This window comes from Dendropsophus ebraccatus, chromosome 2 (assembly GCF_027789765.1).
Source record: "Dendropsophus ebraccatus isolate aDenEbr1 chromosome 2, aDenEbr1.pat, whole genome shotgun sequence".
NCBI lineage: Eukaryota > Metazoa > Chordata > Amphibia > Anura > Hylidae > Dendropsophus > Dendropsophus ebraccatus.
In genome coordinates, this window is record NC_091455.1 from 115464885 (window position 1) to 115609063 (window position 144179).

General features: G+C 41.6%; 2 protein-coding genes across 2 annotated transcripts in view; both read right to left on the bottom strand.

Annotated features, from left to right (window-relative positions):
- Window positions 1-23511: 23511 nt before the first annotated feature.
- On the bottom strand, window positions 23512-86945 carry SLC6A3 (solute carrier family 6 member 3). Its single transcript, XM_069960257.1, has 15 exons — window positions 86874-86945; window positions 86179-86517; window positions 82734-82865; window positions 79334-79571; window positions 71572-71710; window positions 70868-71002; window positions 69117-69220; window positions 67112-67236; window positions 52814-52926; window positions 48339-48467; window positions 43619-43718; window positions 42591-42691; window positions 37098-37265; window positions 33923-33994; window positions 23512-23552 (listed from the first exon to the last, which is right to left on the bottom strand). The coding sequence occupies exons 2-15, from the start codon at window positions 86462-86464 to the stop codon at window positions 23529-23531; spliced, it is 1866 nt and encodes a 621-aa protein (XP_069816358.1). The 5' UTR covers window positions 86465-86517; window positions 86874-86945; the 3' UTR covers window positions 23512-23528.
- A 36461-nt stretch (window positions 86946-123406) lies between these two features.
- LPCAT1 (lysophosphatidylcholine acyltransferase 1) overlaps window positions 123407-144179 on the bottom strand; it is a 101560-nt gene continuing 80787 nt past the window's right edge. The window contains exons 9-14 of the mRNA XM_069958145.1: window positions 141482-141564; window positions 139522-139647; window positions 135261-135414; window positions 133465-133563; window positions 128331-128472; window positions 123407-127253 (exon numbers count right to left, since the gene is read on the bottom strand). Of these exons, the coding sequence (XP_069814246.1) occupies window positions 127072-127253; window positions 128331-128472; window positions 133465-133563; window positions 135261-135414; window positions 139522-139647; window positions 141482-141564 (786 nt within the window). The 3' untranslated portion in view covers window positions 123407-127071. The remainder of the gene's footprint in view (window positions 127254-128330; window positions 128473-133464; window positions 133564-135260; window positions 135415-139521; window positions 139648-141481; window positions 141565-144179) is intronic.

Here is a 144179-nt window from a genome sequence, read left to right on the forward strand (position 1 = left end):
TATACAGCCCCTTATGTTGTCCTCCCCCTGTATACAGCCCCTTATGTTGTCCTCCCCCTGTATACAGCCCCTTATGTTGTCCTTCCCTGTATATACCCCCCTTATGTTGTCCTTCCCTGTATACAGCTCCCCTTGTGTTGTCCTCCCCCTGTATACAGCCCCCCTTATGTTTTCCTTCCCTGTATACAGCCCCCCTTATGTTGTCCTGCCCCTGTATATACCCCCTTATGTTGTCCTCCCCCTGTATATAGCCCCCCTTATGTTGTTCTCCCCCTGTATACAGCCCCCCTTATGTTGTCCTGCCCCTGTATATAGCCCATTATGTTGTCCTTCTCCTGTATATAGCCCCCTTATGTTGTCCTCCCCCTGTATATAGCCCCCCTTATGTTGTCCTTCCCTGTATACAGCCCCCCTTATGTTGTCCTCCCCCTGTACACAGCCCCTTATGTTGTCCTCCCCTGTATATACCACCCTTATGTTGTCCTGCCCCTGTATATAACCCCTTATGTTATCCTGCCCCTGTATATAGCCCCTTATGTTGTCCTCCCCCTGTATACAGCCCCTTATGTTGTCCTTCCCTGTATACAGCCCCCCTTATGTTGTCCTTCCCTGTATACAGCCCCCCTTATGTTGTCCTTCCCTGTATACAGCCCCCCTTATGTTGTCCTCCCCCTGTATACAGCCCCCCTTATGTTGTCCTCCCCCTGTATATACCACCCTTATGTTGTCCTCCCCCTGTATACAGCCCCTTATGTTGTCCTTCCCTGTATACAGCCCCCCTTATGTTGTCCTTCCCTGTATACAGCCCCCCTTATGTTGTCCTTCCCTGTATACAGCCCCCCTTATGTTGTCCTTCCCTGTATACAGCCCCCCTTATGTTGTCCTTCCCTGTATACAGCCCCCCTTATGTTGTCCTTCCCTGTATACAGCCCCCCTTATGTTGTCCTTCCCTGTATACAGCCCCCCTTATGTTGTCCTTCCCTGTATACAGCCCCCCTTATGTTGTCCTTCCCTGTATACAGCCCCCTTATGTTGTCCTTCCCTGTATACAGCCCCCCTTATGTTGTCCTTCCCTGTATACAGCCCCCCTTATGTTGTCCTTCCCTGTATACAGCCCCCCTTATGTTGTCCTTCCCTGTATACAGCCCCCCTTATGTTGTCCTTCCCTGTATACAGCCCCCCTTCTGTTGTCCTTCCCTGAATACATACCCCCTTGTTGTCCTCCCCCTGTATACATACCCCCTTTTGTCCTGCCCCTGTATATACCCCCTTATGTTGTCCTCCCCCTGTATACAGACCCCCTTCTGTTGTCCTCCCCCTGTATACAGCCCCCCTTATGTTGTTCTCCCCCTGTATACAGCCCCTTATGTTGTCCTCCCCCTGTATACAGACCCCCTTATGTTGTCCTGCCCCTGTATATACCCCCTTATGTTGTCCTCCCCCTGTATACAGCCCCTTATGTTGTCCTCCCCCTGTATATAGCCCCTTATGTTGTCCACCCCCTGTATACAGCCCCCCTTATGTTGTCCTCCCCCTGTATACAGCCCCCCTATGTTGTCCTCCCCTGTATACAGCCCCCCTTATGTTGTCCTCCCCTGTATATAGCCCCCCTTTATGTTGTCCTCCCCCTGTATATAGCCCCCCTTATGTTGTTCTCCCCCTGTATACAGCCCCCCTTATGTTGTCCTCCCCCTGTATACAGCCCCCCCTATGTTGTCCTCCCCCTGTATACAGCCCCCCTATGTTGTCCTCCCCTGTATACAGCCCCCCTTATGTTGTCCTCCCCCTGTATACAGCCCCCCTATGTTGTCCTCCACTGTATACAGCCCCCCTTATGTTGTTTTCCCCCTCTATACAGCCCCCCTATGTTGTCCTCCCCCCTGTATACAGCCCCCCTTATGTTGTCCTCCCCCCTGTATACAGCCCCCCCTTATCTTGCCCCCTCTGATAAAAAATAAAAAAAAACACAATACAACTCACCTAACCACACGCTCCCCCGTCGGTCGCCGGTGTCCTCTTCTCTGACAGCAGCTCCGATGTTAAGTCCCGCCGGCGCCATCACTGACCTCAGTGTGCGCCGCGGTGGCTGGGACTTCCGGTATGCGCTCCATGACCCGGAAGTCCTAGCCGCCGCGGCGCACACTGAGGTCAGTGATGGCGCTGCTGGGACTTCACAACGGAGCTTGCGACACTCTTGTGATCGCAAGCAAATCTCTGCTTGCGGTCACAAGAGTGATTGACAGGGCGGGAAGCCGTAGGCTTCCCGCCCTGTCAATCACAACACTGCTTACATTTAACTGGAAGCGATTGTTGCGATCGCTTCCAGTTAAAAAGGGAGGTGCGGCCCCCGGCCCCCCTAGGAGCGGGGGGGCCCACTCCAGCTCGGGGCCCACCGGGGGTTTCCCCGGCCCCCCGGTGGCCCAGTCCGAGCCTGCTCGGAGACGTAGGTTCTTTGTGGATAACCAGACTTTATCACCCACTACGTGGTCAGGGCCAGGGCGACGTTTATAGTTGGCGTATTTTACTTGTTTCTGTTGAGCATTTTGCAGAGTCACCAGACTCTGTGCCGAAACTGTGCACAGTTGTTTAGTTAGCTCACTAACTGATGAAAATTGTACTTCTTGGTTAGGTACAGCAGAGAACTTAGGATGATAACCGTAATTGCAGAAAAAGGGGGACAGTTGTGTCGAAGCATTAACATGATTATTGAGGGCAAATTCTGCCATTGGTAGGAATTCAGACCATCTCTCCTGGTTGTCAGCAACATAGCACCTTAAATACTGCTCTAGAGACTGATTTAAACGTTCGGTTTGCCCGTTGGTCTCGGGATGAAAAGCAGAGGAGAAAGACAACGAGGTACCCAATTGGCTGCAGAACGCCCTCCAGAACTTCGACACAAACTGAACCCCTCTGTCCGACACAATATTCGTGGGTATGCCATGTAGGCGAAGGACATGTCGAATAAACAAACTTGCAAGGGTTTTAGCGTTGGGCAGTTTTTTCAACGCTACCAGATGGCACATCTTGCTAAACCTGTCCACAATTACCCAGACCACAGTCTTCCCCTGGGAGGAGGGAAGGTCGGTAATAAAATCCATGGACAAGTGAGACCAGGGTCTTCTAGGCAGAGGGAGAGGTTGGAGAAGACCCTCTGGCAATGATCTAGGGGTCTTGGCCCGAGCACAGGTCTCACATGCTTTCACAAATTCCTGCACATCTTTCTTCCAGGAAGGCCACCAGCATGAACGAGACAACAAATAAGAGGTACCTGCTATACCAGGGTGACCAGCCAAGGCAGAGGAGTGAATTTCATCTAACACTTTTAACCTAAGATGCAGCGGTACAAACAGTTTTTCAGGAGGTAAATTCGCAGGCGCAGTATTTTGAGGTCTCAAAATTAAAGACTTTAAGTCCACGGACATATTAGCTACTACCACGCCTGGTGGCAGAATACTTTCGGGTTCCAGCTCTGGTACTTCATTGACACCATAGCTTCTGGACAAGGCATCGGCTTTTACATTCTTAGCCCCTGGGCGGTAGGTAACAATAAAATTAAACCTAGTAAAAAACAATGCCCAACGTGCTTGACGAGGGTTTAGCCTTTTTGCCTTGTCCAAATACAAAAGGTTTTTATGATCCGTCAGAACCGTAACCTGATGTCTGGCTCCCTCCAGAAAGTGTCTCCACTCCTCGAAAGCCCACTTTATGGCCAGCAGCTCCCAGTTCCCAATATCATAATTAACCTTGGAGGTGGAGAACTTTCTGGAGAAATATGCCACTGGTCTTAAATTAGTATAGGGTTCTTTACCTTGAGACAATACTGCCCCAACACCAGCCTCAGAAGCATCAACCTCTACTACAAATGGAGACTCTAGATCTGGGTGCACCAATACAGGAGCGCAAGAAAAGCTTTTTTTTAACTGTACAAAGGCCTGTTCGGCTTCTGGCGACCAAGAGGTTGGGTCTACCCCCTTTTTAGTCAATTCAGTCAGAGGCTTAACAACAAGAGAGAAATTCTTAATAAATTTCCTATAAAAAATTGGCAAACCCCAAAAATCTTTGGACTTCTTTTAGAGTTGTGGGTTTAACCCATTCAAGCACAGCTGAAACCTTTTTGGGGTCCATCTGCACTGAATTGGGAGTCAGAATGTACCCAAGAAACCCAACCTCTTTGACACCAAACAAGCATTTAGAAAATTTAGCACAGAGAGAATTTTTTCGTAACCTGGACAACACCTCACGTACATGTTTTTGATGAGACTCCCAGTCCGGGGAGAAAATGAGGATGTCGTCCAGATAAATAACCACATATTGGCCAAACAGATCACGAAAAATATCATTTACGAACCGCTGGAAGACGGCAGGAGCATTGCTTAGACCGAAGGGCATTACCAAATACTCAAAATGCCCTTCGGGAGTATTGAACGCTGTTTTCCACTCATCCCCCTCTCTAACCCGGATCAGATTGTAGGCACCCCGAAGGTCAATTTTAGAGAACCATTGGGCACCTACTACCTGGTTGAGAAGATCCGGGATTAGAGGAAGTGGATGCTGGTCCTTGATGGTGATTTTGTTGAGTTCACGGTAGTCTATACAGGGTCGTAGACCACCATCTTTTTTTTCAACAAAAAAGAATCCAGCACCCATAGGAGATACAGACGGACGGATGTGACCTTTTTTTAAACTTTCCTGTATGTACAAGCGCATCGATTCTCGCTCTGGGGGCGAAAGGTTAAAAATACGGCCTTTAGGAAACCTTGCCCCAGGTACGAGGTCGATGGCACAGTCATACGGGCGATGGGGAGGCAGGGCGTCAGCAATTGCCTCGTCAAAGACGTCACTGAAATCAGAAATGTATCCAGGCAAGGTAACACCATCATTAACCAGACAAAAAGGCGGATCCACTGGACTTAGGTGAGAACCACAAGAACTGCCCCACTTAATGAGTTCAGTGGTTCTCCAGTTGAACACTGGATCATGAAGGCGCAACCAGGGCAACCCCAGGATGAGGTCTGACGCTAACCCATCCATAACAAAAAAAGACATAATTTCATGATGCAGACATCCTACCCTCAAGGTAACATCGGATGTGCGGAACTTAATCCTCCCTTCTCTCAAGGGGGTGGAGTCAGCTCCAGAAACAAGAAATGGAGAATATAACGGGATTAACTCGAGACCTAGAGACACAGCAACAGAAGTTCGTATAAAACTTAATGCGGAACCGGAATCAACCATAGCGCTTCCTGAAAAAGAATTGTCACAACAAAACAAGGTAATAGGTAACAAAAATCTATCAACTGATTGCAGAGGTACCTGGGTGCCTGAGTGACCCTCCGGACGATCACTCAGGCACTGGCGTTTCCCCGACTGCTGGTTAGGCTTCGAGGGACAATCCCTTATGAAGTGGCCAGGTTTCCCACAATATAGGCACAGGGATTTTTCCAAACGGATCTTCCGGCGGGCAGCGGCCGAGGTGGACCCCAACATCATAGGCTCCTCATCTGGCAAAGGTGGAGGAGAAGACACAGGAGTCCTGGGAAGGGTCAGGGAAGGCCTGGCTAACTGACTTTGGCGTGGTACCACAGTCGTCACCCCCAGCTTTTCCCGCCGTCTCTCTCTCAGACGTCTGTCTATGGAAATTGCAAGTGTCATTAGGTCACTAAGGGAGTCGGGGGTAGCGTGACTAACCATGGCATCCTTTATCGCTTCTGACAACCCCTGGCGATAAAGGGTCTTAAGTGGAGCATCAGACCACCCAGTCACCGCACTCCATTGTCTGAATTCAGAGGAGTAGTCCTCTGCTGTGCGGCGACCTTGCTGAATAGACAGCAAATGGGACCCAGCAAGGGCGGCACGGTTGAGATCATCATAAATTTGTCCTAGGGACAAAAAGAAATTCTGGACTGAACTCCATTCAGGGGCTTCAGGAGGTAGGGAGAAAGCCCAATCCTGAGGGGCCCCCTGGAGGAGAGATACAATCATAGCAACCCTCTCTGCGTCCCCAGAGAATGGGTTGAATCTAAAGTACAAATTACAGGACTCCCTGAAAGACCAGAATTTGTCGGGGTTCCCGTCAAATCTGTCGGGCATTAGCATCTTAGGACGGGAGGTCAGAACAGGAACTGTCACAGGGGCTGGTGTTGTAGTTGACTGAGTCGCTGTCTGGGTCAGGTTGTCAACACGCTGTGACAGCTGCGCCATGGCACCCACCATGCCTTCCATCCGTGTCACAATATTGTCAAAACGGTCAGCTACTGACAGTTCAACAGACATGTTGAACCGTCGAGATCGCTGGCGTGGGTAAAGGCCTGAGATAATGTCAGGATATATAGGACCAGCAAGACAAAGGACAGGTGCAGCCCTAACACTGGCACCCGCCCCGCTGCATCTGCCTACTTGCCACAGCAGTCCTAGCGACAGCGGACAACTTGTCGGCGGTCCCTACCCTATATAGTGTGAACACAAAACAACAGACAGGACAAACGCAACACAATACAGAAAGGTCAGAGGTCCAAGTCAGCAACAGGAGGGCTGCGCAGTACAAAACGTAATCCAGGAGAATAGTCAAGTCCAAAAGCCAAAGGTCTGGTAACCAAAAATACAATGCAGGGAAAACAGCTAGATCAAGGAACACTATGAAATAGGCTCTATCTCAGGCAAGGAACATGAGACAAGTGAGGATACTTATGCACCCTGTAGTCCCAGCCCCTGACATGATTGGAGCTGAGGCTCCAGGTCCTGCCCAGATACAGACAGCTAACTGGTAAGTCAGCTGTCAGTCAATAATCAGTGAACACTCAAAACACCTATGCTGATCAGCCAGAGAGTGAAACACTGGGCTCTGCTACCACATGGAATAGCAGAGCAGAGCAAAACCTGAGAAGCAGTCTGGCTGCTATGGACGCCGGGCCAGAGGCATGGTCCGAGTCCTAACAGGAGCAATTTGGTAAACTGGACTCCTGAAGCCGTTCTGGCATTTGACAAACTTAAAAAATGTATCTCTGTGGCCCCGGTCTTGACTCAACCGGACTTTGTTATTGAGGTAGATGCTTCAGGAGTGGGGGTGGGGGCGGTTCTCTCACAGGGTCCAGAGACGCTCACCAACCTCAGACCGATAGCCTACTTCTCTAGAAAATTCTCCAAGGCCGAATGTAAGGGGGTGAGGGTGCAAAACACAAAATTAAAGTCTTGACTGATCACAAAAACCTGATGTATCTAGATAAAGCCAAGCATCTTACTCCTCGTCAGGCAAGGTGGGCTCTCTTTTTTACGCGGTTTAATTTTGAGATAACCTTTAGACTTCGTTCCAAAAACGGAAGAGCTGACGCTTTATCACGTAGCTTTGATACCAGCAGTGCCCCCACTGGGGAGTAAGAAACTATTCTAGCCCTTAGGGTGGTAGTAGCCATGTTACAGCCCAATCTCGCTGCCCAGGCTGCACAGGCTCCCTGAGGGTCTGCTTCAACCCCTACCGGTCCCTGTGAGACCTTTCACTCACATTTCTATGGATTTCATCACCGATTTGCCACCCTCCAGAGGGAAAACAGTGATTTGGGTCTTCATTGACAGATTCTCTAAGATGTGTCATCTTATTCCTCTTAGTAAACTTCCTAATGCTCGTACCTTGGCTTCTCTGTTTATTAACCATATTTTACGTCTGCATGGAGTCCCAGACAATATTGTATCCGACAGGGGGATACAATTTGTATCAAAATTCTGGAAAGAATTCTGTGATGGTATATCTTTGTCTTTTTCTTCCGCTTTCATCCCCAGTCCAATGGTCAAACGGAAAGAGTTAATCAGTGGAACAATTTTTGAGGTGTTTTCTTGCAGGGTCACACGACAAGTGGAGGGAATACATGTCTTTAGCTGAATTTGCATTGAATAAACGGTAAAGTCAATCTCTGAAGATGCCGCCAAATCAATGAATCCATCTGCTGTAAACATATACTGTATGTGTAAATAGTAAACTGTGCACAGTTTGGGCCGAGGCTCTTCATAACCTGGCTAAAGCCCAAGAAGGTTTAAGAAAACAAAGCGACAAAAGTTGCAGATCTGGCCCAGGGGTTAAGGTTGCAGATGTGGTAGGGGATAAGGTTTGGCTCTGAAATTGAGGACCCCTTCTGGTAAATTCTCTCCGAAAAACATCGGTCCTTATGTAATCATGAAAATCGTTAACCCTGTTTCTTTTCAGTTGCAAATGCATAAGACTTTGAAAATTCATAATGCTTTTCATAAATTGTTGTTAAAGAGGTATGTTAACCCTGTGTTGCCGTCTACTCTCCCTGCTCCCTTGGTCGTTCAGGGTGATCTGGAATACGAGATGGAGAGGATTCTGAATTCCCGCTGGGTCCAAAAATTTCTACAATATCTCATTCACTGGAAAGGATATGGGCCGTAAGAACGTACTTGGGTGACCAGCAGAAATATGCACGCCCCTCGTCTACTTCATCAATACCACATGCGTAATCCTTCCAGGCTGGGTCCTTCTGATAAGGGTCCTAAGGCCCCTTAAAAGAGGGTAATGTCAGTAACTTACCTAGCCAAGATCCTGCAGCATTCTCCTCCAGCTTGGGTCCAGCAGCCGGGACGAGAGCGTGGTGTCCGGAGGCGGACGGCCGTGCAGCTGAGCGGCATTCCACTCAGGCTGAGTGACAGATCGCTCTGCCACTCAGCCTGCAGTGCTGCAGCTGCAGTGTGGCTGGATTCAGGAGGCCAGGCTCCTGATTCAGTAAATAATGTGGTCATGGCTAGCATCTCATTGCTGGCTATTATTGTAAACTAGTCCCAGCTCCCCTGCTCCTTTTCCAGTGTTCCCGATCCTTGTTCCTTTGCTATTGTTCTGCCCATTTCCTGACCTCCTGCTTGACCTTCGACTATCCGCTCTTTCCCTGATTTTTGTACCGGTTTCCCATTTGGTTTTGACTTGGCTAGCTGACTGTGATATATTGTGTTTGTTTGTCTGTCTCTGTTTTGTGTCGCACTTACTCAGTGTAGGGACCGACTCTGTCCACGGCCGCTTAGGGCCGTCCGTGGCAAGTAGGCATTGGTGGGGTCAAGCTTCAGGGCCCATTGTATCATACCATCCCTGTCTGCCCACCCCTGACAGAATAGCCAGCCCTATAACCATACATCGGAGTTTTGATACCATGGATCTAATGAAAGCACTGGTGGAGCAGATGCAAAATCTAAAGACGTTGTTTCAGAGTCTTGCTGAGCGAGTCCAGGAACAGGAGGCTGCGCCCTGACAGGTTACTATGACGACCCCTTCACCTCCTGAACCACCTGTACAACTCCCTGAAAAATTTAAGGGAGATAGAAAGGATTTCCGGGCCTTCAGAGAGAGCTATTTTTTCGGCTCCGCCCTCTCTCCTCTGGGGATGAGAGTCAAAAGGTGTCATTGTATATCTCCAGTATATCTCAGTGCTGGCTATTAGTGTAAACTAGTCTCAGCTCCCCTGTTCCTTTCCCAGCATTCCCTGTCCTTGCTCCTTTGCTATTGCTCTGCCCTTTTCCTAACCTCCTGCTTGACCTCTGACTATCCGCTCTCTCCCCGATTTTTGCACCGTGTTTCCCATTTGGTTTTGACTTGGCTAGCTGACTTTGATATATTGTGTTTGTTTGTCCCACTGTCTCGTACCGTCCCTGTCTGCCAACTCGTGACACATAGCACTAATTTCACTGAAGATTTTTCACGATCATTGAAGTTGCAACACCTGCTTCTTTCACTTCTTGCCTGCTCTGGTGTAGGCTGGAGCTAAGGCTCGTGTGACAATGTGTCCTGCCCAATTTCAAGTCTGCATTATCAGCCTGTCCCCTTTTCCCATTTTATAAATAAATAAATAAACATGTTTGTTATTGCCGCGTGCGTAATCGCCCAAAATATTTAATTATCCCATTCCTGATCTTACACGGTAAACGGTGTAAGTGCAAAAAAATCCCAAAGTGCAGAATTGCGCATTTTTGGTCGCATCAAATCCAGAAAAATTGTAATAAAAAGCGATCAAAAAGTCGCATATGCGCAATCAAGGTACCGATAGAAAGAACACATCATGGCGTAAAAAATGACAGCTAACACAGCCCCATAGATCAAAGGATAAAAGCGCTATAAGCATGGGAATAGAGCTATTTTAAGGAACATATATTTGTTAACAATGGTCTGTATTTTGTACAAGCCATCAAATAAAATTAAAGTTATGCAAGTTGCATATTGTTTTAATCGTACCGACTTGAGGAACATATATACCATGTGACTTTTTCCGTAGGACACACAGCGTAAAAACGAAGCCCCCCCCCCCAAAAAAAAAAAAGAAAAAGAATTGCGTTTTTGTTTTGTTTTTTGTTTTTTTCAATTTCTCCGCGCATATAATTTTTTCCTGGTTTTGCAGCATATTTTATGCAACAATTCAGCCTGTCATTGCAAAGTACAATTAGTGACATAAAAAATAAGGGCTTATGTGGGTCTGTGGGTGTAAAAATGCAAGTGCTATGGCCTTTTAAGCACAAGGAGGAGAAAACGAAAACGCAAAAACGAAAATTAGCCTGGTCTAGAAGGGGTTTAACTCCTCAGCAAGATTCCCCTAGTGCTACACATCCTGTCTGCTGTCTGTCAGCAAAGCTGCCGCTCTCCTACCCAGGACCCGCTCCTGCCGTGTGCTATCTTCCTGCAGATCCATTAGTGGCACAGCTGCTTACCACTAGAGATGAGTGAACCAGCCGGATTTCTGGTTCGTATGAATCAGAAATCTCGGCGGCTGACTCCTGCTGTCTGCCAGCCATTGGCATTGGCTGTATCCCAGTTTTCCAGGCGTTCCTTACGATGTATCCACCTGCTGCACGGAGCCGGCAGACAGCGGGAGTCAGCCGCCGAGATTTCTGATTCATACGAACCAGAAATCCGGCTGGTTCGCTCATCTCTACTTACCACCCTAAGCTCTGCTGAACCACACTCTGCTCACCTGCCAAACATCCTGCAGCACTGCTGCAACAAAACGTGAGTCTGTATATACTTACTGTGACTGTTATCTGCTGTGTAAACCCCTTCCAGCCATAGGCTTCCACAAAGTATTCACACAAAGTGTAACAATTTTTCCTTTTGCCTATGTTTCAGATGGGGGAGTAGCTGCCTCTACTTGGTCGTGCACTCCACCAATCCCCCCCAGGTGGTTATTTTTGCCAGATGGATCCAGCATGCCAAAAGCATAGGCTAATTATGTGCCAAGGAGAGGCATTTATGTTATGAATACAGCTGCGGGTACGGCACATGCTCTATTTATTCCTATGAAGCCACCGGAAAGAGCAGAGTACAGCAGGGTATGGAGGTAGAACCCCTCCAATTTCTTACTTGGGTCCTATCCTGCCTGGACAACCTCTTTAAGAATTTTTTGCCCAGTTCGTGATTGCCAGTGGAAGATCTCTTCTAACCTGTATATTTGATCCACTATGTCTATCCATTTGCCAATCAAGGGGGTCTCTTGGAATTTCCAGTGGAGCAACATCAGTAGTCTGGTGGCTGAGTTGGGTCTTCTTGGGAAAAAGGGAGAGGAGAGTTCTTGCAGATTATGTTGTAATGTTGCAAAACTGTTTCCCACTATCCTTTTATTTTGAGGCATGACAACCAGATGTGTAGAAATTAACCATGTTCACCACCAGACCTCTCACTTAGATCTGAGACATTAAAGCAGTTCAGTATCTTTAGGGCATCTGTACCATCCACTGAGAATTTTGTATCTGTTTTCATGTACTTGGATACATTTTTTCCTTAGGTCTTTTTCCCAGAGTCAGATGTATGGGGGATGATCTGAGGGTATGGTATGATTAAATATTTCAAAACTGTAAATAAATGCATAGCACTCTCCTTCTACACTGGACAAAGGACCAGTGGAGCCTCAGTGCTGTTCACTGATGAAAGTCAATTCAAACTGAGGAGACATGATGGCTTCAAGATATGGTGGAGATTTCAAGGAGAGCATTATGCATTAGCCACTTCTGCCTTTTGTGGTGGTGGTGGTGTTACAGTGTGGGCAGGTGTGTCTAGTCACTACAGAACTGACTCACTTTTTGCAAGTGGTACAGTGACAAGGCCATACTACTTGAATAACATCATTAATCCAGTGATTGTACCTCAGCATGAGCAACACAGGTCTAATTTCCTCTTCATGGACAACAATGCTCCAGCTCATCAAGGTTGCATCATTAGGGAATGACTGTTAAAGACTGGGGTACCTAGAATAATAAACTTTCTCCAGACCAGAATTTCATAGAAAACCTATGAGATCAGCTAAGTTGCCATGTAAAGGCTTGTAACTCTGTTCCTGAAAACCCTAATGACCACCCCTCAATAAGGATGTGATGCTTTTGTTTCAATAAATAGTTTAAGATGAGGAAATCATCATGGCTTGCTTGTACCTAAATGCCCTACTTTCGTGATATAACATCACTGTTGCATGAACTTTTTAGGTTTTCCATCATTTTTCAGCTGCAATTTTCAACTTCAAATGTACTTTGATAACTGTTATGTCCTTTTCCTATAAGCACAAAACAGTGGCAAAGCTACCATGCAGGCAGACTAGGCAGCTGCTTTGAGGTCCATGCAGTAAGGGGGCTAGAAGAAGCCTGGTCTGCCTCCATGGTATGCCACTGACAGCATCCCCTCCCAAGGGGAAGGGACCAGCCACTGTGATGTTCAGCCCACTCCCTGTAATGCAGGATGAGTGGCTGAACATCAGAAAAGGAACAGAAGAGCAGGACCTGCCAACTTCCTGCACACAGAGGAGAGTGTTAAAGGACCTTATCACATGACCCGCAGGTCATCAATACTACTGTGTGGGGATTAGCCCGATTACAGGAGGAGAAGGGGGAAGTCTGGGATTTGTAACTGCTGTGTCTATGTTGGTGTGTGTGTGTATATATGTATGTAAATATGTATCTATAGCTATACAGTATATGTCAGTGTGTGTTTATTTGCGGGTATATATGCATGTGTGTATGTCAGGGAGTGTGTGTGTGTGTGTGTGTGTGTGTCAGGAGTGTCTCAATTGATCGACAGGTTTGCTTCTAAAGATGTTCTGCTTTTGATTTGATTGATTGACAGATCTGCTTATAAAAAAGTTCTGCAACAGACAATATTTCTGGTTTAATAGTTCTTATTACATGTGGGAGATGATTAACCTGTATATGGTCTATTCATGGCGTGCACTAGTGTTTTCACATTCCAATGTAATTGTGTGTCTATGGTGTATCTGTATATATGTTAATGGTGCCTCTGTGTGTGTGTGTGTATATATATATTGTGTGTGTGTGTGTGTGTGTGTGTGTATATATACAGTATGTGCATCAGTCTGTGTGTGTATGTGTGTCATTGTGTGCGTTTGTTCGGGAATTGGTAACAACCATAGGATAAAGGGTAGGGTAAAGAGTAGGTTACTCATGGTTTGAACATATTCAAATATGTTGAAGGAGTTTTCATCCTATGGTGGACCCACATCAATGCCCAATTCATTGGTTGAATATAAGAGATTTGTCACAGTCATTATCTGAAAGTTTGTGGAAAATACTCCCAGTAGATTAAAGAAGATTATTTAAGCCAAGGGTTGACCATGACTTTAAATCTTAACACACATATTTGTTTAGGATGTTCTTTGGTACACGTTTTGCTAAAAGAAAAAAAATTAATGGACAACAGACATCAAGGAAACCAAGATTTTTATTTGACTTCACATTGCATTTAAATAACAGTATTTTTTTCAATACGTGGCATTGTAACAAGTATACATAGCTATTATTATAAACTTTAAATCCATGTGTAAAAATGTTAATGGTTCACAATCTTAAAAAGCATTCTGACATTTTAATATGCAGTTAAGTAAATTCCTTTAATTTTTTAACACTTTATTTAATACACTGCACTGGACATGGTACACTTGATTTTAAGTGTGGTAACATGTACATTGGTGTTTGCAGTATTTGGTTTACCATAATCATCTATAGGTTTTTATCTGTTTAAATTTATATTTCAAAACTAATTTTTGACTTTAGCTCACTGCCAGTGGACCTTGTACTGCAGTAATGTAAAACAGATCAGTAGAGAGGGATGTTGTGTGTGACAGCCAACATAAGAGACAGAAGCCATGTATCTTTTGCAGAGGTGCCAAAGAAGTTAGAGAACATCAGAGCAGAAAAAAAATGAAAACTAAAGCTCTCCTGACCTCTTAGTTTTTTCTTTTTCACTCTCCCTGACACCCATCTTCCATCTTCATGTTTACCTGATATCTGCTTGATTGTTAATCCCATAGACACTGGTGATGTCTATGTTATTATTCTTCCCACTATCAAAGAATGTAATAGAGACAGGAAATATTAAAAGGCACCTAAAGGCAGTGAATAGCAGCTACTAGTAAAAACCCTATTACTCAGGAAGATTATTTGCCAAATCAGGCAAATGTGTAATAAAGACAGTGATTAGCCGAGCAGTTGTTTGATTGTTGGATGACTGCCTTTCCACATGCTTAAAGATAACAGGTCACCGGCAGTCAATTGCTCCATGTAATAAGTGACGCAGGGCTGATGCAGTATATAGAAAATTTTTAAAACAATTATACTTACCTCTCCATGCTCCCCTGGTGTCCTCCATTCATGTCTCTATGTTCCTCGTTGACTGCAGCTGCCGATCACGTCTCTGCAGTGACAGCCTGCTTAACCAATCTGGTTCAGCGGCAGCTGCAGTCAGCACAGGACACAGAGACATGACAGGAAGACACCAAGGGAGCTTGGATAGGTAAGTATAAAACATCTATATTTTACCCCTTTAAAGCAAGGGCTGCACAATTATCTAGTGGACTAATAGCTCAGTAAGCAAGCACTGATTAAGCATATTGGCACTCACTTACAGCAAGTCGGCCCATTTAAAATGGCCTTAAAGAGGAATAAATAATTTTTCACCTATATGTTGGAATTAACCACTATATATGTTACACATATTTTATAGAATAGCATTCACACTGATGAAACGTTTCAGCACCGTTGTAAGGAATTAACTTTACGGCATTATAAAAATGACAGAGGTGCTGACTGTAATACAGATCCATTCATAGATTACATTGCAAAACAGGACAAAACATTTTATATAAATAAAGTTTAACAGTCAACTATGCAGCAGTTTAAAATGAAGTAACACTACATTTGTGTAAACAGTCTATGTATACACTGGCTTTTTTATACCTATAATAGCTCTCATTGACATTGTTGCACTTAGTTCTTTCTTTCTTAAAGATAAATTTCACTTAATTTATTAACATATCTATATGGGAGAAAAAGTTTTACCCCTTAAGGGCCAGTTCACACTGAGTAAACAAGGCGTAATTCCGTGGCGGACCTCTCCGCTTCGGAATCCCACCGTGCTCAGTGTGCTTCTGTAAGTGAAAGAGAGGGCACACGCCCGTCCGCTGCCGCAGCTCTCCGGTTAAAGTAGTAACATGTTGCTTCTTTGAGCAGAGAGGAGAGGGTGTGGACGAGTGCACACCTTCTCATTCACTTACAGCAGCACACTGAGCACGGTGGAATTCAGTGTGAACTGGCCCTTATTTAAAGTATGTCAGTTTCAGAAATGTAACAATTCTCCTTGTTGTCTAGAGGACAGAGACTCTATAGGTTATATGATAATGAAAAAAATAAACGTTACGTACTGGATATATTTTGGCCTTTACTTGCCAATTTTAAATCAGTCTAATTTTTTGGGAGGGACCAGGTTCTACTTACACTAGCAGTACCTTGACCCATATTCATTTTGTACTGTACTGTGATTGACTATAGTCAAACAGCAATGTCATTTATCACTGTGTATGGCATGAGAAATAAGCTGTAAAAATATACCACTGAGGCCAAACCAACATGAGACACTAAGAATAATAAGAAAGATGCAAAAATTGTCCCTAAAAGATTTTCATATTAATGGCTAAAATAGCTTCATTGTTGTCTATATAGTATACAAACAGTAAGTGGAATTTCCTTTAAATTCAACTACTCGCACTTGTATAATGACTGTCCTCACCTGGGTTAATTGAACATTATAAAAATTATGAAGGTACATATAATGTAACATCTTTTCTTATCAGTTACCTAATTCATAATACGAGAAAATGAGAATAGTAGAAAGTAGAACATTTCACATTCAAGGGTCTGTAAGATATATATTTTTTAACAAAACAGTATTAAATACTCTGTTTTACATATATACTATGTAGTATCTCTGTAATATTAAACTATATTTAAAAATTATGGGGGAGATTTATAAAACATGGTGTAAAGTGAAACTGGCTCAGTTGCCCCCAGAAACCAATCAGATTCCACCTTTTATTTTCCAAAGAGTCTGTGAGGGATGAAAGGTGAAAGCTGATTGGTTGCTAGGGGCAACTGAGCCAGTTTCACTTTACACCATGTTTGATAAATCTCCCCCTATATTCTTTTCAAATGCTCATGTTATGACACTATATCTAGTAGTCATTTAAAAAGCTTTACATGTATATTTCCTAACAAAAAATCTGATGTATGAAAGTTTTTGCTAATTTTTTAGAGAGACTTTGGGGGAGAGGTATTAAACATGATGTAAAGTGAAACTGGTTCAATTGCCCCTAGCAACCAATCAGCTTCCACCTTTCATTTTCCAAAGAGTCTGTGAGGCCATATTTTGAATTTAGTAATGTGTTACATTAAAGTCTATTAAATGTCAATGTGTGCACACAGTGTGTGTTTTTCATAGGACTTACTGTAGTGCAATATCAGATTCAAAATTTGGCTGCTTTTTATGCTTATTTTACAGCCATATTTCGCGTTTATTTTACTGGGTGTAAAAATAGCCTAATAGAACAAAAAAAAAATGTTTTCTATTATATTGAACCTTTACAGGGGATGTAAATGTGTAATGTGTTCTTTATTACCCTGAACCCCCACAAGCCAGTATTTAAAGGTGACAAATACTGGGTGGATGGCACATGATATAGAGGAGAACCAGAACACTGCTCCGAAGATCACGTGACTGGTCTCTGCAACTAAAATTCTGGAAAATGTCTAATAAATCACTGCAACAATCACCAATTAAGCAGGGTGCCATAGGGAGTTAATAGCCAAGAAGAAATTTGGAGTCAGAAAACCCCTTAAATGCCTATGGTTTTGGGATGCAATGTCCAACAAACTCCAACATCAGCTACCATGGTCAGATGTCCAAGAATTTCTGGCTTGCCCTGTAGAATTCCCTTGATGCAAGATGTATATGACAAATGTTATGCACATCCTATTCTAAGTTTATTTAATATTGATTGTAGTATTCTGGAAAACACTTGTGTAATTAATAAAATGAGAATTATTTTAAGAATGAGATTTATCAAGCTGTCTTAGGGCTCATTCACTCCATGAATTGTGCCTCCAAGGCACATACTGTATATATCAGGAAATTGTCAAAATGACATGGTGACATCCCTACCCAGACAATTATAGGTGTAAGGAGTGACACTCGGTCTGGTTCTTACAAGTGGAAAGCAGAGATATTCTTTTCAGAAAATTATCCACTATGTAGACAATGATCATAGAAGAGATGCTTTTGATGCAAGTGCTATTGTGCACAATTTTATTTTGATATACAGTGAAGTCACAGACATGTCATACTGATGTGGATTCATCATATCTATATTTACTTCTCTTTAGGCCAGACCATGACTTCTAAGTATCCAGAACAGGTAGTATGGGCATTTAGGAATGATAGCACTTCTTCTATGCATGTCTTCTTTTCATATATCTTCCTCATCTAACTTCTTTCTCCATATACTACAGCCCCTATACTACTGTCAGTATGTCTAATATCATTGTCCTCTACTATACCCCTTAGGCCCGCCCCCTTCCCCTGTGCCTCATACACACATATATACTTACAGCTATCCCTAGTCCGCCCCCAGCTTGCTAATATGCTGTATTGCTGTTCTCACCCATTCCATAGTCCCACTAGTGCGCACACTAGTACCTTACTCCGCCCCCAGACCGCCCTGAGCTTATCATTATTCACCCTGCATGCGCCCGTGTCACCTGCTCAGTACACACCCATCTCCCATCTCACCATAACACATATGCAGCACCTCAGCTCCGCCCTTAGTCCGCCCCCGGTTCGCCGCTATCCCGCCCTACTGCCGCGTCACTGCGCAAGCGCAGTACGCACCTGTCCCGGGCTCTCACTAATGCGCATGCGCCGCCCCTATAAGACGTCCGGACGTCACTACGTCCGCGTCATCATTGCGCGACTGAGCTCCGCTGGATCCGGATCACCACATGGTCTCTGCCTGGGTAACTATCACTTCTCTCCACCACAGCTCCTTTGTATAGGGTTAGCGGTTTAACCGGCCTCCTCTCTTGCAGTTTTACTGTCCGGCTCCCACCAGCCCCGACTCGGTTCGGACCCCAGCCGCCACAGACCTCTTGTTACCAACGAGGTAACAACCCCAGACCATACACCCCATTGCCACAATACCCCTTATTACCTATAACTTAGCCCTGACCTTACTCTCATTTACAGCAGACCTAAACTACTCCGCTACCAATATATTGCAACCACTTACACAGGTACTACCCATCTGTACTCTGATTCTATATCTTTGCATTATCTTCACTGTCCTCTATCCTATACCTTCTAGCGATTCTGCTGCATGCATTTATACTAATATTGCCCTACTACTGTGTTACTGTTATTGTTATTGTCATATATGATTAAGTCTCTCTAACATCTATGTATTCCCTCATAGCTATTGGAATATGCCCCTGCCTTCTCTCCTCATCATCCTCCAGATATTCTATCCAGCAACTATTGTGTTATTGTTATGTATATATCACTTGTCATTTTGATGTTACTTCCCCTATGAGTCATGTACCCACACCCCTTACCCTCTTATCCTACCCTAGCCCTGTGCACGTTACTACCTTTTGTAACCATATCTCATTGTAATATATATATCTTTCATGTCCATAGACCCCTGATAAAGGTGTCACCACCGAAACGTCGGAACTTATGTCTGTGACTTCACTGTATATCAAAATAAAATTGTGCACAATAGCACTTGCATCAAAAGCATCTCTTCTATGATCATTGTCTACATAGTGGATAATTTTCTGAAAAGAATATCCCTACCCAGACAGTCAGGGGCAGTCAGTCTCTTGAGCACAGTCTGTATTAATATTACAGATAATAGGCATTAGATTCTGGAGAATGGTTGTTGATTCAGGAATGTATTCCTGTATCCAGATTTGAAGCCAGGAAGGATTTTATGTCTCTTAAAATTAGGAAAATTGGCTTCTAACTCATAGATATTCATTTTATTTTTTGCCTTCTTCTGGATCAACACTATAGGGTAACAGCCTTACCATATATGTAACTAAGTAACATCAGAGAAGGTAGAATAGAGGCCCCACTCACCAATCCTAGGTTTTATGCAGAGTTGGAGAATCCAGAAGGCTCAGTGCTGTCCTGTGCCCCGACCCTCAGATGCCCTGTTATTAAATGTTATGGCACCCCTTTACCTTTGTTCTGGACTAGGACAGAGAGTGGAATAATGGCCATTACGGTTTACCATCACCTGCTTGTCCACCTATGAACAGGTGAGATACAAATACAAGCAATGTATGTATTTGTGTGCAATGTGTATACATGTGTGTAACGTGTATATGTTTAAAGCCAACCAGTTAAGCAAAAAAACATTACAGTCGACAAAAAACATCCCCCAGTACAGAGGCGGACCGCAGCACAAACTGCTTAATAGAAGTCTATGAGATCCGTGATCTGACTTCACAGATGCCGCATGCATGGATCAGGGATCCATGTCATCTGCATCAGCCTCCCTTCCCCACTTGGCAGCGCATCCTCACATGAGCGTTCCACTCCTGTCCCTACCAGGTCACCTGCATTCTCAAAAATAAGCACCCGTCCTGACTATGTCACCTACATCCCCTTAGATGAGCGCCTGACCCCTGCCACGGACCTGGCAGCACATAACCACCCACAGACAAACTCGGGTCTCAGCTCAACCATTGTAGTCCCGTGCTACTTCTTTCTCCTGGCTCTTAGGTGGAGAAGGAAGTAGCACAGGACTACGCCGGTTGAGCTGAGTTTGTCTGTGGGTGGTGATGCGTTGCCAGGTCCGGGGTAGGGGTCCGGGTGGGTGGGGGTGTCAGCGCTTATCTGAGGGCCGCATGGTCATGGAGGATGGGATTGTCGGGCGCTCATCTGAGGGGATGCAGGTTATATGGTCAGGACAAGTAGGGGTGTCAGGCGCTCATCTGAGGGGATGTAGATGACATGGTTAGGGCAGGTGGAGTTTTAGGGAGATGATCTGAGGGGATGCTGATGACTTGGTCAGGGTGGCGGGTGTTGTGCTCATCTGGGGGGAGGGGGGGAATACACTGGGGTGATACACATCAGTAAAACAAAAAACAGCGGACATGGATGCAATTACAGATCATTTTCCACTGATTGCAGAGAAAAAAAATAGCAGAGGTTTTTGCGTCCCAGAACAATCACTGAACATCTGAATGAGGCCTTAAGGGAAAAAACTATAAAAAGTTCAATTTAACTTATAATATTTGTTTATTCTGGACTTATTGGTCAAGTGGTTTTACTCAGTAAATGGCACCCTCCTTTGTATGCGTGTGGGTGCATACATACAGTAGATTAACAGCAGTACTGCATACATATTGCAGCTAACAGCAGTGCCGCCCACTTGACCCAAAATAAGCAGTAATTTCAGTGAATAAAGGATATCCTATAACTTTTCTGACTATATAGTAATATAATTTGTTCCTTTTGCTCTATGATATAAAATGTGAGTAATGTTTATGTATATGTGTGTAATATATGTATTTATTTGTAATGTGTGTATATATACTGTATCTGTCAAATGGATGCATAGCTCTGTCTATGTGTGTAATGTATACGATGTATATGTGTGTTTTAGGCAACATATACATCACTTATATAGCCCTTTCACTATGAAGATTGACATAGCTATTGTCACAGCTATTATGATCAGATTATTAATTTAGTTGCCAGACCAACTATAAACCACATATCTCTGGAATGGGAGGGCATACCAAGAGCCTGTGGCATGGTGTGTGATCAGGGCACCCTAACCTATTTAATTGTTATGAGATTATTTATTTGGGTTGGCTACAGGTCCTCTTTAACTCAGATGTTAAATGTCCTGTGTAACCACCTGTAGAAATAAAAAGAATGATACTATTTTATATATTTACAATGGTTGTTGCGCTAATTTACAGCCCATATTATTTTCTTTAAAGAATGACAGAATACCCCTTTTAGTATTTTTGCAGACTACCACACTTTTACATAGTAGCAAGCAACATTTTTTTCTAACATGAAAAATCTGTTTTAGGGTATAAACCCACACACCGTATATGCAGCGTATTTACTGCTGCGATACGCAGCAAACTCGCAGCAAACTCGCAGCAAAATCGCAGCAGATTAGATCTAAATAACTGAACACAGCATCAAATCTGTACCAACAAATCTGCTGCGTATTTGTTGCATATCTGCTGCATATACGGTGTGTGGGTTTATACCCTTAATAAGGAAATGTTAGCACAAATCCAGGCAGCAATGGGACAGAGGTCTCTCCCTCAGTTCTCCTGCACAGAGTCCTCCCTGGCTAGCTACTGTGAAGGTTGTGGAATAAAACAACAGTGGAGATTTATATAGCAGCCTTACATGTCCTGTTCTGAGCACCAGTTTGCAGGTGTAAATTGTAGTAAATTTGGCACACAGTAAAAGCCATGCCCCTTTTGCCCAATTTCCACCCACTTTGCACCAAGTTCCATACACTTGGCAGGCTTGACACAGAGTGGCAAAAGGGTGCAAAATTCTTCTGCAAGAATGGGGGTTTGTGCAAAAAACTACTGATCATTTTGTCTAAAAATCATCAGGCACATCTTTGAGAAATCATCTCCCTCTAAAGAGCCACAGGGCTTGACTAGCTTGTCACATCTTCAATCTGAGCCTATTAGACTGCCAACAATAACTGCACTGTAAGTAACTGCCTCTTCCAGACCAGACCACTGATATAACAAGACATATAAGACAGAAAACAATAAACTGAGTACCATTAGCTGTGCATGGATTTGTTTGTATGCATGTCTGAGGATATTTTTAAGCAACTCTGTATCCACAATCTGACCCCCCCCCCCCAAACCACTTGTACCTTCAGATAGCTGCTTTTAATCCAAGATCTGTCCTGGGGTCCGTTCGGCAGGTGATGTAGTTATTGTCCTAAAAAACAACTTTTAAACTTGCAGCCCAATGCCCTACGGGATTATCTGTGCCCTAACTTTGCACCACCCCTCGGTCCCTCCTCCCCACCCTCTTCATCATTAGGAATGCCACTGGAACATTTTCTTCTGTCTGAACACTGCACAGGTGCTTAACGATCCAGTCCATGTTCAGTATTCACACAGCTAATGAATAGGAGGCAATCTGCCTGGAACATTCCTAATGATGAGGAGGGCGAGGAGGAGGGACAGAGAGGGTGTGCCAGCCTAATGCATAGACCTTTATAAGCCCCGGCCGTTGGGGACAGGGCTGAGAGTTTAAAAGTTGTTTTTTAGGACCATAACTGCATCACTGAAGACAAACCTACACTATTTTAGGGACTGACATGATTTAAAGACAATCTGTCAGCTGCAATTCACATTTCAAACTGTTGACACTGTTAGGTCAGGGAGCCATATGGTACCTTTCAAATATCTATCTATGCTTCCAGAATACTCCCATTCCTGACACTGCTCGCCTCCCATTCTTGACACTGCTTGAGGCTCAGCTTTCAGCTGTCAATCATACAGGGATGGGAGGGGCAGTTAGGATGCATTCCAGCTGGATGTTTCTCAGGAGCTTCTTTGACACTTTGTGGACTAAAGCCCCTTTGTGCTTTGAGTCACAGATAGATATATGAAAGGTATCATGTGTCTCTATTCCTAACAGTGTCAGTAGTTTGGAACATAAACTGCAGCTGACAGATTCCCTTTAATAAAGACAATAGGAGTCTGCTCATTTTTTTCTAGCTGTCCATTTTTTGGGGGTCAGGAAACATTAACATCAATACAAATTACAAAACTTGGATGCACAAAGTAGCTTCATGTCTTACAGTTATCACTACATAGTGTTACTTAGGTTTTCTTATATTTTGGTATACTGCACCCTATCTAAATATACTGAATATGTATGAATATTCTATTTTCATAAACAATGCTTTCAGATAAAAGATTCTTAAAAACGTAAAAATGAAAAAATATATATATAGCACATTGACAATTATAACTATCTGGATTCCCACAGACACTGCGCAAACATTCTGAAGAGGAAACTTTTCTTTGCAGACACATTAATGCCTTTCATCAGATAGTATATCATAAATATTAACTTTTCTTTCTTTACACGTCTTGTGAATCTTTCAGAAACAGATGATGATATTCGCCTTTTCTCCATTGTCTTAAACACTCAACCAGTGACGAAGCTATAGGGAGACATTAAGAAGCAATTTTAACAAATGGAAGAAAAATAAAACAAATATAAATTTATTTCTATATATATATATATATATATTTCAGTGAGATACAACGCTGTTCTGCATGTGTCAGGACTATGCATGTGGATGCCTATGCTTCTGTACTTCATCACTGTTGTCACTCTGTTAAAGGAGAAGTTCCACAAAATCAAAAAAATGACAGGAAGGCAGGGGGTGTGTGGTAAAATAATAAATTAAACTTACCTATCCTTGTGCCCAGTAGCGCCACTCCCTAGTCTAGCTACAATGTCACATACCCAGCTGAGTGATCAGCCTGCTCAGCCAATCAGTGACTGGGGCAGGACACCACCCGGTGACTGACAGTCGGCAGTCACTCAGCCGGTCCACAATATTGCAAAGAGTTTATTGCAAAAATGCAGTGTGGACCCAGCCTTTGGCATAAATTGTGCAATAAATTGTGAAAGGTGTATCAAGGCACTTGCATCTAATGATGATTTTTGAGCAACATCCACAAAATTTTGCGCAGCCCATAAACAGCACCTCCTGCTTAAAAAAAAATTGTGCAGATAATAAATTCCACCCATAGACTTTTATTACTTCAACCAGAAAAGCATGGCTGTTCATAATTTAAGGAAGTCATAACGTCCTGAAATTTTATCTTTTAGGGCCAGTTCACACAGAGTAAAATCGGCTTCTTTGGCTCTCTGTTCAAATAATTGACATGTAACTATAATCAAACAGAAATATGTAAATTGGCCTAACCAAAGGAGGAGATGGGCTGGCCAAACAGTGCTCTGGGGATCAAGGATCACCCCCAGTGCTCCTAGCGCACTAATTTACATACATCTCTTTGATTATAGTTATCAAAAACAGCAAGACTGATTTAGGAAAGAAGACCTGTGACAGAAAGATGAGGTACATGGCTGTGGGGAGCTGTCAGCTGGTTCGTTTGCACAAACCTGCTGATAGTTTCCAATGAAGGGCCCATTCAAGTGGGGGAATTTCAAGTGAAGCTTGCACCGCGGCGACCACTTGAAATTCCACAAGTCACATTGATTCAGTGGGCTTTCTGGCACCTCCGCTCTCCGCCCAAAGAATTGACTTTGTCCATGGCATGGGCTCCGCTTAAAATTCCGCCACTTTTGCTCAGTGTGGACAGGCCCTAAATGTTGAAGGAAGTATATGGAAAGCAGATGGGACTGTGTTAACTGTTAATGTTCTTTACACTGATTCCCCCTGTGTGATGTACTTTAAGGTTATAATGCAATATATTTTCTATGTTATCCTCAATCTTTGATTTGACCTGTACATAGTGTTTTATGTGTGTAAGCTGTTCAATTTATGTGCAATTTGCCAATAATTCTGCAACAACTCCCACTCTGTTAATTGCAGTAATGTAATGTTATACATCTCAGGGGTCACTTGCTGATATACTGAAAGCATGTGCTCTACAAAAATGGAGGACTTCACACATTCTTTTCCCTGTGAACAAGTGGAGCAGCTCTGGTTTTCTCATTATTGAAGCTATTAGCCTTACAAAGATGGCAATAACAGGGTAAATGTCCTGATTAAACATGTGGCCGGCAGTAGTGTGCTTAGCTAATTATATTGTTAAACCTATAATTAGCATGCTCCACTAAGTCAGTGAATAGTGCATCAACAGTAATCACAGGCCAAGGGAACTCTTTCCTGTTGAATACGGTATATTTGGAGCAATACGGATTTGGTCCTAGTAAGACATTCTATAGCATTAACATAAACTACATTTGAATAATCATTTTAAAGACAAATTTCTTTTCCATTTTTACCTCTAAGGATTAAAGTAGTCCTAACTTTTTTTTTTAATTTTAGGGTGACATGGTTGAATGCGCTACTTGTGCTTTCCTATGGTACCTTACTCGGTACATACAGTATGTAAGTGATTCATTTAAATTTTGAGGGAAAAGCAGCATTTTGTAACTGGATTCTCATATTATGCCATAAAACACAAAGCGCAGCCAAAACCACACAAACTTCAATGCACCACAATGAAAGCCCAGCCTTAGGCTATGTTCACACGTCCGAAAGTGGTGTCCGCAATTGCAGACAGCACTTTGTGCCTCTATAGTGGTCCACAATTCAAGGGCCACTACATTCTAGACAGTGACCCGTGCCACAATTGCGTGTCCGCATTAGAACTTGTCTTTTTTTTTTTTTTTTTTGCAGCACGGATTACTGCCTATTCACGGATCCGCAAAAATTGCAGATGTGTGAATAGGGACATTTAAATCAATATATTTTAAATCTTTTTGTAAATTTGTAAATTTTGAGCACGAGTGAATGAGGTCTTAGTGCTAATTTTCACCTCCTACAATCTCTGGTCCATTTATCCGCATGCTGTGCAGTGTGGGAATTCTGTAAGGAGACTGAAGTACCGGGTCAGTAAGATCCGGTCCTGGCCTTTCAGATCTCCTTGATTTTGTCTCCTGAGCAGCTCTATAAAGGACTTCAGCTGCTAATGATTGGTCTCTTTAGTCACATTAGCATTTATCTGACTGCTGAAATCTGTTGTTCTACTGTACCCTGGATTTCCCGTTTTGGTTTTGACGTGCTACTTCTGTACTTTCTTACCTCGGCATGGTATTGATTTTGTCTTTATTTTGTGATTTTGTTCCTGACATATTCTCCTGGTTTGACCTGGCTAGTCTGATATTGTTGTTCAGTCCTTTTCCCTATCCCTCACATTATTATAGGAAGAGACCATCGCTCAGTTGGGGCATACAGTTTAGGTGGTTATTAACCCTTAGGTGACCCTGGACGTACCCGTACGTCCAGGGCCGCCTCACCACGTTCATGTGTGGTTATTAGTAAAAAGCCCCCTCCCCTAATAAAAGTCAGAATCACCCCCCTTTTACCATGTTATAAATAAAAATAAACAAATAAATAAATAAACATGTTTGCTATCGCCGCGTGCATAATCGCCCAAACTATTAATTAATCACATTACTAATCTCGCACGGTAAGTGGTGGAAGCGCAAAAAAAATCCCAAAGTGCAAAATTGTGCATTTTTGGTCGCATCAAATCCAGAAAAATTGTAATAAAAAGCGATCAAAAAGTTGCATATGTGCAATCAAGGTACCGATAGAAAGAACATATCATGGCGCAAAAAATGACACCTGACACAGCCCCATAGACCAAAGGATAAAAGCGTTACAAGCCTGGGAATGGAGCGATTTTTAGGAACATATATTTGTTAACAATATTTTGAATTTTTTACAGGCCATCAGATACAATGAAAATTATACATTTTATATATCGTTGTAATCGTAATGACTTGAGGAACATATCAATTTCACCACACTTTGAATTTATTTCTGGTTTTGCAGTGTACCTTATGAAACAATTCAGCCTGTCATTGCAAAGTACAATTAGTGGCGCAAAAAATAAGGGCTCATGTGGGTTTCTAAGTGAATAAATGCAAGTACTATTGCCTTTTAAGCACAAGGAGGGAAAAACGAAAACGCAAAAATTTAAATTGGCAGGGTCCTCTAAGGGTTAAGTAGACAGGGACAGTGGGAGTGTTTACACTACTGTAAGTCCTGACATTACACTACATTAAACCTGCTTGTGTAAAGTACAGAAAATAAAAAAAAAAAAAGAGGGAGAAAAGAAAAAAAATCCCTTTCAAAAGAGAAAGTTGTGGTTTTGATTAGCATGAGGCAGGGTGTTACAAAACATGTATCATAAACAGGAATATTTAGTGCACAAATTGTTAATGCTCACAGTCCACTATATCCTAACACACAACTCTATCAGATGGTTGTTCAGAACCACTAAAAATTATCGAATAGCAATGTATTTTTATTTAGACAACCATTTTTTAAAAGGTAAACTATGGATCCAGATTCTCTTATCCCCAGCAGAGATGCTACAATGATAATGTACCATTACATGACAAAAAATGCATAGATAGATGTGGTGTGTCCATCAGAGCTCCCTGTTCAGACCAACATCTTAAACCCATATAGTGAAACTGTCAGCTCTAGAGCTGAAGGGTCAAGGAGGCTGTGTTGTTCCTCAAGATGCATGCCTCTGTAGAGTACAGGAGTTGGGAGTTACCTAAGGTTAGGTGGAAAATGGACTCTTTGCTAAAGTAATAGGAATTGGTTAACAAATTGTTTACTTTTTATGATGTTAGGGATGGCATCTCTGCTGGAAGATGGGTCATTATAGCTATTCATCTACACAGGGAGTTACCATAGCAACACAGCTGTCTCTTTAGTTAAATAGGTGATGTACTACCACGGGTGTTACTATTGGTTACATCCTTCAGAAAAGTCTGTACTTATTGTATAGAAGTGGTGATGAAAGTAGTACTAAAGTTTTGCCACTAGATGTCACTGTATTATATATGTGTATCCAGATGCTGCACAGCTGAAGTGTGTAAAGGGTTATTGTTTATTTGTATGTCACATATATCTGCAACCCAATTGGAATATGATCACCTCTCTCTTTACTTCTTCTGTTTGCATTTTTCACCCACTCAAAGCACACTTTAGATGCACCTATGGGTGTAGGAAGTGTATGAGTCTTTCATGTTGGACATTGTAGAGGAAGGATGCAAGCTAGGCAGCTCTTTACAGTGGTCCACTCCGGGCCTTAGCCCTCTGCCAGGTCCCCTACTCTAGTCAGTCTTAGCTAGAACCCCGTATGGGTAGGACGCAAGACAACACACAGTTTTCTTTTCAGTAAAGCTACACCACACTATGCAGTATTAGACCTCTTTCAAGAGAGGACAAGTCAAAGACAACCTCGACCCATGCTGAGGACAAGGAGAGTCACAGAGCAGGACAGTATCAACAGACAGCAGTAAGCTTGGAACTTATCCGGATAGAGCAAAGTTGCGTAAAGCCTAGGAATTCTATCTCGCAGCGTGGTTGTCAGCAGGAAATCCTCAGCATTCCGCTCATCCAAGGTAACAAGGTCTGGGGCCCTGTGTCACCCCCTAGGACGGTTTAGCCAAATCTAGTGGGCATCAGGTGGTGTGCACAAGTATTCTCTTCTTCTAAGTATTCTTCTATCTAATCCTCCAACATCCCGGCAGAGCACTGATCTATTTGGGGTAAGACTCCCATGACAACCTCCTCTCTGCCACTCTGCTTCTTTGCATCACTCAACACGCTACACAGTCAGCACGACTGTATTCTACCTTACATTCCTATCGCAGAATGCAGTTGCTCTGTTGTCGAGTATTGGTCTATAAGTCTTATCAAGTGTTTTATCAAGAGGAATATCATAATTGTGTAAAGACTCTGTTATCCTTCACTGTGCACTGACACAGTATACACCACAACTTTGGGACACTTCCTCTTTCTGTGGGTGGCAGTTCCGATGAGTCCAGGAGGGCCACTACACCGCTCTGGCCATCCGTGTGTACACTAACCCAAGGACGGGGTTCCTTGGGTTAGTGTACACACGGATGGCAGCCCGGCAGGACATTGACCACAGGAGAAAAAAGTACAACCGACCTCCTAAAATAAAAGCAGGCATGCCATCACACCTGTGTGCCTACACGGCACTGGCGTCAAAAATTAACACCTCGAGGTCTGGCTGTATCTCTGCCAACAACCACCAGAGTGGCGTCACACTTCACCATCTAGCAAGTGACCGGCAATCCTCCGACACAATATTACCGGGGGCTCACACCACAAATACGTTAGGAAAATATTCAGAAAGAGGACAGAGCCAGTATAATGAGCTCCTCTCAAGAGAAAGTTGGCACAGAAAGTTAGTGAGTAGTTCAGTGCGGCTGAGGAAGAAGTAACATCTTCTGAGGGAAACCAGGCTTTTAGGGAAGTCTACACCTAGATGGAGTCAGCAGCAACACCAAGAGTAGTACAGGGCAATCCACGAAGGGATAAAAGCCAAGGAGCTTACTTATTTATGTCAGACCAAGGAATGATTAGGATTGACTCCATTCTGGGAACCAAAAGTTGTGGCTTAAGGCCCAGCTCAGATACCCCTAAAAGCCCTCCAAGGCACTGGGAAGTGATTCACTGCTCACCACTAAAGGCGCAACTCCACACATGCCAACAAGATTGCAGTAATAACAGTGACCCATCTTTAGCCGGCAGCCATTGTAAAAGAGCAGTTGTAGTACGGAGAACTTTTCTTGTTTGAAACAATCTGCTTAAGTAAAAGTCATTGTTGCTCCTCACTGCCTCGACTCCCTGTTGTCTGAATTATTCTGCACTTCATCACCATCGAGGGCTTCTCCATCACCACCTCAGGCAGCAGTAACAGAAAAGCTCCAGGGGGAACTACAAGTACCATCATCACCAAACACCTAGGTGCAGTCCCTCTTTTTAACCTCTTTGGCATTATTCACCTCAGGAAGGGCAAGAGTTATTACCAATCAGCCTGTGGCAGGACATTTATCTATTTATCCAGTATGGCCTTCTCTCTCCCTGAGTAATCCCCTCAACTCCAGGCTGCTACACCTCCTCCCACACCTCTTTCTGCATTGATTGATTGACAAACAGAGCTTGTATTCCAGCACTGGACCATGAACTTCAATCAGTCAAAGCAGGGCATGTCTGGAACAACTGCCTTGAACAGTGTGTTTTGTTTACACTGTGCAGTATATGTTTTTATATGGCAGTCTAGGGCAGATGTATAAAATTACTAGAAAATGTACCCGCCGCTGCCCGGGTATAAAGTGTCAGCGTGTTAACTAGATTTGTTCAAATCTATGCCCTTGTTTTTTTTTTTTAAGGGGAAATCGCTAGGAGCCCTATATACCCCTTTATACATTATATACCCCGACAGTTCTGCACTGTTTAAGTAAATTGTAGCTTATGCACATTAGAAATAAACTAAAAACTTTAAACATCCTAAATACCTAATAGCCAAACTGAGATGTCATGTGATCAGACTGTATACAGAGCCTGGTTATATACAACATTGGCAGTTTTATATACATAGCCTGGTTATATACAACATTGGCAGTGTTATATACAGCCTGGTTATATGCAACATTGTCGGTGTAATATACAGCCTAGTTATATGCAACATTGGCAGTGTTGTACAGTATACAGGCTGATTATGTACAACATTATGTACAACATTTGTAGTGTTATGCTGAGCCTGGTTATATACAACATTGGCAGTGTTATACAGTATACAGCCTGGTATACAACAATAACAGTGTAATACTGAGCCTGGTTATATAAAACATTGGCAGTGTTATATACAGCCTGGTTATATACATCATTGGTAGTGTTATATGCAGTCTGGTTATGTATAACATTGGAAGTGCTATGCTGAGCCTGGCTATATATATTGACAGTGTTAATTGAGGTCCTGTATACCTGTAGTATATAGTTGGTGGAGGTCCTTTATACCTGTAGTGTATAGTTCTGGGGTTCTGTATACCTGTAGTGTAAAGTTTGCCCCCCCTCCCCCGCTGACTGCAGACCATAATTGTGAGTGTGTGTGTGTGTGTGTGTGCAGAAAACCTGCAGCTTATAATAATAAGTGCATACACAATCCTGCATCATCATAATCTGGCCCTCTTAGGCACTACTTTTCATCCTTGGTGGGGACAACACAGAAGAGGTTTCAAAGTTTCTAATACTGTATACCCCCCCCCCCTTGCAGGTAGCCCCCGGACTGTATACACTCCCTCCTCTTACAGGTACTCCTATACTGTATACACTCGCTCCCTTCAGGTAGCCCCCATACTGTATACACCCCCCACCCCTGTGGGTAGCCCCCATACTCTAGACACTCCCCCCACATGCTGGTAGCCCCCATACTCTATATAACCCCTCGCCCTTGTAGGTAGTCCCTATACTGTATACACTCCACCCCCGCAAGTAGCTCCCATACTCTATACACTCCCCCCTCTTCTTGCAAGTTGCCCTCATACTGTATACACCCCCCACCCCTGCGGGTAACCCCCATACTCTATACACTCCTCCCACTTGCAGGTAGCCCCCATACTTTATACCCTCCCCCCACTTGCAGGTAGCCCTCATACTCTATACACCCAACCCCCCCCCCCACGCAGGTAGTCCCTATACTGCCGCTGCGAGTTTGTCAGCAGCCCGCTCCGCTGGAGCGTATACATCACCTGGTCCCCGCTCCGTCTTTTTTTGGAGACTTCCGGCACGTCCCGCTCGGCCAATCAGTGCGCTGCCCCGCCACAGCATACTGACTGGCTGAGCTGGACGTGAAGACACCGGGAGCCCCGAAGCAAGCCGGAATGGGGAGCAGGTAATGTATACGCTCCGGCAGCGGGGGGTTAACAGGGCGGGCTGCTGACAAACTCGCAGCGTGATGTCGAATTTGCAGTGAGAAATCCGCTGTGGATACACCCAGTGTGTTTGTACCCTTGCTGTATTTATTTATGTGGATCTGTTGTGAGACAGCTGGTCCTAGCAACCAATCAGATTTCAGCTCCCTGTGAAAATGAAAGTAGTAATCCTATCGGTTGCTAAGGCTCCCAACTGCCGTGTCTGCTGGGCAGCTGAAGCATTAATTATATCACCTGTGTTTGCAGTGTGGAGATTCTCCCATTCATCTCTATGGGGTGCTCTTCCCCCTCCCCCTCCCCTCCTGTACATCTGGCAAGGACGGGACCTTCGCTCTAACCTTCCCAGGCACCCAATGTACCGTGTGTGTGTGCCAAATTTGGGGTCAAATGGTTCAGGGGTTTGGAAGTCTATATGGGACAGGGCATCAGGGCAAAGATTAGACAAGACTGTTCCAAATAGTCCCATGAATGTAAACATGGAAAGCAATGACAATTTAGCCTTATGTTGAAGTCCCAGCAAATCCCATTAAACCAGGCCCAAAATGTCCCAGTAGACCACAGAAATTTTTATTTTTATTTTTGTGTTTTTGTTTTTTCCTCCTCCCCTTCTAAGAGCTCTAGCACTTTCTGTTTTCTATCTACAGGGCCATTTTTTACAGGAGTAGTTGTACTTTGCAATGGTAAAAAAGAATGCAATATGGTAACTTTTGGGGGTTCCTGTGACTACGTAATGCACTATATGGTAAAAGCGACATGATACCATTATTCTTTAGGTCAGTCCGAACACAACTACATGCAGGTTTAAACAGATTTTCTAATGTCATATATATTTTTTTATTAAATCCTTTTTTTTTGCAATTAAATATTAATAAAATGGGCCTATTGTGACGCTTATAACTGTTTTATTTTTTCACCTCCGGGGCTGTATGGGGTATCATTTTTCCTGCCATGATCTCTAGTTTTTATTAATACCATATTTGTGAAGATCGAACGTTTTGATTACTTTTAATACATTTTTTTTATATACAGTATAATGTAACAAAAAAATCTGTAATCCTGGCACTTTTTTCCCTCTTTTCATCTACACCGTTCGCCGTTAGTGATGAAGATTGTTATATTTTAATAGATCGGACAATTACGTACGCTACGGTATATTATATGTTTATTTATTTTTATATGTTTTATTTATATAATGGGAAAGGGGGGGATTTAAACTTTTATTGGGGGAGGGGCTTTGGGATGCTTATAAAAAACATTTTACTTTTTTTTTTTATACATTTTAAGTCCCCTTGGGGGATTTTTACATACATTTATTAGATTATACACACTGATCATTGCTATGCCATAGGCATAGCATTGATCAGCGTGATAGGCGCTCTGCTGATTAAGTCACACTGCGGGGGTCCTGATAGGTGACAGGTGACTGCCCCTGTCACTTACACCTAAATCGCGACGTTTAAGGGGTTTATGACACGCTGCAGCGCGATCACTGCAGCCTGTCATTAACAGTGAGGGCCCGGCTGCTCACTGCAGCCGGCCCCCACCTCCTATGAAGTGCGCTCCGCTCCGGGACAGTGACCCATGGCGTATCGGTACGTCCTGGGTCATTTAGGGGCTAAGGGTAGCTTCACATGTATCGTATCCGCAGCAAATTTTTCGCTGCGAATTCGCAGCAAAATCCGCTGCGGATACTTGCCCATTTACTTCAATGGGCTGTCATCCTGCTGCAAGTATGTCAAACTCAGCACCATTAACACCGGAAAATACTGTACCATACTGTTTTTTTTCTTTTAAACAAAAGGCTTTTAGATGAGAAGATTAATCGCTATAATATTATATATCGTTAATGCGATCATTATCAAAATGCAATATTATTGTTAAAAATTCATACTGATAATTATTACTTGATAATAAACATTTCCAATGGACATCTGTATACATGTCATAATATTAAGGAGAACACTTCAAATAAAAAGGTCTTCAACTAGGACCCTAAAATTAAAAAGACTGGTCAAATAACTTGTAAGCACTTTGTAAAACTGAATACAGGAAATAACTTACAGTAAACTGACGCACTTCTCCATTTTCTATTAAATCATATTCTTTTTCAGGAGTTATAGCATAAGCCATTTTCTGAAATACAACAGAAATACATATTTTAAATTACATTATATAACACATATATGTTGCAGTGAAATGATAGAATCCAGGGATTTGATCAAAACCCGGGAAATGATTAAATGACCACGCCGTTCCATTATTTTCCTGCAGAAAGTCAGGGATTTGATCAAATCCCTGATCCCTTTAAGGAAAATGATGGAATGAATTCTATCATTTCCCTCCCTGCGACATACCTCCCAGCAGGCACCACAGCAGGAGCAGGAGGGCCCATGACAGCGCGCCGGCGTCCTGTCACCTCCCAGCAGGCATTACAGCAGCAAGCGGGTGGATGGCGAGGAGGACCAAGATGGCGCAGGAACTCCTCCCCGACCCTCCCCGCAGGCAAATGGCGACGGAGGCGGACGGGGAGCAGAGTGGACAGGCTGGGGGAGCAGGAGGCAATACAGTAAGCAACTTCTATGTTGCAGAGGAAATGAGCGGACGGGGAGCAGAGAGGCAGCGGAGGCGGCCAGGGAGCAGAGCGGACAGGCGGGGGGAGCAAGAGGCAATACTGAAAGCAACTTCTATGTTGCAGGGGAAATGATAGAATGTATTCCATAATTTCCCTAAAAGGGATGAGGGATTTGATCAAATCCCTGATACTATCATTTCACTGCAACATATACAGATGTGGACTCCAGTGTCTCCTGATACAAAATAAAGAGAAACTATAAGAAGGTTATTAGAATCTAACCTGCTGATAGCTCCTTATTGCGCACGGGACATAAACCTTGGTGCAATTTTCCTGATATTAGCAATTTATTTAACCCCTTCTACCGAGGTAATTTGTGCCAGGATGTACAGGTAAAATTAATGCAATTTTCCTCCCCACCTTCTAAGAGCCATAGCACATTTACTATCATATTGGTGTAAGAGAGAAACTTGGATTGCTTTTTATAATTTTTTTCCTGGTATATAATTTAGAAAATTATCAATCTTGGTGGGGGGGGGGGGGGTCCGTTTACACCATTCATCGTGCTGGAACAATAATGTTATATTTTAATAGATCAGACAATTCCGCAAGCTAGGATATGTAATATTTTTATTTATTTATTTTACATATTTTTATAATGAGCAAGGAGGTATAGTAAACTTCTATTTGGGAGGCTTTTTAGGGGTTTTTAAAATACTTTAAAAAAAATGTCTTTTTTTAATTACACTTTTTTTTACACTTAAAAAATGCAATCATTAGATTGCATATACTGATCTATGATATGCCATAGCATAGCATAGATCAGTGTTATCGGCGATCTATGCATAGAGCCTGCCTGAAAACAGACTCTATACACAAATGGCCAATCCAACAGGATGGTGGTAAGTGAATTACCCCCACCCGTTGGTACAAATGATCAGTCAGTGACAGGGGCTTGTCCTGTCACTGACTACCTTAAACGCCGCAAACGCTATAGATCACAGCGTTTAAGAGGTTAATGACAGGCAGCTGCGATCGCATTATCTCCGGCCCCGGGCACAATGATGTGTGCGGGGCCGCTCTCACTGCAGCGGTCCCGCACACATCAAAAGTCCCGTCACTTCAGGAACGTATACTTACGTTCCTGCTGCACGGGGCATGTGCAGCAGGAACGTATATATACGTATTGTGAACGTGAAGGAGTTAATATGCTAATTAGGCATTTTTGTGTACTGGTGGTGAGACTACACCGAGTACACCAATCCGCTCCTTTTAAGGATTATCATTGACTGGAGCGGCTGGGCACCCAGTGCACCAAAATGCATCAATACCATATTAAATAAACTGCTAATATTTCAAAAATGCTGCTAAGGATGAAATTTACAGTAGCTTCAGTAGCTTCATCCTCAGTGCCCCATGTGCTAAAGGGACATATCAACAAGTAAGATGCTTCTAACCTGATAGTTTAATACATTGTAAGTCCATGTTCCCATTAGTAAGACACCGCCGGTGACAGAAAAGATCATCCCGGCCGATGCTGTAGATGCTGATCTTCACTGACACTGAATTCGGATGTGGGCGCATCAGTGTATGCCGGAATCCAAACTCCCCGCTGTATACAATGGAGCGTGCAGCTGGAGCCCCACGCTCCATTGTGTGCACTGACAGGTTTTCCTAACGGGATTCGTTAGGGATCCCGGCCGGAGTGTATACTATGTGTATACACTCCGTCCGGGATTCCCTCAGCTGCAGCACTATGTGATTTCCGTAGTAATCACTGCCGTTGTTGCAAATAGGCAACAACGGCCGTGATTACTACGGAACTTATGTTGTGTGAACATAGCCTAACAACATTTTACCAAAGCCTTTGACAGGCTTTACACATTTGTACATTACTTTATAAACTGTGCACATGTTTAAGGCACTTTAGACTTCTGATTAGTATTTAAAAAAAGCACATTTTCTAATAGTGAGTCTAGTCTCCCTAGCATTATTAAGAAAAAAAAAAATCTTTTGACATGTTGCAGAGATGTGTTAAAGGTTTTGATCACTGAAGGTCTGGGTGTTCATGCCCCCACCAACCTCTAGATAAAGCTGAATTCTACTATCCTTAGCGCCATGCAATTTTTTTGCTGCAAAATGCTACTATCCTTAGCGCCCTGCAATTTTTTGCTGCAAGATACGAGTTCTGTACAGTTAAAATGAGCTTTTGTAACAACAGAGATTGCAACAAGCTGGGCAGAGCTCAGCCACATGTTCTCGTGGCTATGGCTAGAGATTGTTGGGGGTCTAAACACTCAGATCCTGAAAGAATGTGCCATTGTTTATTGGGAAAAGGCGGCCGTCTATTGATAATGAATGACGGACGCAAATAATGGTCATGATCATTATTTGCGGACATCGTTATCAATAGACAACCACCTTTTTCTGATAAAGATACTAATTCTAAATTTATCATGTTCTTTGTGCCATTATTTTGTGTAATTTAGTGTTTTCGTGCACAGCGTAAATTTTTAAGCCACATTTATCATAGTGATTATTTTGTAATGCATTGTAGTTTTCCTTTTTTGTGTGTGCTTTAGACATGTGAACAGTTTGTATATGTAAATGGTTTGTTTATTTAACAAAGGCACAAACAAGATACGCACAATACACATGACTTACTTCTTTAAAGGATCCTGGAAGAGTACAATATTTATATATAGCATAAATCGGTACCATTGCCATGGATGAAATTGCAAGTAACCAGCCAGTCACATTAGCCCACTCTGGGAATGTGTAGTTCCCATATTTTGGAGACCTATAAGTCACAATGCTGACGACAACCACAAACTGGAGAAAAGAAAAAAAAATCTTAAATAATAAAGTAAAACATATACAATAATAAAACAAAAACTGCAGCACAAAAAAAAATCCAAAAAGCAAAGTATTTACTCCTTTTTTTTTTTTTTTTTTTACAAACAATGCAATGCATACATCACATAGTCTCAATAAACAATGTAAACATTTCCATATTCAATTATTTCATATATAAATGTACATTATTCAAGCCTTTTTATATAACATACATTGTATCAATTTATCAAAGTGGACAAATGAGCCAATATATGAACCAATATAAATGTTATATAAAATATAAATCTATGATGTAGACATCTAAAATAAGAAACAAAAACACATACGACCAGATATATAAATGATGACAAGTCATGAAAGTAGTATAGATCAGCATATACTACAGTAAAGAAATGTCAGCCGACAACAAGTCCTTCACTCTCCATACCAGTGTGCATCTTCCCACTCTAAATGCTCTTTGTAATCTGGCAAGGCAGTGCTCAGTGGTAACCGCACATATTAAAGGTAAACAAATATAAAGACTGGGGCACTCACCAGTCCAAAAGTAATTTATTGGAATAGGTAATAAGGTGCTACAGGCAACACTTGTTTTACTGTTCACATAGTTCCAAGTTCAGCTCTGTAGAAGCTATAGTAGGTGAACATATTGAAACAATTGTTGCCTTTAGCACTTTATTACCTCTTTCCATAAACTTCTTCTGGACTGGTGAGTGTTTTGGTCTTTATACTTTTTTTTCTTTGGATAAAACAGCATATAAATCACAGCTGTTCTAATGCTGTATAAATTCAAACCTGTACATCACTGTTGTGCTCAAATACCAACTAAATAGAATAACAACAGAAAACGTATTGCTTAGGTGCTCTAATATATATATCTATATATATATATATATATATATATATATATATTTATATATATATATATACACACAAACATATACACACACAGCTATGACCATTGACAGACAGACACACAAACCAACCAACCAACATTTGCTTCTGTCAGGTAACTGACAAAAGTGGCACAGCAATTATCATGGAAAAGTGCCAGAATGCTACCAGAAGTCAAGTGATAAGAACCCTGAAACAAAACATGTAAAAATTACAAAAACAGAAGCACATTCAGGCACCTAGGTTCATCACCCATGGGGGCTACCAATACGAGGCTACACTGCTTACATACACTGCTAACTAATGAGGAACACGGCAGAAAAGTCGCACCTATAGCCAGCATGAACAAGAGTCAAAGTATGTTTATGAATTAATTTGAAAAAAAAAAATAAAAATAAAAATCATAGCCAGATGGAGGCATTAGGACACACCAATATGTACAAAAAGAGTAATTATAACAATACGTAAAATAAAAAAATATTATTTATCACAAAAAATGGATGGCCTCAATCCATGTGTGGTCCCCTCCATTTAAGTGTGGAACTTGCTTGAAATGATGTATCTAGAAAAACACAAAAATCTGATGTGTCTACCATAACACATACAGAATTGTCTTATGCTTTACTTGAACACCATGGAGTCTAAGGGGCTCTATAAAGCGAGCTCAGGAGCTGAGCTTACTTCATAGAGGGTAAAGATCGTCTGCTATAAGAAACTGGGTCCTCAACATTATTGACTGGCCGCAGCAATTACACTCCCATCACTCTCCTTAAATAGCGTTTAAGTGTGAGTGACAGGAGCTGTTCTCCGGTCCCTCTCCACAGTGTGACTGCAGGGTTCCCGATTGATTTCCCTGACTGACGGAGGTATGCTGCTTACCTCTGTGCAGTCTGCTCCCTGATCTTCTCATACAGTCTGACTCTGTCAGGGTGCTGTATCAAAGCATATTAATGGAAAGTTGAGTGGAAGAAAAAGTGTGGTAGAAAAAGGCGCACAAGCAACCAGGAGAACCGCAGTCTTGATAAAATTGTTAAGAAAAGGCCATTCAAAAATTTGGGAGATATTTACAAGGAGTGGACTGCTGCTGGAGTCAGTGCTTCAAGAGCCACCACACCCAGATGTATCCAAGACATGGGCTACAAGTGTTGCATCCCACATGTCAAGCTACTCCTGACCAATAGACAACACCAGAAGCGTCTTACCTGGGCCAAGCAGAAAAAGAACAGGATTGTTGCTCAGTGGTCTAAGTTGTTGTTTTCAGATAAAAGTAAATTTTGCATTTCATTTGGAAATCAAGGCCCCAGAGTCTGGAGGAAGAGTGGAGAGGCACACGATCCAAGCTGCTTGAGGTCTAGTGTGAACTTTCCACAATCAGTGATGGTTTGGGGAGCCATGTCATCTGCTGGGATAGGTCCACTGTGTTATATCAACACCAAAGTCAGTGCAGCCAACTACCAAGAAATATTAGAGCATGTCACGCATCCCTCAGCCGACAAGCTTTTCTGGCGATGGACTTTTAATTTTCCAGCAGTGGCACCTGTCCACACTGCCAAAAGTACCAATACCTGGTTTAATAACCACAGTATCACTGTGCTTGATTGGCCAGCAAGCTCGCCAGACCTTAACCCTATAGAGAAATTATGGGGTATTATCAAGAGGAAAATGAGAGACACCAGACCTAACAATGCAGACGAGCTGAAGACCGCTATCAAAGCAACCGCGGCTTCAATAACACCTCTGCAGTGCCATCAGCTGATTGCCTCCCTGTCACATCGCATTAAAAAAATGGGAGAATTAAAAAAATGTGACAAGAGAAAATGAAAATTGGCTTGATCCTTAAAACGTACCTGTCACTACAAATACCTTTTGACATGTTATCAGACATGTCAAAAGTTACTGATCACAGCGGGTCTTACTGCTGAAGCCTGCTCTGATCAGAACATATAGCCGTGGAGGGATTGTGATCCATTCCCAGCCCGCGTATTACATCAATATTTTTTAATGTACGTGTAGGAAAAAATGTTGATGTAATGAGCCACCTGCCTAGGAGTGGATGGCACTGCTGCAATTCCTCCATGGCTATATCTCTTGAAGCGTTATGGAGGATGGTAATAGAGCAATCCTAAACACATTTAGTTTTTTTTAAAAAAAAAGGTTTTCATTTTTTAAAAGCAGTCAGATAAAATAAGGTATCGTACTGACTTGAGGAACATAGATAAAATATCAGTTTTACCATAGGGCAAATGGCGTAAACATGAAACCCCCAACAATTAAAACAAATTGTTGTTTTGTGAGTTTTTTTTTCAATGTCATAGCATATTTTATGGAATAATTACGTCTGTCATTGCAAAATATAGTAGGTGTCACAAAAAAGATGGGCTCATGTAGGTTTGTAGGTGAAAAATGCAAGAGCTATTGCCCTTTAACCCCTTCACGTCAGTAACATGTATATATACGTTCCTACTGCACATACCCCGTGCAGTAGGAATGTATATATACGTTCCTGCACTGACTGGGTTACTGATGTGTGTGGGATCGCTGCAGTGAGAGCGGTCCAGTGTGTCCGGGGCAAGAGGTAATAAGAGACAGCTGCGATCCTGCATCTGCGTCTTATTAAGCCCTTAACCGCCGCGATCTATAGTGATCACTGCGTTTAAGGAACTCAGTGACAGAACAAGCATCTGTTACTGAGTGATCCCAATCGCTTGTGCCGACAGGCGGGGGTAAGCTCCTTACCTCCGTCCTATCAGATCGGCAATCCATGTGTAGAGTCTGCTCTCAGGCAGGATTTAAATACATTTAAGGGGGGTTATTCAGCTTAGAAAAACTATTTTCCAATACCCTATTATGTAATTGTAAGCTAACTGAGGAGGGGTCCCCTCTGTCCTGATCTGCATTACATAGACAGCACATTGATTTAAATGTGCACCATGTAATGTTTCATTTTACATGTGATGGTGCCGCAGTATATTTAACATGTATTGCCGGGATTTTATTGTCAGGGAACCCTTTCAAATAAGTAACTTGGTAGATTTGTAGCGGAATAAGCAGAATAAAGCAAGCTTCAAGGCTGCAGTACAAATGGGATCATTTATATATGTATTTTGGGAGTCCATTCAAAATTAATTACATTCAAAAAATTATCACGGTAATGATGGGTCAAAATAAACTATTATGCATTAGAAGAACAATACATAATTTTTTTAATTACAAAAAATGAGGTTTAGTAAAAAGTGGCATAATTTTAAACAAACATCTATTCAAAAATAATAAGTACAGAACATTAAAGAAATGATACATGAGAAAACCAAGTAGACTCCTTAACTCAATAACACAAATTTATAACTAGAAAATCACAAATTTGCCTTAGGCCATCAATGTATAACTAGCTAGAGGACTAGATGTGGCTGCTAGCTCTGCCCTCCCCATTTGCTCTGTTAGAATTATTTCAGTAGTTCACTATAATTGGACAAGCATGTGGTCCCTAAAGAAAAACGGCTGACAGTTATTGAGGTGCTTAAGCAGCAAGGTTAACTGGTGTTCCCTGTGGCGAGGAGATTTGGCAGTGGGTAAATGCTGTGGCTGACGGGTAAGCTGCAGCAGCTGTGGGGACTCCTCTTCAGACCACCGGCACCCGTGCTTCAGCGCCGGCTTTCCTCCCCAACCTTCACCTGGCAGCTGCCAGCCCTAGCATTCACCCGCTGCTGCTTCTCTCTGCCGGCCTACCCAACCTCCCATCATCTATCACCAGCCCACCTCCTACCCTCCCAATGCCCCGGACAGCCACCAACCTGCCTGACCTCCTGGCACCCATCACCAGCCCGCCACCTAACCTCCATATGCACAGCCAACCATAGTATTCACCTGCTGATGCTATTGCTTCTCTCTTCTACAGAGAATACCTCTGACAGCCTGCCCCAGCGGCGGGCACCCATCTCCAGGCCACCGGTGCCTGTTCTTCAGTGCCAGTGGCCTACCAAACATAATTAGTACTGTCCTGTGCGGAATCACCCGGACTATTAAAAAATCACATTCCTGATCTTGAACAGCAAACATAAGCATAAAAACCTTCAAAAAAAAACTTCAAAATATTCAAAATTGCTGACAGATAACATGTCGGTTTTACTACATGGCAAACAGCATAAAAATGAAACTAAATTTAACCAAACCAAAATTAAGCATATCATTATAAAGTACAATTGATGTCTCAAAAAATAAAACCTCATATTGGTCTATAGGTTAAAACAATAAAAGCACTATAGCTTTTTAAACAAGAGGTAGAAGAAACAAAAGTGCAAAAAAAGAAAATGCGCTCATTCCTTAAGGGGTTGAACACCCAAGCTTAGGGTTTTATTTGGTAAAAGCAGATGAATAAATATATCAACATTACTAACTTCAGGTAAATCTTACCAGGAGGAAACAAGGGCTGACGAACTTCCAACAAAGTCTCCAGTACAATCCCGGTCTCTTACCAATCATTTCTTTTATGTCATCACTGAACCGATTAACTCCTGTTGAAAATATACACATGCATGCAGTATAAGTAAACTTTACAAAAGATGACTTGAGAAACCAGCCTCATTCTAGGTGCAAACATAACATAAAATGTAGGTTTAAAAACTGTCAGTCTCATATTCTTCCTCTGTTGAACAATTAATACATTTGGTTCAGCTATAAGGCACATATTTAAATAGAATATCACTAATTCATTTATTCATGTTTTTACTGATTCGAGCCAGATTGTAAAACATGTTTCCTTTCTAATCTATTTCCCGATTGTATTTTTTTTTTTCATTTTAGTACATTATAAATGGGACTAGCCATTTTGCCTGAGCTTCTTTTAACATCTTTTATATGCTTTACATCAAACCTCGTGCAAATAGGCAGAACAGAGTAAAGGGAACCCTATTCACTTCTATGGTAGAGTTTTTAGGCATGCCCTGTGACCTGTGCAGAGGTCATTGTGCAGGCTAGGAGGGAAGCTGAGCACTGACCGTCATCTATTATGAATGGTTTGATTCTGTCTGTCATCTATATTCTAGTGTCTCTGAATCACATATAGCTTATGGCCAAAGGGTATGACATAATTGCCTGTTTGTCCCTTACCTTCACTGAACCTATTGGTTGAATAGACGTTATTGACATAAGCAGCTATCAATTAATGGGGATAAGAAGTGGTCCGCGTATTGACCATTGTTCTCCCAATAGTGAATATCTAGAGGTTGAACCAATACCTATTAGAAATGTACTGCATATTCTATAAATATGCCAAAAAGGTGTAAGATGGAAAGCTGGCTATGATACTGGAGATTTTAAAGAGGGTATATTAAGTAAGATACAATGATATACTATGGTTTTGTTTAGCACTACATTTTTGACGTATTAAAAAAATAAAATTAAATCTTGTAAATCTTCAGTTAAAAACAATAAGTTCTTACCATAAAACCATGCAATTCCAATAGCTTCAATGAGTACTCCAAATAAAATTGAGGTGCCTGCTGCAAAATGGTCAAGAAGTGTAAAAACATAAATTCCACCCTGCAATAAAAGAAAAAGAACAGCATATATTCTCAATAACTGTCATTTTGGTAGTTCACAATGCAAAGTGGATGCCCAGAACCGGACTGATCAGAATTTTTGACATATGAAAGGTTTTCTATAATGACAGTGACACTTTAAATACCACGTGCTATTTTATTTAACAAGGACAGGTTCATTTTGATACTACAAACTAGAGGATGCCAGATGTGAACTGATAAATAAACCTAAACACTACTAAAATTGATTTTCCAATAATGCATTATAGTTTACTGATCCCTGACAAAAAAAAAATTCTCCTCTCTTTCTATCCATTAATAGGTAACCATTCTTTACCATACTCCACCAGACAAAGGGGTTATCCAGCATTAGAAAAACATGGCCACTATCTTAGAGAAAGCATGTCTCCAGTTCAGGTGATGTTTGCTCTATTCACTTTAATGGAACTGAGTTGCACCCAACCTCACCCAAACTGGAGAGATTGGAAGAAAGTGGCCATATCTTTCTAACACTGGATAACCCCTTGAACCACTTCCCATCACAAGGGATTTTTTTTCACGTGTAAATAGTCTGCTGGTTCCTCCAGGGACAATGGTTCCACAACTCCCCCTCCCATTTTTCTTATGCCTTTATGGTCCTTATGCTAAAAAGTTTCTTCATACAACTGTGGGATGTAGCTTCCAAAATATTATATCTATATCCTAGGCTATATTCCCACTACAGGATCATAGTGAGAAAAGGCCATGATTATTTGTGTCCGTCAATATTAACAGACTTCCAACTTTGCCCGCTATGATCCCGTAGTGGGAATATAGCCATAAGGGCTTTCCACTGTACAGGTACCATGGGGTGCACTACAAATGTGCTCAAAAACGGTCCAGCAAAATCTGTGTTAAATATGTAAAATAAACCTTATTCCTTTCCGAGCTCTGCTGTGTGCCCAAACCAGCAGGCTATATGGGGCACTGCTGTGTTTGGAGAAATTGCATAACAAATTTTTGCAGAGTGGTGGGGTGTTGAGTCCCCGCAGTTGGCAGCGGTGGATGTAGATGAAACCTTTACAGGCGCTGGACAATAGTAGATATAGGACAAAGTCCAAAGCAGGTACTACTAAAAACACATTTATTTGTCACAAGGGACAGCGCGCTTCAGGGTACAGGGGACCCCTTTCTTAAGTCAAGGAGACATATACTGATCCTCCATAAATAGTGGTGAGCTCCAGCAATCCTTGCTGATTATTGTAGTTCTGTAACTCTTGCTCAGCTTTGTATTAAATCTCTCTCTGTGTTTGACCTTTGAATTTCTCTGATCTGACTATCCTTGTTTGCTGCCTACCCTGAACCTTGTTCCTGTATCTTGACCTTACTTTTGCCTGTCGCTTTGTACTTTGCTGCCCGCTGGACTGTAGACTTTGATTGCATTGTGTTTTTTTGTCTGTCCTGGTACTTGTTTTCCACCTATTTCAGTGCAGGGACTGGCACTGTGGTTGCCCACAGTCTTCAATCTTGTGGCAAGTAGGCAGGGACAGTGGGCGGGCTCACTGTTCTTGTCTTGTCTGCCTGTCTTGTCAGTGTCCCAGTGTTAACAATTATAATTTCTGTCTTAATGTCTTAATTCTTATTCTATAAAACATCTGTGGAAGTCAAAGGGTCACTAAATAAAACCCTTGAGGGCTGTACTTCCAAAATGATGTATTTTGGAGGATGTTTCTTCCCATGTCTGACCTAAAATTTTAAAAATAACCTAATAAAAAGAAGGGCCCCCAAATCCACAGGTTACTCAATTTCTGAGGCATGTGTGCAAGGCCAGGAGTGTAATATGGCCACACATTGGACATATCTAAAAACTGCAGATTCAGGGTAATAAATACAGTATACCATTGAAAATACATACAAAATACATAGTCTGAAAGTAATGCCTACCTAAGAAATAAGACTTAAGAAATAAGAGCTTAATTTTGCAGGCTTATGCTCAGCCACTACCTGCCCAACACAAGCTGCAGGGGAGCAGAGGGTGGTAAAAAGATGCTCAGTAAGGTACATTGAATATGGGAGGACAAAGGGGAACATGGGCCAAATACAGAGGGGGGAGGAAGGTATAAAGTATAGGGACTTTCTTGCAAGCAGGAAATTTAACATTTCTGAAACTAATTATTTTTCCATATTTTCACTAATTTTTTAATTCACAAATAATCATTAAATGCATAAGCCAAAATGTATAACTAATATAAAGAATAGTATATCACAAAAAAGCAATCTCAGAATCCCTTGAATATGTTACAGCATTACAAGGGTAATACAAGGGAGAAAGATTTAAAAAATGCGTCTACATCCTGAAGGCCATAATTGCCTGTATCCTTCAGGGGTTAAAGGAAACATTTTGAGCATAACATAGGGACAGACAGACTGTTTCCAGTAGCCTATTCCTGAAGCTAGAGCATACAGTAGTTCCAAAACACTTATTCCTAAAGTGCAGCTGCTCCCCACCAGAGATGCATCCGTTGAGACGAACCCTGACCACCTGCCAATGATTAACAGGTGCTTTCTTATGCGCTTGAAAAACAGAAAAGAGGTTCCAGCATTTGGGGCGACCAAACTCATTCTTTATTGGAGCATAGCTCATGCTATAACTAAGATCCTAATGCTATGACTAAGATCCTAACGGATCAAAACACGTCAGAGCCTTCAGGTTTTTACTGTATCGCTTTGCTTCAATAAAGAATGAGTTTGCACGTCCCAAGTGCTGGAACCTCTTTTCTGTTGATCTACTTTGTGAAGCTCGCACTTCCGTGCACTGGAAGGAGGAGTGATTGCTTGCAGGTGCAGTGAGCTGGGCTGCCTTGTTTTTATGCACTGGTACATGGTAACTACTGCATGCTACACCATCTGGGACAGACCTCTAAAACAAGCATAACTGTATCTATGTTATGCTGCCCTAGGCTTAAAAGGTTTACTTTAAACTTAAACAAATGCTATATAAATTTGGTATGGTTGTAATTGTTGTAGCTGAATAAATGTAAAAGACAATAATAAAATTGTTGTTTATCACCACCCAAAAAAAGTTACAGATCAGCAGCTTTAGTAAGCCCACATCAACAAATATGTTGCTTAACTACGAGAGTTATCACCCCATTCACACCAAGCATGCGGTAACGTATGGCCAATTTATAGGGCTATGCCGCATCAATAATGCTGATGAATTATTTGAGTCACAAGCAGAAGCACTTACCTTACGTTTGTTAGAACGAGGTTACCCCTTGGAGATCATTTATACAGCATGAACTAAAGCCCGTAATCTCACACGTGCCACCTTATTAAGGCAGATCCGAGATAAACAAAAAAATGCATCTAGATTTGTTTTAACATTTAGACACACTCTAATGGATACAGTTATAAGATCAGCTATTTACAAACATTGGAATTTATTAAAAGGGGATACCACACTGTCTGATGGTTACTGTTCAACGCCCATTGGTAGCTTTCCGAAGGTGCCGTAATTTAAGGGACGAAATAGTATGAGGTAGGTTTAGAGATAGAGATGTACAAGAGAGGAGAATCACTTGGTTAGGAAAAGGTAAAAACAATAAAGGTAATTTTAAATGCCATCAATGTCAATATTGTGCGCAGTTAAATGATGTACAATATGTGAATTTGGGAGGTCATTCATGGGAAGTAGAAAGTTTTATTACTTGTCGCACTTCATATGTGGTGTATGCGTTAATCTGTACATGCGGCTTTTATTATTTAGGCAAAACAATAAGACCTATGTATATACGCTTCTCGGAACACATTTGATCTTTACGAACAGGAAAAGGTTGTCCTCGTTTAATTGCTCATATGCATACTGTCCATGAAGGGAATGCCTCTGATTTATGTTTTATGGGTTTAATGCAGGTGAAAACAACACTGGAAGGTGGTAACCGTGATACTAAATTGTTATGAAAGGAAACAGACCTAACCTGAGGATGGAGGCACTGGGCCCCCTAGGTCTGAATGATCGCCTAGGGATTCACGGTACATGTTGGTGATTCTCTTCCAGTTTGGATGTATATATGTTCATCTCCTTATATTGCTCTGTGCTTTGATTTTTACGTCTTTCTAGTACTGCTGATATGCAGATAATATATGTATGTATGTTGTGTCTTTTTAAATATGTATTTTAGTATGTATCACTTTTGTATAAAAAGATGGTAAGACGTGATGACGTTAGGGCTGTGACGAAACACGCTGTGACGTGCGAAACAGCTGTTGCCTATTGTTCATCCGCTACTAATGTTTGTTGCCACATGAAGGAATAAAAGAAATTTGTATTTTGCGAATACCGCCGAGTGCCTCCGCTGTTCCCTTGTGAGTACAATCTTTAATCGTCACTGACTGTCTGTTTGGGAGAGCACCTCCGCTGATACACCGATCCTAAGGTCCAGTTCAGACTAGTGGGAGTGCCGAGGTCAATATCTCTTTTATATGTGACTTAAGTTTAATAATGCCTTTAAGATCCCATGAAATGATAAACCTATATGGAACTACTGCACTATGATTTTAAAAGGATGTAAGATGGTGTTTTGTAAATTTCTAGGAGATTCTAGAAGCTAAAAAAAATTCTGTAGTGAAAATAACTTACATTGGTTACACAGGAGAGCGATATGAAAAATGTACAGAGGACAATGAAAAGTGTAAATAGCTCTCGATGTCTATGCAGGAACTTGAATTCATCAATGATTCCTGTTATTACCGACTCCATTCCACCCATCTGTAATATAAAAGGAAACAATGGAGTAAGTAAAATGAGTATACAGAAATATACAAAGTTTTTATCTTTGCTAGGTCACATAATGTATTGTACATCTGAAGAGTTTGCCATCTTTCAATTTTTTAACTAAAAATCAGTATAAAAAGTATATAACTTTGCCTACAAACCGATGTGGACTGCACATTGTCTCTCTTGATGTAGTAAGTCATGCAAGCCTTTATTTGTATTGTAAAATACCAAAGTGGGTAAAAACTCAAAATCTGTTTACACACCATTGAAGCATTGAAACGCTGATGAAGCCAGTGCTATTAGTGATATATTAGTTATATTTCTCTGAGTGATAGGTTTTTTGAAATACAATTTTCTAATTCCGGGGTACCTGTGGAATTTTGAAAGAGACCCTGGAATTTTGACATTTTCAGTCCTATAACAAGTATCTATGATAAGGTAGGTCTGGGGTCTGGGAGCTTTGGCAACCCAGGGTATACTTCAGAAATCAGAGTTGAAATACAAAACAAATTGAATTTGAAAATTTATTTGAAATTTAATCAATGACCCTGGTAAAACTGCGATCCAAAGCACTTATTACATATGCTGTAGAAAGTTGTCACATGGGGAGAGGAAGTGTAGCCACACCTTTAGTGAGTCTTCCTCTGGTTTCTGTACAGGAAGTACTCAAGCCAGAACGATCCTTACAGGGCCCTCGCTTATGCCAGGCTCCCTGTTAGAGGACAAGGGAAGTCTTAGTCTAGACATCATCTCCCCTTTCTGTAGGTGGCGGTGCCGATAGTCCGGGTAGGCCGCAACTCTACTCCAGACCACCGTGATAATGGTCCAAGGGACCACCAAACAGCCCGGCAGGTTACTGACCACAGGGGAAAGGTATAGCAAGCCTTACTAAAATAAAAGCAGATGTGCCATCATACCTGTGTGCTCAACTGGCACTGGCATCACAACAACACCTGGCTGAGCTATTCCCCGACCAACCAGTACTGTAGTGGAGTCACACTTCACCATCTGGCAAGTGACCGGTCGTCCCCCACACCAGTGGAGCACCACATCTGCACATGATGTCCTCCGATGATTCCTGAACCATTTCTTTACAATCAGACGAGGGACCTAAGAACAGTTCCTGGAAGGATTCCAGTACAGAATCACTTATCAGTGTGGAAGATATACTGTATGTCATATGCTATTGTTATGAATGCATTTTGGCGCAGTCCTCGGTGCGTAAGGTACGACAGAGATTGCCCTTTTGGCCATAATCTTCCATTTATTCTGTGTTTTGTTTGCCTTTGTTTGTGCCAGTCTGAACTGTGTCTTATTCCTTCTGGTCTGCTAATTGTTTTCCCTGCCCTACCCGTGTCTGTTCTGCTAAGTTTCCTCTGGTCATGTAACAGTTAACCTGCCTTTGCCTCAGTGATTGACAGCTGGTCTCTCCAATCACCTTCTGGACCAGAACCCTGGCCTCCTATATTACTAACCCCAGTCTGTGTGCTCATTGCCGGTTATTGACTTAGTCTCTGCCTGCTTGTGGTTCTGTTTCTTTGCTTCTCCTGATTTCTGCTTTGAATCTTTTTGACCTCCCTTGCTTGCCGCCTGCCCCTGACCATATTGCCTTTACCACTTTCCCCTCTTTCTTGTGAGGAAGGAGACGTCTTGCTCTTCCTCGCTACTGTTTGTGATGTGTATGGACTGATGCATCATAACACCACTCAGGGTGTATAAGGACTAATGCATCCAGTTTCTGTTCCAAGAGTTATTGCACTATAGACAATTTAATTATTTTCTTCTGCGCTTTAAATTTTATATCATATTTCATATTTATATAACTTTTTTAATTATATGTACTTATACATGTTTCCAGATTGCCTTATTAAAGCAACCCATGCTGTGCTCACCTTCTTTCATGACTTTGCCTTAGGTGTTACACTATGGATGGCTTTTGAAGTGGGGGAGTGTGCCACTAAGTTCTTACACACCTGAGCAAAGTAACTCTCAGGTTCACTCAGAAGGGAATGAAGGAGAGTGTGTTAAGTGTTTTCCCCCACTATGTGTCACTGCTGTATTGTCAGAACTGAGCGTTGGCATTCCTCGGTTTAGGTTGTGCGACTGAGAAGTCGCTGAGTGGGGGCAGTTTCAGAACCCTGTCTGAACACAGGTTTATTTTAGGTTTGTTCAGCCCCACCCGTCTTGCTTGTTATGCCTTGGCAGCTTGAGGTTTAACCTGCTGCTGTGCAGGTGAGCTGTGTGGAGGATCAGTGGCAGGTCCAATCAGCTGCTGGACTGAGTTTCAGATCTTCCATAAATAGTTTGTCAGCCAAGTAGACAGTGCTGGCTATTAGTGTTCCTGCTAGGCTTATTCTTGCTGTGACTTTTAGTTCTCCTGACCTTTTTGCTCGTTCTTTGACTTCTCTATCTGCCGCCTGCCTTTCTGCTTGACTTTTGACCCTTTTGCCTGACGATTTTGTACCTTTGTTGCCCACCATTCCCGACCCGAACTGTTGACCCCGACTTATTGTGTAAGTCTATCCTTTGTTTTGTGTTTTTACTTGTTACAGAGCAGAGACCGCCTTTGTGGTTGTCCGCAACCGCCTAGGGCTGTCCGTGGCAAGTACGCAGGGACAGTGGGCAGGGACAGCCATGGCTCACTGTCTTTGTGTATCTGCCTTACAGCCTTTGCCACCATCCAGTGCCAACATGTATTTATTCTATGTATTATGTCAAGCACAGCTGAAGGTCTCATGGGTTAACTGATTGTTTGTCAAGTTGTATTTTTATCCTATTACAGGTGCAGGCTCTTTTTCCTCACTTTCTTCCTTTTACTTCTCAGCTTGCTTGTTCACACACAGCCCATCAATGATACACTAGCTAAGGCACCCCTATAAAAAGGAGCTAGTTCCTGATAGGAACTCTTGTTGAGTCAGTGGAAGTGGAGAAACAGAGAGCATAGTTCCTACTGCAGCGAAGCAAGGGCCTAACTTAGGCTAGGACCCTTGTAAGGACCAAAAGAGAGATTTCTTCTATGTCAGTGACTATAGCTAGCTTGCAGTGCTGGGGCCTTAGAAGGGAGTGACATTCTCTAAAGAAAACCTTGTCCATGCCAGTGATACCTTCAACAAGACACAGAGCAGTAACCCTGCAGTTAGGTACTGATCCCAGTAGGACAGATAGCGTGCACCAAGCTGAAGAATCCTACTGTAACGCACGGCTATTCTGGGAAGGCTCAGAAAGTCTGCTCAACTTAGTACAGAGTCCTGGGACCTTGTACTACCCTACTAGGGCGGGAATCCGACACTATTGGATTCTAGTCTATTTTTGTTGCATCTTTACACCTGTTCACCCTTGGGTTATCCTCAAACCTCAAGCGCAGTGCCCATTTGTCTGGGGGTGGGTTCCAACACCATTCCTGGCCACCGTGACAAGTGCTCAAGTGAGCCTAAACCCACACAGCGGCCACAACAACGCATAGCTACCATGGCATACGGCACCTATAATACTTGTAAATTGTCTGGAATATGCATTTTTTTCTCTTACACTGAGAGACCTCTAGTCCTGAAAAGGACTGTTGGGTGTGTTTTTTAAGCTAATCACGCACCTGCCTAACAACACCAAGTACTTTTGAGTGCCCTGACACTTGAGTGAATAGTGTGCTCAAAGAGCGTGCTTGCTCCTCTCTAATTATAACATATCTGTATTATTCTTGTAATGTCACATAATTGGACTTACTATTCCTGTACCAGGACTTTGCTGTATTTATTAAACTTGTGACGGGATATCATTGTGTGCATTATCTAGATTATGTGACTACTGAAAAAAGTTTTACATTTTATGGGACATTAATATATTTGACAAAAGTTTGCTAGCTAAGCAGAGCGATAAGCAGAATTAGACAACATGCACTGGGGACCAGGAATGTCTGTTGAGGCCAATTTCACATTACAACGTGTCTTATGTTTGTCAGCACACTACCAAAGTAATTTCAGTGGATTGAACATAGTCTACTAGATACTATTGTCTGCCCATTACAAAACATATACTGGTTAGCAGCACTCAAAACCATGGCTGCCTGTGTCTCACAAAATAACAGTATATGCTTCAAAATGGACTAATTTTGGTCCATTAAAATGAATGTGCACATATATTATTATTGTGCAATTATTATTATTATCATTATTATTATTATTAGAGAAAGCTAGGCAAAATAAAAAGATCTATGGACCAGCACTTAATGTCTGTTCTGTCATATTTGTTTTTCTACAATATCGCCTAAGACTGAAAAAGAAACAGGTAACCCAATACATGCAGATTACATAATATTGATAACAATTAGAATTTTTACTTACAGCACTGTCAATTCCAAGTGTAAGAAGCATTATAAAGAATATAACTGCCCACACAGAGGAAAGTGGCAGAGTAGCTATAGCTTCAGGGTAAATGATAAATATCAATCCTGGCCCTAAAGGACAACAAAATAATAACAATCATCAGGTAATTAGTTGTAATTCAAGGAACACTCACACAGTGTTGGACTTGCCCACTGGAGGACCCACAGCCCAGAACCCCCAGATGCATGCACACTGACTGACTGTCCTGGGTCCGGTAACAGAGTACAGCCAGTCAGTGAGTTCCAGGGCACCCTGCTTCTGGTACGGCAACCCCACCTGGCCACCCATGACCGTAACTGTACAGAATTGTGATATGGCTAGGAGGAGGGGCCCCAGCCATGCAGGCAGTGCCAACAGCTGATAAGTCCTGTCAGCCTGCCAGCACCACTGACAGAAGTTTTCAGCTGCCAGCGCCAGCTGCAGGGCTACAGTCCCTCCCCATAAGCAGATCACTACACAGTATTCACTGCTCTTTACCTGTCTGCTGTACAGTGTTGTTGTGAACTAGCCTGGGGAAGGCGCCTTACCGTGCAGGCAGTGCCACGTCAGGTCACAGAGCAGGGAGGGAAGTGGCCCCAGTGTATGATGGACTGCTTCAGGCGAAGTATTTTTTATTTTTTAAATTACAAAGGGGGATGTTTTCAGGAGGGTGGGGGTATTAATTAGCCAGGGGGGTTACCTAGATGGGGATGCCTAAGATGGGGATACTATCTACTCAGAGATGCTTAACTACAATATGCACAAGCCTGGAGAACACAGAAATGGCTGCACATCGCACCCATATTTGATACTAAAGCTTGTAAAGCTACAATAAAAACCAACATCAGAAGTTACCATATAATTTGATCAAGTCCCTACTCTAGCCATGGTGCAGCGTTCGCCGGTGATCACCACCACCGCAAAGCCAGTACCCACAGGGGGGAGCAGCCCAGTGGTCCAGCGATCCCACTGTCGCAGGACCAAGCCGCCAGGGCCAGAGCCACACCACACCGCAGGCACACCGCTGCCTAACTGGTAACTGGTATATGGATGTAAGGAAGGATGGGGGGGTTGGGCATAACTACTATATAGGGACATTGATAGGACCTAATTGTAATATGGTGGCACATAGGGGCCTAACTACTATATGAGGTAACATCAGGATGCCTAACAACTATATAAATGCACAGAAAGGAACCTACATAGTATATAGGGCACAGAGGATACTGCATGACATAGAAGCCTAAAATTTTGACAGATTCTGCAGAGATGAGTCATGGCTGGGAGAAGTGTTCATAATAGCCAAGAGAAAAGGAAAAGTAAGCAACTCCAATCAGAGAAGACGTCACCTGTGAGTCACTGGATGTAACTGCACTGTAATCGCTTACATGGTATGCAGAACCTGTGTACCATTGGTATATACCTATATATGGGTCAGTGTCTGGGGGTGATACTAGTATTTGTACAATGAATGTTATTAAGTAATGGTATGGTGATAATAATCACTATGTGGTAAAGGTGTGGGTATATTTGTTTCTTCTATACTGTCATTATCTGTCTTGGTTTATTGGATTTTAGTAATGGTTTTGTGGTATTATTCAAGTGAAGGTAATCGTAGTAGTCACTGTGGTAATATTTTTTTCCTAATATACTGGTAATATAGGTAATATCGGTCTTGGTTTACTGGATTTGGTCAGTAAGAGTGTGACGGTTTGATGATATGTATGGTGATAATATGGTAACGTTAAATATATATTTGTCCTATTAGCTCCAACTAGCAACTGTCCAAAGTGGAAAACATTTTGGGGGACATTTATCATTTGCACCTTTTTTGCGAATATTTTTATCACTGTGCACTGGCTTATATGTTTGCAGCCTAGTCAAGTATTTATGAATATTTGCATGTTGGTTCATAAATCACCTGCCATTAGCTTCCCTGGCGATGCACATTTTACTGCAGGTATTCATAAATTGACCTTAGGTAGGAAAATTCCGCTACCCTGGGAGTACAGATGCGAATAAATATGTGAATATTCCAAAATGCCACATAAGTCAAGAAGGAAAAAAAGTGGCACAAGCTGTCATATTCACACATACACCGAGCTACACTGTTTAGTAAATCTGACGAAGGTCTGTGCACATCACACATACGCCAAAAATGCTAAGGAGCACAAGGCACACTGCTTCATACAGGTCCCCCTTTGTGTCATGGTTTTCATGGCAGGTAAGAATACAACATAATGCAACTGGATGTTTATACTGTTGGATCCTATTGTTATTGACTTCTTTTGCAAAAAAAAAAAAGTTAATGTACAGTATGGATTCTGTTACAAATAGCATAAAACACTCTTCTATGTTTTCTCATAACCTGAGTAATGAATCAGTTTTTCTTTAATTGCTCTGGTCTTGATTGTTTGGGTGGCATTTCATTACGCAGTCTTTAACAGATCCAGGATCTTTTTATTATTTTAAGAATGTGGCCCAAATTTATCAAAAGGAATAAAATATACACTGGTGCAAACTGCCCACAGCAACCAATCACAGACCCATTTTCTTTTTACCAGAGCTGAAAGATGAGCTGTGATTGATTGCTGTGGGCAGTTTACACCAGTGTAGATTCTATACCTTTTAATAAATCTTCCTGTGTTGCTTAAAGTGACTCTGTACCCACAATCTGACCCCCCCCCCCCCAAACCACTTGTACCTTCGGATAGCTGCTTTTAATCCAAGATCTGTCCTGGAGTCCATTCGGCAGGTGATGCAGTTATTGTCCTGAAAAACAACTTTTAAACTGGCAGTCCCGTGCCCAACGGCTGGCGCTTAAATTGTGTATGCATTAAGCTGGCACAACCTCTCCGTACCTCCTCCCCATCCTCTTCATCATTAGGAATGCCGCTGGAACATTTTCTCCTGTCTGAACATTGCACAGGTGCCTTAACAATCCAGCCAATGTTAAGTATTCACACAGCTGATGAATAGGAGACAATCTGCCTGGAGCATTCCCATTGATGAGGAGGGCAGGGAGGAGGGACAGAGAGGTTGTGCCAGCCTAATGCATACACAATCTACGCCCCGGCCGTTGGGCACGAGGCTGGCAGTTTAAGAGTTGTTTTTTAGCACAATAACTGAATCACCTGCCCAATGGACCCCAGGACAGATCTTGGATTAAAAGCAGCTATCCGAAGGTACAAGCGGTTTTGGGGGTCAGATTGTGGGTACAGAGACGCTTTAAGGCAGTGAAAGTGTTGGTTCTGTGTGGTTCCATGTCCTTGTCTTAGTTCCTTGACTATTTCTTAACTCCTATTTGTGTAACTCCTAGTGCCTCCTTGTTGCTTTTGGCTTGGTTTAGCCTAGTGCTGCTGGATGTTACAGGGGCAGCAAGGTTTCATCTGCTGTGTTAGTTTAGAGGGAGAACTAGGGGAAAATTAATCCCTTTACGACATTGGGCGTAAGTGTACGCCCCCGCAGGCTGGTACTTAACGCAAACGGATGTACACTTACGCCTGATGTTTCCCCGATCGCTGTGTGTTCAATTGCCATTAGTGTCCCCAAGAAAGATGGCGCCGGTGCCACCCCCATGATCGCAGTGATGACCCGGCCAGTACCGGCCGGCCGGCCCATCACAGCAATCAAAGTAAAAAATTAAAAAAAAGTGTTGCCGGGTTCTACACCCCTCAGCTAGGTAGCTGAGGGGTGCAGAACAGGTGTATGTAGTGTATGTGCACTATACTCACCTGATCCCCGCGTCCGGAGCGACGATCGGCGGTCCGTGGTGTCCTCATGTCTTCGTCGGCTGACTTCCGAGTTCCGCCGGGTTCGGCGGCGGGTCTTCGGAGATCTTCGGGCTTCTGCAATCTTCGCTCTACTGCCCTCTAGCGGCTGATCAGTGAATATTTTTCACTGATCAGTTGCTTTGGGTTAAAAAGATATTTTTTTTTTTCCTCTTTCTTTTTCTTTTTATGCGCCCTAACGCAAATGAGTGCTGATCAGCATCGCACCGAAGTGCACCACTGATCAGCAACTTTTTGGCGTAGGGGCGTTTTTCCCCTCTATATCCTACTGCCACTGTCTGCTGATAAGTACCGCACATAAGTGCAGCATTTATCAGCAGCTCCTTTCTTGGTGTAGGTATATTTTTTCTTACTGTAAAAAAAAAAAACGTTAAAAACACTACATTACACTACACTACGCGAAATAAAGTTTTACACTACACTACATTACACATTTACATACCCCATATACCAATCCCCATATAAAGATGGCCCCCAGGGTGTTTTCGGCATCGGATGCATACGTTATTATTGCCTCCGACACCGAAACAGCCAGTGAGGATGAATGGGGGGATCCTTTTTTCCTCCATTCATCCTCATCATCCTCATCACCCAGTGAGGTGTCTGGGGGTAGCGTAGCATACGCTGACCCCCAGACATGTCTTTTCCGCCAGTACCGTCCCAATAAGAGATGACGGTATGGCGTGAAATTCTACAAACTCTCAGGGTACACTTTTAGATTTAGGCTGGGTTCACACTACGTATATTTCAGTCAGTATTGTGGTCCTCATATTGCAACCAAAACCAGGAGTGGATTAAAAACGCAGAAAGGATCTGTCCACACAATGTTGAAATTGAGTGGATGACCGCCATATAACAGTAAATAACGGCCATTATTTCAATATAACAGTTGTTGTTTTAAAATAACAGCAAATATTTGCCATTAAATGACGGCCATCCACTCAATTTCTACATTGTGTGAACAGATCCTTTCTGTGTTTTTAATCCACTCCTTGTTTTGGTTGCAATATGAGGACCACAATACTGACTGAAATATACGTAGTGTGAACCCAGCCTTAGGGTATGTGCACACTGCGGAATAGCGAAGGATAACCCTTTCTGCGTTCCGCAGCTGTCTGTCCAAAGAATGAAAACGTTCATTCTGTGGACAGAGGGCGGAATCCGCCTGTGCATAGAATGGAGTGTGACATGAGCGGAGACGCACGCCCGCATCAGTCCGCTGGCGGGTGCCAGCTGCAGAATGCACAAAGGGTTATCCTTCGCCATTCCGCAGTGTGCACGTACCCTTAGAGTGTATGAAGGAAGGGACACCCGAATCCAGCCCCCAGATGCCCCCCCATCCTCCGAGTTAGTGGAAAGATCATTTGGTGTACGGGGATAACTTTTATACCAGCACCCCCTCTTCCTGTCCGTCGCTGCCCGAGCTAGTGTAGCTTGTGGCACAATCCGAAAATATCAGAAGCAGTAATAAAACCCTAATATTTAGCAGCCATGGAGCGGACCCAGCACTTCTGGATATGAAGGACCCCGTATCGCACCAGGGCAACATTTTCCAGGTGACGTCCCGCACACTGGAAAGCTGGAGACCCCAGAAGAAGTGCAGAGTGTGGCGTAACAGGGGGATCAGGAAGGACACCATTTTCCAGTGTGACACCTGTCCTGATCAACCCGGCCTCTGCATACTGGATTGCTTCAAGGCGTACCACACATCATTGGAGTTCTACATTTTCTAAATTCTGTCCCTTATTCCTATTTCAGGGGTCACATTGATCCAGGGATTATTCTGATCGCCATTATAGCCCTTTGAGGACCAGGCCCAAAATGACCCAGTGGACCGTGCAAATTTTGATCTTAGTGTTTTCGTTTTTCCCTCCTCCCCTTCTAAGAGCTCTAGCACTCTCAGTTTTCTATCTACAGGGCCATGTAAGGGCTTGTTTGTTACAGGAATAGTTGTACTGTGTAATGGCGTCATTCATTTTACCATAACATGTATGATGGAATTCCAAATATATTATTTATGAAGATATAAATAGGTGAAATCGTAAGAAAGAATGCAATATGGTAACGTTTGGGGGGTTCCTGTGTCTACGTAATGCACTATATGGTAACAGCGACATGACACTATTATTCTATAGGTCAGTCCGAACACAACCATATGCAGGTTACACAGATTCTCTAATGTTATATATATTTTTTTTTATGAAATCCTTTTTTTTGCCAATTAAATATTAATAAAATGGGCCTATTGTGACGCTTATAACGGTTTTATTTTTTCACCTACGGGGCTGTATGGGGCGTCATTTTTTCCGCCATGATCTTTAGTTTTTATTAATACCATATTTGTGAAGATCGGACGTTTTGATCACTTTTTATTGATTTTTTTTAATATATAATGTAACATAAAATCGGTAATCTGCGCACTTTTTCCCCTCTTTTCGTGTACGCTGTTCACCGGTCACAATGATGCTTGTTATATTTTAATAGATCGGACAATTCCGCACGCTACGGTATATTATATGTTTATCTATTTATTCATTTTTATATGTTTTATTTATATAATGGGAAAGGGGGGTGATTTAGACTTTTATTGGGGGAGGGGCTTTGGGGTAGTGTGTTAGTGTTTTGAACTTTTTTTTTTTTACACTTTTGAAGTCCCTTTGGGGGACTTTTATATAAAGTACTTTGATTTATACACTGATGAATGCTATGCCATAGGCATAGCATTGATCAGTGTTATCGGCGATCTGCTCATTGAGCCTGCCTGTGCAGGCTCAATGTAGCAGATCGCCGATCGGACCGCACGGAGGCAGGTAAGAGACCTCCGGCAGTCCGTTTCAACGATCGGGACCCCCGCAGTCACACTGCGGGGGTCCCGATCGGTAAGTGACAGGGGACTCCCCCTGTCACTTACACTTAAACGCCGCGGTCGCGCCGTGATCGCGGCGTTTAAGGGGTTAATGACAAGCGGCAGCGCGATCGCTGCAGCGTGTCATTACCGGTGAGGTCCCGGCTGCTGATTGCAGCCGGCCCCACCTGCTATGAAGCGAGCTCCGCTCCGGAGCGCGCTTCATAGCGGGAAAAACACCCAGGACGTAAGGTTACGTCATGGGTCGTCTGGGGACAGACTTCCATGACGTAACCCTACGTCCAGGGTCGTCTAAGGGATAGAGTCGGGAAGGAATTTTTCCCTGTGATGAGGCTACTGTTGTCTGGATCAACACAGGTTGAATTTGATGGACTCCTGTCCTTTTCAACCTTATAAACTAATAATTGGCCTAATACCCCCAAAATAAATAAAAATTTTCCCCAGCTAAGTAGGTATGGCAGCCATTCACATTAGAGGATGCCATAATGCAATTAAAAAGCCTCTGTGCTGCCAGGATAGTGGAAACCCGCCACAAGTGACCCCATTCTGGAAACTACACCCCATAAGGAATCTAACAAGAGGGGCAGCTGGGATATGGCCCCCTGGTGATGCGCACATTTGTGCCGTGAAAATGAAAAAAATTGTATTTTTTATTTTCACGGCACATGTTCTACATATGTACCCATCACCAGTGGGGTCCATATGCTCACTGTACCCCTTATTAGATTCCTTATGGGGTGAAGTTTCCAGAATGTGGTCAATTGTGTGGGGTTTCTACTGTCCTGGCAGCACAGGAGCTTTGTAATTGCGACATGGCCTCCATCCTCCACTCCAGCCTCTAAATGGCGCTCTGTCCCTTTGGTGGATTGCCCTGTGCCCATATGGCATATAATGTCCACATGTGGGGTATTTTCGTACCCTACACAATTAAGGCTAGACCAACATTTAGTGTAAAAAAATGTTTAATTTTTACACTAAATCATTGATCTTGTCTTGATTTTAAAAGGGGTTAAAAGATTTAAAAAAAAAACACAAAATGTGTAGAGCAATTTCCCCTGAGTACGAAAATACCCCACATGTGGACATTAAGCACCATGCGGGTGCAGGGTAAGCCTCCAAAGGGAAGGAGCGCCATTTGGTTTTTTGGAGGCTGGATTTGGCTGGAATGGATTTCGATGGCCTTGTTGCATTTAAAAGGACCCTGTGTTGCCAAGACAGTTGAACCCCCCCACAAGTGACCCCATTCTGGAAACTACACCCCTCAGGGAATCTAACAAGGGGTGTATAGCATATGGATCCCACTGGTGATGGGCAAAAATGTGGACCAATGTGATGTAAAAATGAAATATTACATTTTTTTACACTATAATGTTGTTTTAGCCTTAAATTTTTCATTTTCACAAGGGGGTTAAAAGTGAAAAAGCACACACAAAATGTGTAGAGCAATTTCCCCCGAATCCACAAATACCCCGCATGTGGACATAAAGCGCCATGTTGGCACAGGGCAAGCCTCCGGAGGGAAGGAGCGCCATTTGCTTTTGGAGGCTGGATTTGGCCAGAATGGATGATGAACGCCATGTCGCATTTACAGAGCCGTCGTGCTGCCAAAACACTGGAAACCCCCCACAATTGACCCCATTCTGGCAACTACACCCCTCAAGGAATCTAACAAGGGGTACAGTGAGGATATGGACCCCTTGATGATGGGCACATTTGTGCCATGAAAGTGAAAAAATGAAAATTTTCCCTTGACGTCACATTGTTCCACATTTGTGCCCGTCACCAGTGGGGTCCATATGCTCACTGCACCCTTTGTTAGATTCCATGAGGGGTGTAGTTTCCAGAATGGGGTTTCAAGTGTTTTGGCAGCACAAGGGCTCTGTAAATGCGACATGGCCCTTAAAATCCATTCCAGTGAAATTAAGCTTCCAAAGGCCAATTGGCGCTCTTTCCCTTTGGAGGCTCGTCCTGCACCCGCTTGGCACTTTGTGTCCACATGTGGGGTATTTCCGTACTTAGGAGAAACTGCACTACATGTTTAGTGTTTGTTTTTTGTTTTTTTCCCCTTGTAAAAATGAAAAATGAAGGCTAGAACAACATTCTAGTGTAAAAAATTAAATTTTTCCTTTTTCACTCCACATTGTTCTGAAAATCTGTGAAGCACCTGTGGGGTCCAAATGCTCACCGCACCCCTTCTTACATTCCTTGAGGGGTGTAGTTTTCTAAATGGTGTCCCTTTAGGGGTGTTTTTTAGGTTTTGGCACCCCAGAGCCTCCTGCCAACATGAAGTGGTACAGTCAAAAATGACCAAATATAACGGAGGCGTTGAAATTCACTAGGCGCTCCTTTATATCTGAGACTTGTGGTTGCATCAAATAGCGCAATAGGGCCACATATGAATTATTTCTATAAACTGCAGAAATGGGGCAATCAATATTAGGGTGCATTTCTCTGGTAATAGGTTCATAATTATGAAAAATTTTGGATTACAATAAAATCTCTGCACAGAAAATAAAATTTTTCAAATTTTCAAATTTCACACACTGATTGTCCCAAGCCCTGGTAGCAGGTTACAATCAGTGTGTGCCACCGCTCTTGTTACTGAGGGCCCCCACCCGTTTCCCTTGTTTCCCTCTGTGACAAGAGAAGACGCCCCCACTCACACTGTAATCCTCTCCCCTGTACTCGGCATCCGCTGGGTTGACAGGCCCCTCCCCTAGGCCAGATCACAATGCCGTACAACAGACAGCGTGTACGGCGCTGTGACCTTGTCTGGGGGAGGGGCCTGTCAACCCAGCGGATGCTGTACAGTACAGGGGAGAGGAGCAGTCCATTACAGCTTCACATTACAGTGTTAGTGGGGGCGTCTTCTCCTGTCACAGAGGGAAATGAGAAGCGGTGGATTCCTGTGTCCGGATGGTGAGGAGGGGAGCAGGTGGGGGCCCTCAGGTTTTGCCGGGACTGTCCCGATTCTGAGGAGACAGCCCCGGCAAAACCATATCCCAGGAAGCTCTGCCCCTGACACAGGAAGCCCCGCCCCTGCCAGCGCAATTGATGTTACTCATGCAGAGCAGAGAGAGGAGTCCCTGGGGGACTAGAGGGACCATATTGGTGAGGTAAGTATAGCTTTTTTTGTTTTAAATACAGATGAAGGAGGTAGTAGTATAATGATGTAAGGGCAGGAGGATGAAGAGGGGAGTAGTATGATGATGGAGAGGCAGGAGGATGAAGGAGGTAGTAGTATGATGATGGAGGGGCAGGAGGATGAGAGGAGTAGTAGTAGGATGATGGAAGGACATGAGAATGAAGGGGGAGTAGTATGATGATGGAGGGACAGGAGGATGAAGGAGGTAGTAAAATGATGATGGAGGGGCAGGAGGATGAAGGGGGAAGTAGTATTATGATGGAAGGGCAGGAGGATGAAGGGGGAGTAGTATGATGATGGAGGCACAGGAGGATAAAGAAGGTAGTAGTATGATGATGAAGGTGCCGGAGGATAAAGGGGGAGTAGTATGATGATGAGGGGAAGGAGGATGAAGCGGGGAGTAGTATGATGATGGAGAGGTAGGAGGATGAATGGGGAGTAGTATGATGATGAAAGGTCTGGAGGATGAAAGGGGGAGTAGTATGATGATGGAGGGGCAGGAGGATGAAGGGGGGAATAGTATGATGATGGAGGGGCAGGAGGATGAAGGGGGAGTAGTATGATGATGGAGGGGCAGGAGGATGAAGGGGGGAGTAGTATGATGATGGCAGGGCAGGAGGATGAAGTGGGAAGTAGTATGATGATGGATGGTCTGGAGGATGAAGGGGGAGTAGTATGATTGATGATGGAGGGGCAGGAGGAGGAAGGGGAGTAGTATGATGATGAAGGGGCAGGAGGATGAAGGGGAAGTAGTATGATAATGAACGGACAGGAGGATGAAGGGGGAGTAGTATGATGATGGCAGGGCAGGAGAATGAAGGGGGGAGTAGTATGATGATGGAGGGTCTGGAGGATGAAGGGAGGAGTAGTATGATGATGGCAGGGCAGGAGGATGAAGCGGGGAGTAGTATGATGATGGAGGGGCAGTAGGATGAAGGTGGTTGTAGTATGATATGGGGTGCAGCTGCATCATATGGGCACAAACTATCACTAAATACAGTCAGTCAGTAGAATGCTATCTCTGAGTCTCAGCCGGCTCTTACTAGGATGTGTAATATACTGGGGACCTAATACTGGGGCGTGTAATGCTCCTTTAGTGTTGTTCTGACTGTAAATTCTAACCCATGATAAGCCACACCCCACCAAGACCACACCCACAATAAGCCACACCTTTCAACGCTAAAGTGTCTCTGGAAAAAATGTTCTCAACTATGGGAGTACCACAGGGGGGGGGCTGTATACAGCAAGGGGCATTGTTACTATAGGGGGTCACAACAGGGGCATTACTACTATATAGGGCACAGCCAGGGGCACTATTACTATATAGGGGCACAGCAGGGGGCATTATTACTATATGGAAGGGACAGCAGAGGGAATTTTTACAATATGGAAGGCACAGCAGGGGGCATTGTTACTATATGGGGGGGGGTCATAGAAGGGGATGTTATTACTGTATGGGAGGTCATAGAAGATAGTGTTATAACTATACTACTCACTTACTCACTTTACTGCACATGACACCAATAAGTGGAATTTCTACTCTATGGGATCCTAGAGGTAGGAGAAAGGGAAGGAAGTTGAAGGATAATTACAGAGCCTGAGATGTCTGTCTGGCAGGTTCTGAAGAGATGAATGGTAGCTGGAAGAAATCGTCATGGTGGTCTGGGCCAGATGGAGGAAAAAAGGAGAAGTGACACCTCAGATCAAAGAAAATGTCTCCTATGAGTCACTGATTGCTGTTTTTTGTATTTTGTAGAACATTTGGTAGTTGGAAGTAGAAAAGGTTGGTGGGAAACAAAGGGAGGAGGGGGGCCAAGGCAAGTTCCGCCCCTGGGACCGAAGTAAGGCAACTGCTAAAGGTGAAGACTAGATCTACAGTCCAGCAATCAGTTCTTTGTTGTTTGAGATTCTGCTTCATGACAGGACAGAAAGACATAGGAGGGAAGCAGGGAATTGACGCTACGTTAACACCACAATACTCCACCAAGCCACAGCATAGAAAAAAGGTCACAGGAATTCTTCCAGCGATGTTTTATTTAGTCCACACAAAAAGAAAAAGCGACATTTCGGTGGACCCAACCACCTTTGTCAAGCTTGATAAACGTGGTTGCAAAAACTGTTTCTAGATGAATGCTATTTATTTTAATGGCATTTAGTGGCAACAGTTATACATGTTTAGCAGCCAACTGAATCTTGTTGCATCCAGTCATAGCCACCATATAGTAAAAAAAAAAAAAGTATGACTTAAATATTTGTGCATCAAGCATGGATAGGGTCCGACAGCATCCAAAGTATAGTTTCAAAAGCTTTATTAGCACATCAGGTACAGGCAGCGACGTTTCGACCTTGCGGTCTTTATCAAGCATACATACAAATGACATACCAGGGGTATATAAGTGCAAGTTCACAAGCGGTTAACCAATCAGTGCATAGGAGCAATCAAGGGCGGGAGGGGTGTGAGAGACACATGCAGCCGCTGGTAAAGTGAAAAACATGGGGCACAGTACTCTGATTAAAAGAGTATACCGTGTATGTCATACATAAGAGCATCAGACTAAATGCATACATCAGATACATCATATATCATAAATGTCAACAAGTAACAAATGCGTACTGCAATGGGAAACCAAACAATGCAGAGTAGAAGTGACGTATTCACCTGGAAGGGGCCAGATCCATGTCCACAGTTTGGGGCCAGCCAGGGATCTCGTCAGTAACAAGCATCGCGGTGTGTGCGCTGGCAAGAATCGCGTCCAGGGGAGAGCGCGCGCTGGTGCCGCGTCACACCGGAAGTGACGTACCTCTATCGTCCACGCTGGGCCGAAAGTCGGCTCAGCGTGGGTTGTCAAGGTAACATGTAAACATCAACACTGTGTCGTCACAACATCATGACAGCACTGTGTTGTTGTTAGGAGGCATGGATCAGAGAAGAGTATGTAGAGCGGATCACACTGTTCTGCAATGTTGTACTTAAAAACCTAAGCACTGAGCAGAAGAGTATCGGACCGTACTAGGCGGGTAGTAACTAAGAAGACAAGCCCTGTAGGGGTAGCGGGTTACCCAAGTATGTCACTGTCGACATCTTGTATAGTAAAAACGGAGCTCACCAAAGGCTATATTAAATAGTTCAAAGCCCTTAGGTCCCTTATAGTTTTGGTACGCAGAGAGTATGCGGGCCGTCTGAGGCCACGCATCTACGAGGAGTGGTATGTGTGCACCCGATGGCTAGCGGTTGGGCACACTCTATCCAATCTGGTTGGAGTGTCTAGCCCATTACACCCCTGATGTTCCTTGGTGTGGCATCCCTAAAAGGGGTGCCGCGCCTGTGGGACCAGGTGGTCCATCGGGTGCGGGTGAATGGTGCACTCCTGAGGTCAGCGTGACCTATGCCTGTAAATATACATCCTACAGCCGTTGGACTTTGGCCTTAGCTTTGAACTATTTAATATAGCCTTTGGTGAGCTCCGTTTTTTCTATACAAGATGTCGACAGTGACATACTTGGGTAACCCGCTACCCCTACAGGGCTTGTCTTCTTAGTTACTACCCGCCTAGTACGGTCCGATACTCGTCTGCTCAGTGCTTAGGTTTTTAAGTACAACATTGCAGAACAGTGTGATCCGCTCTACATACTCTTCTCTGATCTGCTCCATGCCTCCTAACAACAACACAGTGCTGTCATGATGTTGTGACGACACAGTGTTGATGTTTACATGTTAGCTTGACAACCCACGCTGAGCCGACTTTCGGCCCAGCATGGACGATAGAGGTACGTCACTTCCGGTGTGACGCGGCACCAGCGCGCACTCTCCCCTGGACGCGATTCTTGCCAGCGCACACACCGGGATGCTTGTTACTGACGAGATCCCTGGCCGGCCCCAAACTGTGGACATGGATCTGGCCCCTTTCAGGTGAATACGTCACTTCTACTCTGCATTGTTTGGTTTCCCATTGCGGTACGCATTTGTTACTTGTTGACATTTATGATATATGATGTATCTGATGTATGCATTTAGTCTGATGCTCTTATGTATGACATACACGGTATACTCTTTTGATCCGAGTACTGTGCCCCATGTTTTTCACTTTACCAGCGGCTGCATGTGTCTCTCACACCCCTCCCGCCCTTGATTGCTCCTATGCACTGATTGGTTAACCGCTTGTGAACTTGCACTTATATACCCCTGGTATGTCATTTGTATGTATGCTTGATAAAGACCGCAAGGTCGAAGCGTCGCTGCCTGTACCTGATGTGCTAATAAAGCTTTTGAAACTATACTTTGGATGCTGTCGGACCCTATCCATGCTTGATGTATCTATGGTCGGCTAATAGGATTGCTGTCCGTCTGGCATGCATCCCTGTGGTAATCTAACCACCACTCTGAACACTTATCTACCGCTGCTGTTGGACCCCTGCTGAAGTGTTAAATATTTGTGCAAACCTACACACATTTTAAGAAACATTAATGTTCTTACCATCTTTTGCAACATCACCAATTGGCACATGATGTTTCTGTGACATATATCCAAGGAAGGAGAAGATGACGAAACCAGAGAAAAAGCTTGTCAAAGAATTGACAGAAGTGGTGACAATTGCATCTCTGTAAGAGAAAAAAAAGGTCAGTGCTTTTCAACCAACAACTTAGAAACAGAATTTTTTTTTTATGTTAAACGTTTTTTGTTTTGTTTTTTTTAAATGTCAGTGAAGTTTTTTTTTTTAAATTGCATTTTGGTATCTATTATAAAATAATCCTGAAATTTTGCAGTTTTTATTTAGTTTACCAATCACTTTTCTGAGGGAGAGTGGAGTTGGCCGCCTTACCTTACAGCTATTTGCCAATGCTCTCCAACACTATGGCCAGCAGATTAAGGTGGGGCAGAAATTTTAAAACCTTGATCTTTAAGTCCAGGCTCCTGGTAACTAGGCATGAGGGTGTAGTCGCAGTGGCATGTTTCCCTCTCTGCTTTCTCCATAGTGGCAGAGTTCTCTGCTTCCTCCTCTGCCACATCCTCATACAGCCATTGTAGCCCATGCACCACCGATTTCAGCACAGCTAGGTGGAAGCGACATCAAGCTGTGCTGAAACTGATCTGTCTGGGGGACAAACCACACACCATGCAGGAGTTGTGGGCTGGGATAGAGCAGCAGACAAGCCGGTGGTTGTTGCTACTGAATTTAAAGCCTGGCAAGGTTGTGTGCGATAACAGCCAAAATCTGGTAGCAGTTATGGGCATAGCCAGATTAGCGCACATCTCCTGCCTGACGCATGTGCTAAACTTGGTGGTACAGAGCTTCCTGGGTGGTGCAGAGCTTCCCCGATATCCCACATCTGATCCCCAATATCCCACCCTGCTGCGGCTGGCCTGTCCACGCTGCAGCTAAACCTTGGGCTACCCACCACCTCATAATCTTGCAAAGACTCTAAGTGCAACAGCAGGCCATAGTCAAGTTTCAGTGTTTGCTGTTGCATAGTCGAGTTTTAGTTGCCTCCTGTTTGGCCTCAACCTTCCACCTTACCCTTACCACTCTTTCTTCTCCACCTGGACGTCCACGTCCTCTTTCAATAATATTTATTCCTTTAATTTAATTTTATGTATTCATTTTTTAAAAATGTATTTTATTATTTTAAATACCTTCTTTACCCCATTATTGCCAGAGCAAATTCTTTGTTCTAACCCCCATTTTGGTTGTATTTCCAGCCCTCTACCCTTTCCTACACCTATTTTACATCCTTTTTGGGTTCAAAAGTTCAGGTCTCCATTGACTTCAACGGGACTCTGGTCCGTGCAAAAGTTTGCGTAAAAGTCCAGGTCTGCGGATATTTTTTTTTTTTTAGTTTCCACCCAAATATCCATGGGTCTGCTCATCACTAGTAAAAACAAATCTTTGTTTTGTTCTGTTTACCTTTGCATACAATGTGTAATACTACCCTATCTTATACAGTGAAGTACTCTATTGCTATCCATCGAGTACATAGGGCCGTAAGAATATTTTCGGCTTATGCTTCTTTTTTTTGCAGATAATACACCAAATGTAGGCTCCAAACATTATGTGAAATTTAATAACCATGGCTATTTTTAAAAAACATCTTAACATCAGTTAAGTATTAGTAGTGAACATATATCTAATATACAGTAGAGTCATTGTTGCATTCTAAATCCTGTTTGCTACAGTTAAATATAATGGTGAGTACTAGAAGTATTTTAACTCTAGATATCCTAGGATATGTCCATGGGCAACTCTTAGGATCTAAGACTACGTTTGTCAATTTGAAATATTTTTTTTTTAGTATTTTATTAGTAGTACAAGATATAAATTTCTTGTATTTTGAAATAGCACCTGGGAGATTAGTAAACGTTACTTTATGTGACAGATAACACTTTCAGTTTATATTGTACTGACAACTGGGGATAATTGTGATTGCTACAGTAACAATAACATGTTTTCTCGATTCAAATGCTAGCTAAGTCTATTGCTTACCTATAGCAGTTGTTTGTAAACTTGTTGTAACTGGAAAAGGCGATTAGCACACCAAACCCAACACCAAGTGAGAAGCAGATCTGAGTGGCAGCATCAATCCAAACCTTAAACAATCCCCAGAACCAACCAGACAAAGAATGGTGGATAGAGGAGGGAGAGAGGGAGAGCTGTTATTAGAGATAATTGCAGGAAGTTCATTCAGCATAAAGATGAAAGATACTGTTGAATGCAAGGTAATTTCACCAATTACTGAGCCCAATTCCAATTTCTCAGATTATTGCTTTGAGTTGTCAAGTCGTGAGCTTACAGAGAGGGAAATGATGCCTCTTTGGCACTCTTTCTTATGGAAAATAAAATATTGGTTTAAATTAGTTTTGTTTTCTCGTGTATTTCTAATACATTTATGTCAAGTATCTTTGAAGGTGTGTTTAATATAATACAATTGTTATATTGCTCGTTCATAGTATGCACTAAGGAGAGCGACAGAACACAGATCTGCTGTAAACTTGTCATTAAGCAATTGAAGGAGGCAATAGTTTATCTGCTATATTAGTATTTACTGAATAACATTCCAAAGTAGAGAAAAATATACTACTGCCAGACCCTATTACATAATTTCTGACAAACATTCTGCCTTCTTTCTTATTTCACCTCACAACAAAAGTCAAGCGGTTAGTCAAGATTTCGAATACAAATTAGATTGCAGAAGGGTTTCACCAAAATCACAAAAACAATTAAAGCAGAAGTCCGGGGTCTGACAGTTTTAAAAAAAAAAAAAGCCGGGGAGAAGGTGGCTGAACATAACAACATGTACCTCCTCGACTCCAGCACTGGGGTCCGCTGTGCTCCACTCCAATTCCCAGTCCCCCGCCCACTTCCTGGTCTGAGCAGGAACCGGGTAGTGATGTGTCAGCCCCGCTCAGCCAGTCAGGGGCAATAGCAGGGTCTCACCAGGGAGGTAGGTTCATTTTGTTATGTTCAGCCACCTCCTCCATGGCTCTTTTGAAAAAAATGTCCAACCTTGGATTTCTCATTTAACTAAGAGGTATGGCAAGTTTATAGCATATCTGTAGTAATGCACTCTGAAAGCACTTAGTATATGGGTATCGGGGTGTTAATTCGTGTTCATCATCTCCAGTTAAAAACCTGCTGTTTAGTGACTTGCAGGCTACAAACTCTGTTCATTTCAATATGGATGAAGATAAAAGAAGACAACATTTTCCCACTTCCAGTTGCTTTTTGTTTATGTCAGTAGCAGGAACCAGTGCATATAAAAAAGATAACATAATTTTCACTTTGCACTGGACAACTGGTCAACCAGGACCATGACTAGATCTCCTTTTAATTTCCAAGTTGACAAGGGGGGCAACTGAAGCTAAGAATTCCTAATCGAGTAGGCCAAAGGAGCGCTGCCCACTAAGTCCTTGCCAGCTCCCCTTTACTTCCCATTCCTTTTTCCACAGGACGCACTGCTTTGTTTACAAGACTCCCTATGCTAGCTTGGTGGCCTCCTCTGGAGACAAACATTACCCTTAGAGAATTAGCTAAGAAGAAATAAAGTAAGAAATAAAATTAAATTATTATGAATTTAGTAAGTAAGCTAACCATTTTTTCCTGTGGTGGTTTTGATATGTTATCTATATGTCTGCCTAACAAATATTATATATAAACAGAATGGAGCATTTTATGTTGTAACAAAGAAATGGCAAAAAGCGGCGAGAAAATTAAATACTGACTATATGCCTACTTACTGAAGCCTCACAAAGTCGACGAAAATCAACACTTAAATAAGCTTTAATTCCATCAATAGCTCCTGGAAGAGTGATACCACGAAGTAACAATGCGGTGAGGACAACATAAGGCATTGTAGCTGTAATCCACACTACCTAAAATCCAAACCAGCAAAAAGGTTACAAAAGAATAATGTGAGGGCAAATGTCACAATAATACAGTGTATTTATTTATACTGGATCTCCCTACACTAATACTCTTGTTGTCATTTTCATTCTGGTTTGGTAAGAAGACAAAGTTACTTACACTGTAGTGTAAGTAAGATAAAGTTACTAACTTACTATATATATATATATATATATATATATATATATATATATATATATATATTTATTACAGTCTAATATTTTATTTCAGCATATCTAACACAGATTACATTTATCTTCTATTCTCTTAAAGGGGTTAATCCTTATTAATTGATATGGGTATCATAGGAACCACTGCCCCATGTGCCAAATTGGAGAGCCAGTTTCTTGTAATTACTCCATTTTGGCTGTTCTGGTGGACTCGGCCATTCTTCTTTTCACCATAATTGTGAGACTTCCATTTACTGCTTTTAGGAAAATGGCAAGTAATAAAAATTAAGTAAATGAAAATAAGAAGTATTGCAAATAACTGATTGGGATTCTTTGTTAGAAGCAGGTTTTATGCACAAAAATCTCACCTTGCCAGAAGTTTTTACTCCTTTCCATAAGCTGAAATAAAGGAACACAATCACAACAATAAGACAAGATGTAAGTTTCCAGCGGGGCAGGCCTAAATCATGGATTCCTGCACTTTCATGAAGATGTAGAACTCCGCGCCTAAAAGTAACAAGAACAATCATCATGTTATGTTAAATATGATATCCCTAGTGCAGCAATTAGAACCAAGCTAAGAAAACTTATTAAACAATAGTGCAAAGAAAAAGTAAGGAAGTTGCCCATACTAATCAGATTACCGTTTTCATGTCCAAAGGGACTTTTATTTGCACTATTTTTATAATCCAAATTGTTCTCCACACTTCTAATACTGTAGAAAATTTTGCCAGTAAATTTCAGTTTTTTTCCATAAGGGCTTCCTCTCACCACCTTCCTAAGCCTGACTGTTAAGAGCAAAGTAGAGAGAGAGATCTCCAGCAACAACTGTGGAAATGCTTCTACCACAAAAATGCCTCTTCCAAACGGTCTTGCATTAAAGGGATTAAACTGCCAAGTCTGGCTTGACAACGTGAGTTAGGGGCATCCCGACTTAACTGCAAGGTGAAAAGAGCACAAAACCCAGGTGGGCTCCAGGCTCAGTATGGCCCACAGGGAAACAGTTGAATCCCTGGTAGGGCTCTGAGTTTGAGTTAGCCCCCTCTTGTGTCTAGTTTTACGCAGTCATAGGCTATGTTCACACAACATATTTTACATATTTCTGCGGCCGTTGTTGCCGATTGCAACAATGGCCGTAGTTAATACGAGAAAATATGTTGGCCGGGTGTTTATGGGATCCCAGCCGGAGTGTATACACATAGTATATGCTCTGGCCGGGATTCCTAGCAGCGCCGCAAACAAATGACATGTCAGTTTTCTGCGGCCGCTGTTCATTGAATAACAGCCACAGAAAGCCCTGTCAGTGCACACTATGACGGCCGCAAGCTTCATAGTGTGCTGTTAGGAGTTCTGACGCGGGAGCGCGCTGATGCACCCGCATCAGAACTCTGCAGCGGGAAAGATAATCCGGCCAGTGCTGCATTACCGGCCGGATGATCTTTTCAGAGACCGGCCACTCCATGACCCTGCCGGGTCACGGAACGGCCGGTCTCTTAGGCCATGTGAGCATGGCCATATAGTGTCTTTTGGCTGACTGGCTGTGCAAGTGGCAAGATAACAAGTTGTCAAGTAATCTTTCCACTTTCCATCATGACCTCATGGTGACGCCATACAAGCTCTCCTTACCCTTGTTGCTGCAGGCATCTTCTTCATCCAAATGTACTACAAAACAATGCTTTTTTGAGGGCTTTCCCTTAGAACATCTTTGCCGTTGCCCAGTACAATAATAAATGCGATTTTTGTTCTTCGTTACGTGTTGACCTTTAGCCACCACCGCCAAATTATGTTTTAAGAAAAGCTAGAAACCTTGAAAAAAGGCTCTAGCTATTGTTGTTTAGTTATGAAAACATCCCTGGGAAAATATTGGCCAAATTGGATAAATGGAGTTTCCATCTCTAATTATTGGTTTTCTCTCAAGAAAGAAAGGTATCTTTTATGAAAGTTTATACTGGAGATGAAAATATGGTATTACAAGACACAGTAGAACTACCAACGCTATGTCATCAATTGGCAGTATACTGCAAGAGCTTGCAGTAACATATTGCATTTATTTTCATTCTAATTTTTGTGTATTTTACACAAGGGTTTCTTTTAGTGTAATCCGCTTCTATTTTCTGCCTTTTTTTCACTGTTTATACATTGTTATGGGACTGCCATCTTGCCTGAGCTGTTTTTAACAGCATTTAGTGGCATGCCTTACAGCAAGACTCATGGAAATAGACAATAGTCTGTCTCCTTGAGATGAATGTAAAACATCACTGATGTACTCTGTAACCTTTGAAGAGGTCATTCCACAGGGAGCTGTTATTGTCTCCTCTAGCTACTGGTGTACTGGTGTCACATGTTGCTGCAGTGTTGTACAGATTACTTTACAGCAGCCTCCTCTTTTCACCATAGACTTAACAGGAAGTCTCACCTGCAAATGACACTGAAAACTGCAAGTTTTCAGGATTATTTTATCATTTACATAGAAAAATAAATAATTAGAGACCAGAGGTCATTGATGCACGGGTGTCTAGGTCACATTGAAGCAGTGTTCCTCTTTGCCTTCTAAAAGCCATAGCGCTTTTATTTTTCCACCTGTGGGACTGATTGGGGGTTCATTATTTTGACTCTGTACCCACAAGCTGACCCCCCCAAACCGCTTGTACCTTCGGAGAGCTGCTTTTAATCCAAGATCTGTCCTGGGTTCCATTTGGCAGGGGATGCAGTTTTTGTCCTAAAAATCAACTTTTAGGCTGGGTTCACACTATGTATATTTGAGGCTGTATTTGTGAGGCTGTATAGCAACCAAAACCAGGAGTGGATTGAAAACACAGAAAGGCTATGTTCACATAATGTTGTAATTGAGTGGATGGCCGTCATTTAATGGCAAATTTTTGCTGTTATTTTAAAACAACGGCTGTTATATTGAAATAATGGCAGTTATTTACCGTTATATGACGGCCATCCACTCAATTTCAACATTGTGTGAACAGAGCCTTTCTGTGTTTTCAATCCACTCCTGGTTTTGGTTGCTATGAGGACCTGACTTGAGGACCAAATACTGCCTGAAGTATACAGTGTGTGAACCCAGCCTCAAACTTGCAGCCCTGTGTTAAATTGGCGTGGCCTAGAGTGTGTGTCCTAAAGCCTTGCACTGTCTCTTCATCCCTTCCCCCGCCCTTCTCACTATTAGGAATGCCCTGGGCAGGATTTTTCCTATTCATCACCTGTTAATGTGCTCAATGCTAATGTGTTCAAACAAGTGATAAATAGGAAAAATACTGCCCAGGGCATTCCTAATAATGAAGAGGGGGGGGGGGAGGAAGAATGGAGAGGCGGTGCAAGGCTTGGGCACGCACACTCTAGGCCACGCCAATTTGGCACAGGGCTGCAAGTTTAAAAGTAGTTTTTTAGGACAATTACTGTATCACTTGCCAAACGGTACAAGTAGTTTTCGGGGGGCAGATTGTGGGTACAGAGACGCTTAAAATCCAAGGCAATATATGGTTGGAATAATTAGGTTGGAACGAGTTTTGGTTTGGGTGCAAGTACAGTATCAGTCTTATAGAAATAACAGTTATAGCAGATATTATGTGGATGTCCCTAGCAGCTGATAAGGAAATGTTTACCCTTGGCCCTATCTTCATTGAAATGTGGTTTTTGCACATAACATTGCTGTTTCCCATTTGTTTGCTCACTTGTAGTTGCATATCTTTTTGTAGATACGGCCACAAAGCTAACATATTTAGCAGCTATCAAAGCCAAACAGCTTTTGGCAAAAAGAAGGAAAACATTTATACCTCAAAAGAACTTCTCCACCTCTCTAAATCAGACATCATAGTAAACAAGTAGCAGCCACACATCAAAACCTCATGACAGCTGTGACATCTGCTGCAGTAGTGGATTTGCACAACAAAAGCACATCTTACTGGGAATAAAAGACCAGCTGTCTAAGGTAACTATCATAGTTTGGATCAATTCACTCAATTCCTAAGAAGTTTTACAAATAACTGAATATGCTTCTATCAGGAAAATGTGCATGTCCGTAAATTTACTCAATTTGGCCAACATGACAGCTAGGTATTTCATAATCCCTCCTTATAATTATGTAAGCGGCACTCTGCAATGACTTTACTGATGTATTAATGATGAGGGGTGGGCAAGTTGGACAGATTGGTGGTAGTCCCGCCCTCAGTGCACCAAACTGCCTAATTCACACATTAAATTAACAGAAGGCTTAACAAAACCAGTGCTAAGGATGAAGGTAAGAACATTTCTGATATGTGTTATACTTAAAACCTTCCACCATTTGTGTAGCCTGTCTTTGGACCCGTTTTAGTTTATCAATGTCCTTTTTTAGGTGAGGTCTCCAGAACTGGACACAGTATTCCAGATGTGGTCTCACTGGAGCTCTATACAGCGGGAACACAATCTCCCTCTTCCTACTGGTTATACCACTAGCTATACACCCCAGCATACAATTTGCTTTCCCTACCACCTGGTTGCACTGGTGACTCATTCTGAGGCGGTCAGAAACCACTAACCCTAAATTCTTCTCTTCTGAGAGGTAGGGACCAGGTTTTACTTTCATTTTGGCAGAGCGAGATCTGGTGATTTTATTCCTCTCTGCAAGGTATCAACTGTGACGGGGCGGAGTTGATTTTTATGACATCTGAATAAAAGATTGAAGTTTTGTACTCAGATGTGGCTTTTAAGGACAGCTAATAATTTTTGTGTTTCATCTGGTCACTGATCCATAAGGTACAATTGAAGAACCAGGTCACCTATTTTACCATAAATTTACCAAACGCAAATCACAAACCTGGTGACTTAATTTACCAAGGGATCACAATGGGTTGGAAATCAGCAAAATGCAAATCAGACATCAGTTTTCCTCACCTACTGACAAAAGCCTGAACTTTACTTTATATGTAATACTATTTATTAGCTAAGGAGGCAAAGCTAATTGCAAGAGGTTAACCTGATACAGGAGGACACAGCTTCTTGTAAAGAGTTAAGGCCCTATTACACCAACAGATCTGACGACAGATTATCTGCCAAAGATTTGAAGCCAAACCCAGGAAAGGATTTGAAAAGAGGAGAAATCCAGTCTTTCCTTTATGACCTGTTCTCTGTTTATAGTCTGTTCCTGGGTTTGGCTTCAAATCTTTGGCAGATAATCTGTCGTCAGATCTGTTGGTGGAATAGGGCCCTTAATCTACTAGAGGGGGCATAGATTCTTGGAAAGGGTTAATCTAAGTCTATCACTGCATACACTCAATCCGTCTGCAACAGCCACACCATTCTGACCACATTAAAGAGAAATGTTACCTCTCACTTACAGCTTTGCCACTGCAATTTTTGTGCCTAAGCCTGGAGTGTATCCAGCAGGAAACAGAAGTGTTCACTAGGGCTGGTTGATAATGGCCTAAATCAATATTGCGGTTTATTGTACATGTAGTCGCGGTAACGATAAATCAAACGATAATTATGACACGCCCCTTTTAAAAGCCACACCCCTTTTGAAAACCACATTTTCCGATGGTAATACAAACGTGAATTTATTCCATATAACAATGTGCAGCAAACTTCACAAGTAATACACAATATTTTGGCGTCTCTTACGCCATTTTCAAGTGCCACTTGAAAATGGCATAGGAGACGCCAAAACATTGTCTATTACTTGTGAAGTTTGCTGCACATTGTTATATGGAATAAATTCACGTATGTATTACCATCAGAGTGCTGCAGAGTATTTTTTACTAGCTGACTTGATCCAAGGTCTGGGATTCATATGCTGGTAGCCACAGTTCGTTTAGTGTGCTGCCTATATTTTTTGCTTTATCTATCTATCTATCTATCTATCTATCTATCTATCTATCTATCTATCTATCTATCTATCTCTCTCTATAATATCTACCCCCAGTCACTCAGTGGCTGCAGGTGTCAGGTATAGGTCAGCACATCCTTCCTCCACCGGGCACCGCTCTCTCCCGCACAGGAATCCTCTGCCCCTGTCACTCAGTGTTGTAGCACATATATCTGTGTCCAGGGCAGAGCGTCACACATGGCTGGTTCCAGCACAAGATCAAAAGATAACGGGGCGCCAAGGATTCCTGTGCGGGACAGAGTGTGGTTACCAGTGAAGCATGGAGGTGCCGACCCATACCTGACTCCAACTGTATGTGCGGGAGAGGGGGGGCAGGGCACACCGTGCAGCTTCCATAGAAGCTAGGAGAAGAGAGCCGCCCGGCAGCAGCAGCAGCGCTGAGCTCACACTGAAGGGGGAGCTGCCATCTGAGTGCAGCCTGCACTGTCAGCGTGCACCCAGGCCCCCTGTGTGGTGGTAACAGGCTGTGCAGCAGCAGCAGCTTCCATCCAGATCGATAGTGTACAGTACAGCGCCGGCCAGCCCAGCATGGCCCCGACCCCTCACCCGCATAACACCGGCAGTCCGGCACCAAACGCTACTGCACCCATGGACCCCAAGGCTGTATTACTACAGGGGCCGGGCCTGGGTGAGAAGCGGATGCCATGTTACAGCCTGTGACGCAGGAAAGTGCAGAGAGGACTTTGTGGTGCACATCCAACTGCCAGCCCACGCGACCACAAGAAAACCCGCCCGCACGCAGCCAATAAAAAGGAAGGCTGCAGAGGCGGTACGTGGGCGACGCAATACGGGTGTAGGGGGGATTGGCTGGCCAGGTCCCCCCTCCCCCAGCAGCAGAATAGTTTATTCCAAATGCCTCCGGCATGGTCCGGGCGGCAATTAGGCGGCGCCGGGAAGACGGGGAATACAGAAAATACCGCACATACCGTCCTGGCCAAGTTGAGGTCGGTTAACCGACGCCAGTGACGGTATCGATATTTTCGCGGTATACCGCCCAGCCCTAGTGTACACTCTTCCTTTATATTTCCTATCCTTTTTTCATCCTTTTTGTGGGTCAAAAACTGAAGGCAGTTAGGTGTGACACCAGCCTTACTACTACTTCTAGCATCTTTCTTCTTCTCCTGCTGCTCCTTAATGTGAAGAACTCCTACATCTCAGGGTCCTTTTATATGTCCCAATAAGCAGTGCCTCTACAAGGCGCGATTAATCATGTGGTCATGCTTCACAAACCTTCTTTCCTTCAGGCAGCCCACAACAGTCTGTTTTGAGCAGGGCCCTAAGCTCCTGGAGGGGCCATGGCTGCCCAAACAGACTTATACTTTGGTGTATTTTCTCCCGGCTACAGTTCTGCCATGATTTGCAAACAATTGCTGGGTTTTTTTACAGCGATTTTTGCATAAATTAGGGCAAAACTGCAGCCAGGAGACAATTCAGTAACATTATTGAAGGACCAACATGTGACTATGATCACTGCGCTGATTCTCTAATGTGAACGCTGCCTAACTCAGTGCCATTCCATGCCATTCCTCAGGAGCTGGGAAAAGCTGGGACCAGTCCTGGGAAACTTTAGTGCTGCCATAGTTACAGTGGGGTGGGGGGCCCAGGTTTGGTGAACAGCCCAGGGCCTATGGTAAAAGCTAATCTGCCTCTGCATGAGGCTATTTAAAAACACTATTCAAGAGCTTTCCCAGGAGGTTACAGGTCCACTTTAAACTATGATTTAGCTGAAACCGTGCAGTGTTTCAGAGTGAATCATGATATAACAGAAATGGAAGAATCTATCATTGTATCATGCTGCCTGTAATTTGGCGTCATGAAAGTTATTACAGGCTCCATTTAAAAAGACAAATCACACATTGATGGGGCGGCACCCCAAGAATCTTTACAAATCACTATACAGATTGTACACAGTATCAAATAAACAGCATCACAAAGTAAGTGGCAAATCCAAAGAAACACAGGGTTTGTTTCGATTCTAAAGACACAGGAGACTACATAGGAAACAAGGATTGCTCATGGATTGTATGAACAGCACCTCACATCTACCTATAAATATATGCAAGTGAATGTTACTATATATTAGGAGCAAGCATTAATAGAAATAGAGCTTACTTCAGTGGCTTTACCCACACAAATCAAGCACGTCAAGAAAGCAAGTTAGTAAAAACAAATGACAGATAAAACATTACTAGGTAGGCCAATGTCTCACAGTAGAATATTTTTAGAAGATATTTAACATAGCTAGAAGTACTTACTCAAAGTATTCTGCCGCAGGTGTTACTTTAAAACTATCATTGATGTAGGAAAATCCAGAATCATTAAAGTTATTATATTTTGTTTCTGAACAGTTAGGACTATTCCATGAATTGTTGCAGTGAATCCAAGGCAATTCGGACGTAAACGAGGAGAACAGATAATGTATGGCCCATGCAATGATAACGTTGTAGAAGAAGCCAACGTACAATGATATGAGAATGACTGTAAAGCCAACACCTAGAAGGAAAAACAAAACACATTTTCATCAGTTTATATTCATACAAAGCTGTGAGTTATAATGTGTGACCTATTGATTTATCTGACACCATGGTGCATTTAGATGCACCATACAATACTGTACACATGATCACAAGTCAGTATCCATACTTGGATCCTTCCATGATGCATTCTAAAAGGACCGGTCACTACCTAAATTGCTGGAAACCAGGGGCTCACCTAACTATCACTGCCTCCTGGTTTGCAAAAATGCTCATCCTGCTGTCAGAGCCAGGGCCGGCTTTAGGGGTGTGTGACCTGTGCAACAGCCCAGGGCACATCACCCCATCCAGCGAAGGGGAGCACCAGCAGCCGGCAAGTGTCGGGGCCGCACTATATAACTATATGCAACTCTAATGAGATGATTATATTTAAATAGGGCACCCTGATTGACAGCACAAGAAGCTATTGGCTCCGCGCATTGTCAATCACTCTTGTGACCACAGGCAGCTTACGTCTATGTGCATCGGAGCAGAGAGACACTGAGCAAAAGCCTTTACCTAGGAAGATGATGCCGGAGGAGACCGGGGGGGGAGGGGGGAGGAATAAATGGGGACTGACTGGCTGATACTAAATGTTTGCTGCATGGGGGACTGAATAAATGGGGAATGCAGGGCTGATACTAAATGGCTGCATAAGGGGGGCTCAATTAATGGGGACTGGGGGGGCTGATACTAAATAGTGGCTGTGGGGGAATGATTAAATGGGGACTGCAAGGAGGGGGACTTATTAATTGTAGACTACAGGAGTAGCTGATATTAAATGGTGACTGTGTGGCTATATAATGGTGACTATTGGGGCTATATCAAATTGGTGCTATTGGGGATATATGTGGCCTTCCTAGAAAGTGAGACTGGTTATATATGGGGGTTGCATATTATTACTGTTAATATATGGGACTGGAGGGGTTGGGAAAGCACACATTACTGGGTTGTATGAAGGGACTAATACCATATGTAGGGGGCTGCACAGGATGGAAAGGCTGTTCCATATGGGGGCTGCACAAGAGGGGGGGCTGACAACAAATAAGGTATTTCCAGGGGGAGTCAGGTACTATATGAGGGCTGAAGGGGGAGACTGATACTATATAGGGCTACAAAGGGCAGTCTATGCTATTAAGGGGCTGCAGAGAGGGGTCTCATGCTAGATGGGGGTGCACAGAGAGTGTGTCATCCTATCCTCAAGCAGTAATTGATAACATAATATGGTTTTATTATGCACCTCTCCTCGCCTGATACTATATGGGAACTGCATAGTGGGGTCTATACTTTATAGTGACCTTATTAAAATATTAGGGTACAGAGCATACCTATTATGTGGGGGCACAGAGGAGCCTTAAAACTATATGGAGGCACAGAGGAGTCTAACTATTATATAGGGGTACAGGGGACCTAACTACTATATGTGCTGGATAAGGAGCCTTAAATGTTTCTTTAGCAGATTCTGGAGAGAGGATTCATAATCAGGAGAAGACTTGAAGATGGCCCAGGATGGATGGAGAGAAAAAAGAAAAGACTCTGATCAGAGAAGACGCTCCTGTGAGTTACTGGATGTTACTGCATTCTCTTATAGGGTCTGTAGTGGTAGTGATAGTGGTCATGGTATGACAGTATTATTTAGGTATTATGTAGTGGTATCATTGGTAATGTCTTTCTGTTTTATTCAGAGGCAATATGTAATCATTTTATGTTGGTAATATCTGCAAAAATGTTAAAAGATAATTCTATATGTTGGGCACTTGATACCTTTGAGGGCATTATACTGTGTGTGAAGCACTAAAGGAGACTAATAGTAATTACTCCGAGCTATGCTATACGTTACAGTCATGCTATATGATATACAGTTATGCTATGTGACCGAAGTACAGCTTGATAACATTGTTATGCAATTGATTACGATCGGACTTCCGTTTTTGGCATGTATGTGGGCAGGCCCGGTATATGTGTGAGGGTATATATGGACCTTGATTTGTGTATTGTCTTATTCATCCTGGAGGTTTGATAAAGAGAGCATAGGGCTCTCGAAACGCGTTACCTATGGATATTTATGTATCAACAAACTAGATATTTCACATATGGTCTGCGCGAGGACAACATCTTCTTTTTGTTCTTTGGATTTTGCAATTGATCACGCACACCTTAGGGTCTGCGGTTGAGAGTCCCCAACAGCGACCATTCTACCTGTTCCTTTGATGCGCTTCATAGTGGTTGTGGCTTATCACAACCACATCAGGTGAGCCTAAACCTATGTGTTCCTGTCCTGCATGATCGCTACCTATCTACACAGTGTCATGCTATGAGGCGCTCTGCCTTGCGTTTTTTCTGTTTTTTTATCTGCTAATAATAATTAGTGGAGCACTCCATACACAGTATATGAGCAGACTGCCTGTATACATTCTGGTCGCATGTCCTACTGAAATTCTGATGCGTCTGGGATGGGGAGGGGGGGCACCAAAAAAATAAAATTTCACACAGGGCGCCATCTACTCTAAAGCTGGGGTTAAGAAAATCTTGGCAGTCACCTAGTAGAGTTATGTTTGTTTATTATGTGCAAAACATCATAAGATACAGGAGGACGCATTTCGGCATGTAGCCTTCCTGAGCTGATGGTTACATGCAGAAACGCGTCCTCCTGTATGTTACAATGTTTTGCACATAATAAACAAGCATAACTCTACTAGGTGGATTTTCTTAACCGCTACTTCTGGAACGCCATCCCGCCACGTGCACCACCATCACAGAGGTGCCATCTCCTCCGTAATACACAATCTACTCTAAAGCTAGCCCTGGTCAGAGCCCGCCACCCAAACATACCAATTCCTGAGAAAGGGCCCCAAACCTTCAGGGCTGCAGGACATGGTTGTGTCAACTGCACAGTACCAAAACATTATAACTTCAAAAAGTCTAAAACACATTTTAATGAAATATTTTCTACTTTTTTTTACCCTGTGAATCAGTGTAGAATTTGATCTCTATGTAGTAATAATGTCTGCAAGATGGAATTATAAAAGTCAAACTACCTTCCCAACTATGCGACAACATACAATATTGATTATTTGCTTGTGCTGTTTTTGAGCCTAATGCCTTTCCAAATCTAATCTAAAGCTCAAAGATGCATTTTTACCTTTGAATAATGGACATATCTTCCAAACGCCAGCAGCTCCTTCTCTATTAAACTGTCCTAGAGCCAATTCCATGTAGAAAAGAGGCATTCCGGCAATTATCATAAAGAATATATATGGCACTAGAAATGCACCTGTGAGACAGGAAATGACAGCAAGTTTATACATAGGTAAACTATTAGACTAGCTACTGCTTATCCACTTCAATAATTAATTTAAAATCTCACTTTTATTAGTTATCCACTTAAACCATCCATTTTTGTGTAAACACCCAATCACCAGAAAACATTAGAATAGTGTTGGTGTTCTCCCTAACACTGCATTAAAGGGAATCTATTAGCAGGCTAGGGCTACTAACTACTAACCTGCTGATAGCACACCTTACGCTGAGGCACATAAATAGTGATTTTAATATGCTGCTCCAGTATGCTGTTATTAACTAAGGGGGACATTTATGGAGACCGGCTTACAAGTACACCCTTCTTAAATAAAGCCCCCCCCCCCCTCCCCGTTTAATCTCATCCTCACCCCTTTTTTGGCAGTCCCCTAAGCCTGCCATCTTAGTGTACTAGGTGAGCTATCACAGCAAATTATTTTGCAATGCATAAGTGAACTAAAAGTAATCTTGACTAAAAATAAAAGTTGTAAGGAAAAAAATTAAGAATAATAATTTACATGGGGAAAATTATATAAATTATATATAGTCATTACATATTATGAGGTCAATATGAGGCCAACATTTTTTATGTTATTGTCTTTTTTTAGGCATCCCAGGGCAGGTTTCTGTGTAGGATTGCCTTTAAGAATGCAGGTGTCCTATAAGTGGTAGGTAGGGCTGAGGCTTTACTGGGTGAAATAGGGATGCATGCAGGTATCCCAGGAACTGGCCAGAGCAGTAGAAAATCCTCCTAAAAACCTCTCCTGCTCTCCATACTGGAAAGAATATATCAATTCCTGTAGGACATACAGCAGCTCATAAGTACTGGAAGACTTGACATTTTTAAATAGAAGTAAATTAAAAAGCTATATAAATTTTTGACACCAGTTAATTTCAAAGAAAAAAAAACACTGTTTTCTGGAGTACCCATTTAGGTACCCATTGGGCCTTAATATAGATGGCCTATACTTGGGATAAGGCATGTTCTTTTTATTGATTACCAAGTCATTATGCTATATACAGTGGTACCTTGGTTTAAGAGCGTTTTGGTTTAAGAGCTCACAGTTTTTCAAAATTTTGACTTGGTTTAATAGCATCGATTTGGTTTAAGATCTCCCTGTACTGGGTGGGAGCCCGAGCGGGGGAGGGGCATGGTCTGCATAGCGGGGTCTACAGCACTGTACTCTGATCCAGGAAGTCTCCCTCACCTTCCAAATCATAGCAGATCCACTCAAGGCTGGGGCTCACATCAGGGGACAGGACTGTGGAGGTAACCTCTCCATGGCCTTAACCCCTCTCTCCCCAGACAGAGAGTGCTGCATGTATGTGCCCACAACTGCCCTGCTCATTCCTTCATGCCCCCTGCAATCTCTGTCAGCTCTTGTGCTTCCCATCCTCTCCATTACTGTACAGTAACTTATAATATCACATATTCTGCTGTTTCTGAACATTTGTTTCATTTGTTTTACAGGTTATTCAAAATAATAAATCATTATTTTTGGGGTGTGGAACCAATTGTCTGCATATCTGTGATTTCTTATGGGAAAATTTGCTTTGGTTTAAGAGTGGATTGTGATTACAAGCACAGCCCCGGAACGAATTATGCTCGTAATCCAAGGCACCACTGTATATGGTAGAACAGTGGGTATGACAAGAAACTGTACCTCTGACCAATTCACAAGCAAGGGACTGAACTTCAGTATTGGGAAAGTCTATATTTATATATGGTATCTAACAGTGTCAGCAGTTTTGGAAGCCCGATAACAGATGATAGATTGGGACCGGGCTAATTTTCGTTTCTGCGTTTTCATTTTTTCCTCCTCGTGTTTAAAAGGCCATAGCATTTGCATTTTTTCACCTACAGACCCACATGAGCCCTTATTTTTGCGCCACTAATTGCACTTTACAATGGATGACTTAATTCTTCTATAAAATATGCTGCGAAACCAGAAAAAAATTCTTTGTGCAGTGAAATTTTTAAAAAAAAGGAATTTGTTCTCATTTTGGGGGAGTTTGTGTTTACGCCATTCCCCCTATGGTAAAACTGACACGTTATGTATGTTCCTCAAGTCAGTATGATTAAAACTATATGTAATTTATATAACTTTTATTTTATCTGATGGCTTTTAAAAAATTTTAACCTTTTAAAAAAAACTAAATGTGTTTAAAATTGCTTTATTCCCATCCTTATAATTCTTTTATTCTTTGGCCTATGGGGCTATGTAAGGTGTCATTTTTGGCGCCATGATCTGTTCTTTCTATTGGTACCTTGCTTGCCTATATGCAACTTTTTGATCACTTTTTATTACAATTTTTCTGGGTTGGATGTCACAAAAAATGCACAATTTTGTAATTTGGCGGCTTTTTGTGCTTACACTGTTTACCGCGCAAGATATGGAATGTGATAATTTAACAGTTCAGGCGATTACGTACGCAGCGATACCAAATATGCTTATTTATTTATTTGTTTTTATTTATAAAATGGGAAAAAGCGAGTAATTTAGACTTTTATTAGGGGAGGTGATTTTTTAATAATAAAAACTGTTTTTTTATACAGTATACTTTAACTTTTAGTCCCCCTGGGGGACTTTTATTATTACTTCAGTGAACTCTCATAGAGATCACTGCAGTATACTTAATACAGCAATGATCGATTAGATCATTGCTGTATTACTCTGGTCTGCAGCAGACCAGACACATCGAGTGCTGAGCCGGAATCAGCATCAGTGCGACGCAGAAGGGATCCCCCCACTAGACACCAGAGATAGGGGGGAAGCAATACATTTAAATGCAGCTGTCAGTGACAGCTGCATTTAAATGTATAATTAGCGGGTGTAGCGATCAGACCACGCCCGCTAATAACCACAGTCCTGGGCTACAGATAGCACCCAGGATCAAAGCGGTTCAGAGTGGGGACGCCGCGTGACCCCTCTCTGAACCACCCCTCCCGCATGAGGACGTAAATATACTGACTGATGCGGGAAGGGGTTAAAATATAGGCCATTAGTGTTAAAGTCTCAGAAAAAAAATAGTCTAGCAAACAGTGAGATTCTCATCTTGAGAATTTCCATTTGTGACATCTTCGGACATATTACTCATTTAGAATTGGTATATTTTAAACTGGACTGATATAGATAGATAGATAGATAGATAGATAGATAGATAGATAGATAGATAGATATTAAGAACATCATGTGTATTTGTTGATTATATTTTTGATTAGTAATACCAACCAATTAAACTGTGATAGAAAACAAATACATGCATTTGGTTAACAGTATAGAACTTACCTCCTCCATTTTTGTAACACAAGTAAGGAAACCTCCAAACATTAGCTAAGTCCACAGCGAATCCAATTACAGAAAGAAGAAAATCTATTTTCTTACTCCAGGTCTCTCTCTCTTCAATATCAGGATTTGTCTGGGATGGGTTTACCAATACTGAATTAGTAAACTGAACTCCATTTTGTTCCTTTACAAGTATAAGCTCCACTTCCTTGGTTCCCATAGCGTTAGATTCTTTAGCAGGAGCAACCACTGAAGACATCTGTCCAACTGGTGGTCTAGGTTTGATCATTAGGTGCTACTAAGACTATAGACTGTAATATTTGAAGAATCAGTATTTTCTACCTGTGAACAAAATTAGGCAAACTTAATTTGTGTGCAAATACGTCCTGTATTTTCAGACCTGGTATGAATAATAGAATTAGAAAGTAGAGTTACTACCATTGATGAAAATGATTGCTATTAAAATGCTATGTAACATAAGGTGTCAGGATACCAGAAGTTCATAGGATCTAACATGGTTATATTATGGATAATTCATGTACCTATTTTACATAGAAAGATAAAGGAAAACCTGAAGAAGAGCAACTCATTCTCAACTATAAGGTAACTCCTGAGATAAACTTGATCAGCAAAGTAATATCTTAAAGGGGTTATCCACCTAACAGCAAAAAAATTAAATGCCTGCTGGTCTTACTTACCAAGCCCCCCTGAGTATTTTGAGACATCTCCTGTCTTTCTAGCTGCTGCCATTCCTGAGTTACAAGTTTTTGTAAAGCCGATCTATAATCATGATAAGAAACTAAGGGGAAGATTTATCAAACATGGTGTAAAGTGAAACTGGTTCAGTTGCCCCTAGCAACCAATCAACTTCCACCTCTTTGCATACATGCTCCCTTAGCTTTCTTTTCTGCCCATTGCTGTCATTACTATTGCACAGTAAACACAGGACTGTTTATTCACTGATTTTGCATCACATCCCCCTAATATGTATTCCATACTAGCTGATGATGTAGCTGAGCTGACGCGCACATGGTGCAGCTATTTTCTGTATAACTGACATCTGGAGGAAAGTGGATATAGTGCAAGTTTAGATCTCTGCTTGCTAACTAGGAATGAAAACATTCTAGTTCTATCCAGACTCTAAGAACATCCATAAAACTTAAAATATGCAGAGCTGAGACACAAAGACAGGTACATATACCTGCATTCACTGACAGCAAGCAGAGATAGAACTATAACTTTTTATATTACAGAAACCTAGGCTTAGGGACACATGTAAGTCTATGGAATCAGCACAGGTGCATAGAGATGATGGGTTACCAAGTCAATAGCTAACCCTGCCCCCAGAGAGGAGATCACATGTCCTCAGACCACAAAGGGAGGGGGGAAGAGGGAGCAGAGCGTGGTCAGAGTGGACCAAAAGTAGAGGATTTTAGACAAGAGTTGATAAGAATGAAAAAAAAAAAAAAAAACAGGAAAAGGGTGCAAGATGGGTTATACATGTATATTAGACACAGGGTGGTATTGGGAAGGGGGATTGTTTAGATTATTGTTTTTGTTACCAGAATAACCCCTTTAAGGCCCCTATATACCTTAGACTATAGTCAGCCGTACCCACTGCTCACAGTGGGTTCAGCTGTTAACCTAAGGTCTTTGGGGCACTTCCAATTGGTTACCGTCAGATTATGCCAGTGGTAATAGGAGTCAGACGTGATGGAAAATCACTGCCCGACCACTTTGTTTAGACCACAGTCAGAGAGCTCTGGCTGCAACTTACCCCTCCCCATAAAGAATGCAAGGACCCTAAGCTTTGGCGAAGGCTCCTGTGTATGAAGGGGGGGGGGGCAGGCAGCGGGTGGGAGAGATAACAATGGCTGAATGATAGTTCGGCCATCAATTGTTGAAGATGTATGGGGAGTAGGGACCTTAATACTAAACATTAGTTATATCTTACAGGATAACTGTCAGTGAATTAGAACAAAATGTTGCTTATAGTAGCTGAGCCTGTTCTCAGCCTAGAAGCAGGTACAATTGTAATGCTTTGTGATCTAAACAGAGTTTGCCCCAGAAGAATACATTGCAGCAGACTACTAGAAAGGATTGTGCAGCTGCTTATGTATTTAGCTCAAGGGGCATTGCCTAGACTAGATATAGTTGTAGGAAACCTTGAACTGAGGGCAGTATGTGCCTATGAATGAAAAAAAGAGTTCCCATTCATTGACCACAAACAAATATTGAATAATCTGATGAGGCACTAAAACAAAGTATAACATAACATTGGTGTATGCAATGATTAATATTTATTATCCTAAAACTAGAAAAGCCTCTCAAGGCTAAAACAAAACAAAAAATGAGATGGGTCTCTTCATGCAATTGAAGCCATTTGGCAATAATGGAGTTCTTAAACATAAGTTTGTTGGAGTAAATTGTGGGACTTTAGTAAAAACTACATGCACCTTAATACATTTTGGTTTATGCCAAAGTTTAACACTGGTGCTAGCTAAAATTTGTGAAATTATAGTATGCACAATGCTTAGCAACTTTCTCTCTTTTCTTCAGACTTAAATAAAAAAAAAATTATTGAATGAAAAGTTCAAATTTTTAACTGTAAAACTGGCCGTACAATTTAAAGCCATTTTTATGGTATTAAGAACAGCTAATTTTACAGTGTGTGAACATAGGTTAAAATCTAATATTCATGATGAACTACAAAGTTATAGAGACTAATAATTATATATTTGCAGAGTATTTATGTCTATGGAGAAACTGGGAAAGACAACTGGGAAATCTTATGTCTTAAATATTTGTAAATATTGGGTTTATACTACGTTTTTGCAGTTAATTTAATGTATATGTTTTATGGGGGGGGAAGGATGCAACTGTGTACAATCCATTTGGATCAGTTTTTCCATTGACTTCTATTATAGAAAAAAAAAGGATCTAAACTGATGAGGTTTTTTTAGCATACAGAAAAACATAGTTGACCAAGTTTTTGTGTTTGTTAAAAGTAACCATATAAAAAACGGATTTGTCAAATGGACTGCAAAAACGCAGTGTGAACCTAGCCTAAGCCATACGGGAAGAACATGCAAACTCCTTGCAGATCTTTTCCTTCTTGAGATATGCACCCAGGATCCAAGCACTACGAGGCATCAGTGCTCACCACTGAGCTGCCATGCTGCACCTGATTCTGTTGTACATAGGGCACAACTGCTATAGTGGCTTTAAAAGGTCAGGAGTTTCAAAATGGCTGTAGCCTGAGATCTTTCCCAAACGGTGCTAAAGTCCTCCACTACCAAGCACATAGGGGGAGATTTATCAAAGGGTGTAAAGTTTAGACTGTAATTGGTTGCTGTGGGTAGTTTGCACCAGTCTAAATTTTACACCCTTTGATAAATCTCCCCTACAATGCCTAAACAGATATTCGTCAAAAACTGTGATGTCAAGAATCAGACTGTTCATGGGCAATAACCAAGTTAAAACGTTATTACATGGTGCAAATCAACACATTTTTAAGTCAGAGCAACCACTTCACAAGGATAAGGCGTTATCCTGGACAATATTCTGCTTTGAAACCCAGGAGTCTTGGCTTTTTGGGGTATGTTACTTAAACAATTGCCACCTACCTAATCAATGTTGTAGACCAAGTATAACCCTTTTTGTCAGTGTTCTCCTTAATGGCAGTGGCTTTTCTGATTCCTAGATAATGCAACCTGCCACACTGCAAATAGAGATGAAGGTGTTTACTTGGCCTCCATATTATGTGGTATGTTCTGGAAAAACAAGTCTCATCCATAGAGACTCCATTTCGCAATTTACTGGAATTAAGGAATGTTCAGGAACCATCAGAAGTCTTGTGTGGTTTGTAACCTAAAAGGAACTGTTCTGGTGGTACGAGGAGGACCTACACAATATTAAGTAGGTGGTATTATTATTATTATTATTATTATTATTATCCTTTTTATTATTATTAGGGCTAATCAATGTATATAGGTCCTTTAAAGTCAACAACTGCACAAGCAATCATCTAGCCACAGAAAAGGAGAGTGACCTATAAGTGACTACAGGTCAAATGTTCTATGAGTGCCTCTTGTATTACCTGTTGGAGCCAAATGCTCAAGTTCCAATCTCTATGTTGGACACAACAAAATGCTTGGCCCATCCCTTAGTAGGATGATCAAGACTAACAAAACCAGTAACTAATCACATGTGACAACTGTCCCACAGTCTAAAAATACACAAACATACACAAAAATGCACAATTGGACAGTCATACTATATAACGGAGTGCAAGTAAAGAAAATAAAATTTGTAATGTAACTCAGAAGAATATTGTGACCATTTAAAATGGATCTTGTAAAACAAAATATTTATCAAGACAAGGTAAATGCTCTATCCATAGCTATACATTTAGTGAAAAACAGAAATAATTACATATAGTTGGGTGAAAAAACAGAGAAATAAAAGCTGCATCATCACCCATTTTAGCTGTAAACATTAGGGACATGTGCATTAATTGTTTATATATATATATATATATGTGACAATCCTGAAACAAAATGGTTGTTTTATTTAAGAAATTAAAAAATAAAAATAGGGAAGTAATATCAATGCAATGAAAACAATCACAAGACATGCATAACCTAGCATGTCATATTAAAATTATGGCCATTATAAACACATGAGTAAATACAAAAGTGTCTAGTCATTATCTGGTAAAAACACCATGGTTAAAAGTAGAATAAAATAGTATATCAGTTTACTTCAAAAAGATCATCTTTCTTAAATGAAAAGCATAAATATATTAATATCATCACATGAAGAATATAGGTATTATTTGCATTGCATTATGTATATATAACTAACAAGTACCAGTAATATTATCTGGACCCTTTCCACAAATTGGGCCAGTCATTAACTTTATATAACATCTTTATTTCCAGATGCAGCAGAGCTGAAGGAAATACATACCATTGCAAAAAAAACCATTGTAATTCAATATATATATATATATATATATATATATATATATATATATATATATATATATATATATTAGCTATGGTCATAGTTTGACAGTCATTTGAAACAGGCCAGCATGACATTGCGGGGAGGGGGGGGGGGGGTATTTCTGGTTTATTGTAGGACTGCACATAAACCCCAAAAATATATTAACTAAAACTAAGAGGGTTATCATAATGGACTATCAGAAACAGACTTATAGTTAAATAACAGATTCCGCAAGCATCTAAGGACATGATTATTGTTAGAATGATTACAATTTAAGGCTGCGTTCACACTACGTATATTTCAGTCAGTATATGCATATTTCAGTCAGTATATTTCAGTCAGTATTGCAACCAAAACCAGGAGTGGATTAAAAACACAGAAAGGATCTGTTCACACAATGTTGAAATTGAGTGGATGGCCGCCATTTAATGGCAAATATTTGCTGTTATTTTAGAACAACGGCTGTTGTATTGAAATAATGGCAGTTATTTACCGTTATATGATGGCCATCCACTCAATTTCACCATTGTGTGAACAGAGCCTTTCTGTGTTTTTAATCCACTCCTGGTTTTGGTTGCAATACTGACTGAAATATACGTAGTGTGAACGCAGCCTTAGGCTGGGTTCACACTACGTATATTTCAGTCAGTATTGTGGTCCTCATATTGCAACCAAAACCAGGAGTGGATTAAAAACACAGAAAGGCTCTATCCACACAATGTTGAAATTGAGTGGATGGCCGTCATATAACGGTAAATAACTGCCATTATTTCAATATAACAGCCGTTGTTTTAAAATAACGGCAAATATTTGCCTTTAAATGGCGGCCATCCACTCAATGTCAACATTGTGTGATCAGATCCTTTCTGTGTTTTTAATCCACTCCTGGTTTTGGTTGCAATATGAGGACCACAATACTGACTGAAATATACGTAGTGTAAATATACGTACAGTATATTTCAGGCAGTATTTGGTCCTCATAACAACCAAAACCAGAAGTGGATTGAAAACACAGAAAGGCTCTGTTCACACAATGTTGAAATTGAGTGGATGGCCGCCATTTAATGGCAAATATTTGCCGTTATTTTAAAACAACCGCCGTTGTATTGAAATCATGGCAGTTATTTACCGTTATATGGCGGCCATCCACTCAATTTCAACATTGTGTGAACAGAGCCTTTCTGTGTTTTCAATCCACTCCTGGTTTTGGTTGATATGAGGACCACAATACTGACTGAAATATACTGTGTGTGAACCCAGCCTAAGTATAGCAATTTGTCACATTAGCCATCATTCAAAAAAATAGAAGCAGAAACTGTGATTCACATTAGAAATACAGAATAACCTTCCAAACAGAAGATTGTATAGATTGTAAAGTATATGGCAAAACAGAACACAGACTATGCTGAGATTAACCTGGACGTTATCTGGAGTTGTATAATCATCAAACACATGACTTTTCAGCAGCATCAGGGTGGACAGCGACCTACTCGCCTCTGTTTCTGACTTTTGAGAAATTGACTCTTGATGGGAGGTAATGTAAATAGAGAATGTTACATTACTTCCATAATACCACTACAATGGCTACTGTTGTGTTTCTGAAATACAGAACCGTTATAAATGCTTATAGAAAGATATCTAAGAATAATATATGTTTTCCATTTCTCAGTAATATAAGCAAATTTGACTAAAGAAGATGACAATGTAAATGGCAGCCTGACATTTAGTAAATCAATCAGTGGGTTAAAAGTTGACATCTATATCGGTTATTGGTAATGCTTGCAGTTGAAGGGCACTTACTGTGAACACATGGGGCTTGAATCATTAGAAAATGGAGAAACATGGCCCCATATTAGGGGATATTAGGAATACTTGCAGTGCTTAGCCAGAGATAAACATTAACTAGTTACACACGAATAACATGAAAGTCAGAGGCTGTTTTTTTGTAAACAATAAGAAAAGTCAATATACTCACTAACCCTTTTAGAGCATTCTAGAAACAAATATGTATAAAAAAAAAATATGAAGATAAATGTAGTAACTCTTGACATAAATCATTCTACTTGTAAGACTTTGTTCACACCAGCAAAACAAAATTACTTGCAGTATTCTGGCCATAAAGGATGTACACGGAAAAACTTGATGGACACACTATCAGTGAGGTCTGCCAGGTTTTGCCAGGAGCTATTTGGCTCTTTATATGGTTTTATATAAAACATTTTAAATATAATTAGTTTGAAACGTCATCTAACAATTCCTTAGCCAAAGTACTAAGAACAAAAAAGAATAAAAAGGCACCCTCAGTTATTGGGGAACAAACATTAATACAAATGCCAATGAATACAAAGATAGCAGATGTACACTAATACACACATACAGGAAATTACAAATACACAAGTTTTTCTTTTCAATACATAGTAATAAAAAAGTTCTACTTACTCTGTGTAAGTCGTTGTCATGCAAAATGAAATGAATGTAAAGTGTTGCAGCTCAAATAGATTGTTTTCTCTTTGTAGGATGTCTTTTGCTTAGAAAGTTAAATAGAAATGACACTGCTCATAGTCTTCTCACATTCTGGATTCTCCTTGGTTGTAGCAGGTGTAGGAAGTCTTCATCTCTGTAAGAGCCAGTGAGGTGTGAAGATCTACTGCTCTCCCTGAACTTGTGTTAGAGTGATGAGCTGCTGGAAGATAATAGGCAATAGCCCTCCCTCATCTGCTCATCCCTTGGATGACTCTTGAGCTCAACCACTTATTAACAGCAGCCAACCTATGCCATGTCTGTGATATTCCTTTCCACAGGCAAACAATTGCAGAAAATTCTGTTTTAGGTTACTAGTGCAATTTACAATTTTCCACACCTGGAAACATTAGCACATACTACAGTAGTCTGCATCATTTTATATTGACTGTTGTAAAGTATTTTCAATATGTTCATAGTTTGTAACTGTCACTGGTTAAACATGGCTAGTTTTATTTATTTATTTTTTAAGTTTTATTAAATATCATAAATTGTTTTGTAAGTGTCTAGATATGTTTTTTAATGAAATAAAATTTATGTTTGCAAAATAACAGATATAAGACACACTCTATAATATATTCATATATGTCAGTGCTGATTTGCCACCCAACCATTTAAAGTGTCACTGTCCTAACTTTCAAAATCTAAAAATCAACAGTAGGTGTGATACAAAAACAAGTCTGCAATTTATATTCATTTTTTTTTTTTGTTATCATGCTGTAAAACAAAGCTACACTTGTCTGACATACAGGCCCAGTCTCTAGAAGGCAGATTTTCAGTCTTGTACAGTTTGAAAAAAAAAAAAAAAAAAGAGAGACCAAACGCAAGAAGTCCTGGCCTGTACATAGAAGGCAGTCATTTAATTGACGGCCATTCCCAAGCATGGATTAAGCAAGGACACTCTGTACTGCCCATGCACCTCTTCAAAGACTGGTTGGTCAACAGACGCATGTGCACTACAGAGTGTCACAGCTTACTGCTTAAAGCATACCTGTATTTTTCCAACTGGCTGTCACAAGATCTGGTAAACGCATCCATGCAGTGCGAGTTCCATGCACAAGCCTTATTGAATTCGAATACAGCTCTTGGACATATCCATGGTTACCCAATTTGCTGGTGGCAGGAGCAATGCATAATGTCAGGTATGCTTTATGTAAAGACCCGCCAGTGTACATTCATGCTGGATATATCAAGAAACACATGTCCAGGTACAACATTAGAAATCTACACAAGCTCTAACCTAGCAGGCGTAAATCATAGTCAATTGGCCATGCCCCTCATCATACAAAACTAGGCTTCCCCTGTGCTAAGTCACACTTACTTGGCAAGTGCATATCATGACAAAGTCACGTCACAACAGAATCTTTTCAAATCTTTGCAGGAGCAGTCTTTAATAAATTCTACTATTTGAGTAATATTTCATCCAAATGGACACTGTTCGCAATGTTGTCTATTTTTGAGCCACACAGCAGCCATTGGTTGGGACCCCTGATGTTGACCTATAAAACTTGGAAGAAAACTAGCCAAGCACAAGGAGATCATTAACATGCACCAGAGAGTTTGACTTCTAATGGGGACCAACAGGTTCCTCTTTAGTGTTTATTGTTTTGACAGGAAGAATAGCATTGCATGCTTCTCTGTTCTTCCCATATAATATAACAGTCTTTGATAGCGAATCATGACAAACACTTAGAAAAAAGTAGAGACATATAGTCACAAAATTGTCAAAAGCCATAATCTTTAATGGGTGGTCGAACATGGATGGCAACACAAGGAACACTTAACATATACTAATACAGTTAGATAACTTGATAAATTTCTAAGGATATACAGTATAACATGGGTGATATAAATAGCATAGTGCAGAATCATTACCTTAGTATTCATAACCAAGAGAACATAATACAATCTATGTACAAAGTGATTTCTATTGGTAACAAAGCACATGTCTTGGCAGTAGTGCAGTTCTATTAAAATGGATGACAGCATATCTGGACTCCACTCCATTTTTGCATTGTCTTAGGTTGTTCCAAACCTGTGGCTGCAGGACAGATACAAGAAGTCCAGAAAAAAAGTCAAAGAATTAGATCTGGCAATTGTGGGGGCTGGTGAATCCCTTCCAATGTAGCCTAGCTAACATTCCAGTACAGTTTCATTCAGGTGCACCATGCTGCTGATAGAGGAAGATTTGCAAAACTTAGTGTATCTGAAATATAAGCAGTTTCTTGAACATGTCCTGGTAGGAGTGACAGTATCATCAGAAAAAAAAAAGATTTTGTATCTGCTCATTGCACAGAACACGTCTACTTTGGGTGATTCCCTTGTGCACATGGATTGCTGCACCAGCCTGTCAGTGACTTCATCCTCTTTCAATTGGCCTGCAAGTCAATGCAAAAATCCCAGCATTTCTGTTTGTTGTCTGTTGAAGAAGAAGGTATCTGCGTAGTTTATGATGGAGATGTTATTGTAAGATACTCTGTGCCATAGCTTGCAGCACTTGTAGCTCCATACTAAATCAGCCTGGCTGACTTCTAGTACTATGCTCATTCACAACTAAAATCCTGTTCACTGTATTTTTTTAAGTCTTTGGGTGGCTGTATATTTGACACAGCAGTGTAGCAGTGTAGACCTGCTTAGTGTAAATAGTGGTAATGGTGTGTTAGACATTTTTGTTTATTGTGCTATATATGGGGGGAGTGGCTACCTCCATTCGGCTTGCACTCCACCCATCTCCTGTGGTTGTTTTAAAAAGTGATTAGTTGGGTCCTGCATGCCCAGGTTTGTAGGCTTTGTGTAAGTGTAGGAACCATCTCTCAGAGTGTACCATCTCACCACTTTAAGGTGACCTCTCTCTGATCTAATGGTTTGCTAGGACCCTCATTTTTTTTTTTTTTACACAAAATCTTTACTGCAGTTTTTTCCATTTCAAATATCTATATTGTGTATAGGATGGGGGGGAGTGTAAGTCATTGCAGGTTGCTGTACTATAATGTAGGCACATTTCAAATTGGGCTCTTATAAATGAAGATTGTCCTGTGATTGGTTTCTATGGGCAACTAAGCCAGGTATGTTTTAATTTTCAGTTATTGGCAATTTAACACTGATGTTACTTTAACTACATGCCTTTACATTTGCACCATCCTTGTTTAACCCCTTTAGGACCGGACAATTTTTTTTTTTTGCCCTTTTGTTTTTTCCTCCTCGTGTTTAAAAGGCCATAGCGTTAAAATTTTTTCACCTACAGACCCACACGAGTCCTAATTTTTTGCGCCACTAATCGTACTTTGCAATGTCAGGCTTAACTTTTGCATAAAGTACGCTGCAAAATCAGAAAAAATTAAATGTGTGATGAAATTTGAAAAAATTTGGGGAGTATTTGTATTTACGCTGTTTGCCCTAGAGTAAAACTGACTTGTTATGCATGTTCCTCAAGTTGTTACGATTACAACGATATGTAACATGTATAACTTTTATTTCATTTGATGGCTTTTAAAAAATGAAAACCTTTTTAATAAATGAATGTTCCTTTAAAATCGCTCTAATACCATGCTTATAGCGCTTATATCCTTTGGTCTATGGGGCTGTAGGATGTGTCATTTTTTGGGCCATGATGTGTTCTTTCTATCAGTACTTTGATTGCGCATATGCGATTTTTAGATTGCTTTTTATTACATTTTTTCTGGATTTGATGCGACCAAAAATCCGCAATTTTGCACTTTGGAATTTTTTTACGCTTACACCGTTTACCATGAGAGATCGGGAATGTGATAATTTAATAGTTCGGACAATTACACACGCGGCGATACCAAACATGTTTGTTTGTTTATTTATTTATAAAATGGGCAAAAGGGGGATGATTCAAACTTTTATTAGGGGAGGGGGTTATTTATTAATATAAAAACATTTATTAACTTTTTTTACACACATACTAGAAGCCCCCTGGGGGACTTCTAGTATGCTTGCTCTGATCTCTCATAGAGATCTATGCAGTATGCACATACTGCTGATGCCGAAAGCAATAGAATGCCGAGCGGGGATCAGTGCCATTACGGCGCAGACCCCGGCCGGAGTCAGATGCGAGGATTGCTCCTCCACGACAACATCGGGGGGGGGGGGCAATCCCCCCACTAGACACCAGGGAAGTGGCCAAGCAGCATTAACAGCTTTGATTTAAAATGCTAATTAGCGGGCACAGCGATCGGACCGTGCCCGCTAATTGCCATGGTCCCGGGCTACAAGCGGCACCCGGGATCGCGGCGGTTCAGAACAGGGTCGCCGCGCGGCCCCCCTCGGAACTCCCCGACCCACATGAGGACGTATAGTTAAGCCCTCATGCGGGAAGGGGTTAATCACCCCATACAATATTCACATTGATAAAAAGGTTTTGCACTGGTCCCAGCTAAAAAGGGTGCATTAAAGTGATACTGTCAAACCCCCCTTCCTTAATTCTTGCTTCATTACATCAGTGGACAGTGTCACCTAGGTGGGGCATTGTGGCGCTGCTCCCGGCTGATATGTGCAGCCGGGCAGTGCCTCTATTAGCCGGCGCGGGTCCCGTTGCCGCGCCAGCTAATTAAGCACTTCAATGCAACTGTCAAACCTCCCACGATGCGATTGCGGGAGGAGATCCGTTCTTCTGCCCGTGCAGGGCCTCAGCGTCGCAATGACGCTGATCCCGGCTCGGCAATACATTGCACTGGCCTGCGGCAGGCCAGTGCAATGTATCACCGATCTAATGGATCTTTGCTGTGTATATACACAGCATTGATCTCTATGAGAGATCAGTGCTGTGTATATACAAGTCCCCCAGGGGGAATTCTAGTTAATGTAAAAAAATAAAAGTAAAAAAGTTTTTATTAATAAAAAATCTCCTCCCCTAATAAAAGTCCAAATCACCACCCTTTTCCCATTTTATAAATATAAATAAATAAATAAATAAACAAATAAACATATTTAGTATCACCGCGCACGAACTATCGCCCGAACGATCAATTAATCACATTCCTGATCTCACACGGTAAACGGCGTTAGCGCAAAAAAATTCCAAAGTGCAAAATTGTGCATTTTTGGTTGCATCAATTCCAGAAAAAATGTAATAAAAAGTGATCAAAAAGTCGCATATGCGCAAACAAGGTACCGATTGAAAGTAAAGATCATAGCGCAAAAAATGACATCTCATACAGCCCCATAGACCAAAGCATAAAAGCACTATAAGCCTGGGAATGGAGCAATTTTAAGGAACATATATTTGTTAACAATGGTTTGAATTTTTTAAAAGCCATCAGATAATATAAAAGTTATACATGTTACATATTGTTGTAATCGTAACAACTTGAGGAACATGCATAACAAGTCAGTTTTACCCCAGGGCAAACAGCGTAAATGCAAAACTCCCCGAAATCCAAACAAATTCGTTTTGGGTTTTTTTAAGCTGACTGCGCAAATGATTTTTTTTTTCAATTGTCATTGCAAAGTACAATTGGTTTCGCAAAAAATAAGGGCTCACATGGGTCTTGGTGAAAAAGTGCAAGCGCTATGGACTTTTAAACATAAAGTGGAAAAAGCAAAAGTGCAAAATCGAAAATTGGCTTTGACCTTAAGGGGTTAAAGCAGAAAGAAGACACAGACAAGTGTTATACAAGTATATATTGTATGTGCAGCATCTAAGCTTGTGGATGGTGTGGAAAACAGCCCATAGAGTAAATGGGGGGCAGTATTACTTTAATGCATACTTGAGCATCTCACAAACTCCATTACTGAGTTCACACCATGAAATGCATGCGCATACTGTAAACCAGTGCACAATCAGAGAGATTTATCAAACTTGTGAAAAGTATCCGTGGAGCATTTACCCATAGTAATCAATCGGATTCCAGCTTTCATTTTCCATAGACTTTGGAAAGCTGAAATCTAACTGGATGCTGTGGGCAACTGCTCATCTTCCTCTGCACAAGGTTTGATAAATCTCCCCCAATATGTATATAAGGTGCCAGTGTCAGCATTACACACATATACCTTCATTTTATCTTAAAGGGATGGTGTCAGCAAGCAAAGAGTGCATAATCAGATGTGTATATGTGTGTATATGTTAGGAAGTCAAAATCAGTAAGTGGCGACAGATTCCAACTAAGAGTCTTAAAACATGACTGGGAATTTAGACCAAGCCAGAGATAATACACAAACTGTAAGTATACTCATAGTACTGTATATAATATTCAATCATAAACTGGTTGTTTATATATTTAAAGGTTTTTCCTTTCTCATTTGCTGCTAATTTAACAGAACATTCCATAGCTAAAACTATAATGCCCAATAGAGGAAAGCCCTTGTTGGATATATTATTAACCTGCATCATATGTTACATTATCCAGAAACTGATATAAGTATCCTTCATGAACCCAGGCATTCATGGGCAAAACATTTACAGTGATGTTCATAAATTTACATATGACGTTCAGGATTTGTAAGGTGTGTACTATTTTTGAAAATCATAAGTGACCCTGCGGATCCCTATTCATTCATTTTGGGCTATTAGTCAGGTAAAGCTCTCCATTATCACAGAATTGTGTGAATTCTTTAATATTATATTTAGAGATGAGCGAACCGGGTTGTCTGGAAAACATGGATACAGCCAATGACTATATCCATGATTTCCACATAGTCTTAGGGCTTTATCCAACTCCAGCAGCCACCGCTAATCAAATGCCAAAAGTTCGGTTTCGGATCGACTCGAGCATGCTCGAGGTTCGCTCATCTCTAATTATATTATAAGGATAACTGAAATCACACAGATCCCCCTTATAAAATGTAATGTACTGTCAAATATTTAAGCTGATAATATGCACATGAGTTGACACACACAGATTAAAGCAAAATAAAATCTTTCAAGTCAACTGGTTCCAGAAAGTGCCAGAAATTTGTAATTTACTTCTACTTAGAAATCTCAAGTCTTCCAGTACTTACTAGCTGCTATATGTCCTGCAGGAAGTAAAATTCCAAACTTCTTTCTGTTACCAGTTGACTTGAAAGAACTAAAGTTTCACTGGAGTACCCCTTTAAGATATCAGTGAAAGTTATATGTCCACATTCATTGTACTATAGGTCATTCTGTATCAATGAGCCAATACATTTCTTGGCTGATGAAAAAGGAAGCGGTACACCATATCAACAACTAGAAGCTATGTACATTATGTAGATGTTTTTGTTTTTTTTTAAATGATCTGTGAAAAATAGTCTTGTTATTCTGTAAACCAGGGGCGTAACTAGGATTCATGGGGCCCCATAGGAAAAAACTGTACAGGCCCCCTCCCCTTCCCCACAAGTATGATGCCAGGAGAACTGAAAGTGCTTAAATGTTCACAGGAGTTTAGAGATACAGCTGCGCAGCTATATCAGTACATGCATGTGAAGATTTAAATACAGGCCACTGTGCTGCTTTGTAACCTCCATGCATTACAGAGCACAGTAATGAGTTTTTATGGTTGATTTAAGATGAGAGGGGTATATATGAAGGTATTATATACATATTAGAGGCCCCCTAATATGTATATAATGCCCCTATATATACCCCTCTCATGTGATCAATAAGACACTTTGGCACTCAAAGGCTCTGACCTTTGTAAATGCAAATGCAGGTAACTTCTTGTTAGGCTCTTAGAGTTGGATGATCATCTGTGGATCATGCTCCAAGCCACAGGGGGCAATGTGTGTATCGGCGGTGGTGCGTGTTCCAAGCCGCGCAGGGTATTTGAAGCAGTGCGTGCTCTAAGCTGTGGGGAGGGTGGGGGGCGGCGGGGAATTAGTGGCGGTGCATGCTCCAAGCAAGTTGCACGGGGGGGGGGATATGGGTTGGCTGGTACCATGGAGGCCAGCTATGCTTTGCTGCATGGTCTGTCTCCATGGTAGCTACGCTGTAATGAATGAAATTACTGAAATAATGCAAAGCTTTCAAGTCAAACACTTCTTTCTCAACAGTGACATAGCATGCATGATGGCTACAGTTCACAATATGTAGCATATTATACTAGTCACGTCAAACTCCGGCCCGCGGGCCAAATCTGGCCCATGGTGCCATTATTTTTGGCCCGCCAGGCAATTCATGGCTACTATATAAGAGACTATGGGGGAGGGCTGGCTACTTTATGAGACTACTGGGGAGGGCTGGCTACTATATAGGAAACTATGGGGGAGGACTGGCTACTATATGAGACTATGGGGGAAGGCTGACTACTATATGAGACTACAGGGAAGGGCTGGCTACTATATAAGAGACTATTGGGGAGGGCTGGCAGCTATATGGGACACTTGGGGGCTGGCTACTATTTGGGCACTATTGGGAGGGCTAGTTAATATGTGGGGCAATTTTGGTTAGGATGGCTACAACATGGGGTAATATTGGGGGAGGTTGGCTATTACATGGGATGGGGTTTATTCATGTCATAGCAATGTATCATGTTATTTATCATAGTGCACAATGCTGGGAGATGCACACCACTGATAGTGGAAGGAATGCCGCATGCTGATCTGACAGTGCCAGGACTGCGGCATTCACGCTTCAATAATTAACAAGGTTGGCCCGCAACTTTGTCCAATTTTTATATTTTGGCCCACTGTGTATTTGAGTTTGACACCCCTGTACTAGATAGTTATAATTCACAATAAATGCCACAATATGCTAAATAGTTATGATGGTCAGTTGTGGGGATGACACTTCGGGTGGTAACTTATACACAACTTTTAAAGGGTCCTAGTGGGGGCGGTTAACCTTATACATACAATACAAAAAAATCTCTCTTATATACCTCTAGTCAAGTGTTTTCAGCAGCACCTACATAGACACCAGTTTTCTTCCTTGAATTACTTTTAGGTGTGATCATAAGCTGTCCACATACCTATGGCCTTATAGTATACCTTTAGGTGAGACCAAAATATTTTACTTTCATTCTAAAAATAATGCAAGGACAGAGCCAGAAAGTAGGCATGAACAGACATATCTGTATGTAGTAGATTAGATGGTAATTTTGCTATTCTAAATCTTGCATGTACAGTAGATTCACAATAAATATGTTATGCAAATTTATGTAAACTTTAGGTGGACCTGTCAGCACAGGGGAGTTTCCACATCCAAGTCCAGCTTTCACATCCTCGAGTGGATTGAAGGATGGAAATCTGAAGGACTACAATTCTGATCATGGTCCGAAGCCAAACTGGTTAGGTAGCACAGAGGGTCCTCGCCATTGCTGCAATTGCAGGATGCCAAGGGTTCTACCATTTATGTGATATATAAATGGATGGCTGTGACATGAACTACTGTTATGTAACTGTATATTATACTCTGTGCCCTGCATCCTTAGGTAAAGCTGCCATTGTCCCGTACCTTCACAGTCCATTGCAGAGCAGATGCATGCAGGACATGAAGACCATCACTTGCCAATAACCCCCGATGTTCCCTTCTAGGGCCATCACTTATAAATGTGCAGGCAAGGCTTTAAGAGGACCGTTGCCTGCTGCCATCCCTGTTGTCCTCTATCACTAGATGTAGAGCTGCACATAGTCTTTCGTTATCCCATCGCCTGCCACCATACGCTGTCCCTGCTGTGCTGTATTAGTGTACTGTTGTGAAGTCCACCTGGTGGCCGCAAGCCACCATACTGTACGCTCTGTCCCTGTCCCTGTGACATCTGAATTCTTTTCTCCTGAAAATAAGACCTAGCACATCTTTGAGAGCAAAAATTTATATATGACACTGTCTTATTTTCAGGGAAACAATGCTTGAGCATAAATAAGATCACCATGAGTAGTCTTGTCCTCACTACAGATGGAAGATAGTGCCTGAACAGGGCAATTTATGGTGGGGCAAGATTGCTGGATTGTGTGTGCACTTATTATTATGAGCTGCGGGTTTTCTGCATACATGCCCTACTTAGGTTTTTTAAAGGAGGGGGGGCTTATGGGACAGTGTGGGCTGGGGGGGATACCATTTCAAGTTTTTCCTCATGGAGCAGAAAACTTTGAATCGGCCCTGTTTTTAGCCGTTCTGCACCGATGCATTCTGCTAGCACTCAGTGGCCTGTGGATAAGGGCTCATACTGCATACACAACTTAAAGGCCCTATTACACGAAGCAATTATCGGCCATATTTGGCCGATTATCAGCCATTACGGGCGATAATGGCTTTGTGTAATAAAAGGCAACGATCAGCAGACATGCACAATGTTAGCTGATCTTTGTCTTTTAACATGTTGAAAGATGACAAACAATGTAAGCAGTGATTTGCTTTCTTAGACCGCCAGCAGCGAGCAGGGTACGAGAAGCAAGCGAGAACAGACCTGACAGGTCAGCACTTGCTTGCTCCCTCTGATCGCCCCGTGTAATAGGGGCTTAAGTTGTACTATATAGTGACATATCTTGCCTGGAGCTATTTGAGCTTTGCGCTTTTCTTGGATGATACCTACTGTATCATGAGTTTTTTGTTAAAAAAAAAACCATTTTTACCATTGCCAATATGATATATTACGAAGAGTCTTTCACTTTCAACTGTGTTCTGCTAAATATACAGTCATTAATCTGAAGTAATGAATATGTGTACCCCAAGTTCTTATAGTATAAAATACTATTTTTTAAAACTCCATTATACATTTTACATTCATGTGGAAAATGATTGATATCATGGGTGCTGGATAATTTATTTATCAGTATACAATTCTAACAAAACATTCAGCCGAAATGTCAGTTGATTTTTAGGTATGGAGGGTTTTTTATTTGGTAACTGGCATTAATATCGTTGATCTGCCTGTTAATATTGGTTAGTGCTACATAAAAAGCTATTCAGCACCACCTGCTGGTCCACACTGTGACACAAAGAAAGCATCAAACATAGAAAGCTATGTAGCGCTACCTGCTGGATCTGACCATGACCTGTTTTATTAACAGATTCTTTTTTGGCTTCATTGAATTGTTGATACATTTCCAAGTTATCAGCTATTGGCTATAAACACTGTAATTACTATTATTCTGTACATATTACACTTTGGGTTCCCGATTTTAATTCTAGTGAAATATCAATGCCAGACATAACCATGTTATTATGTAGAACACAAGTTTCCACATTCCTGGGCAATAAGCATTAGAATTACCTAGCTGGCTATAATAAAGATTCCATGCGGGAAAAGAATTATATGAGAATGAAAGATTCTTTAGCACTGTGCCTGAATACTTTGCAATCCAAACAGTTATATGTATTATAATATAGTAATTTTTTAGTGTTATAACTGGGCTATGTGACTATTTACATTGAATGCATTGTAGACGTACACATGTACACACATGGACACACAGTAATATTATAGCGAGTACCTTTAATTAGCTGATAGAGAAGTGAACAGTTTGTTGGAAAAGGTTTCATTGTTGTTCCTCTCCGCCTGATACTGCCAGTTAATATAGTTGTCTGAGATTCCCAGTGCCCAGGACTCTGGCCAATACACAGCACAGCAATATCTGCTTTGTCTAAGCATTCTTTTGTCATACTGCATAACAACTTAGTTCTGCCTGGTCTGTGCAGTCTCTGTCAGGCTCAGAGGTGTCCCAGAGATTTGTTTTCCCACTTTTCACATAATTCTCTAAATAAAAGTTTCTTGTGCAATATTGTAGCCTGCACAGTATATAATATATATATATATATATATATATATATATATATATGAAAAGCATCCATTTTTGAAACCTGCGGAGAAATTCATAGTAGATTGAATTATCACAATGGAATTATATTTATTTGCAATTATTTGTAATCAGTATGCAAGAATACGGAATACTTTTTCTCAACGAGCTGTTCGATTGTAAAAAAAATTCTTTCTACAGTAATCAGGGTCTGCGTACAGAAACACTCACTAGGAACTAGGAACAGCAGGGAGTAGCCCTCAGCGATGTGTTTCTCTCCAGAATCTCTTGTGGCTGCAGTAGATGGATTCTATAGAAAATCTGTGGTGGCTATCTCCTGATAGAAAAGAGAGAGAGGGGGAGAGAAGTTCTCAGCTGCGCACATTCCCTTGCTCATACTAGAACAGGTGGGAGTTCCAGCACCCAGACCCTAATCGATCAATTGTCTTTCTTTAAATGACTGTAACCATTTGATTTCACTAGCTTCATCTGGCGACCAAACCTAATCTTTGCTCATGTAGAACTTATGTCATGAGTTTGGAACTATGCTTTGTACCATAACACGTAATCCTACAATCTACATGATGGATAAAAACCAAGATCTGTCATAGCCGGTGATATTTTTCCATTCTACAATTGTCTTATTTGGGGAGCTTGTATTTTGTAGCCCCAGTTTCTGTGTTACTAAAATTTTGTTGCTCAACAACAACCAGTTTACAGTCAATAAGGTCACAAATCTTCTCTACTGAGGTGTTTGTTCTGGGTAATAACTGAGCCTTGACCGTGATACCTTGTTTTTATGTAAGCTGATGAGATCTTTGCATTAACTAGTTTTAAACATTTTTAATGGCGAAACATTTTGGCTTTATGAAACATCCCCCCAAACTAATGAAAGAAATAAATGTAATTTTTTCAAGACTTTAAAAGAGAAGTCCGGCCTCAGCTGACTTCTCACAGGCGGCAGGGGCAGGGAAGTGAATAACAATGAAGTAATGCTTACCTCTCCCCGTGCCCGCAATGAGCAGCGGGATCGGTCTTGGGACCCCACCGGAATCCATTTTCCCCAAAGTTGTGATGACATCATTAATCCTTATGATTCCTTTCTTCTTTGAATTGCAGACTTACAGTTTACATTATTACACTTGTGCCACTTCATGTTGTAGAAATGCAGGTTACAAAGTGGTTGCAAAATTATTTCTGTTACTATTGAGTAAAATGATTCCCCTTTATTAGGTTTAGCTACGTTTTATGAGTCTAGATTGTTCATCTATTAAGGGGGGTTGTCTGAACAGGAACCTTTAAAAATATACCTCAGGAGGGGGTGGGAAAAAAAACAACCAAACATGCATTCACCTTCCTTTCTGCTGCTGGTATTATGCTGCTCTGGACCCCACTGTGTGGCTGCTTCTGGGGTTCTCACATCACAAGCCTGCTCGGCCAATCAGTGGGTAACCATTACCGGACAACCCTTTTCTGTGTCACATCTGTGATTGTGTATTTGCTGGATGTCCATCCTCTAAGTGTGTTAATTCCATACTTTTGCTAGGGGTTATATACCTTACACCAATCTGATAAAGTCATATGAGCACTGAGAAAAAACATGAAGATGGCGCCTTAAAAACTTGTAATATGGAATATTTCTGGGCTGTCATCTGCTGCCAGATGCATAATTGCAGACAACAGCTGCTCTGTTGTCAATTGAAACCATCTGGTTTCTTACATGGGCTTACAAATTAAAAACTAAAAACTTCAAACTGGAAATTAGATTCTCTAAGGTTACAATTAGTGTTTACTAAGAAAAATCAGTATAATCAGTGTTAATAATTATTCTATTGCTGGAATATGTTAATAGTAGCCTGCAAAACAGAGAGGTTAGGATCAAGAAAACATTTACAGAAGCAATCACACCTCTCATCATTTATATACCACCATGCCTGACAGCAGAAGATCCAGCGGCACTAAAAGTGGTTAATGCAACAGATCAATGATCATATCATCTCCAAACCTGAATGGCGGAAAAAGGACAAGACTCCTACAGAAAGACTTTGCTTCTTGTAACTTATTGTTACTAAAGTTAGCTCCACATGTCACTAAGAAAAAGGGAAACTATTTAAATATTGCATAACCTCTTTTGTTTAAGGCACATTAAGGATTGCATGGATTTTTAACCATGAATGACGATAATTTAGTCTTATATTCTTTTTTTTTGCAAAATTAGTTATTTAAGCCTTCAATAAAGTAAATCTATGAGGATATGCAATAAAATATACAGTCAAGAAACTGAGAACAACCTTTTATTTAAGAAACAATAGGGGAAATTACATAACTGTATACCTCAGCAAGTAATGGATGAGGGAGCCTATCTATTAGGCTATGTCCAGAACATAGGCACCATCTTGAAAGCTTTGACTCACCTTTTACTATGGCAAAAAGCTTATAAATGCCTGAATGTGCACCAATATGAACTACTTCAAAATCACATTTTAAAGCCATAGTCAGGGACATTTACTAAGGAGTCTAATGTGTACAACTATTCTAATGGGCATTGGTGTGTATTTTATTCCAATGTCTTGTGACTTATGTGATTTATTAACATGTAGAACTACCATAGTAAATGTATCTAAGTAAAAAATTGCAAAAAAAGTCGCACAAATACAAAAATTGTGCAAGCACATTCACTTGGTGCTGACCAGACGTAAACCTGCACCTGTTTGTGCGACTTTTAAAAAGTCGCAAATGATAAATTGGGCGCTAATCCTGGATTATGCAAACTTTTGGGTGAATACTCAAAACAGGCAGATTTAAAAAAAAAAAAAAAAAAGTCACATCTAAAAATACTCGCCTGTCGAATACTGGTTCATAATTAGACCAAAACTGGGCGAAAAATCCAATTATTCACCTAAAAATAGGCGCAAAGCCCTTGAGTTTTCCCCATAATTTTAACATGTGGTTAGACCACCTTTTACAGCAATAAAGTAAGAAATGGGGAGCAGAGAGCCCCCAGCTTCCAGAAAGCTACAATTCTCATCATGCCCTGAGAGCCAAAGATTAGCTTTTCCTACAGTTTGCACTGCACTACTCCTAAATTCTTCTTTTCTAACACACAACTGCCAATACAATACTCAGATAGAGGATTCTTTTTCCCCAAGTGCATTATTTTACATTTGGAAACTAACTGCACTCTAAAACCTTGGCTCAAAGGGATGGAGTTCAATAGCAAGTTAGCTGCTCTGCTGCGCATACAACCCCCTGAGCTCTTTATTATACCCCATATTACTATCAATGGTTGTCCAAGGAGATTATGTGGCTTCATTTTATGCATCTGTTTGCAGTGATAGTGTAGGAATAAATGACCTAGTTTATTGCAGATTCATTGAAAATTCTAATATATCTGTATTTCTGCAGCCCACTTGGATAATAATACAGATGTGCACACGTGGAATGAATGTTCTCCTTGGATACTGCATGTAAAAGTCTGGATGCACATGAAAGTTTTCTTTGTTTTCTAGTTTTACCAATGCATCAATGCATCTGTATCAGCCAGCAGTCAAGTTCGGTATTTAATCTCACACTTGAGTCATTTCATATGTGTCATAAAGTATTATAGAGGTGCCACTGTTATTAGCTAGGCAATAACATGCATTACATCAAGAGACAGCATAAATCTAGTAATACAACTAAATAAATAAATATTCTTTACAGCCCAAAATTGACTTTGTCCGGGAATAAAACATGACAGCATTTTACAGTAACAGTACATGGATATTATTACTATTCACTCCATACCCCACTAGATGGCAATCTTAGCCTGCAGATAGAATACATAACCTTTCTACAGCTATGCCAATGTGTTTAACAGCTCTAAAGAAAAGATATCATGAGGCCCCATATAGGGATACATGGTCAAAGGAACGTATAAGGCCTAGTTTACATATAGAGGCTGGGTTCACACTACGTGTGTTGTGGTCAGTGTTGTGGTCCTCATATTGCAACCAAAACCAGGAGTGGATTAAAAACACAGAAAGGATCTGTTCACACAATGTTGAAATTGAGTGGATGGCCACCATTTAATGGCAAATATTTGCTGTTATTTTAGAACAACGGCTGTTATATTGAAATAATGGCCGTTATTTACTGTTTTATGGCTGCCATCCACTCAATTTCACCATTGTGTGAACAGAGCCTTTCTGTGTTTTTAATCCACTCCTGGTTTTGGTTGCATTACTGACTGAAATATACATATACTGACTGAAATATACGTAGTGTGAACGCAGCCATAAGTTGCATCCGTTTCCATTTACTGACTACAACTGATATAACAATTGATGGCAAAAAGACATCAGTTGTCTTCAGGTTTTCTATCATTTTTTTCAGTAAAAACCATCAGTTGCCATCAGTTAATATCAGTTGCCATACGTTTATTGTGAGTTGTCATCAGTTTTTTCCAATACAGCATATAGGGGGGCATCTATATAGGGGGCAGCACCAGAGCAGGAGATATATGGGAGTCCTCTACTGTGAGCAGCAGGACATAAGGGACATCTCCTAAAGCAGGGATAGGGAACCTTGGCTCTCCAGCTATTGCAAGACTATAACTTTCCTCATGCTTGGATATCCCAGACATGAGTTGGAGCTTTGCAGGAGCTGGAGAGGCAAGGTTCCTTACTCCTGACCTAAACGGTTCTGCCCCTGTATAGAGGAGCTGGGGGGGGGGGGGGGGGGGGGGGTTTGCAGGAGTCACTTTGCTGAAGGGCCAGGGTTATCTCTGTTTGGATCGCTGGAGGATGCATAAGGCAAGCGTCTGTACACGGCATGCCTCTGGCGCTCCATAGAGTTTAATGGATGCGGTGCCGGATAGCCTAGCTGGCCGCAAGCAGCGTTCTGACGTGTGGTCAGTCAGACGGTCCATTGGCATTAATGTGAGAATGTTTTTGCATCATCCGAACTGTCCCATTGAAAACAATGGGATCATTTAAGAGATTCGTTTCCCTCTGGTGCTTTTCTCCTGCACCGGAGGGAAACGCCGCTGGATCACAAGATATATGTAAATTAGGTCTAAGAAAGTTGAACAGGAATTTTAAACCGGTCAAAATTTTATTTTAACAGACCTTTTAGATAGAATGGTATAAAATATACATAAATGTGCATCCCATGTTTGCAACCCATTAACCCCTTAAGGACAGAGCCTGAAATGGCCCTAATGACAGAGACAAATTTTATGAATATGACCAGTGTCATTTTATTCATTAATAACTTCGGGATGCTTTTATCTATCCGGCTGATTCTGAGATTGTTTTCTCGTGACATATTTCTGGAAAATTGGAGTCGATACTCATAACGAGTCTTTATGAAAAAAAAAAAACAAATAACGTGAAAAAAATGTGAAAAAATGCATTTTTCCAACTTTGAAACTTTTTTGCTTATACAGAAAGTGGTTATACCACATAAATTATATATTAAATAGCATTAGCAACATGTCTACTTTATGTTGGCGGCATTTATTAAACGATCTTTCATTTTTTTAGACAATAGGAAGCTTAAAACATTAGCAGCAAATTTCCAAATTTTCAGTAAAATTTCAAAATCAGATATTTTTAGGGACCTGTTCAGGTTTAAAGTGTATTTGAGGGGCCTGTATGTTAGAAAGCCCCACAAAGCACCCCATTTCAGAAACTGCACCCCCCACACTCTGCAAAAGTATATCCAGAAAGTTTTTTAACCCTTTAGGGGAGTCACAGAAATAAAAGCTAAGTGTGTAAGAAATTTGAAAATTTTAATTTTCTGTGCAGAGATTTTATTGTAATCCAATATTTTTTATAATTATAAACCTATTACCAGAGAAACCCCAATATTGATTGCTCCGTTTCTGCAGTTTATAGAAATACCCCATATGTGGCCGTATTGCGCTATTTGACGCAACCACAAGCCTCAGATATAAGGGAGCGCCTAGTGAATTTCAACGCCTCTGTTATATTTGGTCATTTTTGACCGTACCACTTCAGGTTGGCAGAGGCTCTGGAGTGCCAAAACCTAAAAAACACCCCTAAAGGGACACCATTTAGAAAACTACACCCCTCAAGGAATGTAACAAGGGGTGCGGTGAGCATCTGGACCCCACAGGTGCTTCACAGATTTTCCGAACAATATGGCGTGAAAAAAGAAAAGTTTATTTTTTACTCTAAAACGTTGTTCTAGCCTTCAATTTTTCATTTTCTTAAAGGGATAAGAGGAAAAAAAAGACACAAAATGTGTAGCGCAGTTTCTCCCGAGTACGGAAATACCCCACATGTGGCGATAAAGCGCCAAGGGGGCGCAGGACGAGCCTCCAAAGGTAAGGAGCGCCAATTGGCTTTTGGAAGCTGAATTTCACTGGAAAGGATTTCAAGGGCCATGTCGCATTTACAGAGCCCTCGTGCTGCCAAGACACTGGAAACCCCCCACAAGTGACCCCATTCTGGAAACTACACCCCTCATGAAATCTAACAAGGGGTTCAGTGAGCATATGGACCCCACTGGTGACGGGCACAAATGTGGAACAATGTGACGTGAAAGGGAATATTTTCATTTTTTCACTTTCATGGCACAAATGTGCCTGTCATCAAGGGGTCAATATCCTCACTGCACCCCTTGTTAGTTTCCTTGAGGAGTGTAGTTTCCAGAATGGGGTCACTTGTGGGGGGTTTCCACTGTCTTGGCAGCACGAGGGCTCTGTAAATGCGACATAGCGTTCATCATCCATTCTAGCCAAATCCAACCTCCAAAATCTAAATGGCGCTCCTTCCCTTCGGAGGCTTGCCCTGCACCCACATGGCGCTTTATGTCCACATGTGGGGTATTTACGGACTCAGTGGGAATTGCTCTACACAATTAGTTTTTTTCCCCCTCTTTTAACCCCTTGTGAAAATGATAAATTCAAGGCTAAACCAACATTATAGTGTAAAAGATGTAATATTTCATTTTCACACCACATTGTTCCACATTTGTGCCCGTCACCAGTGGGGTCCATATGCTCACTACACCCCTTGTTACATTCCTTGAGGGGTTTAGTTTCCATAATGGGGTCACTTGAGGGGGGTTTCAACTGTCTTGGCAACACAGGGGCCTTTTGAATGCAACATGGCCCCTCGAAATCCATTCCATCCAAATCCAGCCTTCAAAAACCAAATGGCGCTCCTTCCCTTCGGAGGCTTACCCTGCACCCGCATGGCGCTTTATGTCCACATGTGGGGTATTTCCATACTCAGAGGAAATTGCGCTACACATTTAGTGTTTTTTTTTTATCTTTTAGCCCCTTGTGAAAATGAAAAAATCATGACAAGATTAATGATTTAGAGTAAAAATTTTACAAAAATTACACTAAATGTTGGTTTAGCCTTGATTTTTTCCATTTCCACAAGGGGTTAAAAAAGAAAATGAACACAAAACGTGTAGGGTAGTTTCCCCTGAGTACGAAAATACCCCACATGTGGGAATGATGTGCCATATGGGCACAGGGCAAGCCACCAAAGGGACAGAGCGCCATTTAGAGGCTGGAATGGAGGATGGAGGCCATGTCGCAATTACAAAGCTCCTGTGCTGCCAGGACAGTAGAAACCCCCCGACAAGTGACCCCATTCTGGAAACTACACCCCATAAGGAATCTAACAAGGGGTGCAGTGAGCATATAGACCCCACTGGTGACGGGCACTTACGTAGAACATGTGCCAAGAAAATAAAAAATACAATTTTTTTCATTTTCACTTCCCAAATGTGTCAGTCACCAGGGGGCCATATCCCCACTGCCCCCCTTGTTAGATTCCTTATGGGGTATAGTTTCCAGAATGGGGTCACTTGTGGGGGGTTTCTACTGTCCTGACAGCACAGAGGCTTTGTAATTGCATCATGGCAAGTCTCTAATGGGAATGGCGGCCATACCTATTTAGCTGGGGAAAAGGGACAATTCTAATTTATTTGGGGGTATTAGGCCAATTATTAGTTTATAAGGTTGAAAATTACAGGAGTCCATCAAACTCAATCTGTGTTGATCCAGAGGAAGGCAAAAAACCCTCGTGAGGCAGACGACAGTAGCCTCCTCACAGGGGAAAAATTCCTTCCTGACTCCATAATGGCGATCAGAATAATCCCCGGATCAACGTGACCCCTGAAATAGGAATAAGGGACAGAATTTAGATAATGTAGAACCCCAGTGACGTGTGGTGCGCCTTGAAGCGATCCAGTATGCAGAGGCCGGGGGGATCAGGACAGGTGTCACACTGGAAAATGGTGTCCTTCCTGATCCCCCTGTTACGCCACACTCTGCACTTCTTCTGGGGTCTCCCGTTCTCCAGTGTGGGGGACGTCACCTGGAAAATGTTGTCCTGGTGCGATACGGGGTCCTTCATATCCAGAAGCGCTGGGTCCGCTCCATGGCTGCTAAATATTAGGGCGCTATTACTACTTCTGATATGTTCGGATCGTGCCACAAGCTACAGTAGCTCGGGCAGCGAGGGACCGGAAGAGGGGGTGCTGGTATAAAAGTTATCCCCGTACAGGTGGTAACCTTTATCCAGCAGTGGGAAGATCAGTTCCCGGACTATCTTCCCACTTGTTCCGAGGATGGGGGGGGAGGGGGCATCTGGGGCTGGATTCGGGTGTCCCTTCCTACATACACTCTAAGGGTACGTGCACACTGCAGAATCGCGACAGATAACCCTTCGTGCATTCCACAGCTGGCACCCACCGGCGGAGTGATGCAGGCGCACGTCTCCATCCGTGTCATAGACTCCATTCTATGCATGGGCGGATTCCGCTCTCCGTCCAACGTGTTCATTCTTTGGATGAACGATGGAATCCGCCCATGCATAGATTGGAGTCTATGACACGGGTGGAGACACGCGCCCGCATTAGTCCGCCGGCGGGTGCCAGCTGCGGAATGCACAAAGGGTTATCCTTCGCCATTCCGCAGTGTGCACGTACCCTAAATCTGTAAGTGTACCCTGACGTACGCTCACAGAGTTTGTAGAATTTCATACAGTCATCTCTTATTGGGACGGTACTATCGGAAAAGACGTGTCTGGGGGGCAGCGTACGCTACGCTACCCCCAGACACGTTACTGGATGATGAGGATGAATGGAGGAGAGAAGAATTCCCCCTTTCATCCTCACTGGCTGTTTTGGTGTCGGAGGCAATAATAACGTATGCGTCTGATACCGAAAACACCCTGGGGGCCATCTTTATACGGGGAATGGTATATGGGGTATAGTGTAGTGTAGTGGTGTAGTGTCAAACTTTATTCAATGTAGTGTGGTGTAATGTAGTGTTTTTTACGTGTTTTTTAACAGTAAGTATAAAAAAAAAAACTACGCCAACAAAGGAGTTGCTGATAAATGCTGCACTTCTGTGTGGCACTTATCAGCAGACAGCGGCGATAGGGTGCGGAAAATAGAAAAAAAAAAAATACTTTTTCTACATTCTGAACATCCCTGTAGCTGCTGATAAGTGTATTACACATATCAGCCGCTAGAGGGCAGCAGAGCGCAAAATCCGGATAAAGACGAGGCTGGAGCCGAAAAAAGCCGATGGGGACCACCGGAAATAGCCGAAGACCCGACGGAAAGACGGAGGACGCCGCGAACCCGGAAGACGCCGATCAGGACCCCGGGACAGGTGAGTAATGTACAAATACCTGCTCTGGACCCCTCAGCTACCTAGCTGAGGGGTCCAGAGCAGGTATTTACTATTTTTGTGGCCGTTCACAGCGATCGGGCCGGGGGCACCGTGACCACCATTACTTTTTACAGTAATGGCGGTCGGTGCCGTCCTCAGACAGCACCGACCGCCATTTTTTCCGGGTCATCGGAAAGGTTCCGATCGCCATATTGGCTGATCTGAATTGATCAGCCAATAGCGGCGATCGTAAGCACAGGGGGTGTTAACCACCCCCCGTGCCGAGAAGCTAAGATGGCCTGCTATGATTTATAGCAGGCCATCTTCCCCGATCGCTGTGTGTGAACACACAGCGATCGGGTAAACATTGGGCGTAAATTTACGCCCTGATGCGTTAAGTACCAGGGGCGAGGGCGTAAATTTACGCCGATGTCGTTAAGGGGTTAAACATCCCAGAACAAAATATATATATTTTTTTTTTACTTTGAGGGCAGAGCAAGCATTAAAGACAATAGCTTTTCCTTTTTTTTGTGGATGTTTGTATTTATGGATGGGCCTAAGTGGAGATCTTTCGCCCCATCTTAGCACCAAAGAAATGTCATATTAACACAGTATAAAAGTATTAAAATATAAATGTAAACTGACATAGAACTGAAAGGATATTGGCAAATCTAATATATCAACAAGATGAAGTGCCATAGGAGATGCTCTGTAATCATAAGTCAGATACAAGATGGCTGCCAATTCTGCTACTGTGTATTATGGAATCAATATAGAAAAGGAAGTAAAAGCAACAATTAATAAAATTTGACAACTTACACTTGTCTTATTTGCTAATGTGGCTATTTGACACTTTTATTTTTTGGTCTATGGGGCTATTTGAGACACCATTGTTTGCACAATGATGTGTACTTTTAATCGGGTATCTTGCTTGCGTATATGCGACTTTTTGATTACTTTTAATTCCAATTTTTTCCAGGTCTTCTGGAACTTCTGCAAAGTTGTTTTAATTTTGGTGGCTTGTTGTTTTTAAAATATATTTACTCCCTTTCCACCTCTCATGTAGTTACCACCATTCTTTGCCTTGCCAGGGGAAGAGAAGGCAGTGCCTGTGCCATTCATGCTTATTGGTATGGATGTCTGTTGCTTTAGGTGCAGTAGGCCTTTACCCTGATAACTAAAAACTATTTTGCATAGTGAGAGGCCAGATGGCTTAAGATTTTCTTTTGCACTGTATTACACAGCCCAATGAGCAGGGTAAGCAAGCGCTGGTCTATTAGATCTGCCTTCGCTTTCACTGCCTATTCAATGGTCCAGTGATTCCACAGCAAGGGCTGCACAGACATCGTTATCCATGTCTGTAAAGCCCATGCTTTGGGTACTCAGCGTTTAGAAAAAAAATAAACAGGTTATGCTTACCTCTCCAAGCTCCCCCAGATGTCCCCCTGCCACATTTCTACATCATCCGCTGACCACAGCAGACACGTCAGAACCAGTCTTTACAGTGACAGACTGCTCAGTTGTAGAGACAGGTTCGGAAGTGTCCACGATGGCTGTGGTCAGCATGGGACCCCGGGAGAGCGTAGAGTGGTAATCATAACATCTTTATTATCATCTATATTCTGAATCAGCCGATAATTTTATAACACGTTGAAAGACAACGATTAGCCAAGAGGAAACAATTGCTAGCTCCTTGGCTGATCGTCTTTATTACATGGGGTGACATTTGCCTAATTCGGCAGATTATTGCCCCTTGTAATATATCCTTAATAGAGATGAGCGAACCTCGAGCATGTTTGAGTCCATCCGAACCCGAACTTTCGGCATTTGATTAGCGGTGGCTGAAGTTGGATAAATTCCTAAGGCTATGTGGAAAACATGGATGTAGTCATTGGCTGTATCCATGTTTTCCAGACAACCTTAGGGCTTTTATCCAACTTCAGCAGCCGCCACTAATCAAATGCCGATCGTTCGGGTTCGGAAGGACTCGAACCCGAACCCGGTTCGCTCATCTCTAGTCCTTAAGTGAAGGCCCTATTACTGAAGGAGCATTACACGCACCAACAGCGAGCGGGTAAGAGTGGGGGGCCTCAGGGAGCTGCGGGAGGGGCTCACGGAAGATCTAAAGAGCCCATAAGAGAGAGCGGTGGTCTGCTGCCACCGCTTCTATTACACTGAGTGACTGCTAGCAGACTGTCGTTATCATACAAATTTTTTTCAATAAGTTAAAAGACAAGGATCGTTGCCTTTTAATAGGAGCTATTACAGCAAACGTTTATCGGGCATAACAGCTTTTAATTGTCCAAATACGGCTCATAATCGCATGGTGTAATAGGACCTTAAGTCCTTTATCTGTAGGAGAATCAAATTAAGCTGGTTGAGACTGGTATAAATCAAAAATTATATTTTACTATGCTGCCTGTCCAGCTATCACCACTGCCGGGCCGCCCACTCTACGCTGCCGCCAGCAATTTAAAAGCCTCCATTGACACTCCATTCCTGACGGAAATGGAAGCTTAGTATAGCCATTACAGGGTCTATACTGAGCTTCCATTTTTATTCAAAGCGATGCACCAAGAAATGTTTTGAAATCACTGGCGGTGGCAGAGAGCTGGTGGTCTGGCAGCGGTGACAGAGGTCGGTAAGTGTATGTCCCTGCATCTCCCCAGCAGCACAGTAAAATATAAGCTTCTTCCAGACAATCCATTTAACATCAGATAAACAAAATTTAGGAAACTGATAGGAAAAGATAATGTTACTTGGCATATATATTTGCAAAGCTTAGTAGTTTATGTACATATATAGTGTGTGACATTTTAAAATGCATTATAAGGGTTAAACCAATTTATAACAGTCAGTAATCTCCAGCCTGTATTGAATGTGTTCAGTTTTTGGGAGCACAGAGAAAACCTTGTAAAATAGCATCCCAATAACTACGTAACAGTACTGGAGAGGACTGAAATTAGAGAGATTACTTCAGGAGCAGAAAAAAGTGCAGAGTTGTTTATTAGGCTGTAGATAATGGGAGGGGCAAAGTCAAGTAACAGACTAGTAACAAGGTGCTTCCATAAAACCCATACAGAAAAACTGAGTTTGGGGGGGGGGAGGGGTGTTTAATCCAGCTGTTATGAGTTATCCAAAGGAAATTATTCAGAAGTAAGTTAAAGTGGTATTCCACCCAAAACATAAAGTTTGGCAAGACTAACAATTCATTTAACACTTGTTATTATCTATTCAGCCTCCTTCCCCCGGTTCTGAGCAGCTGCTTTCTGCTGAGAACATAAAAACTTGTGTGAACTGCTCTCTCCATTTCCCCCTCCCTTCCAAGATGGCTCATGTAAATATATGCAAATTTGTAATGCTGGGAGGTATAATCCCATTGAGTTCATTAGCAACTTGACCTCAGATTAACCCTCTTAGCAATATAAAGAAGCTACAAAATTGCAGAAACAGCCTGCCAGGGACTTCATAACTGTACTAAATCATGAATGTGCCAATATGTGCCGATCACTTGTGGACATTCTAATGCAACCTTGTGTATGTTCCATGTTCCACTACGGATTCCGTCGCTAGTATCCGCTCACGGCGGCGCACATCTCCGCCCGTGCCATAGACACCATTCTATGGCCAGGCGGATTCCGCCTTCTGCCGAAAGAGCTGACAAGTAGGTGTAGAGAATAAGGGGTGTATGGGTAGGGGAGATGGCGATTTCTTCCCTTCTATGATTTAAAAAGTCTGTAAAGTATTTAAATCTTTTTTTTTAGAGCTGTTCTTGATGGTTTCTTTATTAGCTTTATTTTTCTCATAGAACTGGCCTATAACAATCATTGGAATGATGATATCATAAGACATAATTCAGAACCACAACCTTTTCAGTGTTAGTGGAGTATGGTGCTTCAGAGTGTTCTACTAGTTTTGCTGTTTTATATTTTACCTATAGAGGAGGCGGTGAAAGAGACACCAGCAGGTAATGGACATGTGGAGGGTTTGTGAGGGGTTTCAATGGTGAGAAAAATCTTGGGGTCAGATGCTGCTGTTGTGTATTTCATGTTTTTACTTTCTTTTCTTCTTTAGGATCCAGGATAGCTGCAGGAGCTTCTAAAAAGTATACCTAAGAAAAGTGAGTAGTCAGTTTTTCCTTCCTTAGTTTTGCTCTCACAACCTCTTATTCAGCCCTGCCGGAAGTGAACTCTGCAGTGTGTGAACAGACCCTCCAGCAATTGTTTCCACTGTGTAGAACCAACCAAGCTACCAGTCCCTGCCCTACAGATAAATTATAAAAGACATAGCTAAATATGTTTATTTATAAAATGGGAAATGGGGGTGATTTACACAGTAATTAGAAGTCCCCCTGGGGGACTTCTATATACACAGCACTGATCTATCACTGAGATCAATGCTGTATTCCTCTGCTGCAGACCAGATCTGTCGATTACTGAGCCGGGATCAGTAATGCTGAGGCCCGGCAGGTTAAGTTGAACGGATCGCCCTTCTCTGACCCAAGACGTACAGTTACGTTCTGGGTCATTAAGGGGTTAGGGGTTGTCTGGGCAAAACTAATTAAAAGATCACAGGGGGTCTGACCTTCATACACCCCACGATCTCCGTATTGGGCCTGGGTTTCTTTATTAAGGAGCCGCTGGAGAGAACTAAGTACAGCGCTTGGCTCTTTCCAGGCCTTCATAGGAATGAATACAGCTGTACCTGTGGCTGTATAAAGAATATAGAAGCCGTTGGGGCCAATACAGAGATCAGCGAGGGTACAGATGTTGGACTATTGATTTTGCAGACAGCCTAGCACATGTTTGTAGTGGGCCCCCAGACTCAACACCCAGCAAGTGTGGGCCCCTTGCTCCTGGGGCACCCACTATGCTATCAGATATTTCTCTTCTCTCTCCTCCTTTCTGTGTGTACTCAGGAGGCACAGCACGCTGCTGCTGATGGCCCCTCCTCCTGTTCTACTGCACAGTCCTGCATTGCCTTGTGTGAAGATCTCAGAGAAGAGCAGTGTCCATATTAGGCCAGAATTCAGAGTCAAAAATAATTTTTACACCTGACACCTAACTCTGATACTTGACTTCTGACCACTTACTATACACACCTGACTACTTATACATGACTTATTATAAAATGATGTTATATATCTAATCTCTTTATTGTCAGTAGTCAAGTATCACAAGTCACGTTTCAGTTTCAGGTATAGTTTCAATTTCACTTTAACTGCTAGGCAGCATCTAGCTTGCATTTTCCAGGTTATAAAATGAACAGTGATATCTAATCCCTGACTTGTGAGAAGTCAGAAGACATTTCTCACTGTTCATTGCTTACATAGTGAGTTTTGAAGCATAGTTTGTTTCAGTTTTGCAAATAGCTAAAGGGCCCAAACGTCCCCTCATGGCTGGCCGGTACAGTGATGGGGGGGGGGGGGTGTTTGGCTATTTGCAGAAAAAAAAGGGAATATTATTGAAAACAAAAACATTGCAGTTGGGTGTGCCTTGCAAAAAGGGGTGTGGTATAATAACTATCAATAATCGTAATCAAGGTTATATGTTCAATAGTGGTTGATTTAGGTCATTATTGTCTAGCCAATCACTGATTGAGACGGGAGAATGCCAAAAGTCTGCTAAAGCTGCTAACTTCAGCAGTACCAGCCAACTGTCTAAAAGGTATATAGGCTTATCAAATCTTCCCCCGAAGAGATTAGACAGGTAAGGCATTTTTTTTTAACTGCCCGTCCCTTTAATCCTCTGACATAAGTTGTCATCAGAGGAGTCTGGCAGCGGCTTACTGTACCTATCTTCTCTCTAATTAACACATAAACATTCAGTTCAACAGCTACTGAAGATGTATGGCCACCTTCAGGCATTACATAGTGCCAGGGTCTGTAAAATAAAAATAGTAGTAGAGGTAGCTTCCTCTTAGATGAAATATGCTAAGAAAGAATTTCCAGAAAACTTCTTTGTGGTTTGTTCTTTTAAATCCAGGTAATGAAGAGGTATTCGCTGGGAGCTTGCCATTACCTGGATTCAAAGGAACAGACCACATAGGAGTTTTCATCTGAGAGAAAGTTACCTCTACTGTTATGATGGTATCAGCACACATCTACAGAGGTAATGAGATGCATTGTTTTATTGTGGCACTATATGCATTCATTATACATATCTATCCAGCTATTTTATTTGTAGGAATGGGACCTCTGAGAAGCAATTTAGCAGCATCCAATTTATTGTGTTACTAGCACTGTTCAAACACTACCAATTCACAGGGTTTTGATTAGTTATATTAAAATACAAGTCTAGTGGGAGAGATGCTCTTTGTAACCAGTGTCCACTGTCACCCAGGGGAGTATCCCAGAGTTTCCTTCTAAAACAAACACTACTCACAAAAAAGTTAAGGATATTTCGCTTTTGGGTAAAATTTATGGAAAATGTAAAAAAATTCCCGCTATAGTGATATATAATGAAAGTAGGGCATATAAGTAGACACATACAATGGTGATTTCCTCATCTTACATAATTCATTGAAACAAAAGCCAACAACAGTGGTGTATATACTCCAACAAAATAATGTAAGCGTCTCAGTAACTTGTCATGAACCTTAAGCATCAATTACAGCTTTGCACTCACTTCTCATGCTGTTCGAGAGTCAACTCATTGTCTGCTGAGGCATGGTATCCCACTCTTTTTAAAGGGCGTCCCTCAAGTCATTCAGGTTCTGGGGTACAGAGTTATAAGCCTTTACACAGTGACTCAACTGATCCCATAGGATTTTTAGAATAGAATTCAGGTCTGGAGAAATTGCAAGCCATTGGTGCAATCCCAATGAGCTGGAGCACTGTTATCCATGAAGATGAAATTAGGCCTGAGTTGTTCATGCAAGGGCACGATCACTGGATTAATGATTCAAGCAGTATGGGCATATTACTGTACAAGTGCTGGGCTGTAATATGTTTACTATACTTACCTGCTCCCACTGTAACACTACCACCAAGCACCACATAATACGCTTCTTGTTATAGAACAGCAAGTTGTGCAAAAAGTACTGAAACATTGCATAGTTGGACAATCAAAACTTTACAGAAGTTCACATTACGTTCACCTAAACAATAGATATATTGCAAATGAAAAAATTCCACTAAAATACATATAGTAAGAGCTAGAAGCTAATACATATCCCCAACATAGGGTGAAGGGGGTAGATTACATTACATAGTAAGACAAACCCTTATAAGTAAATAAATGCTAGCTGGTAATCCACATTCATATGTACAGGGGTTATCACCCTCAATAAAGCAGCACGCAAAACACGCATTGGGTGAGTGGTGAGGTGGACTTATGTACTTAGGACATGTGTGGGCAATGTGAAATATCTTTTTAAATGTATTTATCTTTTGATTTTCCACTGTGAATTTATTATTTTGTCTGTTATATGCCCAGTGCCCAGAACATATGAATGTGGATTACCAGCTAGCATTTATTTACTTATAAGGGTTTGTCTTACTATGTAATGTAATCTACCCCCTTCACCCTATGTTGGGGATATGTATTAGCTTCTAGCTCTTACTATATGTATTTTAGTGGAATTTTTTCATTTGCAATATATCTAAATAAAAGACATTTTTTGTAAATCTTGGTCTTGCATTTTCTCTATTTTTGGTGTTTGTTTAGGCATTGTGTATGCATTAAGACCTTATATGTTGTAGCCTGATATAGGTATTACGTTCACCTGTAAAGGTTACAGTGCATTTAAGGTTTATCCAGAAATTTCACCCGCAAGTCAAATATCTCTAACTTTTAATGAGTAGTGTACGCAGATGTGTTTGTAAATTGTACAACCTATTAAGAGCAGGCCCTATACAATAATCCATTGTAGCGAAAACACATTAATCAAACTGCATTTAGAAATGTTTAGCTAAGTTAAAAGGTATGTGTCTGTCATCAAGCTTAGTGACGCAAGATAAGTCATGTATCTACCATTAAGCCCATTATGAAGGTTTTAGATACAAAACAGTGTCCAACAGTGTGCTACTGTATATCCTTTAAAGAGAAACTTCATAGAGGATTAACCAACAAATTACATAATCAGTCATGGTATATGGTCATAGAGTGGGTTAATACAAGAAATACCTACTTATATCCAAATGTTGTTACTGAATTGTGATGAACCACAGAACCGGCCATACTTCTCCCCAAGGTTACCAGTAAACGTAAATCCATTCTGAGCTCTGCATACAGTATGTCAATAAAGTGTTTAGACTGGTATCATAACAGTGAACACATATATTCAAAAAGAAAATTCACAAATTCATTTTCATTACGCTACTCAAGCACCTTTCTGCATTAGAAAATTCTGAAACCAAGAAGTACTGGAAATCTTACTTTATTTTTTTTCCATAGAAATTGGTACAGTTTATAATTAAACACTAGCATATGTCCAAAAAAATCCTAAGACACAGCAAGAGATTTGACTAAAAAAATTGAAGTGTTCTAATAATACCATGTAACAGAAACTATTCAGTTGTGCATAAATTTATGTTACAAGTTAACATACTGTACACACAACACTCAGTATGTCAATTTGACAGATACAAACATCGGCAGTGTAAAGTAACACATATTGGAAGTGTGATTAGAAACAGAGCGGAACGTCCTTCCCTTCAGGATTTGTTTTATTTCATCAAAATGTATTTTAACAGATGCCACTCATCAAGGTCCTCAGTCCCTCACTCAAAAAACACATGCTCAACAGCTTCCTATTGCATACCCTAAGCTTTGCTTAGTTGAGGTCAAAGGGCATCAATGGACCCATCACACAGAGGCAAATCACTTCACAATTTTGGGAAAAGAGAAAAAAAAAAGTAATTGATTTACAAGCAATAAGAATAGTAATAAAGACAAGCAAGCATTTTCCCTGGAATGAATACAGACGTCAGTTAACCTAAATCCACATTCAGTGGCACAATAGAGCCATCTTTCCTTCATCATTAATTCACAGTAGCTGCTTTTTCTTGTCGAGGGCTGCAGCATCAAACGTGAGATGTATGTGCCCTGCTAAGAAGCCCCAAACTGAAATTTAAGTATTAAAAGGGATAAATGGAATTAAGAAGAACCATCAAAGCACAGCTTTTGATGGTCCCTTTAATGTCACTTGCAGGCACCTTTTATGTTTGTACCCACACAAGATCAACCTGAGAATTAGTTGAAACATTTCTACTATGACATCTTAAATGTAAAACATTCCCAACTGTAGCATCCAGCAAGGAAGAAGAATCGGCACACCAAGAGGGCAAAATCAATTAAAAAGGTGAAAAGTGCCTCAATGGAGGAAAGCAGGGGAAGAAATATATATACAGTAAAATTACTTTAAACCAGCATCGACAGGATCTGCCAGGACTTCTGGATTGTTCGATATCTATTGCATGTATGCGCAAATCACTTGTAAATGCGAGAACCTTCAGGAAGAAAAAGGTACATTAACACTAAACATGTTACTATACCTTTTGAAGGGAATCAATTACATTGAAATGCAGTCTATTCTGTAGGCATTATGATGTTGAGCAGGTAGAGCTGAGCAGACTGATTTATAGTTTTCTTTTAGAAAAATTTCAGGATTATTTGTAGTATATTCAAGTAAATCTCTGCTCACTCTGGGCTAAGAAGTCATGGGTGGTGACAGAGCTTTCTCTATATTCACACTTACACACAGACAGCTGTCAATCACAGAGTGTAACTGGCCTCTTGATGAATGTAGATTGGACTGCATTTTCAGAATAGGTTCACACTATGTAAAAATGATGGCAGTCTTTCAGAATTACGGCGGTCATTGCACAAATAAGGCTCAGTATTTTAAAATAACAGACATTATTTGCACAATGACAGCCATTATGAAAGACGGACGTATTTTTTACATAGTGTAAACCTAGCCCCAATGTGATAGGTTTCACACTTCTGCATCGCTATTATTGCCACAAGTCCTGGTCCATCTGCAGGTTTGATAATATGAGCTGAATTGATTCTTGATTGTTTTTTTGCTCAGTCTATTGCTTCTGGACATCATAATGCAGGTCTACAGAATTATCAAACTTAGATGCAGGATTAAAGAAACTTCACTACAGCTTTAAAAAGAACTGTCAATTTTTTAAACGTATAATCATAAAAGAAGCTGGAAACCCCAGTATCTGCAGATGATCATAAAGATGCACATGTGACACGTCCACTGCTGAGTAGTCAAGTTTACTTATTTGAGCTGTTGTTATGAGAACACATTTGACCACATTAACCAGCACTTGCTGAACAAAGTGCCTCTTGCTCTCTTATTTGTAATCTGGAGAAAATATTAGGAAATTGTATTTTATTATTTTATTATTATGTAGTTATTACCTAAATAGCTCCCACTGCCAGCAGAAAAGAAGCTAAGAACAGGGAAGAATTATGTAGATTTATGGTTGTCCAAAGCTTTAAACAGTCTGTACAATATTATACAACAAACTATAGCTATAAGGGCAACTATGGGGAGCTAACATTTCCTGCAAGCATCCTGCTCTAGGTTTGTCTCTCTAGTGCAAGCAATAGGAATGATTTGTTTGATGAATGTCAGCACATGATCCAACTGCTTACAGAGGGCGTCTACCCAAAACCTTAAAGTGTTCCTGACACTTCATATATATATATATAAAAAAAACAACATGTTGCACAGACAGGTCAAAAGTTTTGATCGGTTTGAGTTTGTGTGTTGAGACCCCAATCAATCATTATACAAAGCAGAAAGTAGTGTGCGGCTGTGAGCTTCATTCCCTGACTTTTGTGTTTAAATGTACAGGATGGGCTTCATGGTAAGTCTATGGAGCCAGTCTCCTGTAGGGAGACAGAGACTGCAGCACGTCTAATACTAAAGAGCACAGCGGCACACTTCTCCTGGCTCTACTCATCAGCTGGGGTCTAGAAACCCAGACACTAAGTAATGGCCATATACAATCCTAGCCCAATGTTAACCAGACAACCGATACAATCATTTACCGATTTATTATATTTAGTTTTTTTGCCTGTAATTTAATGTAATGGGAGACCTGTAAATAATTCATAGCAAACAAAATGACCTGTCAATGACATCTGTTTATAATACTATGTTAATGTGCAAAGCAGAGATAATGTACTATGTAACTTCAAATAAAGTTTGTTCAGTAAGAGATTAACACAACATAGAGTGACCTAGAGAAGTTATCACCAAAGTGCACTAGACGTCACATGGGGAACAGATTCTGCAGTTCATGCACGCTCTATACAGCATATGGAAAACATGTTACATCTTGGTTGTGTGCTGGGTCTTTGCAAAGAATTATGAAATTCTAATGCACCAAGTCACTGAGTGCACTGCATTATTTCAAGAGTTAGAATTCTATACAGTTAATGGTGGGCAAAGTGATAACAACACTCGCCATAGTAAGTGATCACAGTGGGCAGATTCAAGAAATCCTGATTGCAAAATTTTTCCCAATGCAATTGCTAAAGTAGCACAATGTTAACAGTGTGCAGAGGGAAAAATCCTACCAAGTAACTATTCTACCATGAATGGAGAGCTCTGACCGATGTCCCAATGAAAATATCAGTGTTGTAACTATGTCCAAAGCACCTTTAGGGCATAGGTCACAGTTCTGTACAAGGACCGAACATCAACTTAATTATACTGGGCATAGTTTGTAGTAAAAATTAATTATGAGTTTTTTTGGTATTGGTTGCTTATACCACAATACACAATGCAAGCCAGGTATGTTAGAACATATTCCAATAATTTCCGGTATCGGACTTTTTCTCCTATTCAGGATTATATACATGGCACATCCCCCCATAAAGTTATTTAGACCAGATTCCATATTTACTGAACACTTTGATTGTACTAAAGAACACAAAAAAAAATTAAAAAAAAAAAAAAAACAGAAAAAGCAGAACGAAAGAAAGAATGGAAATTGTCACAAAGATACAAACAAAAATATCGATGGGTTGCCTATGTTGAGAGGTATGATACATATATGCCCCTCACCAGGAGAGGGAGATGTAGTTTCAGCTTTAGTTCAGTTTCTTTTGTTCATTATGGTATTCCTCCACATCTTCAGGGGTGAAATCAGTACAGAAACCATTAGGGGCAGTGGCAGAAGAGCTGTCTACACATGTTTCAGAGTCCAACATATTTGGATAAAGAAACATTTCAGCAAAATGTGGGTTCAAAGCAGCAAACCTGTCAAATTCCACTGTAAAGAAAAAGGGAGAAATACTGTTAATAATTTATTACAAGACAATATAATAATTTGCTAGGGTTCATTTACACAGAAAGATTATCTGACAGTTTATCTGCAAAAAAATTGAAGCCAAAGCCAGAAACCGACTATAAACAGAGATCAGGTCATAAAGGAAAGCCTGAGATTTGGCCTCTTTTCAAATCCGTTCCTGGCTTTGGCTCCAAATCTTTGGCAGATAATCTGTCAGATAATCTTTCTAACCCTAAATTGGCCAAATCAGCCGATTATCGCTCAGTGTAATAGTTAACAATCAGCTGATGAAACGAGTATAGGCTGATTGTTGCTTTAAGCCCAAACCTAAAATCATCGGCCGCCAGCCATGCATTGCTCTGTGCAATAGCAATGCACAGCCGGCGGCTGACGATTCTGGAAACAGTATACATTACCTATCCACGCTCCAGGGCTCCTCCTGCGGTCTGCTTCTTCAAGGGTCCCACGTGCTACAGCTTGAGGGTGGTCTGTCTAAGCAGACAGTGGCCGCGGCAGTCCCGGCCACTAATCGGCTGAGCGGTCTCTCAGCTCAGACAGGCCGCGCTGAAGTTGCCGTGCGTGGGACCCAGAAAGAAGCAGACTGCAGGAGGAGCCCTGGAGCGTGGATAGGTACTGTATACTGTTTAAGCAAGGGCTGCAAGCATATCGGTAACAATGTCCATGCAGCCCTTCTAAACGATTATCCAGTCATGTAATAGGCCCAGTAAACGAGTGCTGATCTACCAGATCAGATTTGGTTTACAGTATTCATCGGGCCCCCATCGGCCGTGTAATAGGACCCTAAGTCACCCCTCCTCCCTTCTTCTATCGGTAAAAAGGCAGCTAAATAGTAGGACATTTTTAATAGAGACCATTTAAAAAGTTGCTTCAATTTACATTCAAGAAATAAACTAACAAAAAGTTGTCCACAACCTTTGTTAGGTTAGCTGCATCATATCTGGGCTGTGATTACTATGATGCATCAGGTTTAACTTTAGCCCTGTATAAAACCCACAGATAACACCTAAATTAAAAAAAATAATAATAATTGTAGCTTACCGTATGTGATTTTACCCATCTCCTCTTCATCTATTGCTCTAAAAAGATCTGTTACATTAAGTTCTGACACTCCCAGTGCAGTCTTCAAAATCACTGCCAGCTCCTCTTCTACTATAGTTTTCTCATTTTCTGACTGGTACATCTACAAAAGGGAAAGGTAATAATTCAGCTATATTTTTAACACCAAATAACATACATAATTCAACACAAAACATAACACCTCCATATATTTTTCTTACATATTAAATAGATATTATGTTTTGGGGGGGGGGGGGGGGGGGGGGGGGACGACACATGTCACTCCTCCACAACAGTTGTCAACATTACAGTCAGGTTAATTGACAGTAAAGAGAGGGACTGGTGAAGGGATCAATGGTATTTTGATTACTGATCCAATGCAGCAGCAGTTTAATTTTTGTGCAATTTTCCTTTTGGCCCACAAAAGTGTCTAGCTGGTCTGTATATACCACTGCAAGGGCTTTTCTGAACATCCTGGAGTCTGCAGCTGCCATACACAACCATTCCTGCCTTCCTGACTAGTGTATAAACAAGGTTCAATGCAAGCCCAGTTACAGGCAATAAAGAAAAAATATTGTATTGTAAAATGTTCCCCAAAGGTCTTTTATGTGTACTAATAACAAAAAAAAAAGTTTGCTTATAAACAGGGGAAAACGGCTTGGTGTTAAAAAAAGGGACCTACATAAAAGTGAAGCCCCTTTTTAATATAAACTGTTCAACCTCACATGAATGAGATGTTAGTCTATATGAAATGTAAAATATATTATTACATAATTTGTGTGGTACCACTTTTTTTTAAAACTTCCACTGCAGATTTTTGAGCCTAAACCAGAAGGAATTCCATCAGGAAACAAGCATATATTTCCTTCTTTCAGATTTCTCATTCCATTTGAACCCACTTTTGGCTTTGAAATAATAATAATAATAATAATAATAATAACCACAAAAAAGAAATTGAACTAAAACAGGAGCCTGTGAAAGTGACAACTATACCTCATGAAATGTAATATGGCTCCTTGCCACAAACTATCATGGTCCCAAACTTTTAAAAATGTTCAAAGGTGGAGGTGGAGGTGTTCGGGCCAGCAGGCCGAAGATGACGTTTGGCACAAGATGGTGGACGGGCACGACACGGATCAGGTAATGTAGTGAACAGTAGTTTGCCAGCTTACCGCCTCCTCCCAGGCCTCGCTGCACGGACTCCCACTCAGACAGGTGCATCCAGCAGTAGCAACAAAAAAAAGGTCCAGCTCCCGGCCGGGTTGGGTTGAATTTGAGCTTTATTCCTCACCTGGACACCGTGCACACACTGCGGCAACCGCCCCCCCCCCCCAACAGATACGCCAACGCGTTTCAGCTGCTAACCGCAGCCTTAATCATGGCTAGAGACCCACTCGTGGGAACATGACTTATAGCTACAGGTATCCGGTACGTCAGAGGCGGAGCGCCGTTCCGCTATACACGTCATCCTGAGAGCACACCTGAGCTAATTAGTCCTGGCCACACTCGGGGGTCATTTGGCAGTGCAAAATTAATAACAACAAACGTGTAAAATTGCATTTGCAACTAAAATCCAAATACAAATCCATAACAATACATTGACACATATGAAACAAAAGCCACCTGATGTATAGTTTAGGTTGCCAGCGAAAACATTCAAGAAGTGACTGACTGGCGTAACAACAAATATGGTGGAGAGTACCTAGTACTACAGCAACAAGTAACTGAACTGGTGCTAGTAATGAAGCAACATTTCACGGCGCAAATTCATACCGTGCGGTACATAAGTATTGAGGCAGAACATCCAGAATGCCTCTCTATCTCTCAATATGATGACTCCCAAGACTAGGGGAGAAAAGGCAGCTGAAGCATTTACAGTTGACGAAGATTCTGAGCTGCAACTATTGGACTTTAAAGCCGCTTTGAAAAAACTGGAGAAAATGTTGTCCAATGAGACACGCATATGGTGGGATTACACCACTTTACAAAATTACGTTACCAAAGCCATGATACCCAGAGGCTTGCGACTTAAGAAAATTCCGACCGTTGTATTTTCAGAACAGTTTGTAAAAGAATGGAATGAACTTTTGACGAAGTGTTCTTTGGATCTCATGAGCTTAATAATAAAATACGAAAAAGACAAACATGAAGAAATAAAGAAAGAAGTGGCTCAAATAAAAGAATCCATAGAAGCATTTAACAAACTTGCAGACTATGACAAACTCCTGGCTGAAACTAACAAGAAAGTGGAGGATCTAGAAAACAGCATTGCAAAATGGAAAAAAACCAAATTCCAGAGGGATCTGTTTGATTACTGCCAGGACCAAGTTTATGAATGGGGGCGCTGGGACTCTATGTTCACTACCCCCAGGTCCATTCTTAAAAACAAAGACAAAAAAAGAAAACATAATAAACCCCGACGGCACCCCCAGCCAGACCACTTGGAAACGCATGAAGGATCTAAACGCAGCGTGCTGAACCTGTCTTCACATGTCCTCACGGAGACCCAGGAAGAAGTACTTGCGTTAGGCCTCAGCTTTGCACCAGTCCGCAACTTTGATCTTTTTTCTACAATAAAAGATGTTAACAAATTTGTCCGGGACCTTGTAGTCAAGAGACATTTATATCAGGATGATTCTGGTGACAGGAAAACGGATATACAGGCACCTACCAATGTGTACAGAGGCTTAGACTTTAAAGAACAACTTTCTCTGAAGATTTTGACATAATTGCAGACTCCATCTGATCTTGAATCAGAAAAAATATCAAGGACAGACAAGTGCCGAATTCCCAATCCTCTGTATTATCCGATACAGTCACGTACCCCCCAAATGGATCAATATCAGAACTGCGTCTTCCGTGAGTTAAAAATTCTGTCTGAACAGACCTCGATGACCTATAAAAAAATCTAACTTAACGCACAAACAACAACAAGCTTTGAAAGAATTGATGAACTTAGACCAAGTTGTCATCAAGAAGTCCGACAAGGGGGGACTAGTTGTAGTAATGGACGCTCACATGTACGATTCACAGATGAACAAATTACTGTCAGACACCACTGTGTACCATAAACTTAGCGGCAACCCAACCAGCATTTTTAGCAAGGAGTTACAACACATACTGAGTGAGGGTCAGTCATTAGGGATATTGTCGGACAGGGAAGTGGAGTATCTACTTCCAAAAAATCCAGTAATCCCTGTCCTATATGGACTACCCAAGACACACAAGGGAGAAGTGCCTCCGCCGATGCGCCCTATTGTTTCGGGATGTCAATCATTGTGTGAACGCTTATGTGCATGGTTAGATGGTGTATTGCAGCCTCTTGTACAAACAGCCCCTGGGTACCTGAAAGATACCACAGATGTGTTACAATCGTTACAGAACACTCAGTGGGAACCCAATTACACGTGGGTGGGAATGGATGTAGTCTCACTATATACCTGCATACCACACCATATTGCCATGGAAGCCCTTGAGTTCCATTTACAAACTCACAGTGATTACGACCAGGATTTCTTTCATCAAAATGACTACATGGTTCCTTATGACACATAATTTTTTTTCTGTGCCAAAACAGTTTTTATTTACAGATTAGCGGGGTATCAATGGGTGCTAAATACTCACCTGCCCTAGAAAACCTCACCATGTCTTTTTGGGAACATCAGTACATTTACTCCATGTCCAACCCCTTTCTCCGCTCCATACAATGGTACGGGAGGTACATCGATGACCTCCTCATTGTATGGAGCGGAGAGATGGATGAATTGGACAAATTCATTCAGTATGCCAATTCCAATTCATATAACTTGCGATTTACTGCCAATTTGAATCCGACAACTATGGTGTTCTTGAATCTAGAGTTAGAGTGATGTAGTATCATGCAAAGCTACAACATTAGGGGACACGCTCTCTCCCTCTGTACCTAACATTAGAACCGACTAGACAAACTACATGGTTAGACGTCAAAGGTTTCCACAGATGCGGTCACCATCCTTGCAAAACATGCATCCATGTATTACCATGCAAAGAATTCAAAGATACTACTGGCAACAAAACATTCAAAATTAAGTCCTTCATGAATTGTAACAGTTACAATATAGTCTATGTCATCTCATGCACACACTGCCACATCCTATATGTGGGGAGTACCACACGTAAGCTTAAAACACGGGCGTGTGAACATCTATATGATGTTGAACATGCAGGTAGTAGGACACCATCAGGTGCATCACGTCACTTTATTGAGGCACATCAGGGCTCAACAAGGACTTTCCGTATCTTTGCCATAGAGAAAATTCATGCCTCATCCAGAGGGGGGATATACAATCAGTATTGAGAGATAGAGAGGCATTCTGGATGTTCTGCCTCAATACTTATGTACCGCATAGTATGAATTTGCGCCGTGAAATGTTGCTTCATTACTAGCACCAGTTCAGTTACTTGTTGCTGTAGTACTAGGTACTCTCCACCATATTTGTTGTTACGCCAGTCAGTCACTTCTTGAATGTTTTCGCTGGCAACCTAAACTATACATCAGGTGGCTATTGTTTCATATGTGTCAATGTATTGTTATGGATTTGTATATATTTAGTTGCAAATGCAATTTTACACGTTTGTTGTTATTAATTTTGCACTGCCAAATGACCCCTGAGTGTGGCCAGGACTAATTAGCTCAGGTGTGCTCTCAGGATGACGTGTATAGCGGGACGGCGCTCCGCCTCTGACGTACCGGATACCTGTAGCTATAAGTCATGTTCCCACGAGTGGGTCTCTAGCCATGATTAAGGCTGCAGTTAGCAGCTGAAACGCGTTGGAGTATCTGTTGGGGGGGTTTGCCGCAGTGTGTGCACGGTGTCCAGGTGAGGAATAAAGCTCAAATTCAACCCAACCCGGCTGGGAGCTGGACTCATCCTTTTTTTGTTGCTACGGATCAGGTAATGTATAATGCACTACACTTCCGGGTACACGGGTGGGGGTGGTGGGACACGGGGAAGGGGGCCGTTCACAGACATAACATACATTACAAAGTTGTATAACTTTGTAATGTGTGTTATTCTGTGAATAATTTTTTACCGCCGCACTACCCCTTTAATGCACTAATGACAAAGCTACTTGCCTCGAAAGCCAACTCAATGGTTTCCAATGTCTTGGAAGGTCTGCATACAACAGACAAAGCTATCACATACTCCCGCAGGTCAATGACCCCCTCTTCATTCTGAAATAGTAACAAGATAAACAACAATTATGAATTTCTATGTTTCTTTGAATTAAGTGCAGCAGATCCAGTAAATGTACATTTAATAAGAAATGTAGATAGGTATTCAGATATTCATCAGGCAAAGGCTAATCATTTATTAACAAGAGAGATTTGTGACTCACATAATAATGGAGCACCTGGGAAGTACAATGTACAATAACTAGAGGTTTTCTTCACTGTCTCCATCTTCCACATATCAACATGCACAAAAAAAACCTGCTGATTGCATGCATGTTTGGTTTTTTTTTACCTGCATTCCTTTATGTCATTATTCACATAGTACATTGTGATTATTTTGAAAATACAAAACCTTAACACATTACATTCACTCAAAAAGCACCCAGAGTATGTCATCTAGGCACTCATTCGCTTAAGGCTATCCCAAAGAGTGGCTCCAGGCAGAGATTTTTACGTGGAGGGAGTGCTGTAACACATTCTTGTGACATTTTGAGGGATCACACCCTTTCTCAAATATATATGTATTAAAGTTTTAAATGATTGCCCGAAATGTAGAACGTGAATAATGACAAAGGATTGCAGATAAAAAAAAATAATAATGAAATCTAATTGTTTACCAAGGTAGCAACTATATCTACTCTAGTAAATTGGGCCATCAGTTCTCTACCAATCTGGAATACTTTTTAACTTCCTAAATACAATAACCTGTTCTATGTGAACGTGCATGGTCACCAAAAGGTGGAGCATAACCCAACGCAACAAATCAGGGTGCTGCTTTTGTTAAACGCCTCAGCAAAACAAGAGGTAGGTTGTTTGGAATTGGATTAGTTGATTGTGGGTGCCTCCTCAGTTTTGCCTTGGACTAGTTTAGAGAAATGTCCTAAAGTTTCTGTGAAACCTCCTTCTTAGTGAACCTATCATCTACATTGCTGCTACTTGTCACCTTCACCTGTTTTCTTTCATGTATTTTTATCGCTTGTACACTTCAAAACTAATACTTTCAGATCAACAAATGGTAAAGGCTCAATATACCCAATTTCTGCAGCAATAAGTAATCTGAATTCCATTATGTGTATGACCCTAAAGCGAATGTACCAGCTCTATGTCGCTTTTCTGTTTTTACCATGAATAGACACTGAAATGCCTGGGCCGCAGTCCTTCTTTTGAACCGCTGCCCGATTCCCTTGAACGGCGCTAGTCTATTATCGGGCATCGGCCCATCCCCAGTGGGAGGAAACCCCCTCCCCTCTGTAACGCACCCCATTAGAATTAATGGAGCCGCGGTCTATTCATGGTAGAAACAGAAAATTGATGTGCCGCTGACACATTCACTTTGGCCAAATGTAAAAAAACAGGGACAGCAGGGGGGTAGTGGAAACGTATTAATGAAGTTATCCTTACCCGCCTGATGCCCCTGCAGGATACACTGTCATCCTCCGGACTCCTGAATCTCCTATCCACTCAGTTAGTGACTGCAGAGGTATCCCACCTCAGTCAGTGAACGGCTGAGAGGCATTTCTGAATGGGGTTTTGCAGTCACAGGACTGAGGAATACAGGAGATCGGTGGGTTACTGTGGGGACCTCCACCTACCCTCCCTGGTTTTTCACATTTGGCCAGAGTTCTCCTTTAATGCTGATTAGTCTGGCTTTGCACAACAGTATAATAAGTATGATATAATGGAGAGTGTAAACAAACCTCATCAAATAAGGCAAATAGGTCCTCTAATTTCTCTGTTACTGGAACAGATAAGTACTGTGCAAATTCCTTTAAGCTTATCTTTTCCCCATTTCTTTTTTTAGCACTTTCAGAGAACTGTTTTAATTCCTTTTCAAGCTTCTCTGGTTTTAGGCTGAAAAACAAGTAATTACAATTAGTAAAACAGCTAACCTCTTTATATACTTTACTTGACCTCTATTTTACAATGCATGTTTTAAGCAATTGTTTGTACCTATATACAATAATGGCCCAGATTTGTCAATGTGTGTATAAAAGGTGCAAACTGCCCATAGCAACTAAATACAGCTCGGCTCTAGTAAAATAAAAGCTGGGCTGTGATAGCCTGGTGTGGGTAGTTTACATCAGATTCTATTTTATTCACTTTCATAGATCTGGCTCTATGAAGCGTTTTCTGTCTGTGCCCCATTTCTAATGATTACAGATAGCGTTGAGTGAGTAGTTAAATACTTATGCTACGTTTACACGGAACGATAATTCGCCCGTTCCTACGATTAACGATGTCGGAGTAACGTGTTTTTTTTTTTCATAATGATCAGCGTTTAGATGGTACGATATATCGTCGCTTAAAGCCTATCTTACACATTGGTTAAATCGACGAACGACTGTTCACATGGAATGATCTGCGAATTTTTTGTGAACGATCAACGATGATTTGAGAACTTGTTGAAAGATCAAAATGAACGATTTCTCGCTCGTCGCTTGATCGTTCGCTGCGTTAACACGTACGATTATTGTTTGAATTCGATCATAATCGTGCGAATTCCCACGATAATCTTCCGTGTAAACGCAGCATGAGGCTGAGCAAGTAACAAGCCTTATTGAAATCAAGCTTTTCAACTGGTGCCTGCTACTCAAGAGCAAAGAGTGCCTGGTTAATATAGGGAATTTTATCTTTAGACAAATGACCATTTGTCTACATGATCGAAACTTTTAAGTACTGTATGTTAAAGGACTAAATAAGGTTCAGGAGGGAAGTGTTTTTTAGTGAAAACTGAGCTCAAGAACAAGAGGACACAGTAAGAGGTTAGTTGTGGGAAACATAAGAAGCAACGTGAGAAAATATTACTTTACTGAAAGAGTAGTAGATGCTTGGAACAAACCAGCAGATGTGGTTGGTAAAGCTATAATAACAGAATGTAAACATTTATGTGTGTATATATATATATATATATATTTTTTTCCCCCCACTCTCTTAGGGGGATGTTTAAACAAAATTTAAATTAAATTTAAAAAAAAATGTGATTGCTTTATGCAAAACACATTATAAATGTAGGACTACCACTGAGGATGGTAGTCCTGTCCTCAGTGCACCAAACCATGTCATTTGCATACGGAATAAACTATAATTTCTCCTAAAACTGTAAAACTGCGAGGATTAAAATAAGGAAACTGCCTTCATCATCAGTGCCCTGTGCGCTATAGGGAAATAACAGCAGGTTAGATGGTTCAAACATGCTGTTAGTTTCCCTTTGAGTCTAATTGGCAATAAAGGTAATGTAATATGGTGTGGAGTTTCCACATGAAAAACGTCTGATAATCTGCGGCACACCTGTTCCATGTGAAAGTAGCGAAGATGTCCAAACACTCACTTATTAGGCCGCCAAAGATAGCCTAGTATAGCCCTCTGCTATCTTTGGCAGTCCCACAATGGGTGAAAGAACTAGCACCCGAGTAGCAACTCTATTCACTTGGGAGACAAGAGATCTCCATTTTATGATAGCTGGAGGGTCCCACAAATGAGATAGTTATAACCTCCTCCTCCTATATATGCCTACAGAGTGGAGCTCACTGAGGAGGAGCTGGCTGCCTACATGTTTAAACTCTGCAGAAACATCCAGGAGACTGTCAGACTTTAGTTAGGGCAGTTTCTTTATAGTGAAGTGTGGAAACCCTATTGCAAGGGTCCTTTTACAAGGCCCGAAGTTCAGCTGCAGGAGGGGCTGCCCGGACAATCCTTTGATCATCCGGGCTGCCCATTGTAATCAGCGGTCGTCTGCTGCCACCGCTCCAGACAACCGCTCCTGTTACACAGAACAATGTGCAGCAGACTGTCGCTGCACTGATCTAGATATTTGAACACATTGAAAGACCACGATCAGCTGATGACGGTCTTTTAACATGAGCTATTACAACAAATTATTATTGGCTGGAACAGCTAGTAATCGGCCAAGTACATCCAATAACTGTTTAGTGTAATGGGGCTTTAAGAGATGATCGCTTGACAGCAATTATCTATTTTGTATTTGAAGTAGGAGGCTAGGTCATTAACACAAAGGTCAGTAAAAAGGCGTCTGTGCTTTCGATTTGAGGAAATGTGGCGATAGTGTCAAAGAGTGAAGAGAACAAACTTGTAATGTAGCCGTTCTGGATTTACTCCAGAGATGTTCAACACACCTAGACACGGTCAAAGAAAATTAGTTGTTGATGTGTGTCAGGTTTGCAGCCGTCTGTGTCAGACTGTTCAGGGTGCCCATGTGTTCAGGGTGGTTTTAAGGGTGTTGTGGTAGTGTTTGGCACCCATATCAGGATAAAGGGGGTGAGATGAGACTGTGATTACTGTACAGGCACGGTCATGTAGGTTTCTGTATGTGTCTGAGGTCAAGGTGTCATGAGGAGGGTAATCTGTAAAAGAGAAGGTTGTGGTCTGAGAGCTTGGAGTTAGTGTTAGTAAAGTTAGAAACTGGAGTAAAGTTAGAAAGTCTAGAAAAGACTAGGTCCATGGTATTTCCTTTTGTGTTGTCGAGTCAGAAAGCTAAGGAAGAAGAGCTCAGGGAGAAGATTAAAGAAAGAAAATATGAGAGGCTGATGGGAAGATTTTGTTGTAAAAATCACCCATTAAGAAAGCAGTAATATCAGTACAGTGGTAGCTTGGTTTAAGAGTAACTTGGTTTAAGAGCGTTTTGGTTTAAGAGATCACAGTTTTTCAAAATTTTGACTTGGTTTAAGAGCATCGCTTTGGTTTAAGAGCTTCCTGTACTGGGTGGAAGCGCAAGTGGCGGAGGGGCATGGTCTGCACAGCGGAGGTCCACAGCCCTGTACTCTGACCCAGGAAGTCTCCCTCACCTTCCAAATCATGGCAGATCCACTTCAGGCTGGGGCTTGCATCAGGGGACTGTGGAGGTAATCTCTCCATAGCTGTAACCCCTCTCTCCCCAGAGTGCTGCTATAATGTGCCGACATCTGTCCTGCTCATTCCTTCCTGCAGTCCCTTTCAGCCCTTGTGTTTCCCATCCTCTCCATTACTGTACAGTACCTTAAAATATCACATATTCTGCTGTTTCTGAATGTTTGTTTCATCTGTTTTACATGGTATTCAGAATATTAAATCATTATTTTGGGGTATGGAACCAATTGTCTGCATATCAGTGATTTCTTATGGGAAAATTTGCTTTGGTTTAAGAGTGGATTTGGATTACAAGCACGGTCCCAGAAAGAATTATGCTCGTAATCCAAGGCACCACTGTAATTAAAAAGTAAGCCAGCCTGGTAGACTCTCAGGAAAGAGTCTCTTAGTGTTAACATCAAAAGAGGAGAATGAGAGAGGGTATAGAGTGTAGTCTGGGGTTACCTAGTTGTACATTCACTTTAAAACATATTGCATACACATAATGAATATTCTATACACTGCACATACTGAGAAGAGGGACAGCTGCTTCCCTACAACTCTATACAACGATAGCACAGAGAACATTATAGAGCAGTATAAGCTTTAATCCAACACTGGTGGGAGATATGGCGCTTATTACAAGCTAGAATAGAAACAAAATTGAGTAAAGTAGCAATAATTTTATTCAGATAATATTAAAATACAAAATAAGCAAAAGAAAAAAATGAATCAACACTATAAAAACAGGGTGGCAATCCTGGAGAGATATCACATATTACATAATTGTATAACAGCAATTCATAATAAAGAACACTGGGACCGGGTATAAAGTGCTAAGTGCAAAACTGTCTCATGGGGAACCAACCCCTATATCTACTGTAAAGACCCTTCCCACCCCATATATGAACTGCTCATATTACCGGTGAATCACAGAATCAACTCGCTCTCCAGGACGCCACCACCCCGACGCGTGTTTCGCGTCCTTCGTCTGGGGGTCCCTGTTCTTACATTCATTTGTACTATTTCATAACTGACGTTACTTGCAAAATCTGTAGTCCCTATTTATTTATACTTAACATATAGCATACATTAAAGTGCATATAGATTACCTACCCTAGACTTCTAACAAGTCTTGCAAATTCCAGGAGAGATGTATCTGATGGGAGACGGAGTTGTCCTTCAGCTAAGGCCAACTGGCAGTCCTCAAATGTATAGTCTGTGACAGACACACCCAAGGCCCTAAGACATAGAAGCAATTCAAATAGTACTCAGCAAATCAAGGGAGACAATTTATTATTTACAATTAATAAAAATGTATATATTCCATTACAATTTGATGAATCAATCCACTGTATTTGTAAAGTTTTTGTAACTAAACCAACAGTTTGCAACATCTGCCATTATCTGTTCATAAAAAAATGCAAGATGGTATACAGTGACAATATTAATGTTTCTGTCGTGGTTATTTTCCCATTTGGCTGAGATTAACCAGTATGACCAAAACAGTATTTTAAAAATACAGTTTCAGGCGAAATGGAAATCTAAGTGAAATATGAATGGAATGAAGGCTGGTACTGTCTCCTTCTTCAACCATGGATAGATCAGTCTACTTTAGAGCCATGGACAGCAATGGCAATCAGAAAATTGATTATGCTTGTAACCAGCACCTAGTAGAGTACTGAAGGAACACTGTTGCTGTACTTAACCTACTTTATTTACATGCTATTTTTATATTGAAACTTATTTTACATTGATGCTAAGATGCATCAGCTACATTACAGAGGAAGGTCTTTTGGTAGCTTTAAAATGGATGATGCAGATCTTTTAGCAACTTTTTGTTGTATGTAGGGTCAAAACACAAAGTACAATGGTACCTTGGTTTAAGAGTAACTTGGATTAGGAGCGTTTTGCAAGAAGACCTCACAGTTTTTCTAAATTGTAACTTGGTTTAAGAGCTCCCTGTACTGGTGGGAGGGGAGTGGGGGAGGGGCATGGTCTGCATATCGTGGTCTACAGAATTGTACTCTGACCCAGGAAGTCTCCCTCACCTTCCAAATCATAGCAGATCCACTTCAGGCTTGGGCTTGATTCTCACTTCCTGATTGGTCCATGCTGAACACTCCCCCCCCTTTCCTTTTGCTGTCATGTGACCACACAGACCTCTGACAGCAGCCCTGCTTCTCCATTCTAGCCTGTTGTACTACACTACTGCATTATGGGGATTTGCAGGTCCATCCTGTATCTACAAACTGCTGCTGTATTTTCAGGTTTATGCAGTTACTATACATTATACGCCACATGCTGATTGCTATACTGTACAGTAACTTATAATATGACATATCCAGCTGTTTTCTCATTGTTTGTTTACATGTAACCTGTTCTACATGTTATTCAGAATGAAAAAAAATAATTTTTTTGGGGTGTGGAACCAATTGTCTGCCTATTAGTGATTTCTAATGGGAAATTTGCTTTGGTTTAAGAATGGACTTTGATTACAAGCACGGACCCGGAAAGAATTATGCTCGTAATCCAAAGCACCACTGCATATTTTTTTTATTTTTTTTTTTTTAGAAAAAACAAACATAAATCAGTTCTCACATAAAGAAAAAGTTTACAAGGCTTTTTTACAGATGTATGGGCAAGTTTTTCCTTGGTGGCTGATTTGTGACATTTTTTAGATAAAGGGAAGAGTCCCATCAGTGAATTAATTTTTTTATTTTTATATTTTTTTTTTTTGGGGGGGGGGGGGGGGGGGGGGTTGAGAGACAAGCCTCTGCATCCATGAAACTAATGGAAACTTACCTCATGCTTCAGGCTCCAGAACAGATGCAACTGTCAATGGAAGTTGGCCTTGCTCTGGAAACGTACTAAGCGTCCGAGTTCCATGCAGTACACCTATTCTTAAAAGGGTTCTTACGCAGAACTCAGATGGTTAGAATGCTCCCGCAGCAGCCCCAACTTCTGTCAGCAGCTGCATGTGCACCTGGAAGTTTGGGAGCCTGAAGCATGACAGGTACACGTTAAAAGAAAAATACAAACATTAAATAGGATAAAAGAGCTTTGTGGTACATACTTGGCCATTACATGTCTTACGTTGTTTGCATACAGAGCAGGGTTCCTCTTCTCCTCTTCAGATGGAGTATAGATGGGAAGAAACTACAAGATACAATACATGAAAATACTAAGTTGTGTTTTGCAGAACATTGGGCAAGTGAATCCCACTACTCCTTATTAACAATCACGCTTGTAAATTATATTTACAGCTCAGGTAAATTACTACCAAATTTGACTTCAGGATAGGCCCTATTAGGCCAATATTAGAGTATGCCTCCTGGGACATCAACAATGCGCTGTTCTAAGTGGCAGTGGTATACCTGCAAGCACCACAACCTCTTTAATGTAACCATACTTTTAGAAAAGCCAATGCAAGATACAGCAGTATGCTCCAATTTAAGAAAATCCCTAGGCAACATTATGATGTACATAGGGTCTGAAAGGGTGATGACGTGATATGGCTCATTTAGCTAGGACTCTTGTAGGACTCTTCAAGTAAAATTTTTGGAAACACAATCATTTAGCAAACTTCCCTCCTTCTCCCAACAATGGGATGGAAATAGCCAAGATATCAGGAGAAAGAAGCAAGTTTACTAAAAAACAAAAAAAACATGTTTGCAAAAATACTGCAGACGGAACTATGATATATCCCTTTTAATGGTCAGTAATATTGTATTTTGGACTCTGGTACCAATTTCCACTAATGCTACAATTCTTTGTGTCTCTATCTATTACACATGTGCACTGTGAAATTGGGTTCTAATTTTTAAATGCTGAAACTTATATGGTAAATATGATTTCTGCTTTGTCACACAGGGCACGGGAAACTAAACTGGTTTTATAGGGTGAACAGGTTTGATCTCTTGGTTGGTCATTCATTAAAGATGTGGGCTAGAACTTCTCAATAACATACCAGTCAAACAGGCATCTTATGACTAACTGGAGCAAAGTGTGTATGTGTGTATGGGCATCAAGACAACAATGCTAATAAAGATGTAGGTATTTAACCCCACATATGTATGGAAAGTCACCATGATCTTTGTCTCCCCAGATCCTCTATATCAGTGAAATGTTCACAAAAAATAAGTTGTAGGAGGCCTATTCAACAGAATGTAGAGTGTGATTCAGAGTCACATTTAGGGTGCAAACACACAGGACGTATATGCAGAACGTTTCTCGCTGCGTAAACGCAGTGAAACTCGCTGCATATCCCGTCCCTGTGTAGTCAATGGCAGGCAAAATCACAGCAGGGATGAACATCCCTGCTGCGAGTTTGTCTGCAGCCCGCCCTTTTAACCCCCCGGCCGCCGGAGCGTATACTTTACCTAATCCCGGCTCCGGCGGTTCCCAGTGTCTTCAGTAAGCCGGAGCGGGGACCAGGTAAAGTATATGCTCCGCCCGTGGGGACGATCGGGGCTGCAGGATGTGTTAAGGAGGCTGCGGGCAGCGGCTGGCTGGAGCATATACTTTACCTGGTCCCCGCTCCAGCTTGCTGAAGACACTGGGAACCGCCGCTGCATATACGTCCTGTGTGTTTGCACCCTTATAGTCATGCGTATCAGTTACTGCTACAATGTTCTCTCAACTTACAACAACCTAAAGTTACAAAAGTATCAACATACAACGTTCCTTTCTGGACCATCATAACTTGAGGCCAGACTCAACATACAATGCTACAGACAGTCATGATCTGCGGTACATGTGAATACCTAGATGATCCATGGCCATTTTACTGGTAAAACCCAAGTATTGGTGAAGTGATTGGCTCCTTTGGGCACCAGGTGAGGGCGGCTTCATTTTATTTTTCTGGGACCCCGTGTGATCTGTATAGGACCCTAAAAACTCTACATAAAAAGCAATTTACAGTTTCCAGTAGCTCCTTCTGACTGTTGTATGTAAGGACATGCTTTATCCATAGTAGTTATTTGCTTATTTTGTTTTAAACCCCTTAACGACCCATAACGTACATTTACATCATGGTGATGCTAGGGGAGTTCAGAGAGGGTCTGAGCCACGACTTTGCTCTGAACCGCTGCATTCAGGCCCCTCATCCCGATGCAATTTTAGAGGGGGGGATCAGCATCGAAATAATGCTGATTCCAATTCAGTAATCCATAGATCTGGGCTGCACTTGATCTAATAGATCTTTGCTGTATAATGTATACTACACTAATCTCTATGAGAGATCAGTGTAGTTGTACTGGAAGTCCCCCAGGGGGACTAAAATCCTCAACCTAATAAAAGTTTGAATCCCCCCCCCCCTTTTCCCATTTTGTAAATAAAAATACATACATACTTGGTATTGCCTCGTGCGTAATCTCACACAATAAATGGCGCAAGTGCAAAAAAAATCTAAAGTGCAAAATTGTGCATTTTTGGTCACATCAAATCCCAAACAATTGTAATAAAAAGTGATCAAAAAGTCGGATATACGCAAGCAAGGTACCGATGGAAGGTACAGATCATGGCGCAAAAAATTACACCTCATACAGCCCCATAGATCAAAAAATAAAAGCGTATTAATGATTGTAATAGAGTGATTTTAAGAAATACAGTGGTACCTTGGTTTAAGAGCTCACAGTTTCTCAAAATTGTGACTTGGTTGACGAGCATTGCTTTGGTATAAGAGCTCTCTGTGCTGGGTGGGAGGAAGAGTGGGGGAGGGGCATGGTCTGCATAGCGGGGTCTACAGCCCTGTACTCTTACTCAGGAAGTCT

Coding starts and splice junctions, on each gene's coding strand:
- SLC6A3 (XM_069960257.1), bottom strand. CDS start 86,464: ATGATCAAACCTAGACCACCAGTTGGACAGATGTCTTCAGTGGTTGCT. Junction 43,719..48,338: donor CGCTCTCCTGTGTAACCAAT/GTAAGTTATTTT, acceptor CTTTTATTGCAG/GGTGGAATTTATGTTTTTAC. Junction 33,995..37,097: donor TTCCAGGATCCTTTAAAGAA/GTAAGTCATGTG, acceptor GTTGTATTTCAG/AAAATGGCTTATGCTATAAC.